We start from the raw sequence: 125,485 nt of genomic DNA, 5'->3' as shown, positions 1-125,485 counted from the left end.
CCTTTCTTAATTATAAGTACCTAAAACAATTTGTTCAATTCACATCAGTTTCTGGATGCAGTTGTGGCGATGCTAAAAGAACTCCATTATCTCTCGGGTACGTGGTGTGCCCTGGAGATGCTGAAAGCTTAGCCTGGATGCTTTCCCCGGGAGAATCTGCTCAGATCGAGACTGAAATGCTTACAATGACGCAACCGTACGGCAACCAGGCATTTTCTTTTGCTTCAGTTTTCCTTGATGAAACTATATGACGCCAATGCTTTGTTCTTTTTGCATGAATTTGATTGCTGCCAATGCTGATAAAGCTGGCTGGCTAGCAATAACTGGCAAGCACTCTCCTATGTCTATCAGAGTTTCAGAGTAGGATAAAGACCCAAAATGTTATTCAGTGACAGCTTAACATTTCTCGGATAAAATCTCATACTACAGCTGGTGATAAGAACATTCCTACGCGTAATTTACCTGGTCGTCTTTGGTTCTGAACGTAACATCAATGGTCTCCTTTTACGTAGTATAAAACTAGAAATTATGATTGGTGAAAAGATACGAATCCGTGTCAATAAATCAGAGCGTCCAAGTGGCTGTAGTACAAAATTATATTTCACATAGTCATCTAGAATGAAGCCATTTCTGACCGATCGAGTGTTACTACTATACGATAACATATCAAATAAATGGTGCTAAAATTAAACAAACCACCATCGTACTACTCGACTTGACATACTATATCTTCTCAAAATTTTCTGATGTGTATAGTAGTCCATAGACAAAATCTGGAAGAGTGATTATCCGGTATTATACACCAGTTTTATGAGTGGTAAAATAATAATTTATTAATATAATGATTAGTAAATTATCAAGTGCATCTCAAGGATGTAATATGTGAAAATAGAATTAATTAATACAGTTGTCACAAAATACTTTCATATGGTTATATTAATACACGAGAGAACTAGGACTGGGCATTTACAATTAGATTAAATCTGAACCGCAAATTACAAAAATTATCGTATAAAATTTTCTATCAAATTTTCAACATTGCCTTTATTAATTTATACTGCTAGTATATACCGGTACTAGTATATTATACCGTAAAAGTTATGATCGGCTAGATCTAGATTAGAGTTTTCTATATACACATTGTACTTCATATAATCTGGATATAGTTTAGGTATATGCATACAAACAAAATATATGGATATTATCTTGCGGGAGGCACGAACCTGTACGTAAAACCTCTATGCACACACATGGTTTTACGAATTCTTATCTTTACACAAACGATCTCAGATATACTTAACTATTGCCAATTATCTAATGAAACGAAGATATACCCAAATCTTTTTTGTGTATCTAATTGTTCATGCAATGTTCCAGAAATCGTGCGACACCTAGTTTGTTGTTTAGCATGTACAAAATGTCAATTCGGTCGTGCAGCTCCTACGTTATAGGTAGGCGCTAATTAATACTATATCCTTAACGTAATCCTCGGCAATCTTGTTCCATTCTGCCCATGCCCTATTATGCACCAAACCATACCGTTCTCTCGAAACAAAGGCAAAACAGCTGTGTTAGCTGAGCTCTCTTGACATATAGCATCATTTCTCCAGTTCAAAGGTGAGGAAGAAAACCATATACCTGCTGCAGTATGCGCCGCATTACCAGACGCAGCACGACGACATGCTCGAACAATATTGTTAATCAGTGCAAATCTTGGAGAGATCCGGTGTGGGGGATTAATTTGGACGGACAAGTAGGTAACCGAGGATTTGGTTTGGTGATGGTCTTTTTTGCAAGTGTGAATTGCGAAGTTTGGAAGCATTGCTAACCGCTGCCGTCTCGGGTCAGCGTCCTACGTACTCCCGGGGTCCTCTCTGCCCTTAAAATAAATGGATTTTGCAACGCTTCCTTTGGGAAGTCCCTAGCAAGTTTGTTAATTGCAACCTTTTTCGTTCAGAGACTTAAGTTTATTTGCAACTTGGTCACTTGGTCAGGTAAATGCTTTCGATGTACTTGCACATTTCAAAGATTCTTCCTATAGCTTTCGCCCGGAGGACCCCGGGCATAGTGTTGTGCCAAATTCCAAGATCGACACCGGATTCTTGAAAAGGTATGCCCAGTTACAAAGTACAAATATACATACAACAAACTGACCAAGATAGTGTCACAAAGTGGTTGGTAGAACAAGTGAACAATCCTCAACCATTCATGTAGTATGTTACACATCCTCTCACCTTATTTAAAAAATATAACTGGACATAAATTAATCTACTGGTGGGTCTGCATGCATTCTGTTGTTTACGGTGACAATGAAGAGGCTGTAAGATGTTAATACGACTCTTCTCGCTTGGATCAGGCAGTGCTATAGGCTGGGAATGCTGCCATCACAGGCCAGCTGCAGCTAAGCAACCAAATCTGAATCATCTAATTAGAAGTCATGCAACAGACAAGCTAACTAAGCTAGTTCACTAAATGATAATCCAGTAGATATAGCAGAAGTAGCAGATTATTAAGGCCATCTAACTACAGAAGATTGGTTTGTTAACTGCAACCGATGTCGGCACGGGAATCATACCATAATCTATAGCTCGGCCTGCAGGCATGCATAAAACCAAATGCTACTAGAGAATTTGTCTTGGCCATGGAGGATTGAGTTGGTACATCAGGGAATCTATCTTATTCTTACCCCTAGTCAAGCTCCTAACACTTCGAACCTTGTAAAGTATGGTACTAAAATAGAACCAATAGTGTTCGATCATGCATGTGTGTGCGCATGTTTGTCTCCTGCTACCTCCAATGTGTGGCTGGCAATGCATGGTACAGTCTCCGTTATGTCAGCATGGCGCCAATTGACCGGGCAGTGGTATTTTTCTACTGGCGAGCCCGTGTTTTTTTTTATGCCTTGTGCAAATCTCGACGGCTGTGATTTAAAGCTCGGTTCGTGTACGGAGTACGTACGTGGTCGTCAGATACTCGCGTCGTCACAACAGAGTCACAGATATACTACTCTTTCTGATGTGTAATTTCGTGCAGCGTTCGGACACACACCGGTCACAAAATGGCAGAGCAAAAGGACCCTGCCTCTCTGCCGGAATCTAGCCAACGTGACGAACAGTGACGCCCACAGAGTTCCGCTGACCCCGCCGTACAAGGAGCAGTGGAGCACTGGCGACCAGGGTTTACCTTATCGTTTGGGCCGAGATTACCACCACCCCGCGGTAGTGCGATAACCACGATAATCGCGTGATAATCGTCTAAAATCGCACAAAAATCACATCCAAAAATTCGAACTCAAAACTCGGTGGTTTCGCGGTTTCACCACGATAATCGCACGGTTTACCGCGATAACTGCGGTATTCGCACGGTTATCGCGGGCTATGTAACTGAAATCATATAAATGCAAAATAAATAGGGGAAAAAAATAAAAAATACGGTTGAATATATGTAGAAAACTAGAAATTGAGAATAATTGGAAGAATATGTAGGATACTTAAGGCCCAATATTCTCTTTCCTTTTCCAATTTGTAAACTATTCTCGGTTTGCCCTCAAATTTGAATATAGCTTACTCTGTTCAAAAAAATTCTTCACCATTGATAATTACAAATCAAGAACTACTTACATGATTTTTTTTTTAATTTTTTTCAATTTTTTTTATTTTTTCCGGGATTTTAAATTTAGTCAAAATTCATCCAAACCATATCGTCGATTTCTCCTACCGTACCCCACAATAAGCACGATAACCGCGATAATCGCGTGATTATCGTGCGATAAGTGAAACCTGCTCGCGACTCGCGACTCGCGCGAGAAACGAATCGCTCTCCGGCATCGACCGTAATTTGGTTACCGCACAACACGTCCTCGCGCTGCCACGCGCACGCGGGGGCCCCTACGTACGCGGCCTTGGGGCCTGGCCTCTCTGCGGCCGCGCGGGCGTGTGCGTGGGCGTGTGCGTGGTCGGTCGCTATGCCTAGGCGCGCGCCTCATCACACGACACGCGGGATCGCGCGGTTTTATACGGCGGCTTGGCTCATCGCATCGTCCTGCTGCTGCGGGCGGCTTCCGCACATGCCATGGGCTATATTACGCCGCGAATACCACTTTCCCGACCTCCTGTTTCGTGTCCGCGGTTTGCAGCTGCGCCTCAGCTCCTGCGCGCGCGGCCCAGCGTGCCGGGCGCAGAGCATCGATCGGAAACTTGGTTTTGGATCGGTCTACAGACTACTACAGGAGAGTGGATGCGTGGCCGGTGTCAATTAAGGACCCTCTGGTCTGGACGGAGAAGTGTCCGCTACAACTTCCACACCGATATGGAGCCAGATGCAGATCGAGTTGCAGGTTATGCAGCGTGGCACTGGCAGCGTCAGGTTATTCGAGCCAGCCGAATCATGAGGGTTACTGAATTGAATAATGAACGCGATCGAGCCGGTGTGTGTGTGTGTGAGGCGCCGACCGGTACGTCGCGTCATGCAAGCGATCGATCGATCGTATGTCGTGGTCGCCGTCGTCAATCATGCGATGGGTGCAATGGAGTAGTAAAAAAGACACAAGGAACGCACCAACGTTTCGGGTCAGTTTCCACCTTGGAATGATTCGTGTCATAATCTGTACGACGTAGGAGTACGCAGGTCGTCGTGCCCGTCGCTTCAAACATCAGGCATTGGCCTTATATCACACCACTTGTGCTACCTAGGACACGACAGAGCCGCGTCGTTCGATGATTGTTCGTCCCGGCATGGCTAGCTGAGCTCTGTGTGAACTGTGATCGATCCCATCATGGTCCATGGCTATGCACGCAATGCAACTAGTAGGTCGCACATACATACATGATTCGTGCAGGGATATTGCTCTCATACACAGCGCGACCGTGGTGATCCTTTCTTGTGTTCTGCGAAAGTGCTTATGTGCAGTGGACTCGTGAAACGCATTTACACTGCATATTCGTGGTTTCTCGCAGTAAGGTTATTCTGTTATGGCACGAAACCAATCGGCATTTCGTGGCGTGTTCCACTATGTTTCATATATACATGCATCAAGATCTCTATCACTATAAAGTCAGAAACGAACTTGATCATTGGACACAATTTGGAACGCAGCGGCTTGTTCTCCGGTTAGAAATGCTAGGCATTCAAGGAGGTACACGGCGTGATGGCGTTACAAGTTTAGGCCCATTTGCCCGGTGAACTCTGCATAGTAAGCATCAGCTTGATCAGATTTATTAGCAGCGATTGGTTTCCACCTAGCAGTTAAATATGGCTGTCACAACTCACACGCGGCAATATCCCTACTGTTATTTGGAATTTTTTTAGATAATGGAATAATTGTTATTTGGAATAAATCTATTTTGCTTCTATCTCTTGCACCCATTTTAATCATCTATCTTAACTACAAAATCGGGTATAACGCATTTGTCATCTTCAAAAACCGGTGTAAACTAACTCCTTCAGTAGTTTAGGAACTGGCTTTTCACTGAACCAGCAAGTAGGACCTACATGTTAGCGACTCTTCTATCTATCCTTCCTTTCTCTTTTTTCTTTTCCATCTATCCCCTAAGGCTGGTGGCACAAATCCTCTATCCCGCATCGTCCCTACGCCCGAGGGCCCAGGCCGAGGTCACCGACAATCTGGCTATGAGCTACTGTGATGGCAGCAGATCGGTGACGGAGCAACCCAAGCTGCTATGAAGGAGAAGCAAGGCAGCGGATGGGATAGAATACTTTCCCTACCGCCCTCAGGGAGAGATGAAAAAAAAGGAGAGATGAGACTTGAGAGTCCTAGACGTGCGGGTCTACATGCTTACTTAGCGGGTCAACGATGGTCAACGTGTCACATCGTTAAAAACCACTTCCTAAACATCAAAAAAGTCGATTTGCAACGGTTTGCTAAGATGAGGAAGACGATTCAATCAAGAGCAAAATATGAGGGAGGCCAAATAGTTTTTTTAGAAAAAAAAACTTGGCAAAAAATAGGTTATTCCCTGTTCTTTTGTTAACAGTTTTTATGCTCAGGCCGAAGGAGTTGTCATAATGTGCACAGAATGCGTGGGCCTTTACTTCATCTAAATATTTGCGCCAGTCAATACAGAGGCCCATTACTGCTAAACTTCTCCTACTTCTGTAACCTGATGGTATAAAGCAGGCCGGACACTCGATATTTCCAGGAATAAGTTCACTATAACTCCCTGAAATGAACACGGAAAACTAAATTGTATCCCTCATCCGCAGTACCAGACCCACAAACTGTCAAAACCGGTATAATTTGACTCCCTTAGTGGTTTTGTAGGACGGTTTCACTAACGTGACGCACACGTGGCAGTGTTGTCTTGGTCTTCGTCCCACGTGGCATTGATGTGGCGCTTTTGTGGCATTAAAATTAAAAAATACATGCGGGGCCCATTTGTCATTCACACAAAAAAAATTATGGGTCCCACATGTTATCTTCTCTCTCACTACCCTTTTTTCTTCCTCCTCTCTCCCATCTCTCTTTCTCTCTCTCGCCTTTCCCTCCTGAGCTCCTCATGCATGGCTGCACGATGCCGTCGACGGCACCACCACCATCGTGGTCCACCGCGACAAGCCACCGCCGCCAGCGCCGCCGCTCTCGCACCCGCTTGCCGCACATGGTCGAAGAGGTCATCGGTGACGATCGGCGGCGCAGTGGCGCCGGCCATGGCGCAGTCTATTGGGAGGAGGAAGCAAGCGAGGGGCGGATCTGGCCTCTGGGTCCGCAACTCCAGCGGCCGCCCGCTCGCCGATGCCGCTCCGTCCATCGCCTGCCACCGTTGCCGACGCCGATCCAGACGCCGCTCCACACGCACGAAGAGAAAGAGGGAGAGATAGAGAAGGGAGGAGAGGGAGGAAGAAGAAAGGATAAATAGAGGATGACATGTGGGACGCACATGTCAGTGGGTCCCATAATTTTTTTTTGTGTGAATGGCTCCCGCATATTTTTAAAAATTTAATGCTACATAAGCGCCACGTCAATGCCGCGTGGTACGAAGACCAGGTCAACATTGTCACGTGTGCGCCACGTCAGTGAAACCGCCCTCCAAAATCATCAAGGGAGTCAAATTGTATCGGTTTAGACAGTTCGGAGGTCAAGATTTCTAGTATTGCGGATAAGGTATACGATTTAGATTCCGTGTTCATTTCAGGGAGTCAAACTGTACTTATTCCATATTTCCAAGCCTAACTGAAACAGAATCAGCCCATTATGAAGCCCATAAAACAGGTAACAAATTCAGTGCGCTATTGTTCCAACTGATGTCTGCTTTTCTTTCTTTTCAGATTCATGCCAGCCATATTCACATTAACTCAAGGATTCAATGTCAATGACTAGCATTCTTTTTACAAGCATGCCTATTTGTTACTTTTGCTAATTGTGCAGCAGCAGTGACGAAACAACGCGAAGAGGTTATTCTAATTGATCTAGCGTACGTAACTTACGTGACATATAGACAAAGAATTGATCCAAGGCAACCACCACATGTCCACGTGATTGATGATTCATAATAGTAAACAACTGCGCATTATTGTTCGGTTAAAAGTTGACTGCTACAAATTTCATATGACCACGTCAAGCTTTATAAAATTATAAAAAGAAAACTTTCGGCGACGACCTCAGTGGTGGTTGCAAATATCGGAATTAGATTCAGTTTGTACAAGTTGTAAAAAAAAGAAGATTTGAGTTCGTACACATACAAAGTCGTTAGTCCACATGAGTCATCAAAACTCACAAAATACACAGTTTCAAAGCTTGTTCCTAGAACCGACAAGTAGAATGAACTGGTCATAATAATGCATCCCTAATCTATTTTTTTAACTAAATGCATCCCTAATCCAAGCATGGCGTCAGTAATCCCGAAGCTGACATGTAGGGATTGTAACGCGAGTGCATGCTACATGCTTGACATGGGCGGCAGGATAGGTCGGAAAGTGAAGAATACCCAGCCACACCAGGCGCCGTCCAATCGCTGCATATTGGCGACTTTTGGGCACTTTCCCGTCGTCTTTGTGATGGGTCGGGGGCACAAAACGTTGCGTGCAAAAGACAGCGGCATTGCTACTCGATGTACTGAACCCACAGTAAGTTCTTGTTGGCTAGGAATTTTCGGAGCCATCAGATCATTCATGATCACCGTACATGTAAGTTGTGCATATGGATTAGTACATTAACGACGTGTTGATTCTGTAACCAAGAGGTTTGTTGTTTGTTTGTTCAGATGGAACTCTGACCAAAATCCAGGCACGCGTGAAACGGTGACACGAAAAATGCTTCCAGCTGATTTCCACCGGCAACAGCCAGTGAGGGAGTCAGCGGCACCGCCCGCTCGTCCCCGCAGTCACTGACTGGTGGGGCCCACTCGCCACGCAGCCATCCCTGACGTCCGCGCGTTACACCATCCGCGTCGTAGTTAACACCTCCGTTACTCCATTCCTTCCAAAAGAAAACTCGAAACCTCCCCCTCTCCGGCCGCCGGCGAGCGGCTCATCCATCCACCCCACCTTGGCCGGAGACGGCGGCAATGGCTCACCGCCGGATCGCGCTCGCCGTCCTCGTGACGCTGCTCTTGTCGGCGTTCCGCCCTTGCCTGGCGCAACAGAGCAACGACGACACGAGCAAACACCACCGGAGCGCCACGGCCGGCGGGTTCACGCCGACCACCGTCGTCGTGCTCGTGGCTCTCATCACCGCCTTCGTCCTCCTCACCGTGTTCTCCGTCCTCATCAACCGCTGCGCCCAGGCGCGCGCTCCCCCGCGCCGGGCGTTCCGCAGCACGGCGTCCCATCAGCCCGTCGGCGGCGCCGCCGCCGCGTCCCGCGCCTCGCGTGGCCTCGACAAGGAGGTCGTGGAGGCGTTCCCCACGGCGGTCTACGGCGACGTGAAGGCGCGCATGGCGGCGAAGTCGGGGCCGCTCGAGTGCGCCGTGTGCCTCGCCGAGTTCGCGGACAGCGACGAGCTACGGGTGCTCCCGGCGTGCTGTCACGTGTTCCACCCGGACTGCATCGACCCCTGGCTCGCCGCCGCCGTCACGTGCCCGCTCTGCCGCGCCAACCTCACGGCGCCACCGGTGTCGCTCGCCGCCGCCGAGAGCTCCGACCTGACGGCGCCGGAGGAGGCGGTGCAGGAGGAAGAGTCGGAGGAGCTCGACGAGGCGTCCCTGATGGCCACCTTCACGCCGGAATCCGTCATCGACTTCGGCGCGACGCACGACCATGAATTCGACAGAGCAGGGTACCCTCACTACCGGAGGACGCAGTCGGCCATGGACGCCGCGCCGGACCGGCACACGCTGAGGCTACCGGAGCACGTCATGAAGGAGCTCGCCGCCGACCGCAGGCACCGGCGCGCCGCGAGCCTCGCCGGGTACCCGGACAGCGTGGAGAGGACGCCGAGGTGGCTGACGTCGCTCTGGCGATCGGTGTCGTGGCAGAGGCAGAGCCGGGCGGACTGGGACGCCGGAGAGGAGCACGGCGGCAGCAAAAGGGTTCACCCGGTCGCCGGAGCTCAGGACGAGACACCCAGCGGGTCCGGCTCCGATGGGAGCAAGGAGAACTCCGATTCTGACGCGTTAAACCGAGTTTGAATTTTGTTTTCTCCTCTTCTTTTTTTTTCTTGTGCTTCGTTCTAATTGTGCAGCGGTGTAGTAATACAAATTAACGATAAACTACCTTGCACAATTTTCTATTAGCAAACAAGTACTCTACTACTCTAGATCGTCGATTCTTGTTTGAGTTTATCGGGTACAAAGGTTTAATATTCCGGTAGATCATGAACATTTTAGGATATCCTTAACAGTACCTCTCAGATTAATGGGGATAATTAGTACTGATTAGTGATTAATTATGCTGGTCACTTGCCAGAAATGCTGCTCCACTGTGTGCTAGGCTTGCCAGTTGCAAAAATGGAATAAACGAAGAAGTGATATGATACACCGGCCGATGCACTCCGTGAATGTCAGTGACAGAGAATGTATCCAGTCAAAGAATACGTACGCACGCGATTGTTCGTATGCACCTTTCTATCCCGTTCTTCAATGTCAACTCTCATGCTGACATTATCCTTAGAGATACCAGTAGGATGATGGCGTCCTACATGGCAATTCGTCTTGAATACCAACGGTAGTTGAAAATTTTCTTTTTCAGGGCAGCTACGTCCACCAATACGGCGAGCATGCAGGGTAAAAATCCAAGATGAAGATTGTAGAAGGAATACGGTTGGTGAAATCACTTTAGATAAGATCGATTCAATCTTCACATGTCACCATTTGCCATACATACGTTACTTCACTCGGCCAGCCGAAATGGTAAATTCTCTTCGGTAGCCAGAAGACCAATACCATAAATTTGGACGCAACGAAGCCAATACTAGAGACCAACAAGAGCAGGTGATGAAGAATCGTCTTGTCCACTGTTCACCTATGCAGTTAATCAGCTCACTCGTCGCGACCATCTTGTCCTCTCGTATGGCAGAATCTGGTGACGAGCATATTAGCTCAGGAACGTGTGCGTCCTCTCCCATCACCGGACTTGCGACCACTTGTCCATGCGTGTGCTTGCGATCATGGCCTGCAAAATAACACAGCCAAAAAATGTCAAAATTTCAAGTCGCTACGGCATTTGATCGTTTTCTTGGGCTGTGTGGAGGGATTGATCGTTTTGTTCACCTCCTTGTCCCAGTCACAGCGGATGGTTATGATGGCCAGAATTAGCGTCTGCACTGCGGTTCCGCCGATCATACCCGCCCAAATTCCCTGCAAATTAAAGGTTTCACGAAAGAAATGGTCAGGCCGGAGATGGCTAACATTTTCACGGTTTAACTTGAACTGGTCAGAAATCAAGTAGCATAGTGGCATAGGTACCAGGACGCCAAGTTTGAAGAGCCATCCGAGGAGAATGCCCATGGGGATGCCGATGAGGTAGTAGGTGCCAATGTTGACGTAGGCCACCATGGATTGCCACCCAGACCCAACAGCCACACCTGCACGTATATGACCGGCCCATTTATGACCAGTTCAGCTGGGAACTGAAGGCCCATGTAGAAAAGGAAGGCCCAACGGCCCAGGTGTGTGTGTACTTTACCTGAGAGAACGGGCTGGATGCTGTTGAGGAGGATGGTGAAGGCGAGGAGGACGGAGAGGTTGTCGACGGCGTCGAGCACGACGTCGCTGGAGGTGAAGATGAGCGCGAACTTGTCGTGGAGGCCCACGATGAGCACCCAGAAGAAGAGCCCGATCACCAGCGACGTCACCGACGACACGATCGTCGCGAACCTCGCGCCCTTCCCGTTGCCGGCGCCCAGCTCGTTCGCCACCCGCACCCTGCAAACCACAACAAAAACACGTACGCCGCCACACGTGCTCTGCTTTAGTTCGGTATATTCGAGTTTCGTAAGCAAATCGAGTGAGAACTGAGAAGAAGGCAGTGCGTGCGTACGTACCCGGTTCCAGCGAAGAATGCCAGGGGAATCATCAGCTCCCATGCATTGATCGTCATGCTGTCCACGAGAAGACATAAAGGTTAGCTACAATCAGACGCATGTCAGATTGATTCAGGAACTTGGTACTGACTTACCAGATGGAGAGCGCGTCGACCGCAATAGCCGCGTTCTTGAGGTTACCGGTCAGCAAGATGAGGATTCTGTAGTACCAGTTCTCCAAGCTGCAAATTAAGCACACAAATTCTGTCAGCAACTGCAAAAAACGTACGAAACGTGAAATCAAACAGAAACCAAATCACACGAGAATTGAACGTTCTCGGTTTCACGTCGCGTACGTACCATAGCATGACACCCCGCGAACGCCTCGAGGGAGAGGCCGTTCCACGTCTCCGGGCATCCGCCGCAGGCGACGTAGGCGAAGAGCATGGCGGCGGTGGCCCACCACGAGAAGTTGAGGGTGAGCGCGATGCCGACGAGGCCGAACCGGAAGCGGGAGACGAGGAGCCAGCTGATGGCGACGTGGACGCACAGCGCGACGCCGGACGCCGCGGCGCTGGCGAAGTTCTTCATCTGGCACTGCAGGAATCGCTGCAGCGGGAAGAGGAAGGCGAAGGAGAGGTGCAGCGGGATGAACCAGACGGAGACGCGGCCGGCCATCGCCGACAGCTCCGGCGGCTGACCCGTCAGGAGCAGCACGTCCTCGGCGTAGATGTACATGGGCAGCAGCAGCACCGCGCACGCCAGCAGCACGATCCACGAACGCTGCATGTACACCCCCATCATGTGGTACTTCTTCGCGCCGAACGCCTGCCCGCACAGCGTCTCCAGCGCGCTCGCCATGCCAAGCTGCGTTCCACACGGCCAATTAATTCAGTGAATCAGTAATTGTGATTCAGTATTTCCGTACAGTTAGGGTGTGTTTAGTTCCACGCTAAATTGGAATTTTGATTGGAATTAGAACGATTTAACGGAAAAGCTAAAAATTTATATGTGTAGAAAAGTTCGATGTGACGTTTTTTGGTTCAGTGTTTGGAATTAAACTCGGCCTTAATTCAGAAGCAGCAATCGTACAAACTAGTATACAACAGTAGTATAAAGAAGTCATCACTGCTCAGGTAGCCAGGTACAATTATACAGTAAGAGAATCAGTAGTACCAATTGATTCAGTACAGCATAATTTTTTTTGAACAGGATTCAGTACAGCATAATAATTCAGTGGTTTTTCAAACTGATGCCATTTCAAATCTTGTCAATTTTTTAAAGTTGCCAACGATGCATACATTTAGTTTTATTACCAAACTTTCATAAATACATAAGAAATCCTATCAAAACTTGACAATATTACAAACTTACTAAAATTTTAGCAAATATCAAATTTTGATAAGGTTTATTTTACGGATTTGCTATCGATCGAACCTGAGACTTGCAGCTTGAATGCTCGTTCAACTAACCAATTGCTCCATCAATTTTTTCAGAGTTATTTCTTTAGTTACAGATGACTTATATTGTAGTTACACAGTAGTTACAATGTAATTACATTATAATTACATAGTAGTTACAATTGAAAGTTTTCTATTTAAAAAACTGTCGAATGTTGTATAGCTACTCCCTTATTTTATCTATAATCTTAACAGCCCCTATCGTACAAACCATACTACAGCAAGAAGTCACTGCTCAGGTAGTCGGGACTATCATACAGTGAGAAAAATCACTAAAGGCAAATCGGTTTTATGCTATGATCCCTCTGCGCCCATTTACTTGTTTAAAGTATAGTGAAAGATTTCATTAAACAACAAAAACTGTCCAATCTCTACACTAATAAAAAATGCACACGACCAAACTGCCACATCTTTTCGCTTATACTTATGTTTATCAGCCAAAATTTAAATTTTTAGCCTTAAATTTAGAATTGATTTTGGGGCATTTTTATCGTAGTTTATTTTTCAGTCTTTACTTTTAGATCGTTAAGAACATATATAAAAAATTTATTTATAAATTATTTTCATTTGCAAATATATTGTTTGACTTATTTCTCGAATAAGCCAACGATGGGGTTGCTAGATAACATGAACATGTGTATAATGTTGCCTTATAAGGATGTTCTCAACTAGAATAAGGAGGAGGGACTTTCAAGAATGCCCCATCATCTGTCTATTGTTGTCGTCGTACTCATTTACTTGTCACTATTAATTATCGGTATTTCAACTTTAATCATTAATAATTTTTAAATGATTGATTCATAATTAAAGAACGTTACATTGCTACGAGTAATCAAAATTAAAAAAACAAATATAATAAATAGTGATAAGTACTCGTATTTGGAAAGGGATCGGTGACATTTTTTTGACCGGCAAAGAGAAGCCGACCGGAATCTATTATATTATTAAAGGGATAGAAAAAGGAGCCACCACGTTCACTCTCATGATCTAGAAATTCTCATATTAATCAGAGAAAAAGAAAAATCAGATTCCATATAGAAATACAATTTAGAAATAGCTGAAATTCGGATTAAAAAATAAGGAATATTAGAATAGGAGACTAGAGTCCATATAGAAATACAATTTAGAAATAGTTGAAATTCGGAATTAAAAAATAAGGAATATTAGAAGAGGGGACTAGAGTCCATATAGAAATACAATTAGAAAATAACTAAAATTCGGAATTAAAAAATAAGGAATATTAGAAGAGGATACTAGAGTCCATATAGAAATACAATTAGGAAATAACTAAAATTCGGAATTAAAAATAAGGAATATTAGAAGTAGAGTATAGAGTCCATATAGAAATACAATTAGGAAATAACATAAATTTGGAATTAAAAATAAGAAATATTAGAGGTAGAGTATAGAGTCCAAATAGAAATACAATTAAGAAAAAAATAGTTGAAATTCGGAATTAAAAAATAAGGAATATTAGAATAGGAGACTAGAGTCCATATAGAAATACAATTAGGAAATAACTGAAATTTGGAATTAAAAAATAAGGAATATTAGAAGAGGAGACTAGAGTCCATATAGAAATACAATTAGAAAATAACTAAAATTCGGAATTAAAAAATAAGGAATATTAGAAGAGAAGATTAGAGTCCATATAGAATTACAATTAGGAAATAACATAAATTCGGAATTAAAAATAAGAAATATTAGAAGTAGAGTATAGAGTCTAAATAGAAATACAATTAAGAAAAAAAATAGTTGAAATTCTGAAAGTGCATCTAGACCCCTAATGATTTTGATGATTGATTACAATGCGATTAGAGAGGACTAACATTTTTATTCAAGCAAATGTGAAGGTTGTTAAGTCCTCAACGTGTTGTAATACAATGCATATCCCGTGAATGCGACATCGTGATGCAATGCGGCAATGATCAAATGGTATATTGTATCTTTTTCCTCGCATTGTGTCGTAGGAAAGCCATACTATTAAGGGGGATGATGCATAGACATATAAGGAGTGATGCGTGTGCTCAAAATCAATTTTACTTCGAAGCATTTCTCTTTTGGAGCGTTCTGGAAATTTTCGGAAGTTCCGAAAATACACCGAACCGTGTTTGGGCGTTCTGGAAATTTTCGGAAGTTCCGAAAATAATTTTCGGAAGTTCCGAAAATACACAGAAGCGTTCTGGAAATTTTCGAAAGTTCCGAAAATATTTTTCGGAAGTTCCGAAAATTGCGTTGACTTCGATTTTCCTCAGATCTGGAATTTTCGGAAGTTCCGAAAATCCCTTTTATTGCACTCCAACGGGCAGATTTGTGCTGTGGGTATAAATACCCACCTCCCCTCACTTGTGAGGGTTGCTGGTTCCATTCCAATTATTTGTGCCCTTGGCTTGCTCTCTCTCTCTAGTTCATTTGAGACTTGCTTCCTCGATTCATCTCTCCACCCGTGTTTGATTTTGATTTGGTGTGTGTGTGAGAGTGTGGATTCGAGCTTGTGTGGGTGCTTCTTGTGGTCTTTGTAAAGATTTGTGAGCACTTGCATCATCTCCGGGAGTTCTTTGCATCATCTTTTACTCTTGGAGGTTGAGGACTCCTAGACGGCTAGGTGTCACTCCCGAGCCACCGATCTCCTTGTGGTTGGCCGGGAAAAGTTTGTGAAGGCCGGATCTCGCCTCCGCAAGGGAAGAGATACCTCTTAGTGAAAGGAGGAGTGCTTAGTGCAACCTCTTGAGGAAAGTGTTAGCTAAGACCCGGCTCTTAGTGAGCTCCTCAACGGAGAGTAGAATCCCCTCAAGGATTTGAACTCTGGGGAACAACTTTGGGAGCTACATCTTGGTGATATTTCTTCCCTCTCCTCTAGCTTTGCTTGCTTGTACTGCTATTGGTCTAGTTGCTGATTGTGCCTTGTATTCCCTGTTATAGTCTTATAGATCTAGAGTTTTCATTTTGTGTGCGCTGCTCTGTGCATTTTCAGAAGTTCCGAAAATTCCTAGCCTAGCTCCGAAAATTACTGCTTTCGCATTTCTTAAGTTTTAAATTAGCCTATTCACCCCCCTCTAGGCCTAATTGACCCTTTCAAATTCGGAATTAAAAAATAAGGAATATTAGAAGAGGATACTAGAGTCCATACAGAAATACAATTAGGAAATAACTGAAATTCGGAATTAAAAAAAATAAGGAATATTACAAGAGAAGACTAGAGTCCATATAGAAATACAATTAGGAAATAACTAAAATTCGGAATTAAAAATAAGGAATATTAGAAGTATAGTATAGAGTCCATATAGAAGTACAATAAGGAAATAACTGAAATTCGGAATTAAAAAGAAGGAATATTAGAAGTAGAGTATAGAGACCATATAGAAATATAATTAGGAAATAATAGAAATTTGAAATTAAAAATAAGGAATATTAGAAGTAGAGTATAGAGTCCATATAGAAATATAATTAAGAAAAAAAATAGAAATTCGGAATTTAAAAATAAGGAATACTAGAAGTAGGGTATAGAGTCCATATAGGAATTTAAAACTAACTAAAATTTAGAATAAACACAATAAAATTAAAAGTAGAGTTTAAAATCTGTATAAAAATTCAATTTACAAATAACTAAAATTCGAAATTAAGAAAAACATAGGAAGAAGAGTTTAAGGTCAATATAGGAATACAATGTAGAAGTAACTTAAATTCAAAATGAAAAAATTAAAGAATATTGAAACATGAGTTTAGAGTCCACATAGAAATACAATTAGAAATAATAAAAATTCAGAAATAAAAATAAATAATATTGGAAGAAGAGCATAGAGTCTATATAGAAATACAATTTACAGAAAATTCGGAATTTAAAAAAATATTAAAAGACGAGTCTAGAATCTATATAGGAATATATATAATTTACAAATAACTAAAATTTGATATTAAAAATAATTAATAACTAACACATATATAAAATATAATATGAAAACTCAGAAATAAAAATATATATATCGGAAGAAGAGCATAGAGTCTATATAGAAATACAATTTACAGAAAATTCAGAATTAAAAAAAATATTAAAAGACGAGTCTAGAGTCCCTATAGAAATATATATAATTTACAAATAACTAAAATTTAATATTAAAAATAATTAATAAATAGCACGTATATAAAATATAATATGAATATTACACATTAGTAGTTTTGTAAAGTTATTGCAAAATTTTAAATTATGTTGTCATTTTAATATATTTGAATATAATGAGAAAACATATATGCTATTATATGAGAAAATATAATGATGCTAGCCGAAAATTGTGCGGGCCACCATGCTAGTTTATTTGATAACAGGAGAAGTTTTTTTTTTCGGGGGATAACAGGAGAAGGTTAACGTTGCAGGTGACAAGTGACATCAATTTTGCTGAAAAGAAATTGCAAGCACGGCAAATAAGTCGGAATATATGCTGGAGATGAATAGATGCCACATGTATGTGTGCTTTGGTTGATAAAATCGACAGGTGGAACAGCGGAAGCGAGGAATTTATTCGAAGCTTCAGGAACAAAAGAGATGAAGCTTCTCAGAAGTACTAGAAGAAATGAAGAATTCACTCAAGAGGCCCAGCTCCTTCCGGTGCCTTCTCTGTATACTTTTTTTTTTGACACCGCCTTCTCTGTATACTGATGATAAGAAAACGTGGACACCAGATAAAACCCAAGTGTTTGCGGGCACAGAAGCGCCAGCCGTTGCATTCTGGATTATTGCATTTATGATTTTCCATTTTTCACAAACGAAATTAAAAAAAATATTCCGGACACGTGCATCTTTTTATATAAAAACAAACAGAAATTATACTGGCCTCAAGAAGTACCGAAATGTTTTTTAAAATAAAATTTTGGTACCTCTGACATCGAAAGTATTGAAAGTCAATAAATTATACAATAAAAATATATGGTTGCTTCTCATGTACCGTAAAATGATCCCTCGAATAGTAAATAAAATAATTTACCAATAAAATGTTTATATATATGTGTTTTTATTAATTTAAAAATATATAAAATAAAATATAATGAAAAACATAAAATCAAACTTCAAAATTAGAGAAGTTTTATTGTCATTGAGAAAGAATTTTAAGTTACCTAAATTTTACACTGAAAATTTTAATGACTCGAGAAATCTAGTACTTAAGTTATCAAGTTTTACACTAGAAAGTACGACGATTCTAGTATTTTTTAAGAATAGTAAAATTAGCTTTGAAGTTAAATTTAAATAATTTTAGCTTATAAACATAGACGAAGTAATGCGGCCTTAAATTTCACGATCAGCCTTTCAACTTCGCATGAATTCACGAAAAGGCAAGAGAGATTCCGCTCTCATGTCGTAAGTCGTAACTCTGACGCGAGGAAAAACAGTCATATCGCAGTCAAAGAAATACACATCCACTTGACTACTCACGATTCGGTTTGTCTTCACAAATTCCTAGTTGAACTCTTCAGGTGGGCTGTCTGCGATATGTACAGGGTTGCACGAGGATTTTGGCCGCTGAATTGAACAAATCCATCCACATTTACGTTTCAATTTTTTTCAAAAAAGGAAAAAAAACATTGGGCACGCATGCATGGATAGGAGCAAGTGTAACAAAAGGATACCCCACAAATGCTGCGATATGCATGCCAATTAACACGTCACACCTGTCCACACTAGCACCATGCATAAATGGACTTTACGATCATGGGTCATGGCAGCTTTGCAGTGATCGAACTCCAGAAGCGTAGCGTTCTTGCATGCTTGGCGCTAGCTAGCTGCTCTTGCAGTCTACTCCATCCGTTAAAGGTTATAAAATCAAACTACTTTAAATTTTATCAAGTTTATAGAAAAAATAGTGATATTTTCAATCCAAGATAAGTTTATTATAAAAATATATTTAATTATGAATTTAATAAAACTAATTTGGTAATATAAATATTATTATATTTATCTATAAATCTAGTTAAATTTGAAGCGGTTTGATTTTGACTAAAGTCAGAACATCTTATAATCTGAAATGCAGTAATTCACAGCACATTTTGTTCGAAATATTTACTGCTTAATGTTTATGTTTTTTTTCCTTGCTGGGATAATTAAAACCAATCCTAAGTTGCCAACCATATTGAGGAGATAGCACCCAAAGATAGCACGTACGAGCTAGCACGACGAATTAATTAACCAGCAAAAAAGGACGTGTTCAATCGGCCTACCATGAGGCCGAAGTTGAAGCCGACGACGACGGTGTTGGCGATGGAGATGGCGGCGAGCTCGAGGTCGCCGAGGTGGCCGGCGAACGCCTGCGTGATGACGTTCATGCTGTAGGTGACGACGCGGCTGAAGATGGCCGGCGCCACGATGACCCACAGCTTCCTCGACTCCTCCCACACCCTCCTCCTCAGCTTGCCGTCGCCGCCGGACACCACCTGCCAGCCCTCCTTCGCCGCGCCGCCGCCATTCAGCAGCGCCACCCTGCACTCCTCCTCATCCCCTCGCCCGTCACCCATCGCCGCCGACCGTGTCGTCCGAACGAACGAACAATCCAACCTCCTCTGCTTCGATTAATTCTTCGATTCCTCCTCTTGTGTTTTCCCCCGATGTCAATGAGGTGTCAAACCCAAATGGAACGAGCGACCGAGCGAGCAGAGGCAGGTGGAACGCCTTTTAATAGGAGAGGAGTTCCGTGGTGGTGTTGGCGAGTCCAAGCTACAGCTAGGCACGCACGAGAGGGCGACGAAAGCGCGGACGTCTGCCTTGCGTTTCGTGGCGCACGTATAGGGCGGCGCACGGGACGACGTCGCTGTTGGGCAAATCTGCCGCGCGCGCGCGCGCGCTGTGGTGTTTGGTGCCAACTAACCTCGCGTTAGCTCCCGTGTCCGTGGAGACGGATCGGATCATGCTGCGGCGCACGGCTTTCCCGTGTTCTCTCCTGCCTTTCCGGAAACGATCGGCTCGATCAAATCTGGCGCGTACGTGACGCGTGCACAGATCGCGCGCGAACAACCCTCGAGTTCGCGATCGAGTCCTCCTAGTCCGAACACGCGCGAATCCACTGTGTGTTGGAACTGGTGTGCACGTACGACTGATGGGAATATTAAATGAGATTGTTAAGTGAGATGTTGGTGTATATATTTTAGGCGCCTGTACCGCGTGTGAGATCTGCGGCCGTGTCAACACAAGATTCTTATACGTTGATCGTGATTGTGAATATTGGGGAGGACTACGTACGGAGAAGCTAGCTGTGCTGTTGACCAAACCAATTACCAACTCACTCTTTGAGTCCATCATGGCTCATGCAATGCATGTCGCAGATCGATCGATCGTTACCTGCCCGGGCTCCCAAAACCGGTCGTCTCTGCACTTGTGCAGTGGTTTGATATACCGCAGGCAGCTGTTGCGGCACACGGAGAGATTACTAGTCCGTATCCGTACACGTCGGCAGATTTGTGGCTATACATGCATATGCATCAACGTATGCGTTGGCTCTCTAAACTTGCACTTTAAAATCGCGTTTGTTGCTTGCTATCTTCTCATGAATCTCGTCAAAAAACTGGGGTTGGGGGGATCACTTGCTTTGGAAGTTCGGGTGATGATGACGTCGGATGGGGCCCATGAATAAGACTACTAACTAAAAAAAAATGCGCACGAGCCCTTTGTTTTCTGCCAAGTCTGTATACAATAAAACCTGACCCGAACCGAAACAAAATGGACATACGGAGTATATAATACCAGGAGGCATCGATCAGTTATAGTGAATATTGACGCGCGCTAGCTACGCTGTGGGTCATGCGTACTGCCGTAGAGGACACAGATACTCCCAAGCCATCGACAATAATGTGTATCTAGAAATCGATTGGTGTACATTGCCAACTAACCACAAAATAAAAAATAAAAATGACCACCATTAATACAATGGTAACAAGGTAGAGTCTCTCTACCTTTTGCGTCAAAAAAAAATAAAAAAATAAGAAAATAAAAATCAGACGAGTTACTGGTATCATGATGGCACACAACCGCTGGTGACATATGGGTGCCTACTTTTGCTCACATCTTCAAGAGATTCACACGCATATATAAGCACCCAATTTGTTGGGGGCGGCCACCTCCGTATAAGCTCAAAACTGGGCTTGCCAATGAGGGAGGCAAACCGAAAAAAGAACACAAGTAAACGCCCTTGAATGGGTAGGTAATCAGGGTTAAGAAAGCGAGAGCAAACTGTCAAACTGATTGCAACTCCGGATTGTTTACTACGGAGTACTCCAGTAGATAGAATGTCCAAATTAATTTCCAACGGGTCACTATCGTTCTGAGGTATGGACGCGATGGACAGCCACAAACAAAGTTCAGTTTTCCATTTTGCACAGCAAACGGGTCGTTGGCATTGCTGCTTCTCCATCGCCCACCCATAACATTGTAGCATCACACCACTCGTTGCGTTCGTCATTGCCCACGTCTTCCGGACCCCGTCTTTGGAACAAGCAAAGCTATAGCTCTTCGCCTGTTCGACATGGATAGATGCATGCCATTTTATTTTTATTTTCATTTTCTTTCTGATGAGATGATGCATGCATATGATTGTATAGTACTCCCTCCGTCCATAATATAAGGGATTTTGAGATTTTACTTGCAATGTTTGACCACTCGTCTTATTCAAAAATTTTTGAAATTATTATTTATTTTATTTGTGACTTACTTTATTATCTACACTTTAAGCACAATTTTTCGTTTTTTATATTTGCAAAAAAAAAAATTAAATAAGACGTGTGGTCAAACGTTGTAAACAAAAACTTAAAATCCCTTATATTGTGGGATAGAGGGAGTACTATTAAGTTCGATCTTATCCATGGGCCCGTGGCTGCGTTCGTCTGCCGATCATGTTCATGGCCGACGAAGTAGCAAAGGATGCAGCTGATCGATCAAACTGTTGTTAATCAATACTGGCATAGTAAAGGATACAGCTCTTGGCTACGATTAATAGCGACGTAGCTCTTGGCACCATGATGCATGTGGTTGTGAGTTGCGACGCGATGGTCACGGCAAAACTTAACGAGTCGTGGTTCACGCCTCGATGTGTAGCGACATGTGTTCCCTCTCGTAGTGTCGCAGGATACATACATTATATGTGGATGTAAATCATATAATCATGTTAATAATGCATGGATCTGTTTATGTTACGCACATGAAGCCCAGGCAGGACGTGATGCCCTCGTCGTGGTGCGGCGATCGAGAGGGGAATTTTGGATCGGTGCCTGTTGTCTCCATGGATGGCAGACAAACCGGTAGCTGTATGCAATGGTTTTGGAATTTTCGTACAGGTTTGAGTGATTAACTGATTATTATCACTGTATGGCCTGTGAATATGTGATTCTCTCGCCGACACAAAACCGAACTGAAGTGATCTGCTCCTCGCACGAAAACGCCAGCCCAGAGTAGACGTGCAAACACAAGAGGCCGGCCCTGTTTTTTGTACTGGGCCAGATGGAAATAGGACTCGTCCAAGTTGAGCGAGATGGGCCTTGGTGGGTTCAATCTCTCAGTTACCAGGCCACACGGCCGAAGGAGGAGTGGGCTGCCGGCCTGAGCGAGGCCGATCACAAGGCCGAACAGGATGGCCAATTAGCGCAGCTGCGTCTCACACTTTTGGTCCACAAATTTCACGTCAAAGTTTCATATGAGAAGTTTTCGAATGAAAATTTTCAGGTAATTTTTTTCAGATGATTTTTTTTTTGCAGATGAAAGTTTTACAAATAAAAGCTTTCAGATAATTGTTTCAAGAAAAATATGCGTTGATGAAAACGTAGCTACGCTAAATAGCAGTCCCCTAACCCCAAGACTTTTAAGACAGAGAATTCAGCTGCATTCTCTGCACCGTCGTGTGTCAACTTGACCCTTTCCACGGTGTCAACTAGGAAGCTGGGAGTAGGTGCGCCCGTTCGATTCGCCTGATGGATTAATGTTGGGTTAGTTAGTTAATCGGAACACGCATGCAGATTGTTAGACATGCAGGTTCCAAGCGACCTGCAAAGCGCGGCTGCGATCAGAAGAATAATGGTCACGGTCTCACGGATTAGTTGGGTTTCAGTTTGACCTTTATTTGATTGATCGACCAAGGTGGCACGTACGTCTCCGTACTCACATCTGATTATTTATTTATTTATTTTATTTAAATTACACAGTACAACGCAGACACTCACAACATACGCATAATCACCCCTATGAACACACGCACGTAAACCCAACCCATTTGAGCATCTTCGAAGACTGGGCTAGCAAATCTATCTTGGAGTCAAACCCAGGATCTAAGATGCTACTGAGGCTATTGTAACCACTAGGTTATATAAACTTTCGCTGATTATTTATATGTTTTGAGGGAAATACATCTGATTATATTAGTATGACAATTTCCAGCTTGCTGTCCTAAATAAGTTATACCTACTACGGAGTAGATGCTAACTAGATTGAACATATATAGTAAGCATGTTGTCTACTCGACTGCGTGCAGTACGCACCCAAGGAACCTGTGGATTTTTTTTCTTGAAACAAAGAAAAAGAAAAAACAGTTATCCGAGCTCTCAACATGCACAATCCCTTGGTCTTTTCCCGTGGTAGGTGAATGCACTTCAACTCTGACAAACAAGATCCATGAAACTGACAGAGAGCTTATATGTCTCCGCGCGCAGATCTCATGCATGATTCATACGGTGACTATTGACTATCGACTTTCTTATGAGCTAATAACATTCATACGAGATAGTCGCTGTTAATTACTACACACTTACCACCTACTAATAATCCCCTTCAAGACTTAGCACGCGTGCCTGTGCCTTCCCCTGCAAATCTCAAATCCTAATTACCTGAACCATCGGCGACCTCGAGAGATAACGTTCACACAAAAGCGGAACACTTTGATGGAATAACTGAATGATGGATCAGCTAGCTGCTAGTCGATGTCTCGCAGTTGGTGGAAATGGAATACGTTTTCAGCACCTGCTGGGATATCATTGAGAAACCAACTAACGCATTATGCATGGTGCCGTAAAGTTAAAACGAATGGAAACATAGCTGAACCTCTTTTCTCAGACAAGAGAATGAGATAGTGTGATAGCTTCAAGTTTTAACACATCATCTCATTAATTAAAAGTCAATATATACAACACATTTATACATTACTTCTAGGCTTCTAGCACTTTTATATCCTAATACACCATCATATATAATTTTTATTTTATTTTATTTGTTTGCTCTTAATTTATTGATCTATTTTTTTAAAATAAAATTAGAATTTGTGCACTCACTCTGAAAAAAAATCTAATCATTTGTCTAGATTTAAATTTAGAATTGGGTTTTTTTGGTACGGAATGAGTAGAGATGATCTCTTACCGATAGGTGACTCATGCTCTCTTCTCTTCTCCATCTTATCTACCGAGGAGTTTTCATGTATTTTTAGTCTCTATTATACTTTTCCACACCATATCGGAGTCGTTCCTGTCTGTGACTGTCACTTTTCTGAACTTACTGCCACCAACTTTTTACTGTGTCATGCAGCCATATCATCACCATCCATGATCAGTAAGGACACTAGCTAGGTAAAGTACTGGGGAATTCCATGTACTGGATATTGCATATGCCAAATTGCCAATCCACAAGAGTATTAATTAATTGCATATGCTGTTGGCTGTATATGCGGCAGATAAAATTTAAATTAATACTGGAACAACGGACTGGCGGTATGTACACCACAAATTACCACAATGTATACAGTTTAAACACATGCAGAGTCCAACCAGTCTTTAATTAACTCCAGGCACCAACAAATTAAGCTACACCAAACAGCGGAGGGGAACTAATCAAACGACTAGTAGTTTCTTCGGTTTGAACAGGGAAAAAGATCGAAGCAAAATTCTATTAGGTAAAATAATCCAAATCATCGATATATTTAGGATCGCTATATATAGTTGGAGAGCAAGATAGCACATGTGTTAATTACCCGGTCTTAACAGCCGCTTGAACCAAACGGAACAAGCAGGCACTTTCCACGGAGGCGCTTCTGCTTGTTTTGTCTCACTAAACAATGATCAATTAGCTAGTCTCCGTGTAGACGCATCACGGATGTGTGTGGATTATTGGGAAGAAAAAAGGACGTTAATTTGTTTCAGCTCAGTACTATATTTCACTATAGTACTATCTACTTGGACTAGACCCATGACACGTCAGGTCATCAGCTTAGCTAATCCTACGGAGATGCATGGTGGTTGGTTATGGATGCGAATGATTAGTACATGCACACACGGTGGGTCGTCAAACGCAGCAAGTCCAAGCACATGGAACGTTGAACATGTTTGCTCACAACAGGTTGCTATTACGAGTACTTGTGGTCAACGTACGATAGGCTTTACTCGGTCATAAACTTATATATACATTAAGCGTATGATTTGCTGAAATGATAACGGATAAGTTTTAGATTTGTGACATTTTGATGCACCTTATGGTCACGCGCGTATTCATACGAAAGTGATTTTGAGATATATATATATCAAGTTCCAAAAGAAAAATAAATTCATTTCAAGTTGAATTAGTCTGAACTAATTTCATGAGTACATCATGTCATCATGTATGGAATTATCACACCATTTCCTTTTTCTTTAGAAAATATCACACTATCAGAACTAGCTAGCCTTTCTCTACGCTAGCTACTCCATCAGTTCAAAAATATAACAACATATGATTGAACATGACATATCCTAATACGATTAGCTTCAAATAAAAAAACCAACGTTGGTTTTGTATTAATTTCTACTACTATATACGAAGGGGTACCCTTTTATTTTGTAGAAAAATCAGTATTAATTCATTGTACGCATGCAACAAGTGGAGTCCCTAGCTACTCCCTAGCCGTAGCGTGTAACAAGTGGAATAATAGTCCATTTACACTGTAGAGGTAGCTAAGGGACGATTTCTCAAGTATCTTCAGAACAAACATGTCTGTTGATTATTTTACTGTAATCCCTGTGTACTTCTTGTCTCCTTCCTTTTTGTTGACTCACCTACTCTGTTAATCTCTACGTTACTCCAAATCTCCAACATCTTCTCCTAGACCTTCACATCCTTCACACATCTATATAAACCCTAGAACACACCATGTCATCCAACACCCAAGCAGATTAAGCTAATTAACTACCATCAACACACCCTAATCCAAAGGTGCCAAGCTTGCAGGAAACAGTAAGCTAGCTAGCAGTCTAGCACTGCTTCATTTGATCATGGCCACCATTACTGCTGCTAGTCCCAGACCCAGTGCTGCTCCTGCAGCCATGGAAGAGACCAGCAAGGCGATGCCTACTAGCGAGTGGCCTGCCGCCAGCGGCGGCAATGCGTCGCCGCCGGCGAGGTCCCGGCCGTCGCTGCTGGTCATATTCAGCGCGTGCCTCGTCCTCCTCGGCGCCGGCGGGCCGCTCCTCCTCCGCGTCTACTTCGTGCACGGCGGGACCCGGCTGTGGCTGTCCGCCACGCTCCAGATCTCCGGCTGGCCGCTGCTGCTGCCGCCGCTGTGCGTGTCGCTCTACCGCGGCCGCAGGCACGGGATCGGCAACCTCCTCCTCCCGCGGCGCCTCGTCGGCGCCGCCGCCGTGCTCGGCGGGCTGTACGCCGTGTCGTGCTTCGTGTACGCGCTGGGGTCGCAGGCGCTGCCGCTGTCCACGTCGTCGCTGCTGCTGGCGACGCAGCTGGCCTTCACCGCCGTGTTCGCGTTCCTCTTCGTGGGCCTCCGGTTCACGCCGTTCTCGGCCAACGCCGTCGTGCTGCTCACCATCGGCCCGGCGGTGCTGGGCGTCGGGCCGTCGTCGGGGAAGCCGGCGGGGGAGTCCTCCAGGGCGTACTGGACGGGGTTCTGCGAGGCCATCGGCGCGGCGGCGCTAGCCGGGCTGGTGATCCCGCTCGTCGAGGTCGCCACGGCGAGGTACGGGCGCCGCACGGGGCCCGCGGCGAGGGTGCCGCCTCCCTACGCGACGGTGATGCAGATGCAGGCGGTGATGGGCGCGGCGGGCACGGCGGTGTGCGTGCTCGGCATGGCGATCAAGGGCGACTTCCAGGCGGTGGCGCGGGAAGCGGCGGCGTTCGGGCTCGGCGCGGCCAACTACTACCTCGTCCTCGCCTGGGACGCCGTGTCGTGGCAGCTGCTCAACCTGGGCATCATGGGGCTCATCACCTGCGCGTCGTCGCTGCTCGCCGGCATCATGATCGCCGTGCTCCTGCCGCTCTCGCAGGTCCTCGCCGTCATCTTCCTCCACGAGAAGTTCGACGGGACGAAGGGCATCGCGCTCGTGCTCTCGCTCTGGGGATTCGCCTCCTACCTCTACGGCGAGAAGGCGCAGAAGAAGAAGGAGGCGCAGAAGATGCGCGAGCGCGAGCAGGAGGTGGCGCTGGCACAGAAGACCGCAGACGTGGAGTCAGCGGCGCCTTAGTTTACAATGGGATTGTACGTGTCTACTTGGGTGGGTCGTATACATATTTACGGGTGTAGTGAACATGTTTCTCAGTGTAGTTTTACAGTACAGTGGCATGCATAAATTTTGTACGAGATTGTTTCAAATTCTGTATGACATTGTTTCATTATATGGTACTAGCACGCAGAAAAAGCAAGTGCTATAGTTGTATCAACAAAGAGAATACTAGCATATACATTCACAAGTTCTTCACTTCATGACTTCTTCCCAGTGCTGGTAAAACCTTTATACTACTAGCTAGTCTACAAGATAACAAGACAGAAGGGAAGATTGTAAGCCGCCATGAAGGGGTTGCATATTAAAATGCCATTTCACTTCATATAGAGCACACAGTTGCTTGGCAACATGCATGCCTGTGCAGAAGGAGCATGTGCTGATATGCACACCTGGAGCAGAAAAGAGGGATGGGACTACGGAAGCACAAGCATGCATGCAAGAAACGACAGGGATAAAATAGTTTCATAGTATAAAACTAGTAAAAAACAAAACAAACTAATCCCTCCAACTCCATGTCTCCATGCATGCTGGGCAGTGCATCTTGGCATGTGGCGACGGTCGCCGGCGTCGTGGTGGCCGACAGGCCGCCATCCGGTCCAACGGCCCAGCAATGACTTACAAGACCAAAGAGGGCATGGGCCCACAAGACCGTCACGCACGCATGCTACGGCACTGGATGATGGACCAACAAGGTGATCGCTGTCGTCGCCTGCACCAACACCAAGTTGAATCCGAATCCACTGCAATTTTTGGAGGCTGTGCGCTCATCCAGTCACCCTGAGCATAGATGACAAAAACGAACACACCAAAAGAAAAACAAATATGGGCCCAAACATCATGGAATATATTCACATTGTCATGGAATATGGAATTCTTGTACAAGATACAGGGGAATGACACTTTTTTTCACCAACTATCAACTTATTCTGCCGTAGTACTGTAACATGAACCTCAAAACACAGTGTCTGCCAACTGCCATTGACGGAGGTACCAACTAACATTTTACTCGATCTCTCCCTTTTGTCAGGTCTTGGTGCTTCATCATCTCCTAGAGAACTTGGACACGAGGTACACTAGAAAGAAGCAGACGAGAGCGAAGAGGATTACATGAAAAAGATGGTTCGAACCATTCTGTATGATTTTCTTGTTTATTCTCCTCATGTTATTCTTGACGCCTGCCTGGGCCTTTGTCAGAGTCATTTGCTGCAAACAAGTGCAATATGCACATTAGAGACCGAGCACAAAGCGTATTTCAAGTTTTCAACACAAACTAGTGTACATCTTATTGCAGATTCTAGTCTACACATGTTCTCGACAAACAGAGAAAGGAATATGCCAGACAAGTAATTTTGGATGATCTAGGGCATTTTATAGAGTAAAGCCTCATTTCGATGGACCTTAATCTGGGTCCATCAAATTCCTGGCCTATAGGTGTGCTAACATGGAAACTTCTCATGTATATGTGGCCTAGTCCCCTTTTCTTTTTCCAAAAACTATCGACCAACAAGATGACAATGGAGAGAAGATCAGAATGTGATTCCATTTAGGCACGAACATCCTGCTAAGCCTGAATGATGGTTATAGTGTACTTTTAGAGTTCTCGTACAAAGGTTTCAGATTTTAAAACGAGCAGACATCAAATTCCAAATAATCAATTATGATTAAATGTACGATTCTACAAGCACTTCACTTCCAGAAACTACTATTTTATGAAATTTTAACATGATGCCGCTACAGATAGACTAGACAAAGCTCACAATGTAAGTAATACCCAGGATACCAACATACAAGGCCGAATTCATGGTAACTTTTAGACATGCGTTAGTGCATAATGAATCAACTACAGTGCATGGGATGGGATGACTGAACATGACTGGTTAAGTGACAAGAGATTGAGGATCAGCAGATTGTGTTTGAAGAAACATTACACTAGGAACCTTGCGATCAGTGATAATCTATCTGCTAAAAAATGTCCATGTGAGGTACAATAGGCGTGCCATATCAACATTCCGATAACTCAATCTAAATGCTATTCAGGATTTGGCCCAAACTGTCTCGCAGACAAGTTACTTACCAGCTGAGAGATGAAATCATTTTGGTACTTGGCCTCTGTTTGGATCTCTTGGGCAACCTGCAGCACCAAATTAATGGCTTGTTTAGAATCGATTGAAAGAATATGAAAAAAGCTTATGAACATAAGTAGATCATGGTTCAATTACTCCCACATAGCATCACGCAATTTCACAACAACTCTAGCTCGCCACACCGGTTTCATTTAGACACCAAATTTTGACTACCTTCCACAACAGAGTTTGCTCATACAGATTCATAACAATACTTACCCCTCTTAGCTTACGGACTTGCCCACGAAGTCCGACAATATGGTCATCCAAATCAGCGGTAATTGGGTCGATCTGGAGCGAAATCTCGCTGGAGCTTGATGATGCAGCCGGCCTGGCCGTCAGCCCTTCCCTGCAGAACCGAACATTAGGATCAGGATAACCGAGACAAAATTGGAAAGTCCAAGAGGGAAAACGATAATTTGCACACACGAATCGACGGTTAATCAGAAATTCAGAATCAAGCCACGAAATTAGGGACTTGTCGATGGCTCAATCAACAACGAAATTTCATAGGGTACCAACAGGGGAAGCAGCGCAAGAACACAAATCGGGGGAAACGACCCCAGGTGTTCGTCAACCACGAGAAATCGAAATCAAAAGAACGACGCGTCCTGGCGAATCTAATCCCGCAATAAAAAAAATCGAAGGAATCGACGATTAGGACGGAAAACTAGGGGGGGGGGGGGGGAAGAAGAGGCGAACCTTGAACCGTAGGCGCCGCTCGCCATTGCGAGATCAGAAGAGGGAGACCACGAAAGATTGAGCCCGAGGAGATGGAGACCGATGCTGCTTTCCTCCTCCGGATCCGCGTCTTCCCGGGCGGAGATCGAGGCTGCAAATTTCCCAGCGACGCGGCTTGGATTGGAACGGAGAGGAGAGGACGAAGGAGAGAGGAAGGGAAGCGGAGTAGAGGGGGGAAAGTCCGAGGACGTGGCAGATCGGACGGCCCACGGTTCACGGATGACGCGTTGTCGAAGCAGCGGTGCCAGCGTGCAGCGAACAGCGGTTGCTTCTCTGTCAGGAAATCAGGTTAATCCTGCTTTAGTGACTGTTTTGGGAGTTTAAAATTCTGAAAAACAGCGGGTGAGAAGTTAGCCGATAAGAATTCGAAGAAACTATGTTTTTTTAGCTTCAGACTTCTAATTTATTTTCTAGATTCTTAAAATCTAGGTGAAAATCTAAGTGTTTTGAAAGTTTCTGACAGCTACAGCTTATAGGATGTCATAAGCTCCCCAAACATGCCCACATGGTTTTACCTGCTGCTTCGTGCATATGATGATGCTTTTTTATAAACTTGTATAGCACAAAGAGGATAGGTTTTCCATTCCATCAGGATTTTCCTATTAACGCTTTTTTTTATAAATTGTTAAATAGTGTGTTTCGTATAAAAACTTTTATAAGTTACTTTAAAATATTAAATAAATTTATTTTTAAGTTTATAATAATTAGAACTTAATTAATTATGTGTCAATAGCTTTCTCACTCTACGTACCTTATTTAATCTTAAGAGTATGTTCAATGGTAGAGACGATTATAGTCTCTTAAATAATAAAAGATTATTTAGAGACCGCGTCTTTACAATAGTTGAGACGACAAAGGCTCTAATCATTAACTCAAAAAAATATTCATTTTGTTAACATTCGTTCCATTTTTCTACCCTCATACAACCATATTTCCATATTATAGTGATTAAGAGTCGTTGTTATCCATAACAAGGATGTTTTGTCTCTCCTCTTTCTCTTTCTTCCATATCAACAAATATTCCTAATTAACAACGCTAAGAGACCACTGTGGATAAATATTCCTAATTAACAACGCTAAGGGACCACTGTTGACAATCATTGTACATGCCCTAATATTTATCTACCTCAAACTGACCCTTACTTCCTTACTTAATTACTTAATCTTAATCTTCATCTATTCAGGTGCCGCTACTGGATGGTCAGACAATGCAGCAGTAAAGGGAGAATATAAATGAGCAAAACTCATGGTTCAACCAACTCAATCATGTAGAAGAAAGTTATTTCATCATAGGCGTCACTTTGTAAACACTTCAAAATTGGTTTTTAATGCGAATTTCTTTCTATCAGCCTGGCACTATTATCGAACGTCAGAACAGACACTCGTTTGATATTGCAGGAAGCCAAATGAAATCCAGTCGGACAACAACAGAGAGTAACTATCGAGAGATCATGATGTCACATATCAAAAACCGTTTCAAGTCGGTACACATTGCAAGAAATGCCAACACCTATCCAACAAAATACAGACGACTGCCAATTTGATGAAACACAGAGTATATCACAAACTGTAATATGTTGGGCTTGCTATCCCCAATCTATGGACATCACTAAGCTCGTAGATTCTGAGCCTCCTGAAGTGCTTCCTGCAGATTCTTTACGGCGCTGTCATAGTACACGAAGCCCATGAACCAGAACTCATGATTATCAACGGAAACCACCTGGATGTATTTCTCAGATGCATTTGTTCTGCTCGTTGAAGGATTCACTGATCTCAGTTGGGTGTGGGGAATGACAACCTGTTGTTTCAGACAGAACAATGATAAGTTATGCACTTCTATAAAATGATTCACGCAAATGGAGAAATAACAGCAGGCTAATGGAAGAGAAAGAAATCTGCGACTAGTTTCATGAAGAAAAGTAAAAGGAAAGCACATAAACCAATTCACTACTTTGCTTTCTACACAGTACATTATGGTAAGATATCTTGCTTCAGGAGAAATTTGTCACACTGATTATCACCAGCGGTTGTATTGTGAAGCAGACTCGGTATGATCTCAATATATGATGAAAAACACATACAGGTAATCAGAATACCTTATAGTAGCTCCACTCATCTTTGTCTCCAACCTTGTAAGCAAGTGGATTATCGCTACAGAATGCCAGCTTTTTATTGGACAGGTATAGCACACCCATGACAGGACCAGCAGAGGTTGACAGATAACATGCATATGGTTTCTTCAGTTTCTCGTCAGGGAGGACATCAAATGTTTGATGGAAGATTTTATCATATCCACCTTCTGCTATGACTTTGGTGATCTGGGAAACCCTGCCCATTGCTGCATCTGTAATGCTTGGTCCAGTTTTCACTGTTTCAAGGCAAATTAAGATTCGTGTTATGACTATATTATCTCACGCTGCTCGAATTCAATTTAAGAAACTTATACCATATCATTTCAAGGGATCAACAGTACAATGAGCATGTGAACAAAGAAGGCTCAATGCATGAATACAACACCAAATCAGTGCAACTAGAAAATAAGGGAGAGGTAGCACAATGAGACATCTATCTGGAATGATCAGCATTATAAAACACTGCAAGAATTTAAAACATCTTTTTACTCTCTACATTGTTAAGACATATGGTTTACCTAACAAATTAATATGCATGAGCTATTCACTGCAAATAAATTGTGTTATGACTGATAGAATATACCCAGCATTTCTCCGTTGTCATCAACAACGCCAACTCCACATAAATCCAATTACATAGCCTAATAGCAACAGCACCACCCATAATCCATATGCGCTGGACCAATTCAAAGTTTCAAACAGACCAAAGAAGCCAATAGATAGTGAACCTTCTTCATTCAGCATTACTATAACCCACAGATCTCACCAGACAGCACAAATACCCAATCAAGCACTACTGTAATTCACAATTCTCACCAGGCCGCCTTTTTTTTTTCGAACTCATCAACACGAATTATCGTCAAATTCCATTAGCGCTAACTACCGATATAATACCCAGTTCCCCCACTTAATTTAATTACATGCTACTCATAACTCCAAAACGAAGATAATATGCAGAAAAACCAAGCATTGGTAAACTGATACAGAACAAAAACCAATAACTTCAGAATTGAAGCTTACAGTGTTGCCAGAAGTTGCCGGTGAGGGTCTCCGTCTTGCGAGCCGCCTCTCCAAACCTCTTCCCCATCTTGCCGAGAACATCCTTCACCGTATCCATTGTATCTGCAAAAGGGGAAATCCGAAACAGTTAAAAAAAAAAAACCCCGCAAGTTATCCTGCCAACAACGGAGGGCAGATTCGGCTGCAGGAACGCACTCTTGGAGGCGGGCGCGACGCCGCCGGCGGGTGAGGAGACGTAGGGGTTGCCCGAGTAGGGCGGCGCGGAGGAGGCGGCAGCGTGGTAGGACGGAGGGGGGGGCGGGGCCACGTCCTCCGGCGAGAGCCTCGGGTAGTGCGCGTAGTCCGACGCTGTTGCTGCGGCTGCGCCGGTCGCGGGGGCCGGCGCCGCCGTGGCGTGGTCTCCTCCGGCGGCGGCCGGCGGGTGCATGTCGACGGCGGGGAGGTGGGGCCTACTGGTCAGACGGTACAGCTGGGCGCCGCGTCGTGCTCGACGTAATTCCTGGACCCAACGGACGCTTCAGGTGGTTGCCTTTTTTTTCTTTTCTCCCCTTTTTTTCTTTTCGAGGATATCGTGACTGCCTGTCTCCGAAGCTGATGCGGTATATATACATAATCGAAATATTGAATTTTCCATTGCTTCAAAAAAAAATGCCACACTTAAATAACACGATGAGGTCATCGCTAAGGATTTCGAGTCTTCGGCGAACTTGTACCAACAAATGCTTAGCCACGAAGGTGCTTTCATAGCCCGCTCTGATCTGTCGTGTAACGCCCGAGGTCTCTCGGTCAGCGACGCGTTAATATTTAGCGGCCCACATGTCAGTCCTGTATAGGTGAGAATGAGATCGGATCCAACCAAGTGTTGCTCCTCCTCCTTCCAACCCGTTAATTCCGCTGCTTCGCGTAGTACTACAGCAGCAACGGTTCATTTCTGCCTTTCGGACCCCAAACTCTCCCAAGGCCCACCTCACGTGAGCCCTGTCGCTCCACCGCCCAACGAACGGCCCAGCCTGCGTTTCGACTCGCGCGGGTGCAGCACTGCAGCCGCGTCTCTCCGCTCGGCGCGTTGCACTCCGCAGCGAGCGGCGAGCGAAAAAAACTGGGCGGATTACGGGGAGAATCCGGGGAATCGCACGCGCGCACGAGGAGCGCACCGTGCGTGCGCCCACGGCCACGGGGCCCGGGTGGAAAAAACGCCCCCGTGTGCTGGGCCGTCCATCCGAACGCGTACACCACCGCGCGCGCGCGGCACGATGGGCCGCCGATCCTCTCGCCCGCCTCGCGTAGACGCGTACGTATACGGCGGCCCAAGCACTTGGGGGGGATCTTGGGGAATACTGGAAATTGGAAAAGAAATGGAGATACGGGGCTACGGATACCTACCTACTACTAGTGCCTAGTGGAGTAGTACCGTTTTTTGCACCTGAAAGCTGAGAGCCCCAGGCTGAACTCGCAACCTGCCACTAGCGGGAAAGACCAGCAGGGGGGCCACCTTTGGAGATGCACGAGGGGCATTGCCCAAAAGTTGGCCACTAATTGGGTTCTTTTTTTTTCCTCTCATAAACGACTAGCTTAGCACTGCTTTATTAGACTAACCGTGGATCTTTTTATGACCATTACTATATATCTATTTGCTTCATGGTCTCTTGTTCGGTTTTCAAAAGGCACCGTGCTTTCTCTTTGTGTGAGAAATAGAGGGAAAGGAACCTCCTTTCTCTTCATTAATTTTTGCTCATACGAATTGAAATGATTTCCCTTTTGTCCTTAACAAATGGGAATTTTCCTTATCATTGATTTTCAGCTAATGTTGTTACTCTTGTTAGCTTAGACCTGATCAATGATCCCACGAATATAGTATTTACTGTATAAGATTGATTCTAGCTCAACACAAAACTGGGAAATTCACTTCTGAGTTTGGTCTGAACAAAACAACAACCAGTCATGGACCAGGATATGGAGTTATCTCTTTACAATCTTAAAAAGAAGCGGATACCTTAAAGAAGACTATTCTTAGGTTTTGTGCTTGGCCCCGGATATCAAATCAAACGTCATTGTAGCTCCTCTCCTCTGATCCTCTCCCCTGTTGTGTCGAATAATAATAGACAGAGGCCTGAATGGGAGGAAGCTGAACCTTATAGATAAGACTTTACCTTTTTTGCTTCTCCCTTATCTCCATCTCCTTAGTTTTTATATACTACCTCCGTCCTACAATATAAGAGATTTTAAGTTTTTGTTTGGAACGTTTGACCACTCGTCTTATTCAAATTATTTAAAAAAAAGAAAAATTGTACTTAAAATAATATAGATAATAAATTAAGTCACAAATAAAATAAATAATAATTTTAAAAAAATTTGAATAATACGAGTGGTCAAACGTTACAAGCAAAAACTTAAAATTCCTTATATTATGGGACGGAGACGGAGGAAGTACTTATTATGGGGATATAATGACTGTAAATATGTGGGAGAAATATAGCTTAAAACACACGTGGCTGACATGCATACAACGGTAAATCACATGATGAAGCATGTAAATTTGGGGATCACAAGAGCACAGGTAAAGATGGTATCATTATGCCTAGTTAGTTAGCATGAAGGATCTCTGGACAAACTGGTAGATGGTTTGATTCCAGCTCTTGTAAACAAATGATAGAAAAGTACAGTGTTTGGTCAGCACTACATAAATAACAATTAACATGGGACAGATCAAAATGTATTCCACCATGAAATAAAATAATTTATCATAAGGAAGTACTCAGAAAATAATATGCCTTGCTGAACAGAAGTTGATATGGAGTCACATGGCACAGTGCAAGCCAGTTCTTTTTCCCTGAAAACAATTATTTGCAGCAACTATCACACGAAGAAGAGAATTTATTGGACAAAATTAGGAATGGACAACTGTATTTTTTTTCTTTTGTAAAAGAAGATAAATCACTGGCAATATCGTGAGGCCAGGGTGCAGTAAGTGCTTGAGTGGACAATCTGAGTTGTCTTTATCATCATCATCTCTTTCTTTCTTTCTTTCTTTTTTTTGAAACAAACTTTAGTACCATCTTTCTTGAAAGAAATTGACTTTCCTGCTTGTACAGATGGATCAATATCAGAAACGAATATTGCATCATGTACCTGTCAAAAGATCGAGAGGAAGCAGAATACTTACGTTTTCATTGCATGCATACAGCCCTTGAAACAAGGTAAGAACTAGTGCTCAAGATTTAGCAAGAAGCCACTATTAGATAAAAATACAATGAATGAGGATTGATGAACAATGTAGTTGTGTAGATGCACAGTTGTATGTGAAGGTCCACAAGTCCTTTCCTCTGAGAGTTTTTGAGTCGTAAATGATCAGTTCAACCAAAGAAAAAGGAGAATCGAGATGTGCAGGAAGTCCACTGAGAAAGTTGGCCACTTTTGCCTCTAGTTTTTATTTCTCCGTGCAGGTAAATGGATTATGTTATTGCAGGTCAAATAATAGTGCATGGCTTTTGGTGTTAGGAGATGTACAGCTCATCTGCAAATCACCAAAAAACAAAACGCAGTTACTCTGAAGTCGTAACAGCACAATCAACGACCTGGCCTTTTTGAAATCTCGTGCTAATTAATTAAGCAAGGATGTGAGAGCTAGCAGCACGTAAAGTAAAACTGCACTAATCGTTAAAAAAATGTTATTACAAGTAAACTAACCCAACACCCCACCGGCCAAGCGTGATGTGACAAATTAAAAGCATGTTGTGAAAAACTGTTATCTGAATAAGTCGTAGTACCACGTCACACTAATTGGAAAAAGGGTCATCAAATACCAATCAGTTTTGTTAACATTGTAAAAGATTGTGTTTTGCATGCGTGGCTGTTGCCTGTTCTCTGAAAGAATGTCCAATTATTATGTGGTGTTGTGAACAGCTTGTGCCTGAATTTGCATGGCATCTGAAGTCCTCAAAGAGTAGCAGCAAATCGCTAGACTGACAGAAAGGAAGAAGAGGCCTTGATGAGAGAATCTGAGATGACTGCAAGCACCGAATGCTCATTCTGTACACTTCTCAAGTTTCTGGAGCATCAAAGTGTGTTCTCTGCATTCCGTTCAAAAAGGAAAAAAGAGGAGCTCGATTTGGATCTTAGAAAGGTATTAACTGATCAGACACAGTAACAGAACCAACCAGCTTCAATCACACTCACAATGGTATCATGCATGGTTAATCCATGTCATGTACTTGGGCTTAGGGTTCTCTCCTCCTCCAAGGTCTTATCATATAAACCAACTGGCCAAATTTTGAATACAAGGCGCCTGCATAGATCGATCAAATTCGGAGAATATAAAAATTGGGACAGTATGAGCTGTGTTTCTTGTTTTCTAAAACTAAAGAAATAATTCTTTCGAAAAAAAATACATTGGAATTAAAGAACTGGGAGGGGGGTAAACAAGGGTGTGCGTAAACTACTGTCTGCACTAAGAATCCCAATGCCTTGACTGACAGCAATCCCTGCCTGAAAGGCCGACCAAGCACAATAAAAGATGTGGAAGGAAACAAAAACAAAGAACCTTTCCTTGGCCTATCTCTCGCCTCTTTACTGTTGCGTTTCTAAACAAAGTCCCTTGTGCATGTGGACTGGGGCAAGGGTGAAGGATTTGTTTTTTCGGATCATTTTCAAATGCCTTTCCGGATGGGCAAGGGGGCTCATCATCTGTGAGCATATGACAAGTTCAAAGGTTAGTAATGACCACCATGCTCCTACACCACATCACCAACTAAAAGAACAAACACGATATTTGTTTAAATTAGATTGATTGAAATTAAGGACCTTTCAAGGACTTTCTCCCATTCAGATGAACGGTTTTGGTCGCTATTCTTTGTATCCAATATATAAGGAAGTAGTAGTTGAGAGTTGAGACTAGACAGAAGTTATTCTGTAGCTAGAAAGTCTTTTGTTTGTCATGTATGCGAGTGTGAAAACACTTTCATATCTGGAATAATTTAACCAATTCCTCAGAAGCTATTTCCAATCATTATTCAGCTCCAGACCATCCTTAGGGGGGTTTTAACTTGAAATACCATCATCGCTTCAATAGAGAAGACAACTAGATATCCGAGTTGTTAATACTATAAGAGTAAAATCTTGTGCTAACAAGAAACTGAACAATTTCTTTCTTTACATAAGTTAGATCACACATTTTGATCTTATGAATCGCTTTAATGTCTACACATATATATGTCCTCCACTTTTCGTCTTTTCATGGCTAATGTCACTTCCACACTACCACTCATCTCATATCCATTCTCTCTCGCCATAGTCGCAAGCCATACTATCCTGTTTGCGTGCCTCATCCTATATCTCAGGTATAGATCTCAAAGGCTAGTGTGATCGAACAATTGTTTCACCATCGCGGTTGGTCCATTCTTTCAAAATGCATAACTCCACGTTCTTCCGTCTCTACGTTGCTACTTGTATTTACACGTATCTTCCTCCTCAGCTAGTAGCTATCAGTGACACTTTTTAGTACATATTACTCAAATCTATATAGATGATAGGACATATGTGACAACCGAAGACACTAAAATTTGATTTTGATAATAAACTGTAATTGAAATAACCATCTTCACTACCAGAACAAAGCATTCAAATAGCTTTCAACGAATCAAAACATGCCTAGCTGGAAGAGAGAAATTCAGGTGTCCAAAACTCCCCCCGTGCATACAATCTCTTTCACGCTTTCATCACACCATCTGAAAAAAGCACAAAGGCCGAGTTTAGTTCCAAATTTTTTCTTCAAACTTCAAACTTTTACATCACATCAAAACTTTCCTACACACATAAACTTTCAACTTTTTCATCACATCGTTCCAATTTTATTTTGACATGAACTAACCACACCTAAGCAAATAATGAGAGATGTTTACATCTATCCCAGCTTCCCTCTCTTTGCCTTTGCCAGTCCCACGGGGGGGGCGGGCACTGTGGTGGTGCCGCCGTGGTGTGTGCCGTTCTGTAGAGCACTGCGGCTCCCGGCCCAACCGCAGCAGCAGCAGCAAACATACAACACAACAACAAGTACACGCCTCCCTCCCACACACCACCCCCCCTCCACCCTCGATCTCACTCACGCACACCCACCTCCCCCCTCCCCCCCCTCCTCCGCCGCGGCGCGTCTCCACTCCACTCCACTCCTCGCCGGCCACCAACCAACCACGCGAGTGGTGGGGGGGTGGGTGGGGCCCACATGTCCGAGGAGGACGACGACCAGCCGCCGCCGCTGCCGGCGCAGAAGCGGCCGCGCGCGTCGCCGCCGCCGGACCAGGTGCTCGACAACGTCCTCGAGACGGTGCTCCAGTTCCTCGACTCGGCGCGGGACCGGTGCGCGGCGTCGCTGGTGTGCCGCTCGTGGAGCCGGGCCGAGTCCGCCACCCGCGCCTCCGTCGCCGTCCGCAACCTCCTCGCCGCGTCCCCGGCGCGCGTCGCGCGACGCTTCCCGGCCGCGCGGCGCGTCCTCCTCAAGGGCCGCCCGCGCTTCGCCGACTTCAACCTCCTCCCGCCAGGCTGGGCCGGCGCCGACTTCCGCCCCTGGGCAGCCGCCGTCGCCGCCGCCGCGTTCCCCGCGCTCGCCTCCCTCTTCCTCAAGCGCATCACCGTCACCGACGACGACCTGGACCTCGTCTCCCGCTCCCTCCCCGCCTCCTTCCGCGACCTCTCGCTCCTCCTCTGCGACGGCTTCTCCTCCGCTGGCCTCGCATCCATCGCTTCCCATTGCAGGTAATGCATCTCTCCATGGAACTTTCCAACTTCCAACTTACTAGTAGTAGTTGTTGTTCTTGTTGTTGTCTAGTCGTCCGTGGTAATGGCGGATTCGATGCGGTTTGCTCTCGCTCTGTTTCTTGCAGGGGGCTGCGAGTGCTCGATGTGGTTGACTGCGAGATGAACGACGACGACGACGAGGTGGTGGACTGGGTGGCGGCGTTCCCGCCGGGGACGACCGACCTCGAATCGCTCTCCTTCGAGTGCTACGTCCGGCCGGTGTCCTTCGCCGCGCTCGAGGCGCTCGTGGCGCGCTCGCCGCGCCTCACCCGCCTGGGCGTCAACGAGCACGTGTCGCTGGGGCAGCTGCGCCGGCTCATGGCGAACACGCCTCGCCTGACGCACCTCGGCACCGGAGCGTTCCGGCCGGGGGACGGCCCCGAGGATGTGGGGCTCGACATCGAGCAGATGGCGTCCGCGTTCGCGTCCGCTGGCCGGACGAACACGCTGGTTTCGCTGTCTGGCTTCCGCGAGTTCGAGCCGGAGTACCTGCCCACCATTGCCGCCGTGTCCGGCAACCTAACGAACCTCGACTTCAGCTATTGCCCGGTCACTCCCGATCAATTCCTGCCCTTCATCGGGCAATGCCACAACCTTGAGAGACTATATGTAATGCCTGGATTGCTTCATCAGCTTGGTTTCGACTGAACTGCGCGATTCTGCTTTTCTGACGATGATTTGTTTGCCAGGTGCTTGATTCGGTGCGTGACGAGGGGCTCCAGGCCACGGCGAGGACTTGCAAGAAGCTCCAGGTTCTCCATGTGCTTCCATTGAACGCACTTGAGGATGCCGATGAGCTGGTGTCGGAGGTCGGGCTTACTGCCATTGCTGAGGGCTGCCGAGGGCTCCGTTCGACGCTTTACTTCTGCCAGAGTATGACCAACGCTGCGGTGATCGCCATTTCTCAAAATTGCGTGGACCTTAAGGTATTCCGGTTATGCATAATGGGACGTCACCAGCCTGACCATGTGACTGGGGAGCCCATGGATGAAGGGTTTGGTGCCATTGTTAGGAACTGCAGCAAGCTTACTAGGCTCTCCACATCTGGACACCTGACTGATCGAGCTTTCGAGTACATTGGCAAGTATGCCAAGTCGCTCCGGACGCTCTCTGTTGCGTTCGCTGGAGACAGCAATCTGGCGTTGCAACACATCCTCCAGGGGTGCTCGAAGCTGGAGAAGCTGGAGATAAGGGATTGCCCATTTGGGGATGCTGGCCTCCTCTCCGGAATGCACCATTTCTATAACATGCGGTTCCTCTGGATGTCAGGTTGCAACCTTACGCTGCAAGGTTGCAAGGAGGTCGCACGGAGGCTACCAAGATTGGTGGTGGAGCTGATAAATAGCCAGCCTGAGAACGAAAGGACCGACAGCGTGGACATCTTATACATGTATCGGTCGCTTGAAGGGCCAAGAGAGGATGTACCACCATTCGTGAAGATCCTATAAGCTGCTTCTGCAGAGTGGCACTTGATACGCTGAATGCGGCCTAAGCAACAAGGGAAGGTAAGATAGCTGGAGTCAGGCGTATGATCATTTTTTGTATGCTTGAAGTTGGAAGGAGTTCTAAAGCCATCTATCAGAGCTGCAAATGGTTAAATTGTTGTACTACTAGTAGGGGGGGCATCGGTATATGCAAAATTTTCTACCGCAAGATCATAAGTGCATCAGAGCAGGCTTCTTCGAGGGGGCTTCATCCCCTCAGTTTTGTTTGCTGCTCTGATGGCCTTCTGTTTGAGGGGGGCAATCTATCTATGCCGGCACAACCACCATGGTTCCTCTAATTTTTTTCCCAACTGAAGCTTGTCATCAGATTAAATTCATTAACACATTTCCTGTTTCTTGCCTTTATAATTCCTTCTGTTTTCGCATTCGTATGTTGGAACTCAGAAAAACAGAAACCCTGCTGAATTGAGCTTATGTTTAAATTCCTACTACTATGTGCTCAAATTTTGGGTGATCTCTGGTTCAGGCTTGAAAAAAAAGTCTTTGAACTTGTCTTTTCGTTATCTCCTCTGAATCCTGCACTTTGTCTGTTGATATCATTACCTGGAGGTCCTACTCCTCACAACCTGAAAGCTCTATCCATGGGTTCCTTATTGGGAGGTCAGCAAAAGTTAGGCCCTAGTCCATCAAGTGATTATTGCTTGACAGCCCCCAGTTTCCGGCCTACGTGTTCTCCTTCCACGCCAGTGAAAACGACGGCCGGCAGCTGCCTCCGTCTCCGGTGATCCACCACCATTTTTTTTGCCCATCAGAAACATATCTCATGCTGATACTGTTGGAGAAAATAGTCGCCACAGCCTTTTTCTTTTCTTTTTTCTTTTTTTCCTTTGTTCTCTTGTGGCTGCATCTGCTTCTGCTGCTGCAGCTGGTCACTCACAGCTTCTTCTGAGAAAGAAAGAAAAGCTTTGTAGGATGGTGACCAATCCTACAAGGAAGCCTGGGTGCATCCAAGCCTGAGCTCAAAAAGATTGATAGTGAAGGGGTGGCAAATGATGAGGGAGTGATGACCGGTCGATCCATCCCTGATGGGGATTGATCGATCGTTTTGACTGATCCCCACGAGTCCCTGACTGTCCTCACCCCCCCCCCCCCCCCCCCAGCTGCAGCTGCTGCTGCTGCGACGAGCAGTCCACAGGTAGTAGGAGTAGTAGATGCCAACCCAAGTGGGGATCCATCCACAGTAAAAAACTCTGCAGCTGGTGAAAAGCCTTCCTCACCAAACTCATTGGCTCCCTTGACCATTTCTCCCTGTGTGTATCTCAAGATGAAGATGTGATGCTGTGCAATGTTATTCTGATGATTTTTTTTTTGGTTCTTTCTCTTTCGGTTTCTTGGGGTGTCTGTCCATTCTTTGGCCAAAGAAAAAAAAAGGGTGATAGGTTTCTCTGAAAGTGAGAGATGCAGCCACTCATTGTCAAAGCAAGATGTCCGAAATTTTTGTGCTTAAAATCAGGAGATCTCGACTGATATTTTTTTTTCTTTCTGATCATCCGAGGCTGAACTGAGCTTTTTTTGGTGATGGTACATTTGAGGCTATAGATGGATCTCCTCTTGCCCTTTGCCATCTCTGAAACATCTTGTCAAATAATTGGCTACTATTGCCACTCCGGCTTAAGAAAACGAAAGAACATTTTAGTTTCTTCAGATCTGGGAGGAATGCGGATCTCAATATCTCATATGCTCGCAACAAGCTGCGATCCGGCCACGGGATTGAATGAGACTGATGTGGAAGAAAGCGCAAAGCTTGGGCTGTTTCAAACGCAGGAGTAGTAATGAGGGGGACTGTGATTGATTCACCCAAGCAGAAAGCTGCAAGGGCTATACGCCATTTGGTACAGCGTTTTCATATGTGTAAACTTTATTACTGCCTCTACTACTATTTACATGAACAGAGCTATTACCAGTTTACCACTGGGGTAATAATTCAGGTTCAGACAAGAGACTTGTAATCAGGAGACAGTTCATGTCAAGAACTCAAGATTACTTGTGGCTTTAATACTGAAAACCTGGGGGGTTCTTCTTCTGGTTACACCCTCCTCTGAATCCATTTCCATTGCGTTTGCTTTTGCATTGTGTTTACCTAAACCTGCATTTGTGGTTCTATGTTGAGAGCCATATTTGGGAACTGCATCCATGGTCCACACATCTTCTCTTGCAGTGTTCTTTCAGGGTTGTCAATGATGATCCTGTCTTAGCTCTTGTCAAACACGACGTAAATTATAGCTTTTTTCAGACGCATTATGCTTGGCAAAGGAGAGAAATGATGGCACAAAGTTGATTCTTTTTTTTAACTGCTGACTTTTCCCTATTTCTACCAGTTCAGTGGCTCCAATCTTAGCAATAGGTGAAGAAGATACTCCTTTTCTATAGCCATCAAGACTGCATGCATGGGAACAGATCATTTTTCTGTGTGCATCAGGCAAAATCTCTTCTGAAAGTTAGGCGTGCGTTTCCATATGTGCAGAAACATTAGAGCAGTTTTTAATCAGATCTTGTCAGTTATAAGGTACAATACAACTGCATATGGCTGCTGGACTTGGGAAGCTTTTTAATCACTACTAGTTTGGTCAGGAAACCTTTTTCCTCTGATGATTATAGAACGATCAAGCACAAGTTTAACTGCTAACTACTTCCTCCAATGTGGGCCTATGGCAGTAGTAGGGCTTTGCAATCATCCAAGCTTGTGAACAGTGATAAGATTGGATTTATAGGCTTACTTTATGGTGTGTCAACACCTTGGTTTTATTTATTTTTTCTGTCACATCAACTTTTCTGATTGAAGTAGTAGTAGTGTCATGTTCCTAAATATCCAAGATTACATGAACAGAGTGTCCACATGTTGTATGAAATATGAAGGCCTCATAGAAGTGAAGTGCTCCACTAAATCCCAGAAAAGCTATTCACCCTCATTGCCTTCTCTCTATCTGATGTTTTGTACTGGGAATCATCTACTGCAAATGTCAAAGCTCTTGATGGAACGCTGTAAGCGCATCTTTTGTCAAAACATCAGCAAAGTATATTGCTTTATAGGAAAAAGGAAAAGCAAAGTGGCTTTGTATTTGTGAAAGATGGTTTGCAAGAACATATTCTGTAATCTGAACCATGACTTATACTTTTGGAAAATACCGGATTTACTCTCGCAGTAAATTAGTCAGTGATTTCTCGTACATCACTAGATTTTCTTGATAATAGAATAAATATCTCGTTATCTCGTACACATCATGAAATAGTTCTGGAAGAAGTTATACTCTTGATTTGTCCTTAGGCTTTGCTGATTAGATCGAACCTAGTTGTCAGTTGTGACTGGTGACTGATTTTGCTCGTTCATTTCCAAAACTTGAGATGAATTAAATTAAAAAAATCACCGACAATTCTTGAAACAGTTTATGAGTGATCGTAATAAACATCAAATGTCTTGTTGGGACAAGAAAGGGATTTTCAGTTCTTGCAAAAGACCATTATTCATCTTCTAGCCAACTACATTTCCCTGGCATGACTAGCATTTAAGTTGGCAAGATCTAATCTCATTAGCTTGACATTTCTGTCTGTTTGATGGAAACTCATACCTGACTGAAGCTTTTCTACTCTAAGGGCCCCTTTGAATCAAAGGATTTATGTAGGAATTTCATAGGATTCAAATCCTATAGGAAATTTTCCTATTTGGCCCTTTGATTCAAAGGATTGAAGCTTTCCAAATCCTATGAAATTCCTATGGAATGACACATTGCATGTAGATTTTGGAGGAAATTTAGCAAGAGCTCCAACCTCTTGGAAAATTTCCTTTGAGTCTATCTCTCTCATCCGATTCCTGCGTTTTTCCTGCGCTCGAATCAAACGACCATTCCTGTGTTTTTCCTGTGTTTTGCAATCCTCTGTTTTACACTTTAATTCCTGTCAGAATCCTATGTTTTTCCTATTCCTCCGTTTTTTCTACCCTGCGATTCAAAGGGGCCCTAAATATTCTCATTAGCCAACAGATGCCAAACGCATGACCCAAAGAAAATGTGCAGTGAACTGCTGGATGCAGAGAGTTGCATACACCAAGCACTCCTCAGGCAATGATCATCAAATTATATATAGAACAAATAAAGGAGTATTCAGCATTGCACAAAAAAATTATGGGCCATAATCTCAACACCAATGGACTCCTGTTCATCTGTCCTCTTTTTTTCCTCACTCTCTTTCTCATGTGGTGTTTGCAGTGGGTTAAGTGTGTGATCTGTGCATTAGCACTGTTCTTGCGGGGACAAGACAATCCACAAGTTGATGCTGCCCAAGTGACCAAACAAAGGAGAAGGACAACTCAAATGGGCGGCATCTCTGGATCTGGAGCTGCTGCTCTGAACCAATCCAGTGCTCACGAGGCACTAGGATGATGGATGAACAACAATTTATCAGCAAAGTGGCAGGTTAGGTTTGAGTTAAACAATGGGCCAAACGCCGTTTATTAATGCGTTGCAAACCTGCAGAACTACAACTACACAATGTGATTGTGCAGAAGGCCGGCCAAGTTGCTGTCATGCTAGGACAAGCACATGATTGGGGCTCCTCCTAGCTCAGAAAGATATGTAGTAATAAAGGCATCAATGTTTTGCACAGATCTACAGCAGGAGGGGGCTGCACTGCACTGCATGCTCCCATCTTGTGCAAATGCAATATTGCAATGTAATGCTATTGCTATGCATGCATGCACACACAGGTGACAGCCACTACACAAACACACAAAAGGTGATGAGGAGAAGAAAACAAGGAGTCTAGTTAAGATAGTAGCACAACAGGACAAGATTGAATCAATTCTTGCCCCCCCCCCCCCCCCCCCGCCTCATCTTTATTTCACTTCAAAAAAAAAAAAACTCTGGCAATTTGATTGTTTGCATTATCTTTGCACAAGAGGCATTTGATCTTGTGGGGAGTATTCTATTTTACCTGATCCCAAGCTTGAGCTTTCTCTCTCTCTCTCTCTCTCTCTCTCTCTCTCTCTCACTCTCTTTTTCTCTCTTCTCTCTGAAAGATGTGTAGGGAATCTTCCTCATCATTTCAGTACCCAAGAACCATGGACTTCGTGGCTGGAGAGAACCACATGAAATTGTGACAGCCAATTTATCTCAGGATATTTGTGAAATGAGACAGTGACACACACATCCAGCCAAGGTAGAGAGGAAAAGAAGTGAAAAAAAAGCTGCCTCAAACTCACCAAACTAGCAACTTGCAGTGCATTCTACTAGGGTAAACCAATCCTCCTGACATTTTTTTTCATCTGGTGTACAGACTCAGAATCTTTTTGCCCACTTTTACTGAGCCCTCCTACATGCCACTACTGAACTAGTATCACTATCTTCTAAGTACACATATGATCTTTTGAGCTTATAAACTGATAAGCTACATCTGAATTAGGTAGAATAGGAGAGTGCCATTGGTGACAACAGCTGCATTCTGGGGTGGTTTGTGTCAAATGTTAGTGTTGTGGTTGTGTGGCACTGTAGGGTGGTCAAAATCCTCCCCTGATTCAAACCCCATTTGTGGGGTCTCCTCATTGCAAAGGCAAGGCAGTGTGTACCACTGTACTACTGCCCTAATCCAATTATTAGTTCATTGTGTTGCTGGGGCCAATGCATGGATCCCAACTTGCATTGCTCAAGGTGATGGATGGATGGATGGATCCATTTTGCTTCTGTGGTCTTGGAAAGGCTCAAGTGTTCACCAAAAAAAGGCAGCAGCAGCGGCAGCAGAGGAGGAGGAAGAGAGTTTAGCTAGTGATGCTGAGATGCTGCACAGTGATGAACAGAGCATGAAAAAGATGGGGCCCTGCTTGCCTCTTCCTTCGTAGATTGTGTCATTGTTGTGATGAAGAGGCACGCTTGATTTCGCCTCAAAAGAATGGGAGAGATGGCTCTCATCTCATCTCTTCTTGCTGCATATCACCTGTGAATCTGGCTGTGATGGGGTGCATGGATTGGTGGGTGTGCACATTTGCTATCTGGGCGTCCTCCCTTCCATCATTGCGATGCTCTCTCTGTATGTGTGTGTGCGCGCCATGGTAAAAAAGATGATAGCAATGGCAGAGCAGAGGTGTCCTTTTCTCCTATCTGCATTTCAGTTTTCATCCTTTTTTACCGCCCGGCTGGCTTTACTCTGAACAGATTTGGAACATTAGCATGGATTAATTAAGTTTTGGACATGTATCATGTTAATATGGTCAACATTTGCACGAATACATACACTGAGAGCAAGTGCCTGCATCTGCAATATGTTAACTGTTGCAGGTGCAGCAGGGATGTTCATGTCTCTGCCTTGCATTGCTCATAGGAGAGGACTGTGAATGAGAAACTGAAGCTCATGGTACCACAAGTCCACAACACAAGCACACGTTTTAAGGATGAGAAAAATGTGTGCTCATGCAACCAGGTCTCCAGTTGCATAGCAAATCGCTCACTCACACAAACAAGCAAGGGAGGGACAAAGAATCACCACGCTCTGTAGTTTGTTCATCATCTGATATGCAAATATGCAATGCACTCAATGAAATGAAGCTTGTCCTACATGGTAGGACATGCCCTGTTTGTTTCCAAGGTGACACAGGAATCAGACAAGCAGATACACATCTATCCAAAATTCCAGCAAAGTCTTGGGGTGACATCCTGACATGCTGTGTATCCATCAGGAGACCAGAAAATAAGGCGAGCTAGCTATTACATAGGCAAAGATAAGGTTCTGTGATTCTGTCGTGTTGGTTCAATGAATGCCATCCACTTGACAATCTCACGACGAAGTTATGCAGAACTCGACTGATTCCAAGCTTTAGTGAAGAATCCATGCAAAGGCAGGGATCAAACGATGCAATGAGGTTAAGTAGTAAGATTGACAGAATCTTAATTATTCAGTTGTCAAGCAGAAGAGTGATGAATGATCATGGAACTTTCAATCTGTCACTGCCTCAATTAAAATGGAATTGAAAATATTTCACGGCATGCTTAAGAGACATGTTAACTAATATTCTGAAAGATGCCATGCATCAAAGCTGGTTAGTGCAGAATGACAATACAGAAAGAACCTAGGAGAATGTAGCTTCTACTCTTCAGCCTCATTAAGAAATTTTATACAGTAGCTTAGGTACAGACTGCAGAGACTTCCACAACCTTATTACTTTCTGATTGCATATATGCTTTCATGTCCTCTCACAAGGACAGTGGCAATTGCATAGCAGTTGAACTACTGCCATCTGCCACTAATAAAGGCAGCATCTCTCGAAGTCAGCGTAGGATTTGCAAAGTAAACTATAGCTAATTTGACAGTAATTAATTAACAATCAGTAGAAGCTAGCTCCAATGGAAGAGAAGCATAGTGGTGAAAAAGTCATGTCGACCAACGAGCATCAGGATGGGAATTAGGAAGCTTGCACTACGGAACTAAACTATAATTAAGTCTACTTCATCATGCACTAAAAAGTGAACAAAACTGCTGGCTCGTAGTAGCTGGTTTCATTTGTGTGCACGCAGCACCTGCCACTGCAGGTATTGGAAGAAAGCTTAGCTGACTTCCTCCTTGACAGAAAATCTAGGTGAGAAGTTTCTCTCTTCTCTTTTCTTCAATTGTTCTTCTCGAAGCTTCTGAACATATTCTTCAATTACTAGTAACATGCATGTTTATTAATTACACTACAGATGATAATATATAGTTCAGGAGCTAAAACAGGAGAGAAATGGGGAGTGAGTTTGTGCCAAATGGATATATAGGAAGCAATATGATCATTCATATGCAGGTATATAGCTCACAACTGAGATCTGTTTGCTGAGTTGAAACAAGCATGGCATGCGGAATATGTTCAGAGGAATACAATTTCCTCCATATATAACTAAAATATCGGCTGATAGATCAGCATTCAGGCATGAATATATATATTGATCCTCTATACACACATTCCGCCTGCTGCAATACATAGCAGTACAGCAACAACGTTACAATAATAGCATGAAGACGTATACAGATTATTCACTTGTGCCGACGTCTAATATCTAATCGATCAAGCAGCATGCAACGTAATACGGCATTATTAAGGCCACGAATCACATTAAACGTAAGCTTAGGCTGTGTTTAGTTCCTTCCAAAGTTAAAAGTTTGGGTTGAAATTGGTACGATGTGACTGAAAAGTTGTGTGTGTATGACAGGTTGATGTGATGGAAAAAGTTGGAAGTTTGGATCCAAAGTTTGGATCTAAACACAGCCTTAGTATATAATGTATTGCAAACTTACTTATTATTACTAGTCTGCTTTCGTTGACAAGGCTAGGAAATTCCTGACATCATTGATCAGAGCCTTGTCAAAGAAAGTTAATTTGTGTTGTCTTAAAAAATAAAAAAGCCAGATATGTACATAGTTCATTATGTAGACTTATGTTACATAAGCTAGTAGGGCCCGGACGAGCCAAAGTGCAGACCTACGGAGCATGTCCTGGAAATAATATTGAACTTCTGCCTTTTTTAAAGACTAATGGTGAACTATGAGCAGGCAATGGCGTGTTCATTGCTATACATGATATGCACGCACGCAAAAATTTGGCTTAATTTGTTTATTAAATGTTTTCAATTCATTGGTTATGTATTGAGCACAGTATTAAATGACATGTCATTTCCTTATTAGCCTTGTGCATCCAATTTGTCATGGACTTATTATTTGCCCAAACTGTTCTGATTAATACATGTAACCATGTTGTTGACCATATATATAGCTCATACTTACTCCGTCCCAAATTATAAGACCTATATATTTTATATGGTTTTCAACGATATATTTGTACCGTTAATTCATTTCACATTATGTTCCCAACGAATATGAAACTAACACATGTGATTTAAAATATAAATCTAATAATATAATATACATAATATTTAGTATAGATATAATTAATATGATTAATACTTAAAAGTTGCCGAGTTTATTTTTTTAAAAAAAGTCATTTAATTTGGGATGGAGGGATTATTTAGTTCTATGACACAGAAATTCACGAGGGGAAAAGAGTAGGGAAACGTCTACACATGAAATAATGAAAATCCTCTTTAATTACTTTAATTTTGACTAAGCTCGAGACAGCGCAAGTGTTCATTATATTTAAGGGAAAAAAAAACTTTGTTCTCACGCATATATATATTCTTGCGCGCGCACACACTGAAATAATCAAAGAGATGCACATACACACACATATACTACGTACTCATCTCTCTGAAAGTCTGAACTCTCTTACTTTGATTAACCCATGATCAAGTGAAGAACTGAAGATGTTCTCCTGTACAGTAATTAAGGGGCATATTAACAGCTTAAACACAGTGCAGGTAGCTCTTGCTGCAATATGCTACTAGCTGTCTACACATAATACCGTGCATGCATCTATATATGCATGGCTGTTCCTCTCTCTCTATATATATACGGCTAGCTAGTAGTGATCACCTCTTCCAAGAGCTTGTACCTCCGAACCCTCGGCCTGCCCCTCGCGACGCCGGGCGACAGCGGCGGCGGCGCGTCGTGGTCGGCGCGGCGGACGCGGCCGCCCAGGTCCGACGCCGACCGCCGCAGCAGGATACGCCGCTGTGCCGGCGACGGCGGCGGCAGCGGCGCCGGCGCCGGCGGTGGCTTCTTGATGGGCTTGCTCAGGTCGGCAGCGAAGTGCCCGCGGGCGGCGACGACCTTCGCCGCCGCCGTCGATCTGCTGCTGGCAGCTGGATCGCCGCCGGCCGCTGCTCTGGCGCCGGTGGGCGGCCTCGCCATCGAGCTCGAGGCGGCGGCGGCGCCGCCGCCGCCGCCGTCGCTTCCTTGATCCGCCCTCAGGCACCAGTTGCACGTGCCGTACGACTCTGCCTTGGGGTATCGCTCCGAGCAGTATCTGGCAGTATCATACATGCGTATATACAGATCAGTTTAGCTGTAAATACGTGGAAAATGATTGCGTGATCTACGTTATTGCATGCATGTACGTTTCAGATAGACACTGACATGCAACACAAGTATATATATGTACATCCATGCACGGAGATAAACGAACCAACACAACAAAACTGGCGAATCCTGAATTATACTTATGTCTCGATCAATATTCATGCGTCTTTTTCAGAAAAAGAAAAGAACTCTTCATCAATTTGTCAAGATAAGATCGATGCATGCGTTCATTATATTTATAGTTATCCATATACTATACAGTTAGAGCTAGCGATCAAGCAAGTACAATAATGCTTTAAATCAACATTTATGCCCATAATTTTTCTTTAATCACGCAGATGTTTCAACAATATTCATATGGCCTAGCTGACATGCGCAGCCACTGTCAAGCGCTAGGGGAAAGAGAAAGAAAGCAGAATTAATTAACAAAGATCGAACTATTTGCAGACAGTGACCGTGTTATGTACTATATATTTCAGCCACGAACGCCCTACTTTGAATCAATTTGTTTGACAATTTCGCGCGGATCGCGCGAAAAGTCAGACAAAATTAGCTGGAAGGCGCGCTAAAAGTTACTACTCGGAGACACGCGCGCACGTCAAAAGCGCACGAACTGTGGCTTGTCATCGATCAGCTACATGCCAGTCAATAATCTTATAATCACAGCTAATTCGATCACTAGCTACGGTCTGGGGCCAATCCATGTAGATGGATTAGTCATTAGTTGAGAGGAATGTGTTACATGTGTAGCAGTGTTGAGCAGTTGTGGTTCAGAGATCGATGCATGATCAATTGAAACTATTGAAGTGGTTGCATGCTCGAACTGTGTGGTGCACATGCATATGTACGTCAGTGGATTATTCCGATGGCGAAAAAATTAAACAATCTGCATCGTGTGCCAGTTTGCTATTGATCTGAATAGTTAGTTTCTCAGATAAACAATCCACGATGGCTATTAACCTATGAACTCATCCAATTAAGAGTATCAGTTCATGTAAATCTTACAGTTAATTTATATAGAAGAATATATTGATTCCAAATTAAACTGATTCTATCCTGATCTGAGTATGTGCCCAGAAATCCAAATGAATCAATCTAGCATGTCTCTCATATTGGGTTGGGGGAGGTGTCAAAAATTATTTTCGTTAAGGAAAAAAAACACCCAAATCTGCAGTTGCGGACGAACACGAACAAATTAACAAATGAATTTTGACGAGAGAGCAAAACATACGTACGTGTGCTGGGAGCGGACGGCGCAGGCGGCGCAGCGGAACAGCTCCGGCAGGAGGCCACGGTCGCCGCACATGCAGCACACGGCCGCCGTGGCGGCGGCAACCGGCCGCGGCGGCGACGACGACGATCCGGCGGCTGACTTGTCAATCCCCATATATATCTCGGCAGATCGATCGATGAATCGGGCGGCTATCTCAAGCGCATCGATTGGTAAAGCTGCCGCATGAGATCGATCGATCGATGGGATGGGATGGGATTGGGAATGGATCGGATCGAAACTTCAAAAGGGAGCAGATTGGTTGCTGATGGCGAAGTCGAAGTCGAATGTGGTTTGGGAAGAGGAGGAATTGGAGGTGGTAATGCGGCGCCTGCCGACTTCACGCATCTCAAGATCTTGTAGAAGGAAGGAAGGAAGCTGCCCTCCTTTAATTTTGTCCTCCTCCTGCTGCTGCTGCTGCCATGGCTGTAAAGATTTGCTGCAGTTTTTTTTTATATTTTTAGTTTCTGAGATGGCTTTTGCGTTTTGGACCCTGAAGTTTGTGGCTTTATGTTACAAGTTCTTTTGTTGGCCTCCCAAGAAAAAGATCTTCTCTTGTACTATGAAGCAATTGAGGCATGTAGTTTATTTGTACGATGAATATCGAATGGCTAAGAATAGGTGATGAATCTAAGGGACTGGCTGTTCAGATTGATGTTATTTTCAACCATACCATTTTATAGTAAAATTGTCAAAAAAATGTCTACGTTTAGTTTATTGCCAAATTTGATAAATAAATAAGAAATTCTGCCAAAAATTTAGCAATATTGTTAACTTGCCAGATTTTAGCTACAATCTAAACAGACCCTAAGACTTAATAATCCTAGTACTAGTAGGCTCGCCGGTGAGCCACAACATTATGAATATTTGCGGTGCCTGGCATGCCACACACATGCTTATGTCTAGGCATTAGAAAAATTCCTTAGTTCATCAATGTCTTAAGTTTAAATCTAATTTAAGTATTTTTCTTTGGTCCTATGTGTACAAATTGTATTTAAATAATATAAGGTGGGTATATAGCTCTAACTTATAAACTTTTCAGTCTTAATCATTATGCACACGTGTTTATTTGAAAAGGTGTTATAGTTTTAGTCTTTTTTATTAGATGCACAAATTTTAATTGTCGAAACACAACAATGAAACAAAATAACCACCCACGCTCATGTGCAATTTCAATACGATTTTCATGATGCGCACGTATTTAATATGTAGCCTTTGAGACCGATGAGAAGTGATTGTTGTTGCTACAATTGCCGCTACCGCCCAATACCACAATTGCTAATTGAAAGTATGTATCGCTGCAATAGCTACAGCTGCAACCACAACAATCAGATCCGATTAAGCTCTTTATTTGTTGAGTATATACTCGAATATATATTAAAATATATATTCATGACATGTGTAAGTGGCAGCCGTGTACCCAATGCTTTATCTCTGTCTTAGTGAATCTTGATTCGACGTCTTCTAGGTAAAAAAAAAATAAACAAAGCGTGCAAGACAATAGACATGTCGGCTAGAGGCTACATACCAAAATACCACATATGACAGGGTTCAGAACGCAAAAATAACTGGAGTGAAAAAATAATTCGAGAGGCACCAACAGGTCCCTTTCATGGCAAAACTGTAGATAGTGAGACATCAAGGGGCAAACCCTTTCCCCCGAGGAATAATAGCGCAGCTGGGCGGATGGACTTCGTTGGACGGCCGTGCGGACGCAGGGGCCCACTTCGACGCTCCCTCCACCTACCACCCACCCACTGACACGTGGGGCCCACATAAAACCCCAGGCCCACCTATCAGTCACGGGCCTCGCGGGGAAGCGACCACCAAATCCGCCGGTGGCATCGGGCCGTAAATTCACGGGAAGCGCGGGGGTTGATTGGGCCGGAAGCGGGCCTTGGTCGGCGGTTTGACCCTGCATGCCGCGCTGGCCAATGGGAGACCGGCAGCGATGGCGTGGGGCCCACGTGCCGTGGCGGGTAGGTACTTTGGCGCATGTGGACGGGGGAGGCCGATGGATGGATCGGGCCCTGCGAGCGAGCCGACAAGGCAACGGAAATCTCGTGTGGTTTTCGCGGCTAAATTGAAGTACACTCTCGTGTGGTTGATTATGTTTTTTGATTAGAGCGATTTTTTGGATTAGGATGCCGTCATGCTGCGTGGCTGCGTGCGAGCGTGTGCGTGCATGGGGTTTAGCGTTTCGAGAGGTTAGGATTTGATCGGCTCTGTGGAACGTTGTAGAGATCGGGTGCGTGACGTGGTGATGGTGGTGGTGGTGGCCGGTCTTATCCTAGGTAGGTAGCTGGCCGAGAACGCGGCTTGTAGTCTCTGAATTAGCGCCTTAAGATATGCTCGTATGCTACCGATAGCTACATAATTTTATTAGTGTGAAGTACATATGTCCCAACATTAGAAAAATTGATAATAAAGTTATATCTACAGGTGGACGGGATTCTCCGGATAAAAGTTCTTACCTAAGACTTGATGGGCGACGGCGGCCTGTGATATCTATGAAGACGTCGTATAGGAGATCATGTTGATTTCCTTGCTCGCCTCCATTCAGGGTGGTGTGTGGCGACGTTCTTAGATGTTCTCGTCGGGTTACATGAGAAGCGAGTAGATCTTCTCTCTCGCCCTTCTCTCTACAACGTCCAAAAGTTTGAAAGCAATATTATGCTGTTTGAAAGCAATATTATGCTGGAGAAGAGCGAGGCGATAGGTATGTTCCTCTTCGAAGGGCTGACGACGATCGGGTACGCTTAGCGATGATCGGTTAGCATTAGTCCTATCCTCAATTCCGTTATTGGAGTCGCCAACGTGTAATGGTGTGTTTTTCTTTCTTTCTTTCCTGATCGTAGCCTCCCAGATAATAATCTTCGTATTTCTCCTTGCTATATCAGCATGAAACTTTGCACTATCTTAGGTGATGGTTGTTTCAATATATATATATATATATATATATATATATATATATATATATATATATATATATATATATATATATATATATGCATATGACTTCAAATCACTGGTGGAGAAAACCTTATTAGTCCCGGTTCGTAACCCCCTGTAGTTTCCGGTTTTTAAACCAAGACTACCAATCCGGGACTAAAGATAGCGAGATCGCTATCTTTCGTCCCGGGTGAAATAGCCGGGACTAAAGATCGATCTTTAGTCCCGGTTGGTAACATCAACCGAGACTAAAAATGGGTCAGCCACGTGGCCGGCTGAGCCATCTTTAGTCCCGGATGGTGTTACCAACCGGGACTAAAGATCGATCTACTTTTTTTATATTTGCATGGCCCTGTTGCTGCATGGTTTATATATATAATATGCATATATATGTTTCAATACACTAATTTTGGTTTTCACTTACATATACACGGGCATTTTTTAGTATGATTTTAGTAAGATTCATACATTTACTTGTCTATATAAAACATTAATTTTTCAGGATTGTGTGCGCTAGTCACGAAAAAGGTGCATGGATTTTTCAGGATCAGATTGAAGCTTCGGGCGTGGGGTCTGCTTTGTTGAATCATAATATAGTTCACGTAATCACGCCTCGACAAATTTATGATAGGTACAGTAAACACAGGCACTCGTGCGCGTTCCTGGGATGATGATGGACCGGGGTTGCAGCTTGGTCGCTGTTGTACAACACCAGAGAAAGCTTCTTCCCTGCGTGCCATTGCCATTGCAGCTGGAGAAACGTAGTAGTACAGTGTTGATAGACTCTCCGTGCAACCAGAAAGTATGGCTGGTGCTACCAATTCAGCAGGCTGGCACAGCCTTACCATGTACTAGGCCGACAGGACATGCCAGCTGCCGGCAGCGACGTCGTCGTGCGCAAGAGCTCATGTTCATCACCGAATTGCTTGCCGCTAACCTTCCGGGAAGAAGGCGGCGTGTGCAGATGACGTAAGGCAGCACATGGTCGATGGTTCCGTCGCTCTCCCACTCGTGTACAGCCCTTTGGAAACTGGAACGAGCACATGCTTTCCACACACACAACGACAGAGACACTTCTTTGGCCTGTCTGCTGAAGGAAGCGGACAACTTACCTGTTTCGTGTTCTCAATATATATATATATATATATATATATATATATATATATATATATATATATATATATATATATATATATATATATATATATATATATATATATATATATATATATATATATATATATATATATATATAGTAGTTTCGTTGAGCCTCTTGGCTTCTGGGATGAACCTGTTGCATTATTAAGGACCAAGTGGCGGCTCGATGAACAACGTTGCCATTCATCCGCGAGTACCACATCTCCAGCTGCATCTTTTTTATTACGGAATACATAGACGCAAGCATACACCCACATTATTACAATCAAAGAAAGGCAATATGAAGATTCACGTAGGGCCAAGTCCAGTTTTTACAAGTCAATTGCTGAACCATTTGGGAGCGGACGCATGCAAGGGCAACTGAACACAACCGGTCACGGCCACACAAAAAGTTGTGCTAGTGTAGGGAAATATATCCTATACGCAATACCGGATAATACGGGAACCGAAGCTTCCCGACCTGAAATGGCGTTGCCCTCCGGGCCAAAGAGAGGAACATTATGGCTTAAGCCTCTGCTATGGCTCTTCGATTGTTTGCCTCCCTACAATCTGTACAAGGGAATGGATATACATTGCGTACCAGAGATCAATCATTATACCCAACCAGCAGGCAACAGCATTTAGCTGTTTATTCTCATCTCAAGCAACAACACGCCTGCTTAGACACCGCATAAGGAGGTGTGCCAACATTAATCAATAATGCAAGCCTAAAACTGCAGCAAGGCCTTGCAGTTTCACTCCTATCAAAACATGAACAGCTTATCTCTTGGATGAAGTCACCTTCCATGCATTTCCTTCTTTTTCCCGTAAGCTGGGATGGAAAAGTAAACCAAATCCCAAAATCAGGTAACTACCAATAGAAGCATATGTACTATGCAGCAAGACAAAAGGCAAAGGTTTGACATAACTGCCTAACTGTATCCAAACATATATAGAACTTGTGTTTGAGCACCTATGCTGTAAAGTATTTAGGATGCCCTAAAATATCCAGTGAACACAGGTACCTCAGCAAAACTTAAGCAATAGGAAATCAGCTCTGTGCACACTCCAAAGGATGTAAACTTCCTTCACCAAACTCATGCATTCGAAATCGTTCCAAAAATTCGAAAGGTCTGCACAGAGAATATAACAGTTTATGAATGATAAGGGAAAGAAAATAATAAGGGCAAATATCATGCATGTTAAGGCAACCGGACTGGTTTCTCTCTAATTGGATTACCTCTTAGTATAATAAAAATAAAGTGGAACTGTTTCAAGATTCACTAAGCTTGAGTAAACTGGAAGCAACTAATAAAGCAATTTATTAACTGCATGTGACAGATTGACAACACACTATGGTAACACAAATAGACTCATTCGAAGAATAATCTGACAGCCATATTTTTTTTAATAGCATGACGCCAAACACCTTTAGTGATAACTTGATCCTAAACAGCAAAGTATGGTTTGATGCCAAGCAATTGGTCATGTTAGTTATGGCTTACAGCAAAATTTCACGGTTCCGGGAGAGCTTCCTCTGATTGTTTTCTATGACACTTGATACATCAATTTCGGGTCCAGCAATCATAGATGTAGCGTTCGCATCCGGTGTCCATAACTAATAAAGAAACAGATAAAATCAAATTGCATTCAAGTACTTCAAGTAAAATCATTAAAATATTTCTAAAAATATCAGATTACTTACCTTTATTGTGTTATCTATACCACTTGTTGCAACAGCACAGTCATATGGATGAGATTGTATACAGTTCACAACTGAAGAAAAATATGATGCATGAGAAACAGTATTCAAGGGACAGCAGCAGTGAAAAAAGGAAGTACCCTTACCGGCTCCATCCCCTGCAAGCATTTTAATCAACCTTCCAGTTCGTTTCTCCCATATGAACCATCTACCATCATCACTTCCGCTAGCAATAAACTCCCCTGTTGTAAGAGAAACGCAGCATAGATGTGTTTACGTTATTAAAATGAACCATTTTATTCCATGGATTTTAGAACTCAAATTAACCCAAGTGATTCTGTGTAACAGTTTTAGTCAGTTTTACGTAAAATCTAAAATTTAGTAAGCACTAAAAAGGTTCATAATTCCATGTAACAAACTCCACAAGGAAATATAGCCTTCAGGACAGGGGAGAGGAGATGAAGTGTCTGATAATCTAATGTTAAGTCAATATGCAAAGTAGTATGTTTTAATTAAAGGTCAGTGTATTTCTGTTACTAGAAAATTTGTCATTAAAAATGCAAGTGGCTCATGGAAGGACAAATACTTCAAGTACCACTAAGCAGGAACGCAAGAAGGAACAGCCTAACCTTGTTCACCGAGAAAGCTAGCTTGCTTTATATCTGTCCCCACATTGCAGTGTGCAACATATCTTTGCTTCATGTCAACGGCAACTTCTGGCTGCATTATATAATGGGAAGATGATGTTAAATCCATGTAATATCAGTGGAATACATATATGAACAGAAAAATATCCCATATTAGGAACTTCAGACAAAGCGGTGGCAGAAAAGAACAAACCTGATAGGCAGAATCACCATTCTGAGTGGACTCAGCTGATCCATTTTCACCAGAATGTTCGTCAGTTTGACTATCTCTTCTGTGAAATCTTAAACTTAAACTACCCCGGACAAAACCTGGATCACTATCACGGCTTTCATCACCTGATGCTGATGTTTCAAAGTCCAACTCCATTTCATCATCATAATCTGAATCTTCTCGACCCTCCTGTGATGACGAGCCACTGGCATCTGATCTAAACAGTAGATCACTTAATGAGCGTAACCGCCCATGTCGTGCATCAGTGTAGGTATTCCCTACTTGATCCTTTTTATTCTTCTCAAGTTCAGCTGTTCGAACAAAATAAACCCATCATATATTTTGGAAGTTACAATCAGTAAACCAACATAATAATGCATCTGGTGCATCAATGCAACCACCAAGCCTTAAATCTGCAATACAGGTCAATTTTAGTTTATGTGTTTTTTTGTGAGTTGCGACTTCATGACAACAACTATCTAACATGGGGGATTAATAGAGGGTAACTTAGCTCAGTGCAGGCATGGGAACCAATTTCTTCGTAACTATTTCACATTATGTTGTGTGTGGGAAAAAAATTGCCTGTGTCCGATATACTATGTGCTAACCTGCAAAAAGCTGCTCCTTTATATTTTCCACTTGCTTCACTGACTGAGAATAAGGTGGAACAATAGTATTTAATGCATCCACATATTCAGATGCCTCTTTCAGCCTTCCTAACTACAAATTCCCAACACATGTTCGTAAGAGAAAAATGAAAATCAACTGATTTCAGCACTTCATTTCAAAGGGCATTAGTCAATCCATGTTTCTATGAATTACTCAGCTTACCTGTAATAGTGCTTCTGCCATATACAGATGCGCCTGAAATGATCTGGAATCTATACACCTTGCACTGTTGCAATCCCTTATAGCCATGTATACATCATTTTTCCACCTCCTCTGTAGATCAATATTTAATGATCCGTACGTTTTACACAGATCAGATTTTCAACAACAGATAAACAAAAGCAGGCAAACCTTTAGATACAATCCTGCCCGAGTACACAAGCAATCATGCTTCATGTTATCATCAATATTATGGTCCACTGCCAGAAGTATTGTAGAGCATGCTTCAACCCCAAGCATCAAGTTAGTGCCCATCTCAAGAGATTTTGTTGCAACTTGCATAAGTTTCTTGAACGTATCTACCTGAAACGGGTGCCATTAAAGGCAAAGCGGTTCAACATGTCCAGCAGATCAAGCAAACAGTGTGGTCTGAATTGCAGAGAGAGAGAGAGAGAGCACAACTCACCCTACACACATTTCTTGAAGCTCTGTTTACAGGAAACTTCTGTTGTTTTGAAATTAACTTTGCTGGCTCTTTGTTAAAAGGGGGTAGACATAATTGCTCCTGTACATTGTCTGCTGTGTATCTCACAGAACTCGTATTTTCTGAACCAATAAACAAATTACCCCAATCATTATAATATAAAGATATGATAATACTGACAGGCTAAAACGTAACAAAGGTATCATGACCAAAAAGAGAGTTGAATGATCATACCTAGGTCAACATCAAATAGATATACATGTTCACCACTGTAGCTCAACAGAACCTCCTTACCATTTGGGCTGAACGCAACATGAGTTAGATGCAAATTTGACTTCCTCTGGTTACAACGTAGGCCAAATGTCAATTGATATTGAAGGAACGAGTTGCTTCAGAAATAACAAAATTCTTAAACTAGAACAAAATTGCCTACTCTAGCTTGAATGCTTTAAGCTTTATAGGCCAATTTTTCTGGGAAAAAATACAAATATTCCAGAAGTAGTAGTTTATGTTGAAAAGCACATTTAAAATTTATCCATGACCGTGCAATACAAGGTTATCCATAAAGCACATGTAACAAATCATAAAACTGCTCGCAATAACAGAATTATCAACACTGACTATTACATGAAAATTCTCATGCTAAAGAAAAACAGCCAAAAAAGCTTCATGTGTTCTATCAATCTCCTACCCTGAATTTTTAAACTTTAAATTCAAGATTTACATTTAATTTGGTCAACTTTGAGTCAGCATATAAAATGTATATAGCCAGCACAGCAAATCGCATATATATGGTATTGCATCCAGTAAAAAAATAAATGTTTTGGGGAACATGTGGTCGAACTTTATAAAATTTAGCTATCAAATTCACTTGTGTAGATTGGAAGTATGAAATTGATATCCTTGATTTGTCTTAAATTTTACTATGTTTCATAAAACCATATAACAGAAACTAGTTGTCAAATGTGTGTTTTGGAAACTGCGTTGATGGTACAAAATGCTACTCATTTTATGACACGAGGGAGTATACCCAGCAACAACTGCTACCATATTTACCATACACAGTTGGGACAATAACAATACACTCAAGAACAGGGAACTCACAGTATCAGCAAGGTGCATTGGACAGAACATTTTAATACATGGAGGTGGTTCCTTTTTTGTTTGGCATGTGCTCAATGGTGGAAGCATTCTCCTATCATACAGTCGTGCAAATGCATCACTGCATAAACATCAAGTTGTAAAGTAATGTTATTCAGGTTTAGAAAGCTTAGAATGGATCAATGTATAAGAGTAAGTTAGGTCACCTTCCACCAACAAGGAGCTGATGGGGACGAACAGTGCTGATATCACAAGACTTCAGTGCCAATGGCTGTCTGGGAATATCAGCTAAAGATTTCTTTGCTCCCCATCGTAGATCTAGCTGCCACACAGAAAACAAAAATAGAACCAAGCATGCAACTTAGCAACTATACCAGTCAATTTTATAGCCCGTGTTTACCTTAATACTCTATTTAGTTAATTATCCTTACAATTCCAGGATTCACAAAAACAAAAGGTACAGTGCAGTTACCAAGCCTAGAAGGTAAAAGTGGGAGCCACAACATGATCATCATAAGGCTGAAATGATTGTACAATCATAGTCCAACAAAAGGCAGCATTATGGGTTCATCCACATGGTAATAGGAAATGGTGTACAGATCAATCCTTAAAAAGTAAATCTCAATTGCATGCTGGCTCAAGAGTTCACGAAACAATAATGAGACACCATTTATATTTTTTGGTAAATATTTTCTTCTAGTCATTAAGGACCTCCACGTAATTATTTATAGTGCTAAAGATTACAGGTAGACTGCAATATGGAATCATACAAGGCTACTGAGTTGGGCTCTTATTAGATTATTCCTAGTGGTAACCAATAAATCTGTAACAGAATAACATTTAAACGAAATAACAAAAATACTCCCAAAGGTAAAATTTATCATGATATGAGGTTATTAAGGACCAAACAATTTATCAACCTAGACAAAGTTGCAATGTTAGACGTTATTAGTTGAACCAAATTTTGTCAAAGGGTGGATGACTCACAAGCACATTACGGCATTCCTGATTAGTAGATCTTGCACGAGGACAGGAACTGCACTCCCGAAAATCATGCTGTCTTAGAGTTCCATCCTCACTTGCACTCCAGACTATATTAGGGTTACCAATTTCAACCTGCATATAGCAAACAATACAAAAAATTAAATAATTGAAGACCAGGCAGAGGCTTATAATAATTGGGTAGAAATCTCAATCCACAAGAAACTAGAGCACATCTATATTTGTGTAAAGACTTAAGTGCAGAGCATCATTTTCTCCTTCTAAATCAAGATGATACAATGCAAATATAAACTTCTTTCATGCTCACTTAAGTGCAGAACATCATTCACAAATTACAAAAGACCTATGTCAAGATGATGCAATGCAAAGATAACACTTCTTTCATGCTCTAGAGATTCAAATTCCAAAGGTCATCTCAACATGGAATCTTACAGCTAATTTCTTGATCCTCCTTGAGTGGCATTGGTAAACTGCTGATGGTTCCATAGAAATTTCTACAGGCCTTTTTCCACTTAAACGGGACAAATTAAAAACACGAACCTGCAAAAGAATCAGCAACTCTCTCAGAAAAAGGATCCTAAAAATAACTGGTACCAGAATAGCAGACAGATGAGAACAACTTCTATAAAGATCATACCTCTGCATCTCCTGCTCCTGAGACTATTACTTCATCAGATGTTTCAGGGACAAATTTTGTGCAAAATATGTTTGCTGAATGACCCGTATCAATGTCATGCAACAACTCTCGATTAGCATAACTCCAGATGCCGATCTGCAGGTAGATGTTCATACAGCACTTAACTCAATCAAGCATAAAAGTGTCTGATTTTACTAATCCAAGCATATGCCAAAGAAAAGAGAAAGCCAGCCACAGAGGTTACTAACTACAAACTCGTGTCGCCTGCTGAGCAACACCCCTTTTGCAACAAAATTGTCTAATACAGTTCATATAATAATTCCCTATAGTTACAGCTTAACAAATAGTTTAACTTGATAGAAATAAAGGAAGACAAATCATTGCAAACCTCTTATGTTTGACAAACAACTAAAGAGTTCATGTGCTACCATATTCTTTGAGCCGAAAAGGTCTACTAGATGATGATTACCATAGCAATTTAGCCATATAAAGGTGGCACGACAGGGCATTCAGAAGCCAGAGAGAGAGAGAGAGAGAGAGAGAGAGAGAGAGAAGGGGTGCAAATATCTCAAAACAATGTTTAACATAGTGTTGGGGAGAATTAGAGTTCAAGTGCTAACTACTGAAGATAACATGACACAAGAATAAAGAATCTAGCAAAGTCAGACCCAACCATACTTAATTTTAGAAACTTACTCTAGTGTCATCTGAACCTGATAGCAGAAGTGAGCCCTTTGAATTCCATGCAATAGCATTGACACAACCTAGGTGACCCTGTTATATAGCATGGAGAAAACAGAGACGGTCAATGTAAAAAAAGCAAGAGAACTCTAGCACTTTTTCTTTTGAACAGCTATACAATTTCCAATACAGGAACAACAAGAGGGCCAAGTGCCAAATGTCCTTGTGTGAAAATCAGTAGAACAAGAAGAAAAAAGTAGTCGTGTACCTCCATTTCCTTCTCCAAAGCAAGCCTTTGTACTAGAGAAGAATGGAATTGCACTCTCTTATTAATGTCCTGGAAAAGAAGTCGTTACTAGCTTCTAAACATTTTAGCTACAGGCCTACAACACATATAGTGATACCATGATCAACATATGCATCACGCATCACAAAATGCAAGACCAAAGAAGAAACATTATTAATGCAAGAGGCCAAGTGCCAAAAGCTGGGTTGAAGGTCCTCAACTTCTCCACCGGGTCGCCTCCATGTTTTTCACCTCTGTTCACCCCTATTATACATCGACTCACTGGCAGGTCATTCACCTTAGAACTTCTCATCTATCCTAAATTCTCAACCAACGGAAGAAGCAATCAAGTGCACTCATAGCAGATGCAGATTACAACAACTCGAGCAATTGATAGCCCAAACCCCTTCCCCTGACGCTACGGATTTAATTCGCGCAACAAGCTACCAAAACAACAGAAGGCTCAAACAGCCACGGATATTACCCCCAATCCATAAACCCTTGAAACTCTCAAACGGGTCGAGGAACATAGCTCCAAAAAAACGCGAACCTAGAGCTCCAGCCTCCAGCCCTCGCGAACATACCACAAAACACCTCGCCACGCGTTCCTACTCGACCGATTCGTCCGCCCCCGCGAACCCCTCCACCGCACAGAGCACCCCCCAACGAATCGACCCCCAATTCGCCCCGTACCAAAAAGCTATCCACAAATGCAACGAACCCTAGCACGCGATAGGGGAGGGGGAGAGGCGTCCCGGGCCATCCCGAGGGTGAGGAGGGGGGGGGGGTGCTTACAGCGGTGCCGTGGAGACTTCGGGCTTGCAGGAGGTCGGTGACGCCGCCGTCCGAGAAGCGCCACCGCGCCTTCTCCGCCGCCGCGTGGTCCATCTCCATCTCCGTCGACCGGCGATCTAGCAGGGGAAGAAGGCCAGACCTCGCAGCCTCTTCGCCGCCGCCGGCTGCGCGCGCGCCCCCGATCGCCGTGGGCGGTTTTGGGGACGCTTCTGGAAGCTTTTTGCGCCTTTCAGCTTCCAAGGTACGGAATGGGGGTGGAGGTGTGCGGGGTCAGTGTTCCAGAGAGAGAGAGATGGAGAGAGGGGAAGGAGGGAGCCAGGGAGGTGTTGCTTTTGCCTCGCTGGCGTGGGGGTGTGGGGCCCACTGACGCGTGGAGCGAGAGGATGGATAGACGTGGCCTGTCAGGTGGGGCCAGACTATCGCACGGTCGCACCAGTGCTAATCCTTCTTTTTCATTGTGAAATTAGCCAGCCGAGGAATGGCTTTTCGCCAAATTCTTTTGAAATTCTTTAGGATTTTCTCAAGATATGGGAATTTAAAACAATTTTAACATGGGATTTAACCTGTTTTGACGAATTTCGTTGTGCCTCTCTTTTCTGATTTCTGAATTTTTATGTGATTAATCCAGACGATTGTTTCTAGAGTTTCCTGGTATTTTTCTAATCATAGAATTTATTATAGTAAAACGCACTTGAATCCTACTTTTTTTTTCTTTATGCGTTTCTAATGAATCCTTAGTATCTCAACTTTAAACCATCGGTTATTAGCTTATTATTATTAGTTTTTCATCTTTTAAAACTGCTTCATATTTCATATTTCATATTTATATTTTATTCTGATCCCAAGCCGGGATGGTGTTTTTGCATTTTAGTTAGCAATTTAAAATTAATCATAGGGTGCGTGAGAGAAGAGGAAAAATGAGACAAGGTAGGTATACTAGGCTGTAATAATTTCTTTGTGCTTTTGTTTATTATTTATTAATCATATATTGATGCCATCACCATTTTTGTCCATGTGTACTCCACGTAGGGACATCACATAGTCGAAAATCACCTTGGTTTGGGTTCAGAAACGAAATGTAAAAGGTGACCAATAGTGAACCATGTCATAGTTAAGGGGCGGAAATCGGATCAAGGTCATAATTATAAGAGACCAAATATAGTCTTTCCTTAATTGATTACAGTAGTAAGGTTCTGATATCAATTGTAATTATTAAAACCTGTCTGGCTCTGCTGCAAATTATAATCCAAAACTGATTTTGAATTTTAGAAGTAAACTTAAAGGTTTTCTACATCCCTTCTATTGCTTCTGTTTTCATGATAACTAATCCAGACTTCGTGGTACTTCCAGAGGTAGCGACAGCCGACAGAACTACAAAAAAGGCAGAAGGCAACCTGGTAAAAGAAACGGTGACGACCTCTAGAAGGGAGAAGAATGGCTTGGCTCAATCAAAAGCATTAGACCAACTCATTGCAAACAAATTAAGCAAACAGCTGCATGAGGAACACTATCCCTTGATTTATCTCACTTCAAAACTTCTCTATTTGATTCTGGTTCTGCAGATATGTACAGGGCAATGGGCTTTTTCAGTAGTTCAGTTGCGACACTGATAAGTTAATACAAAGGTAATGTACACAACGAAACATCGAGATGAGGGGAGAGACACCTCGCCCTTTTTACAACGGGAGAAGCAAAAGCATCTACAAAGGGAACCACCTGGTCACATTGCCAATCTACCTGCAAAATTGTGTTGTAACGCCGAATCGAATATTACCTCTGTTCCATGAGTTTAAGTTTTCGCCAGCTCAGGCTGTCAGGTGGTGAGGGTATGTTCTTAATATCTTGATCGTGTTCCACCATCATGATTGAAATTCAGCACAGGGGTCTACCGAACTATCAATTTCCTCAGCTTTCTTTCCACTAGTAAATGCCTTTGAATGAATATCTCAAGCTATGCACGTGCTTCTACAAAGGCAAGCTTAATGCCAAGGTCTCAGTTTCTTCAGAGTCGATGCTGTATGACAGCCTCTGGAAAGCAGTTGCAAATGCCCTGTATGACCATTAGAGTCAGTAATGAAGTCTGCGGTTGGTTCTTGGTAATGCACTCTAGGTAAAAAGATTACCACTTAGAAGTTAGAACTCAACTTACATGTTATGACGGTATAAGTACAACAGTTACTCATTTGAATAGCTGTCGGCGAAGTCTTTAATTCTTCTCTTGATAGTCTGGGGGAGGACAAGGAAATAGAAACAAAATCAGCATGGATACGTCAGAAACCCAAGTAAAAACAAATCAACACAAAGGCAAATGGCAGAGTTAACTACCGAAGGACACACACCTGCAACTCTTCGTGAAGCAGTGAAAAGACCTTCTTCATCAATTTATGCCTCTGTAGGATATATGGTCCACAATCAAACCAGGATAAACTTTATATTAATAGTAAAGTATCAAATAAAATTTCAGTAGATGATACATTCTTGATCAATTGCCTCCCCAATCTAACTAAAAGTTTAATATCAAACTGCGATGCAAGGAGAAATTTGAACATGGATATGCGAAGTGGAAGGGGTAACCCCTTTCAAATTGGTGGAGAAGAATAAATTGAAGTTAGGCATGTACTAACAATAATTGAGCTGTAATGATTATATAGGGAAAGGCAGGAAGAAGACATACTGTGCCCGATTCATGATACATGTCTCTGATTCTTTCCATAATGTTATAATACAGATCCTTATCTCTTTCTTTAGCGACATTAAGATCCTCCTGAACCTTTAGGAATTCAGATCTGTACAAAAAATATGTCAGTTACAGAAGGAGATTACATGAACAATTGAACAGACAACAATGGAGTACTGAGGGTACTTAAAATAAGAAAATTTACACCTAAGAAAATAATATTACGGGACTTTAAAATAAGAAAATTATTGCATACCGAGTTTTCTCAATCTGAATGTTTAAGTAGGAGTAAACTTTGTATTTCTCAGTGTACTCCTGAACATAATCTTTGTATCTGAAAAAGAAGATAATATGTTAGTTTTTTATTCACAAACAACAAAAGAAACAAAATTTCAAAAATCACACATTACTTATTGGCATGGAGTATCTACAACGGTTTACGGTATGCGATTTAGACAAAATTATCCATTACTTATTGGCATGGAGTATCTCTAGAATGCATATTCGACAAAATAACACTGCTCAAATGCGAAATTAATCGTACCACCTATAAACCTGTACAATTCCAGACAACAGATATGATGGGTCACTGGTCGTAAGCAGTCTGAAACAGTCAGTAAAATATTCATATGGACCTCAAATATCACCAGTAAAGTTCAAAGAAGGAAACTTAATGGACAATGGATGTGGGCTATAGACCAGGTAATCCATCATTTGAATACGAAATTTCATGGTTTGGCATTCTAACATCCTAGGCATAGAGGAACTGCTTCAATCCATTTTTGGTTGTTAAACAAAATTCAAGTAATAATACTGGCAAAATAATTATAATAAAAACAACAGCGGGAAGGATATTGTAACTTACTGTGAGAAATCTTTTATTGGACCTTTCAGTTCTGGTTCCTCTTTATCATACTTTGAGAAGAATAAATTATCTTCATCTGAAGAACTGTCCCTTCTCTTTCTACTTGCATCATTCTCAATCAAAGAGTTGTTCCTACTTCTTTCCTCATTTTCTGCTGGGGAAATTGATTTCTGTGTTCTAGAGCCTATGGCATTCCTACTACCATTCTGAGGAAGCTTGGGGGTAGTTTTCCCTATCTTCTTTGGACCTACTTGATCTAGCATTCCAACCTGAACCCTTGTTTCCCTTTTCCCGGGTTTTTCTCCTGGCTGATCTGGATGTAATATGACCACAGGAACTGGATTATCAGGTTTTGACAATTGCTGACTTTGTGGAACATTTCCTCTTTGTTGAGGCCTATTATTATCAAAATCATATCCAGATGCCTTCTTGGGGAATCCTTCCTGATTTATATTACCTCCAATACCAAATTCTCGAGGTGATGGTTTCCTCTGATCTTGAGAAGAGGATAGAGAACCCTTTCTGTTTGCCATACTGGGAATGGAGTTATCCACATTAGCTAATTTACCATCAAGTGATTTTGAAGAACTATTTCTTTCAAATTGCTTCTTTGCCCTCCCAGTCTCATTTTCCAGAGAAGCCTCACGAAATTCACCCAACTCGAGATCTGAAAGCTCTCTCTGGAGCACTTTTTTTCCATGAGGTGAACTCTCGGCATTATTTCTTTGCAAATTTGATGGCTGACCATTACTTTCATTGGAATCAGGAAACGGCATAACACCATCATATCCAACATTTCCTTTAGCACTTTTAGCTGAAACCATGGAATTCACGTCAATGTTAGCATCTTTGGAACGACTGAGCATTTTATCCTCAACTTGGGTTCCCCCATATCTAGCTTTTTTTCTTGTGGCAGAATCATCAGAGTCATCAAAATTGGCATATGGGTCTTCAGCGTGCGAAACTCTTCCAAGGTTACCATCCAAACTATTCCAAGGCTTCTGAACCTTATCTGCCTTTTTCTTAGAAATTGACTTCTCAACCTTATCTTGTGTTCTCTCAGAGTGCATTGCTTGGTTAAGTACATTTGGGCTTTGATTTATCTTTTGCAAATTTCCAGAAGCCAAATGTCTTACTTTCACAGCAGGGCTGCTATCATGTGCATGAAGATCACTATGTGCATCCCAGCTAACATTCCCTGTCTCCTTACTCAGCTTCTCATTCACATGTTTGTCAAGAGGTAAAGTTTGTCTCTGTTCTGATAATGAACTAGTAGTTCCTAAATAATCAGCCTTGGCCCTTTTGGCACTTCCAGACATTACACTCGAGTTCTCATTGGCAGAGCATCTTTTCAACTTGGGTTTGGCACCTTTCTCGTTGATCCTATCCTGACCATGATTTGATCCATCCTTTGATACTGACTTTCTCCTACTGCCATGATGTTTTGTAGATTGGCTGGTTTCTTCCTTGGGTAGGTTTTCACTACTTGGTGCTAAAGGGTCACCAAAAAGGTCCTCATAAGACATTTCATTTGCAGCGTACTTGCTATCAATTCTACTAGGATCTATGCTGGTATTTACCATGTTCTTGCTTCCAGGAATTTCTGGTGGCTTCTCTAAGTGGCTCGCATCGAAGCTATCAGTTGGTACAGCTGTGTATGCTGACTCATTATTGTTGTCATTAAAATTGTTCAAATCAATGTGTGGGGATGCGCTCTTATAATCCAGATTTGTTCCAATATCTATTAGCTCATCATCGCCATCTAGTGCAGTCAAATCTCTTGGCAATGAAGATAATTTAAGTTCATCTGCTGCTTTTCTGTGTGCTCCTCCTTTATCATCATCACTTGTAATATCCACAAATGCATCTGATCCTTCCTTGCTGCTTGAAGAAGCATCACTGTCACTGTCACTACTGCTCCCACTGCCACTTGCAGCGCTTCTGCTTTGGCTCCCACTGTCACTTCCACTGTCACTGCTTTCACTGTCACTATCACTACCGCTTCCACTCTCACTAGATGAGCCAGCTTTACCATCACTGTCATTATTGACTTTTTCATCTCGGGCAGCAGAAACTGGGGAGCCTCCAATGTCAATCCTCTCAAATATATCAGGATCATCCATTTTTAAGCTTGGACCAGCTTCCTCAGTGTTGTCATCAATAGATCTGTTACATACATCAACAGATGACTGTTAAGGTGCTTGGGAGAGATAATTACAAAAACACAGGAAAAATAATTGAACAAAACTAAGGAGAAATCTTCATTAAAACAATACCCATTTGTCACAGTAAAACAAGGAATTGAATTTGTAGGAGAAAAAAAATTTACATTCCACTGCAAGGTGCATACCTTTTAGAGCTTTCTGCCTCTAATCCAGGTTTGAGCAAATACCTCCCTGGCGCTTGGAAAATTGCAATCTGCAAGGATAATAGTGTATTAGGTATGCAACATAACATAGAGCTGATGTTTCGTTAATGGAGAAGATGTAGTGGTGAGTAATGTACTAATGTTTGCCACTCACATTCTTGATGATACTATCTATTTTCTTTGAAGCATTCGGAAATACATCTGCAACAGCTTTCTCCAGGCCCTGCATATATTTCAACAAATGTTGTAAATGATAATTGCTCATGGAGCAAACCTTTCTTAATTAAGTAAACATGTATACAAAACCAAGACATCTATCTGGCTATGAATATTCAAGAATATGATGTACAGAAATGAGACCAAGAACTATGAAATTTAAAAAGATCGACCAATAAATTAAAATGCCACTTAAAGCTTCAAAGAACTGAAGCTATCACTAATAGGGGGAAGGGGGGCGCTTTATTTTACTAGTGATACCCATATAAGTTTGGAAAAATCCGCTTGACTCAATTTTTCAACCACGTATAAAACCATTTAATCTTCACGCTTCCAATTCTCAACACCATTTGAAAAATACCCTCATAGACCAAAGGGAGTCACCATGGCACTGAGTGATGGGGTCACCAGCAATGGTGTCATCTTACCCAAGGATCACCACCAAAATTACCTCTTTGAACATCCCATCGCCATCTGTGTGTGATTGGAGACTTGGAATAACGATTAAAAATGGCATGAGTATGTAACAAATGAACCATATGGAAGCATGAGCTATTCACAGCATCCCTGCTACCCACTACAAAACTGCATCTGTGTGCTACAACAGTAGCAGCGGTGGCATGTAGCAAGTCACCACAGAGCCACAATTGTGCATAACACTATGCACGCACCACACACACACACAGGGGGAGAGAGAGAGAGTACCTTTAAATTCATTCCTTTTGGATTTTCTGAAAGTACAGATATCAAGAGACTTCGCAGCTCATTTGTATTATCATCAGTACTTGCAGAAACAACACTTGCTCGACGACTTGTTCCTTGAGACACCCTATTTGGGGTTGATTTCTCGACTTTACTATTTTCATCTTTATTCAAATCGAATGGTGTTATGACTTCATTATTTACATCTGATCCGGTAGGAACTGAAGGAATGCTCGGTCCAGGTTGCTCAGGAGAAAGCGCTGGTGAAGTGGAGAAATTTGCTTTTGGTACACTATTAGACAGCTTCACTTTGGAAACTGATTTGGTTGGAGCAATAACAGCAGCTGGAGTAGGCCAATGGAAAACATATGCCGTTAAATATTTGCTAATGCAAGGTTTTCTTAGCGGAAGAACATGCGTAGATGTAAAAAGAAATAAAACAATACAAATGAGAGGGTCAAACAAGACTCAAACCTGGATTCTTCTTGTAAAATTCTTTCTTCTGCTTCCAGTTCATCCTCCGCATATTACCTGAAAGAGATAATAACATTAGATTATATAGCCCAAGATCTAACAAAAAGTTTAGGCATTACAGACTCTAATTAACTTTAGGCAAAGAACAGAAAACAAGTTCAGAGCCATTGTAGGCTCATAGCTGTTGCACCTAAAGATATAAAGGATATTTACACCGTACAGAATACTGATCCAGTGCAAGTAATTGAGCTCAGTTATATACTGATGTGTACAAAATAGTTATATATACATATTTCAAATACAAATGCAAAATTGAGGTAGAAAATGAAATCATAATCCATGGTGAAAAGGAAACAAATAATAGTTCAAAGCAAGATCTAACAAAAAGTTTAGGCATTACAGACTCTAATTAACTTTAGGCAAAGAACAGAAAACAAGTTCAGAACCATTGTTGGCTCATAGCTGTTGCACCTAAAGATATAAAGGATATTTACACCATACAGAATACTGATCCAGTGCAAGTAATTGAGCTCAGTTATATACTGATGTGTACAAAATAGTTATATATACATATTTCAAATACATATGCAAAATAAAGGTAGAAAATGAAATCATAATCCATGGTGAAAAGGAAACAAATAATAGTTCAAAGCACAAACCTTCAACAGCAGCAGCAGCCATTGACTTGGCCTGACTCTTAACAGATGGATTTGCAGGGTCCAGCACAATCGATCTATAACAGGCAAAATCACAACATGTTAAAACCATACATAAAATCATAAAACAGAAACTTTGAGGGAAAAATCTATTTATCGGGTGATCATTAATCAGTAGACCAAGAGAGTTATTGAACAGGGAAAGCAGACAAACTTTCGAGATTTTGAGAGACGCTCAGCCTCCTCTGAGCGCATTTTCACAAGGTTCTTTGCTGATTCATCCAAAATACGCTGCACATTCACCTTGCGCCACGCAGAGCCACATTCAAGAAGCAATCCATTTCCATCCTCTCCACTCTGACGTTCTTCATAAATATCACATAATTCACCACGTTCAGAAGCCCATGTAAATTTAAATTCTTTGCCACCAACATCTATAATCTGGTAGGAAAAGAACCTGTCAATACTCAACTCAACAAATGAAATGGGCAACACTATTTGCCATATTGAAGCTATTTTACTCGATACATTAATTTAGTTGGGCTAATCTAGTACTCCCTCCAGGCTGATAATACTTGTCGTTTTAGACAACGGTGAGGAAAAACTTTAGAATCTTTGATTATGAATCATTTTTAAAATATTTGTCTTTCAAATATGGTGACTACATGTATATATTAGTCTTAAAAAGTACTTTAATAAGATCATATATTTGTTAACACTTCTATACATATTATAATGAAAAATAATGGTCAAAGTTGTTTTTTTTAGAAACCGTGTCCTTGTCCAAAACGACAAGTATTATCAACCCGGAGGGAGTATTGTTAAAAACCATACAACGGTTGCAAAACTCACTAGCGATTACCTTAGTATTCCCTTTGTATGCAGGAAATAAACATGCATCCATTTCATGAAACATGAATCACATTGTGCTAGTGCCAAATTAGTGAACCAGTATCTTCTCAACCAACTTTCAAAGCCTAAAAGGGTATAACTATTTTGAAATAGAAATAGCTAACAAATGTAAAACCATAAGCTTATCTTGTCAAAACAAGACAAAGATAGCAAAAGAAATTATTGATGTATCCAAGCAGCATGCTGGATTTTTTTTTTAGAAAACAAAGCAAAACAGTTGAACTAGGATCCATAAATGTCAGTGATGAGACGTAAAGCTACAGTTTCACTGGAGTAACATGTCATGTGAACAAGAAAGTTAGGAACACAAAGGGTCTTGACAGGAAAGGAGATTTGGAGTTTTGGAGTTCCTATTTGAGATTAGTGAACCCTACTGGAGCCAAATACATAGTTGGGTGATTCTACGCTTCTTTAGTACAAAACCAAGTAAATGGTTTTGAAGAAAAGAAATATATATAACTGCTCATTAGAAATTAAACAAAAAATAATAATTTGATATACCCAAAAAACAATCAAAGACCATAGATAAAAGATGTACATGAGCTTTATATGCCATTCCTAGCAGCTAACGGTTACAAAAGTAGGGCCCAACAATGCAATTCCACAAAATTAATACTTCCGCATGGATCATCATTCCCAAAGAACTTTGAGCAACCATAAACAGCATAAAATATCCAAATTCATCCTAGCCAAATAGTGGAAGCCTCAAATAATGATTTGCTCACAGTGATCTGACCAAAGAAATGCAAAATACACAAACAAAACTCCTTGCCATTGGTGCATATACCAAAAGAAATCATACGGTTTATTCCCATCAAGCCAAGGAGACATGTGCCCAAGTAAAACCAAACTAAAACATGAACTGCCAATTTATAAAATCACTCAATAATGAACAGGCAGGGGCTGGATTTGAACAATCCTATACAAAACTTGAAGGTAAAATGAATGGCATATCGACAGGACCAGAATAAGCAATGGACGAGCTCACACTCAAGAGAGTACCATAGAACATCACAAGTGAAATTTAAGTATTTAACGATCCTAACAACATTTGGGATAACACAGCATCATGCCAAAACGATTCAGAGCATCTCAAGCACCAGGCAGTAAAATTGAGCAAATATAAATGCAAATTACACAGTGAACTAACCTAAACTCAGGAACGATGTTACAGGAAAACCAAAAACTGGTATTCCAGATGAAAATAATCTCGAGTTATGAACTTAAGACACATATGCCATAACAAGCAAAATTTAGAAATCAGTTAGGTTTTAACTTCAGAAGAAACTCGCGGGGACAGAACTTGACGACGGAGTGAGATGGAGGGAGGGAGGGGAGGGAAGCTCACGTTCTCCGAGGAGTTGTACATGTTAGGGTTGAACTTGATGCGAGCGCCGCTGCCCGATTCCTCGGCACGCCGGATCTCGTCGACGAGGTCAGGGGTCAGCCTTATGATTGCCGCGAAGGCCGGCGGGCCACTGGACTCCAGGCTGAACGACTCCTCCCGCCCGGCCGCCTGCGCCGCCGCCGCCGCCGCCGCCGCGGCGGCGGCGGCCGCAGCGGCGCCGCGACCGCGGGGGGGCGCGGGCATGCCGCCGATAGAGGGGCCAGCCCCACGGCCGCGGCCGTGGGGGGCTGGCGGGCGCTTCGCGGCTCCGCCCCCGCCGCCGCGGCCGCCGCCACGGCCGCCGAGCTTGTACATCGTCCCCCGCGGCAAGCGGCGCCGCCGGCGGGGAGGGGGGGGGTCCTTTGGGGCTCGAAGGCGGAGAGTAGCGAAGACGCCGAAGAGGAGGGCGCAGAAATCGTATAAGTTTTCCTTTTCTATTTTTCCCGTTTTTAGTTTGGATTTTGGAGTATTTTTTATTTTCTATTTGTGTTTTGTTGTTTGGGTTGGATCCCCTTTTCCGTTTATAAGTTCAAGCACAATAGTACCAACTAGTATTACCAATTGTAAACTTTGACAGGACCAAAAGGGAAATCACTCGCAGTAAGTTAAATTACCATAGAGAAATCACGGTTGCACGACACTCTTCACCCCTTGAACACAAACCATACGACACATATACTCCCTCCTTCCCTAGATGTTTGACGACGTTGACTTTTTTAAATATGTTTGACCGTTCGTCTTATTCAAAAACTTTTGTAATATGTGTAAAACTATATGTATACATAAAAATATATTTAACAATAAATCAAATGATAGAAAAAGAATTAACAATTACTTAATTTTTTTGAATAAGACGAACGGTCAAACATTTTTAAAAAAGTCAACAGCGTCAAATATTTTAGGATGGAGGTAGTATATGTTTTATCCATTCTTAATGGATGATCAGTTGGATGACTAAAACGTAACTTTGTTTGGAAAAGTTTTTAGGGCTGTATTGGACATCAAGGGCTATGAACCTTTTCCCCGTTACATTACACGTAAAACAGAGTGATGAATAAGAACATAGTTCATCCGTTACATGTTAAGTGTTGTTGTGAATTTTTATTTTTAGCGTTTGACCGTCTATTTTATTTGAATTTTTTTATTATTAGTTTTTCTTATGCTATTAAGTATTAGTTACTTAAATTTTGATTAATATGATTATTTAAAGTAATATTTTAATATATTTTTTTAAAAAAACACACCATTTAACAATTTTAAAATCGTGTATGCGAAAAACAAGTAAGTAAGTAAAGATTGAGAAAGAGGAGAAAAAACTGTCCTAATATAAGCAAGACAAGCTACATTTATAAAGCCTTACATTTTTATATAGTCCAAAATCATACTCCAAATTTGACCAATAGTAAAACTCTACTCAATTTATTTCTCTTGGTTCTAAAATGAACAAATCACGTATAAGACGTGATATATCTTAAATCTGATACTACCTCACATGCCAATTTATTTATTTTTGGACCTTTCTCCATGTCTCATTAGTTGATGTCTCTCTAAATAAGGCCGCTGGGCCCAAAAAAGACCCAAGAGACACACACGGTAGAGCCACAAAAACACACGATCGACAGAACAGCACCCGCCGTGCGCCCCCAGAGCAGAGCAGCGGCACCGCTTCCCAGCGAATCGGCGATAGCGAGCCGGCATCGTCCGATGGTGCTCTCGGCCGGCGGAACACGCGACCAACACAGCGTGCAGGTAGGCAGGCAGATGGTGAATTTCCTTATCCACGCACCACGCACCCGCACACATGTCCGGGAGACATCATCCCGCACACGCATATTCTCGCCTCCGCGCGCCCCGTGCAACGTGCTGCATCCCAGAAAAGCAGCTCCAGCCTCCCGGATGAAAAGCTCCTCCTCCCCTTACTACTCACTTAGGCTCGTTTGAATAGCATGATTAAGAAAAACAAGAGACATGAAAAACAGAAGTACAAGTATACAGAAAATTACAAAACGTAGGAAAAATATATAAATGACCGTTTGATCGGACCGCAAGAAAAATACAGGAATTAGATGAGAAAGGTAAACTCAAAAGGAAATTTTTCAAGAGATTGTAGCTCTTGGTAAGTTTCCTCTAAAATCTATATACGATGAACCAGTAAGTTTTCTCTAAAATCTATGTACAATGAACCATTCCATAGGAGTTTCATAGGATTTGGAAAACCTCAATCTTTTGAATCAAATGATTATTAGGAAAATTCATATAGGATTTAAATCCTACGAAATTCCTTCGTAGGATTTTTGATTCAAATGGGCCATTGCTGATACCGTAAAGTAGTAGTAAAGCTACCGTCAAGAATCCAGCACTGCAACTAGCTAAGCTAGTAGTAGTAGCTGACGAGCAAGCAAGCAACAACCGGACAGCGGTAGTGCTGCTGCTGCTAGACTGCTAGTGCATTGGACCGGATATGTATTACTCCCAGAGGAGAAAGTGATGTTTCCTTTGTTTCAGCTCTATCCCACAGGAGAAAGTGGTCACTGGACCCTCACTACTTCGCCATTGATGCTCGCCCAACCGGGAGATGGCTTTATTATAGAGTAATCATCGACAAAAAAGGCCGTCAACCACCGGAGATGATGGCGGGAATATGCTTCCTGCCGTGGAGTTCAGTTCAGTCACAACTCACATAGGACTACAGCCTACAGGAGCGAGCTGAGCTGCACTTACATTGCTACTACTAGTATCAATGTATCATGTATACTTCCTGGCCGTATTGGAGCGTGCCAGATCGCATGAACTCACACAACCAATTCGCCGTGGTCCTCGTCTGTGCCCAGCAGCAGTGCCCAAAAACAACATTGGTGTGCACTTATCTCGCGATTTGCAAGTTGACCAAATGACCATCACAACTCACTAGTTTGTTCGAGCACACTGACATCGTTTTTACACCGGTGGTCTGGGCATGCGGTTCCCGTGGTTTCAGACCACAACTGAATTCCCGATCTTCCCAGAAAATACTGTAACTGACCGGTGACCGGTCAGCGGTCACAGACTATGTTCTGGTTTTATCACAAAAGCCGGATCAATATGATCATCACACAGAAAATGAGATGTCAAAACCAAACAAAACAAAATATGCCATGTGAAGACAAGTAGACAAATCGCTCAAACAGAATGCGGTGAAGATATGGGAAGACAGATCGGCGAGATCTTATCATAGTTGCACTTTCACAGTACACAAGTGAGTGGAGCATCAGTCCCTCTAGGAGAAGGCAGACAAACAAGCACATGTTGCCATGAATGCCTCAATCTTAAGGATTGGTATTAGGCATGCAAAAAATTTCGGGGTTTTATTGAGTCCTTTAGTTGCCTCTCCTACCCCGACCGCGGAAACCACGCCCGCCACCTCGGCCACCACCTCGTCCTCCTCCCCTACCTCCACCGCCCTTGAAGTGGCCACCACCCTTCTTGCCATTGGACTTATTGCCAATCTTCATGTCCTCCGGGAGAGGAAGTATGCTGTCAACGCACTTACGGAAGCTGAAATCATCAGAGGATCCATCAACTCGTCGAACGAAGAAACAGCGGCTCTGAAACACCGGGTGGTTGCGGATCTCAAATGCTTCAATTCCTGCTCCAATTTTCCTATCGGACTCAGCATGGCCTTTCTTCAGCAGGTCTTCCAACACCATATGCTCATACTGCAAAAGTTAAGCGATTCAGCAAACTCAAGTGTGACAGTAGCAATGACAATGCAAAAAGTAAAGTGACATCTGGATAGTTTGAACCAGACAAAGTACAGTACACAAGCACATAGGCATCTGGAAGTCACCACAATTGATTACTGTGAAACTATAGTCACTTCCAGCAATGAGCTTATTTTTCTCAAGGGCAACTAGAGATGAGCTTATTGTGGTAACATAAACATCCCACTGACAAATAGTTTTATCTTCCAATTCCAAACAACGATGAAGTAAAAGATGCAAGGCTCAAGTATGCGATTATTTTGATCACATGTAGATGAAGAATCATAGTGTATTTCTTTGTAACTCATATATGTGTCAGACAGTTCAATTTATGTGCAACATATCATAATTGCAGCCTTAATCCAATACAATTTTCTTATAAGAGTGATTAGCAAACCACCTAGAGACCTTGTTCATGTATGACAGAAAACAAAGTGATCTCTTTTACCTCTACTGTTGCATACTTGCTAAAAACAGGTAGGAATAAACCAACAATTTTCTTTGATAGAGAAAAAAATTGCTACTTATGGTCTAACTCAATTTTAACAGAAAATGTTGCGAAACACCAAAGGACCATTTGGAGGTCGCAAGCTAACCAGATTTAAATTGCAAGTCATAACATAACACTTCAAGTTAAACAAACATGCCTGAAGCCCCAAATAGAGTCTGTTCTCCTTGTGGTACAACCATCCTTAAGTAAAGAACCCAGTCCCAGTTCGTCAAACACTACATGGAAGAACTCATATGGAGTCCCAACATATGAAGGCAGTGCAGCTGAAAGAGTATTAAACGTCATATGCTATTCCGTAAATGAAACTTACCATGAGAACCTAAAAGAAAAGCTAAGTGAAAGAATTATACTGTTTAAGCACTAAATCACTGGTACTACTGAACTCAACCCAACATGTCCATTCACAAAGATCATTGGTTTAGAAGTAAAATCATTGGTCTAGAAGTACCTAATATACATACGAAATGCCTAAAGCAACCTCTCCAAGCTTAATAACATCCTTGACCATGACAGATCAACCCAATGAAACTGGGGGCTCTACGGAGTATTCAACGCCATATGCTATTCTGTAAATGAAACTTGCCCATGAGAACCTAAAGAAATGCTAGGTGAAAGAAGGATAATGTTTAAGTGCCAATCACTGGTGCTAACGAACTCAACCCAACAAAGATCATTGGTTTAGAAGTACCTACCATACATACGAAATGCATAAAGCAGCCTCTCCAAGCTTAAAAACATCCTTGACAGTGACAGATCAACTCAACGAATCTGGGGGCTCTATGGAGTTTCATGCAAACTTGGCTAAATACAAGGCGAACACTCAGATTATCATGTCGAATTATTTAGCCGATTGGATCACCGGTTTCAAAGGCAAAGTACTACCTAATACGGGCACCATTATACACCACTAAAGCTAATTAAATAACCTACCAGCTTATCACTACAGCTACAAGGATAAAACTTTTATCATACCAAAGTTTAGCTACAACAACACACATCGTGACTTCGCGAGTCATCAATAAAGCAAGAAACTTTTTTTCGCGGCCAAAAACAGCGAGAGGCCGGCCACGATTGACAACCGAATCGCAACCCTCACCTTGTTGATCTCGAGCTGCGGCGCCCACGAGTGGAGCAGGGCGAAGAAGTAGTCGAACATCTCGACGCCCGTGGCGAACTCCTTGGGTCCCAGCTTCACCGGCTTCGCCTCCTCTTCCTTCGCGCCCTCCTCTTCCTCCCCCTTCGCCTCATCCTCCGCTCCCTTCGCCTCCCCCTCCCCCTCCACCTTCTGCTTCTTGGCCGCAGCTCCCTCCGCCGCCTCCTCGCCAGCAGCGCCGGCGGCGGAGTCATCCCCCTCCTCCCTCTCCCTCTTCTGACTCGGATTCGCCGCAGCCGGCTCCGCCGCCTCGGCTTCCATCGCCTCCCCACCTGCGGCAACCACCACCTCGGGTTCAGCCATGGCCGGGAGCTCGAAGAATCCGCGGAGACGGAGGCGGAGGCGGAAGTAGGGTTTTGGAGGTGTTCCAAGCGAAGCGAGAGGGTTAAGTATCACGCGAGAGAACAAAAGCGAACTCGATGCGAGCCTAGCCCATGTGGGCCCACCAGAGGAAGGCCCGGCCCAAGAGCAAAGCATCGGGTTCGCGTCTTCGCGAGGGAGGAAGGAAGGAAGCAAAATGCTGACGTGTACATAAACCGCTCGTCGGGAAAAATGCCACTCCTCCCCGCGCCGTTCCGACCTCTCGCTCCCGCCGCCGCCGCGGCCTCCGCCGCACCGCGCCGCGCCACCGCCGGAGAGGGGGGCCGCTCGTCGCTCACCGGGGCGTTCTGTTCCTAAGCATCGGCGCCGCCAGCGCCGCCGCCGTCGCCTGCAGGACGGGGTGCGCCTTCTCCCGCCGCCGCTTCCCCTTCCTCGGGTAACCTTCTCTTTCCTCTTTGCTCTTAGATTTTGTGTGGAACCCGCGAAATTGCTAGGCACGTCCGAACATGCGGCTGCTAAAAAATTGAATCGCTGAAGTATGGTACAAGAGTGTAGTTTATCCATGTTATGACATTGATGGATGTGTGAACTTTGGAGGTTAACATTGCTACGCTTTTATCTAGTTTGAATTCTATCTTCTTGTAGTGATATCTGAATGCAAAATTTCTCAGGGTAAGAGGTCTCAGCTCTGCTCGGATGGAGTCCGCTTCCACCACCGTGCCATCCATTGTTGTGTATGTGACTGTTCCAAACAGGGAAGCAGGTAGTACTTTACTGTGTTTTTGTTCTTGTTATATTGTGTGCGCATTTCATTTGTGGAACTTGCTAGGCAATATATTTCATTTCCTCCAAGATAAAGCAGTTAGAGTTGAGATTGATCTTGCACTATTTGTCTTGTGAGCATCATGTTTCTCCTTTCAATATTGTTGTTTAGCGTTTATTTTTTTGTTAATTAATTTTAGCATCTATTTCTGCCTTTTGTTTAAGCAGTCTTTAAAAGCATCATGTTTCACATCTACTGCAGGGAAGAAGCTGTCACAGAGCATCATCAGTGAGAAACTAGCTGCTTGTGTCAATATAGTGCCTGGTTTGTCACTTTGCTCATCACTTCCGTTTCTCTGACACTATATGCCTATGAACCCAGATCATATGTCAGTGTTATTGGCCCTCTGTATTCCATAGAAAACATCTTTATTACCTTCAAAAAATTTAATGGAAACACTGAAAAGGTTTAGTAGAGGTGGCAGTGTAAACGAATTAGATCAAGAAAATCCATCATATGTGGGAACAAACCCTTTTAAAGCTTTGCTTACCTTACTTTGGACTGAAACAAGAACTCTGTTGAATCACGAAATATAATGGTGCTTTGGTTGTCCAATGATTGTTGCGCTGCCCTTCCTTATGCTGTTAGGCAACAGGTGCTGTGCCAAGATTCGCAATTAGCTTGTTTCATATTATCGTTTATACTGAATTATACTGAAGTTCTGTACATTTTTCAGGCATTGAATCTGTTTATTGGTGGGAGGGAAAGGTGCGTTGTGGAAATTTACCTATAGACTGAATAGATTATTAATAGTTCTCATCTTTGTAATTCAGTGGTTTATCATTCCTTCGGATGATGTATTTCCTGCTCCTTAGCAGACCTAGGATTTAGTGATCAATAATCTGCCTTCTTGCAGGTGCAAACTGATGCTGAAGAGTTACTCATAATCAAGACTAGAGAATCTCTTCTAGATGCCTTGACTGAACATGTCAAAGCTAACCATGAATACGAGTAAGCTTCATTCAGTTTATTGATCTTGCTGTACAATCTGTCTGTTTACTATAGTTTACTTGTAACTTTTCTCCCTGAAATCTTAATGTAATTTGGTTGGCCTATTCTTTCGGCCGGCCCGGGAGAAAAATGTTCCTGTCAGATTTACTGGTAACTTGTTCATGCAGTGTTCCTGAAGTTATCGCTCTTCCCATAACTGGTGGTAACACCAAGTACCTGGAGTGGATCAAGAACAGCACCAAGGCAAACTGATCTGGCATTCACCCTGTTGTATACGCGCGCTGCAGACCCGCAGCTCAAAAATATCCAACAACATGAAGTAACTGATCGGATGTTCTCTGTTTGGCCTATGTATCACAGTGACATTTGCTGCAAGGAATATATGTGTGGTTGCCATCTTGTGAGTTCTGATGAGTAACTTGGGTCTATAATTCTGCTCACATAAAAAATCGATTCAGTACTCATACTTGTGAATTGCTGCCCTTGATTTGGTATTCTCATATGAAGTTTTTCTAGCGATGCAAATGATGAAGATCTTTAAGATCGATGTAAACATACCAATTCACACTGGTAAAACCCTGAGTACGTACGTAATCACCTAGATATAGCCCTATTGGCACATACAGATGAGACAGGCGCCCGTGACCAAGTTTTGATGTCACGTATACCTTATTGCACAGATCGGAAAGCTACAAGCCCACAAGAGGACACCGTGATTTCAGAAAGGGAAAAGAAGAGAATACATAGACTGCACAAGCCGTTCTCGTGCATTTGCTAGCAGCAGCTTGGCTCTAGATGAGATAGCGGTAGATCATCTTAATTAATCTTAATTCTTAATTAGTTGCAGGACTCCTTGGCGAAGCCGACGCGGGAGTTGGCGACGTCGAAGACGACCCGGATGTTCTGCTGCTGCAGGTTGGCGATGACGTTGACGACGGAGTTGACGTTCTGCGGCGCCTCGGCCATGGCGAGGCAGGCCAGCGGCGTGGCGCTGCTGTGGATGAGCGTGTTCTCCATCGGCAGCGCCAGGTCCACGCCGCCGTCCATGTGCACCGTCACCGCGGGGGCTCCGCCGGCGGCCACCTCGTCGGTGTTGAAGCACGTGTCGAACGCGCCCAGCGACGTGTACCCGCTCGGCGCCGCTACCTGCCGCCGGAACTCCTCCCGCAGCGCCGCGTACACCGGCGCCGTCCACCGCGTGATCACCGTGCCGGAGTCCACCACCGTGCCGGCGCCGGTGGCGGCGTCGAACGCGAACGATCCCGCGGGGACCTTCACCCACGCGTGCCCCACGCTGAGCCCCGTCACGTTCACGTAGTAGAGAGACGACCTGTGCGGGTTCCTCAGCATCGGCGTGTACCGGACGCTCCTCGGCTGCCCGCCGCCGGCGCCCAGCCGGAGCGAGCCGGAGAAGTAGTATGACCTGTAGCTCGGGAGGCAGTAGGAGAAGACGCCATTGTACAAGCTCCCGGCCTGGGAGAGCAGCGCCATGGGGCCACGCCCGAGGCCGAGCAGCCCTTGCCTTGGCATGTTCGTCGTCGGCCCCGTCACCGAGCTCACGCACCCGAACGTGTAGTTCGGGATGGCGTCCTTGCCCAGCCTCAGCGTGTCGCTGGCGAGCGCCGCCTGGAACGACGCGTCGGCGAACGGCTTGGAGAAGGCGCACGTCGGCAGCGTCGCCGGCGGCGGCGCCGCGTCGCCGCCGCCCTGCGGCGCCGGGCACGCCTGGCCCTGGAACAGCGGGCACCACGACGAGGAGCACGGGAGGGAGGCGTAGGAGGAGGAGTTGGCCGGGGCGAAGAGGCTGCTGCTCGGGCACGTGCCGCACGGCGAGCAGTGCGCCCACGTCGCGTCGGCGCTGGTGTCGAGCGCCAGCAGCAGCTGCTGCGACGGCGAGCCGAGGCCGGCCCGGACGACGTAGGACGGGGGGGCCTGGCCGGAGGCGACGGGGGCGGAGGAGACGCCGGCGGTGGCTGCCTTGGAGGAGAGGAAGAGGAGGCGGGCGTCGTCGTCGCGGGCGAGCGCGATGATGGACTCGAGCGGGGACGGCGACGAGGGGTGCACGTTGTGGTACACGGAGAGCTCGGCGGCGGCGGCGGCGACGGTGGCGGCCAGGAGGAGGAGGAGGAGAGGGATGGTGGTGGTGGCCGCCATGGCAATGGAGCTCTCCTGGCTAAGCTAGCTTGCTTGCTAAGAGAGTGTCACTGAGGGGAGTGAGGATTGTGACTGAGCGAGCTGGGTTTATATAGGGTTTCTGGCTGTTGATCCTGTAGTCTTTGGCGCCGATCGATTGAATGGTTTGAGCTTAATTACGGCGGCACGGACAACATGACGGGCTAATAGCGCACATTCAAATCATTAAGTACTACTCTAGTACTCTGTCCAAAAGAAAAATAAAATCTCTAACATAAGTAGTATCTAGGTTCGTAGTTAGAATTGGACTTGTTTTTGTTTTTAGAGACGAATGGGTATTTTAAAAATTTTGAAATATATTTATTTTTTGACAATGAACTTTCGTAAATAGTTTCTGTAAAAACAGATTATTTATTGGCTTGAAAAAACGTGCTCACGAAAAAGAGAGATACCATAAGCTAATAAGTTCATCATTATTAAGGTCTCCTTTGATTCAAAAAAAATTCATAAAAATTTTAGAGGATTTCATCCCTGTAGAAATTTTTCCTATATAGCCATTTGAATCAAATGAGTGAAATCTTTTGGAATCCTATAAAATTCCTATAGAATGTCTAATGCCACGTAAATTTTGGAGGAAATCTAACACGAGGTTCTACCTCATGGAAATCGTCCTTTGAGTTTTTATCTCTCCTCTAATTCCTGCGTTTTTTCTGCGGTCCAATCAAACGGTCATTACTGTGTTTTTCTTATGTTTTGCAATCATCTATTTTACTCTTACATTCATATCAAATTTTTGTGTTTTTTCTATTATTACATTTTCTCAATCATGCGATTTAAAGGGGCCTTAAGCTTTTAGGACCATTTATATATTAATTTGAGTTAATAGTATCGCCGATGATTTTTACAGAACACGTTAATTTGAAAAAGAAATAAGTCTTTAGGATTAACTTGCTTATACTCTTATAGACATATAGTTGTTTCTTAAGTTTAATTGTTTTTCGAAGGTTATAGTTTAATTAACCGTTTGACCAAGCACATACGGACACCATCTTGGCATCTTTTGACTAACCTAACACATGCTCAAAGAATGTGAACTTTGGTCGTTGGTATTATGCCCTCACAACTCCACCGCCGTACAGTTCGATGCTTTACTATTTACCTCAATCATCATCTCATGGTGGTAGTAAATAAATTATGATAAGGTCTTGATTTTTGAACAATGTTCTGCTTCTCCCTTGGAGTAGAAAGATTATTTGGGATAAGAATCTCTCACTAGACAAAAATTGTCACAAGAACAATGATTAATTATGGAGAAGCAAAATACTGGCTTATCACATGCAAAATTGTAGTGGAGTGAGATGCACAGAACCAAATTGACCCTTTTAATTACTTAGTTAAGCTGAGACAGCGAGGAAGACAGATTAAGGAAGTTAAACACGCCTAGGAGTGCGACCAAAAGTCACAAAGATGGGCAAGAATATTGTACCACATCCTGTCAAAGTTTTTGTCCGGCCACTGCAGGTAAAACCTGACGAAATCCTTGATTCCTGACACGTCCTGAGACAGCTTCTTCACGGGTCAACAAGGACAAGGATCATCACACCCTGTCGACGAATCACCAGGTGTGTCTTAGCTTAGTTATCAACCAATCAACAACCGTTGAGTGTCTGTTAATAATTACTGTTAATTTGCATTATTCTCTGGGTCATTGGCTGTGACCGGCGATCAGGTTAACTTGTTTAATTATTAACTTGGATGTGTACAAATAACATCAACGTAGATGCTCGCATCCTGGTATTTTCTGCAGTCTGCAGAAACATGTGATCCGAATGATTTGTTCAAGGACCACGATCCATTGGTGAGTAACGCATGCTTGTACGTGTTGATAACCACACTTCCTATAGAGGGGTATCTTAGAAAGATATTTAAGGCTTTTTTTAGGAGGAGCTTTTAGCTTTTTTATCCATATTTTTTATAGCTGTATTAGTTACATAATTAAAAGGATAACTTTGTATAATTCAGAAAATTTATAAGAAATTAGAAGTTGGTTTTCCAATTTCTTCATATTCTCGTCCGCTGCTTCTCAAGATATAAAACGTAACCTACATGCCTATTCCTCCTACAAAGTAACATATGCATGTCTGCCATGTCCGACTCTCTGACTCTCATCCTGTAGTATATGTAATTGAGATGCACTTGATAGTGTAATAGTAGTCGGCGTGTGGTTTCAACTCTGAGGTTTTATGTTCAATCCCTAGCCCTCTCACAATTTCACATCCCTCCAAATCTCTTTTTTTTTTCTCTCTTTCAGTACATGTATTTGCTTCCTCACAATTAATCTCCTTTTATTTTCTTTCAGTACATGTATTTGCTTCCTCACTATTAACTAGCTAGGGAAATATTGATGTGGACTATGGATATTTTCTCGGTGAATCTATTGTGCTGTGACGCCTACAGATCCAAATGTGTACAAATCCCCGTTCCTCCACGCGTGATTCCGCGGCCTCCTTTCTTTGGGGGTTGGATTCTACTGCTCGTCTGTTCCTTCTTCACGAGCAGCCAGCGGCATCACGTCCCATCCCTTCCATCCAGCTCGGCATGCATTGCGTGCGCACGTAAAAAGTGTACTACGCAGCCGCGAGCGGATGGCCCGTGCATTGCTGTACTCAGCGCGCAGATGGCTAAGTAACCTTCTTCTCAATATAAATGCATCTGCGATAGAACTTGAGATATCCTACGATTACGAATCTGCATATAGTTATTTGTCCAGATTTGTATTTGTAGAACTATAAATCTAAATCTAAATAGTTGCTTGATCAGATTTATAGTCGTAAGATATAACACATCTCGCACTAGGTATATTTATATTGTAACAAAGGAAGTATTGACTTGCTAATTGATGAGAATCTAAAAATACACTTAGCTTTTTTTTCTTTACTTTTTTTTTTAGATTTTACAACTCAAGTATCTTAGAGGCTTCCATCGTTTGTCCTATAACTTATTAGCCGCTGCCACCTAAAAATTAATCTTAGAGTTCATTTTGATTTTCTTTTTCATTGTAGTTGTAGTTTATTTTTCAAAGTTGACTTTAAATTTATTAAGAATATATATATATATATATATATATATATATATATATATATATATATATATATATATATATATATATATATATATATATATATATATATATATATATATATATATATATATATATATATATATATATATATATATATATATATATATATATATTAAATTTGTTTGGTGCTCCATGGTGCCCGGGCACCATTGTTGAAATTGAGTATATACCCAATTCAAATGAGTATGAAACTTTTTCAATTACTTAGGTATTAACATTAACTACTTTACTAACTAGTTCAAAGCATGTTTGTACTGAATTTGAACTTGTTTTTGTTAGATTTTGATTCTAGGTATATAGCATCCATACATATAATTAGTTAGGTATGTAATCATGGATTGTGAAATAAAGTTAAATTTGAGTTGTTTTGTTGATAGGTATAGATATGAATCGAATTATTATAACTAGGTATATACTCACAATTTGAAAATTTTGAAAAATTTGAGTGATTTTGTACATTAGATACCATGGTGCCCTATATATATATATATATATATATATATATATATATATATATATATATATATAAAACTACCCATAATTTTTTTTGGCGAATCAGTGGTAACTAGCATTTATGTGAGAACTGCTTAGGAGAAATTAAAATTCTAGAACAAGCAGTTGTCCGAAAACTCTCCTATCGTCCTGGCAGAAGAGAGCACAGCTGACAAACGCAAATTGTACCTTCAAAAGTGCCTTGCAAGCAGGCAACATCAACAAGCCAGCCAGCCAAACGAACAAACCAGCAGTCAACGGTGCAGGACGCTACTGAAATTCAGCACGAAGATCGTCGTCCATCCGTGGCAAGCATCGTTCCCGGCCATGGCTATGTACAAGGTTTAGCCACTTATCAGCAAATTAATTAGCAGGAGAAGCAAGGATAAGGAACATAGACAGATCTTCCTACATCTATTAATGCATCTATCTCGTGATCGAATTGTCGGTGAGAGTAAGCCCAAAACCCTCCCCTGTTTCCTCCTAACACAAACAGAACAAATCTATACTCCATATATTAATCTAACACATATCTGCTAATCTTCGGGAGGCCAACTGTACGTCAGTTTGCTACTCCATTTTATATTACAAGTTATTTCAGGTTTGTCCTATGTTAAATATCAACTATATTTGTAGAAAAAAAAGTAGAATATCTATAGTACCAAATTATCTCATCAATTATAAACCTATAATTGAATAACATTTTTTAAGTAAGTTTGTTTCTTGCTGAAAATGCTTATACAATTTTTAAAATTTTAGTTAATTTGAAAGACGTTTGATTTAGAACAAATTTAAATGACTTGTAATACGAAACAGAGGGAGTACAGTTGGTTCCCTATGCTTCCAAAGGGAGCAGGTTCACGGGCACCTTGTTCCTTGCGGGTTGCGGCGAATTAGCGATGCACGCAGAGTTGCAGACAAAGCTCGCCTTGGATCGTTCTAATCCACGGCTAATAATGCAGTTTTGTTCTACGTGCGAGCCTCGCTTGCATGCGTCCATGCGGTCGCAGGGATCAGATCCAATCCCGTGCAAAAGCTCATGGGAGGATGCAGTTTTATCCAGATGTAGTACAGCTCATCTGAATTTCCTGCCACTTCATCTGCAGTGCAAATGGGTTCTGAACCCATAGGTTATGATGCTTTGAGCTTGCGGCAAATGGGTTGGAAAAGCCAATCGTTTTCTTCTTTTTTTTTTCATTCAGGAACTCTCAAATTCAATCAATCCTAGCTTTTTTTTTTTTTGAAATAAGCAAAAAGGAATGCCTGATATGACTATATGGAGCATGGAGCAGTTTTGTACGTACAAGATTTGCACAAGGCACAATCCTGGTTCGTGCTCAGATTTGAACACAAGATTTATATTTGTTTCCGTGTCTCTGACAGGTCAAAATGCTTCACTGGCGTTGGCACCAGCCAAATGATCATACATAAAATTCCATGATGCGAATACAATCGTATATCTACAAATGCAATCAAACCCTGACGTTTTCACAAGCCCTACAATATTAAGCGGCACTGATAAACAGCCAAGTGGACAGACACCACGACAGAATAGAATGATGGAGAAATGGGAAACTCATACAACAGGGTGTTCGTCCTACAGACGGCCGATGGATTTCAGCGAAGTGAGGTCTTGCCGGCGAGATGGAGCAACGCCTGCTTGTGGTAGGCGGCGCGGAGCTTTTTGTACTTCTGAACAAAGGTTGGGAGGTCAATGTCCTTCTCCAGGAACTTCTGGTGCAGCTCCTCCGACTCCTCGTCCAACTTTGCCATCGATTCTGAGCAAGCACCGAAGCAATTCATGAAAATGTCAGCGGTTGCGGTTGGGTGTTTGAAAAATTAAATTACATGGTTGGACTTCAAACAATGACAGAAGCATAAATCAAGGTTTCACGAAATGGAACTAACATAGACGCCACTATGACGCTAGTACCAGTCCTAGCCTGATCATTGGCCGGTTACAGAAGGGTAGTGCATTCATAGCAAACAATAGATACATACAAAACATGCCCATGATTCGGTGCACTAATTCACATAATGTATTCAACTACAAATAATAAAGCACAGACTCTTATTAAAATACACAGCAAAAATGATGCAGATGCAGCTGTTCAGAACCCTTACTTTGGAGCTTGTCGAGCAGTGCAGCAGGAGAATATGACCTCATAATCTCATCCTTTTGCCTTTCCAACTCAGCCAACCTATCTTGAGCAGCAGCTAGTTCTGTAGTTCTTATAATGGTGCACTGCACAATAATAAATGCGATTTGAATCTCAGGAAAAAAAATTGAAACGCAGACAAAATCCATTATTATAGCATTAACTGTATTTAAAGTTCGTTTAACAATGAACATCATGGCTACAGTAGCTTATAGTTTCTGAGATGGAGGTCACAGTACTAAACCTGATTCCTGAGCTCCAAGATCCGTTGCTCTTTTTCCAAATTTTCTCCTGTAAGTTCAGAAGATCCAACCATATTTGATTTAGAAACAGTAGTAACTAACAAGTTGTTTATATCTTTTTCATAGTTAAGACAATCCAATAAAAAAGCATTGCATGCCGATAACAGAAACACGAATAACTCACTTGCAAGTTGCACTGTCTCCTTTCTAAGCTCATCGCGTAACTGAACATTAAGAAAGAACAAGAAGTGAGCAAATTGACAAGAGGTCTAGCATTCAGACAAGTCAACTATCTAAGGTTAAAAGCAGCACCGAATATAAATTAAAGAATAATCACCCACATTAATGCCCAAATCACAGGAGATGTGCCACAGCCCAAAGCCTCAAATATGAGGCCAGAAAAAGAAAAAGAAAAATAATTGGAGCATATAGTTTGGAGTTTCCTGTGTATCTTTAACTACTGGAGGAAATACAGAAACATCTAAGTACAGCCACCAATACAAATTTCAAACACCTGTGTACTCAGCAACAAAACTTACGTTGTTCTGGGTTTTAACTTGATCGAGTGAATTGAAGAAAGCATTATATGCCTCTTTGTCTTTCAACAGCCTCTGCAACTCATCAACACTGCAGAAAAAAGGACAGTATTATATACAGCAGTTTTGCATTCCAAACAAGCATGCTCACAAGGAATAGTGTGAAAAACACATGTAGTAAAGGTGGCGATTATAAAAAGCAACCCAACCATACATAATCACTTCTTTTAGCATTTATATACATCCCTTCTGAATTGCACAAATTGTCGTGCCCTCTGAAAAGCTAGGGATTCTTCATTCATTACCAATTGATAGAATATAGAATATCAGCCATGATATCATTATTGCAATTAAAAATTCATTACTCTAATATTATTAGTTAGATTCTAGTGACTCTCTTTTAGTACTAATATAAACACTAGAATATGTAAAATACCATGGTAAAAAGTAACAAGGCTGTTGCAATTTTAACCCACAGTATAGATAAGATAAGGCATAATACAATGAAACTTCGTATACAGGAAGCTACAAGCAACTTATCAAAAAAAGGTTAGCTGCTGACCTTTTGTCCTTTAACCGAGCAATTATCCCTGCAGCCTCAGCTGGAGATGGTTGAGCACGCGATGAAGACTGGGAATTATCAGAAGCTCTTTGATGTGGACCAACATTGGAAGAGCTTGGTGTGGATGGATGTGAAGATGAACCAACTACAGACTGAGGGTACCAAGGTTGCGTAGGGTTGTCCTGGAAATTTGGATCAGGTTGCTGCTGCTGCGAGTTGCTGCTGGCAAGCATTCAGCAGAAACAAAGACAGTAAGCCAGAGGAGCTCGTTTTTCAGGAAAGCTTAAGGCAATAAGTGAATCATATTAAATAGCCACGTTAATTTACTTATGCTAAAAATTAAATTCAGCGTAACTGAAGACCCAACCATAAGAAATAACAGAGTAGCTGAGTGGTGGACACTGTTCGGATGATAAAATAAACTTTTGGAACAAAAGCAAAGCAATTTTTTGAGCATCAATATCTGAAGGCTTTTTAGTATAGAAAGAAACTAAGGATTACGAATCACATCAAGCCTGCTGGCTGGCACTGATCAACAAATACAATACTTTCTACCAAATAAAAGAGGAAGCTCAGTTTATAGAATACAAATGCTATGCGAGGAAAGGTTAGGAACAGACATAAGAAGAACAAACGAAAAAAGTATTGCTTTCAGTAAAAATAACATACCCAAAAAGAGGAAATCTCCAGCTCATTGTACTAGAGCAATCTGCATAAAAAGAAATAGCAGGTTACATATGTTCCAACAGTTGGTGGTAATCAATAAGCTGTACATGCATATAGATTCTAACGGAAAATAACTAGTAGATGGTAATCGCTAACGCCAATGCCAGACTAATTGTTGGTTGCATCAGAAAAATAAAAGGAAGAAGAATGGATCAAATCTAGAACAAATTGAAATCAAACCCCTCAACGCAGAGTTCCTATTGACTATTGTCAAAAAACGATATACTTGTGATAAGTCTCATGTTCGGTAGGACGCGTTTTCTACTCCAAAATTACTGCCTGCGTAATCAAATCAAAATGCCAAGCATTTGGATGGCAAAATGTTCTGTAGGCTACGGCTTGCTTCTACTCTCAAATTGCCTAGATACCGTAGAGCGGTTAATCCATCACTGAAGATTACCATGAGCTGCTGATAACTAACTAACTTGGGTGTGACTTTCAAGAAGTCATCAGAACAACAGCATAAAAACGTGTCCCCCACTCCCCCCCAAAAAATTCCTTGTAAAACCTGTCTTGCAAAACTAATTCCTCTACCTGAATCACAATCGCCGAACGGATTCGACAACTTTAACGGGATCGTGAAACAAACCACAGCACCGGTTTTGGATCGAGGGCAGACACAAACCTGCCGAGATCAGCCTCGAAACCGAGTTGCCGGTGCGGGCGGCGCTCAGGGACGGCCGGCGAGGGTCGCGGAGGCCTGGTCTCACCGCCGCGAGGTGGCGGGGAGGGGAGCGCGTCGCGTTCGCGTTGCTTCGGGTGGGAGCAAGCGAAGCAGCGATGGACGGTGGCCGGCTTGTCGAAGGAGAATAAGCAATTGGGATTTGGGGGAGAAGAAGAAGAGAGAGAGGAGGCGAGAGGCGACGCGGAGTCGGACGCGGACTGGGCCGTGGGGAGAGGATAGGTGGGCTTTCTGTTGGGCCGTGTAACCTCTGCGACTTGGGTTTTGTTTGTGTTTGCATCACTGGGCCCCGGATAGGAGAATGTGTAGGGAGAAGTGGTCCAAAACGTCGAGAACGGTAGCATTTGTTCGAAACGATTTTCGGTCAGTCGAACAATTGATCATATTAGCAATTTATTACTTCCTCTGTTACAAAATATTTGACGCCATTGACTTTTTATCATATGTTTGACCGTTCGTCTTATTCAAAAAATTTAAGTAATTATTAATTCTTTTCCTATCATTTGATTCATTGTTAAATATATTTTTATGTAGGCATATAATTTTACATATCTCACAGAAGTTTTTGAATAAGACGAACGGTTAAACATGTGCTAAAAAGTCAACGGTGTCAAACATTTCGAAACGGAGGGAGTATTACGATAGAAATATGGTGTTTAAAAGTGAATAGAAAAAACAAAATTTCTATTTGACTAAAAAAATCAAGAACATATATATTATTTATACGAAAAATGATGCTTGATCGGTAGAGAATTTCAGCGAATGTTTTCATTATTAAGAAAGTGTCGTCCAATCATCACTAGATGTGTGTTTATGACATGTTTATCAGGGATTTAGCTCAATCTGATCTCACGAGCATAGTCTAGATCGAGTGGAGTTGTGAAGCAGCTCGGAGATCGTTCAATCATGGTGATCTCGAAGAAGTTGAGTTGTGGGAAATCGTTCGATCAAGGTGATGTTGGAGTTGACGGCACAATCAAATATCGAGATCAAGGCTGAGGGGGAAGTGGGAAGTGAGTCGTAGTGCCCGGTGAGGGAGACAGCGTAGGTACGTAATTAGAGCTAGCTAGTAAGCTAAGTACGGCGCCGTCGATTAAACACCATAAAACCACGGCGGCACACGTACGACCGATCAATATTCGATCGATTTACCTTCATCTTGTAAGGACACGATAGGAGCATCAATTCCTCCGGAGACAATCTCAGATCGAAGGGGCGATCGTTAACGAAAGCGCGAGATTAATTTTATCAGCTCTCTAGTGTGATTCTCTCTGGTATATGCTGAGTATCATTCGTAAGTCGCAACCCACCGTAAGCTATGCAATCTTATAACTATACTAATTTTAGTGTTGATCCATGTTAATCATACAGGAACCACCTATATATTTATCGACAAATTTTCTTTTAAAAATTTGATAGATATAATTATAGTACAATCGCAATGTAATTACACTGTAACTTGCATGTAACTACAGTATAACTTGTATATAACTTTCACGTAATTTTGAATCATTAGATCTATTACAAGATTTGTTCTAGTGACGAACAAAAAGATCACAGTACACACGTATATGAAAGGATTTGTTCCCACGACCTCGATTTTACCGAAATAACATGTTACGGAGAGATTTTTGAAAGTTACATACAAGTTATATTATAGTTACAGTGTAATTACATACAAGTTACAGTATAATTACACTGCGATTGTACTGTAATTACATCTGTTAAATTTTTGGAAGAAAATTTGTCGACAAATATATAGCAAAATTGAATCATATATATCCTTCCTTCCTTATATAGTGTGGTTGCATCTCCACATTTTTCTTTTATTTTTCACCGGTCCATTGACTGTAACAGTAACCGCGTCGCCCTAGCACGATACGGCACCACCTTAGACTGTGGTCTTGACATGTGGGCCGACATGGCACGGTCCGATATAGGTGATGTGGCGTGTTAGGTTAAGCCACCCATTTGGCCTGCTATATAACAGGTGGGTGCTTGGTTACCAGGTCACAATTTACCACCCCTAAAATTAGGTGAGTTTAATTTTATTAGCAGTTGTTTGGTTGTGGTCGCAGTTAGTAGCGAGAGTATCTTTCAATAAATTGGATCTCACGCGTTATTAGTAACATAAAACGTGTATCAAGATCATGTTAGCCTTGCTAACATGTGATTAAGAATTTAATCATTTCAACTTAAATAAACGTGACGATAATATTTATTGATAAACGGTGACCTGAACGAACCACCTACTCCTAAATTTGTTTGCAACACTCCACCAACCCGTCTTCCAGGCTCCAACACGGCAACACCTCATCACACCGCCTAGCTACTGCATCGTCCACGCATCAATCCATCGGTCAGTACGTTGTCCCTCCTGACCTCCCTGTTCCTCGATTCCTTCCTCCATCCTCCCGAGAAAAACCACCCAAAACAGTTTCTTCGGCGAGAGCTCAAAATAGGATACTCCTACCCCTAGCTACTCTACAAAAGCTCATCAATTTCTGAACGATAGCAGGAGGCTTTGCCGTCATAGAAAGAAATGGACGGACGATGGACCGACTGATGCCAACGTACCCCTCTTCCACCCCCCCTTCCCCTCCTCTCTCCTCTCTCATGGCTATGTTTAGGGCATTTGACCGGATGTCAGAAGTCCTCTCTCCTCTCTCATGGCTATGTTTAGGGCATTTGACCGGATGTCAGAAGTCCTCTCTCCTCTCTCATGGCTATGTTTAGGGCATTTGACCGGATGTCAGAAGGAGTTTTCGGACACGAATAAAAAAACTAATTTTATAACTCGCCTGGAAACCGCGAGACGAATCTTTTAAGCCTAATTAATCTGTCATTACCACTTGTGGGTTACTGTAGCACTTATGGCTAATTATGGACTAATTAAACTCAAAAGATTCATCTCACGAATTCCTCCCTAACTGTGCAATTAGTTTTTTCATTTATCTATATTTAATACTTTATGCATGTGTCCAAAGATTCGATGTGATGTTTTTAGAAAAAAAATTTGGGAAACTAAACGGGCCTAATAGTTCCAAAGTTTTCTTTTTCCAAACTTCTAACTTTCCATCACATCAAACCTTTCATACACACACAACTACTGTTCTATCACATCGTACCAATTTCAACCAAACTTCCAAACTTCAGTGTGAACTAAACACAGCCTAAGAGTTGATTCTTTTAATCCCTCCATCCTAAAATAAATTTAATTTTCTACATATATCAATACTCCCTCCGTCCTAGAATATAAGGGGCTATTGAGTTCCTAAAAACATCACATCAAATCTTTAGACACATGTATGTAGCATTAAATATAGATAAAAAGAAAAACTAATTGCACAGTTTGCATGTAAATCTCGAGACGAATCTTTTAAGACTAATTAGTCCATGATTAGGCATAAAAGTGCTACAGTAACCCACGTGTACTAATGACGGCTTAATTAGGCTCAAAAGATTCGTCTCGCGGTCTCCAGACGAGTTACGAAATTAGTATTTTTATTCGTGTCCGAAAACCACTTCCAACATCCGGTCAAACATCCAATGTGACACCTAAAAATTTTTATTTCACCAACCAAACAGGTCCTAAGAAATTTTAGGGCTGGACACGGTTATTAAGAAAGTAGGTAGAAGTAAGTGGTTGAGGGTTGTGATTGGTTGGAAAGAGAATGTTGGTGCAGAAGTTGTTATATTTTGAGACAAATCCTGATGGCTAAAAATTGTTATATTTTGGGACGGAGGGAGTATAAAGCTTAAAACAGAATACCATATTTATTAAATCCTAATACAGTCATTTTCCAGTACTTTATCTGCTTCCGATATATTTTTTAATTTTCATGAATTTTGATGTAATGATTATTAAAAATAAACTTATTTTAAGATAAATGAATGAAACTTACTCCTAAATTTTATTATAGGACGAAGGGAGTTACTTTTATTCTTCAGTAGCTCATTTTGTAGATTACGGAGTTTTCGGTAGCTTATATTTTTTAGGACCGAACATTTCAGAAGAAACTCACTACTACAGGATTGATTATCCTGGACACCACCCCATTTTATTTCCATGCGGTCCGTAAGTCAGACTGCACGGAAAAATGGTGGGAGCGTCGCCCGCACACGAAAATCAATTTTTGTGTGCAGGTGACTTAACAGGCCCACACGTGAAAATAACCCTATTTTCGCGTGCGGGCCTCCTAATCCACCCGCACAGAAAAATAGTCGTCCCTCCCATCCTATTCAAAATTTTCCTCTCTCTCCCCGCGGCCCCTTCTCTCCTCTCTCTCCCTTATCTTCTCACCTTCCTTCTCCTCCACTCATTTTCCTCCCTCTTTCTCTCACCTTCTTCTTCAGTTGCCTCCTTCTCCACAACCCACAGGCGGGACGGCGGTGAGCTCGGCGGCGGCGGGCGGACGTGGGGAGGCGGCGGCTGGCGTAGACGGGATGGGCGGCCCGCAGCTCCTCCCCTCCCCTCCCCAGCAGCAACTCCGGCGCGCGGGCGGGCGATGACGGGCGAGGAGCCGCGGCTCCTCCCCTCCCCGGCGGCGACGGGAGCGCGCGGGCGGTGGATCCGGCGGACGGGAGGGCGATGACCGGCGGCCGCGGCTCCTCCCCTCCCCAGTGGCGACGGGAGCGCGCGGGCGGTGGATCCGGTGGGCGGGAGGGCGGGCAACGACGGGCGGCCCGCGGCTGTCCCTGCCCGGATCCGACGGCAGCGTTCCTCTCCTGCCCTTCCCCGCTCGAGGGCGACGACGACGAGGCGGGAGCGGCGGCGGCGACCACAATGACGACGATGACGACGACGAGGAGGGAGGGCTCTCCTCTCCCTACTTTCGCGAGGCGACGACCGGGCGGGTGCGGCGAGGCGGCGGCGGCGAGGGCCGACGGCAACCGGCCCCCACACGCCCGGATCCGGCGGCGGCGGCCGTCCCTCACGGCGGTGAGGGTCGGCGGCGGGCGCGACGATGTCGACGACGAGTTGCGGCGGCCGGTTCGCTTGCAGGCCGGCGGGCGGGCGACGATTTTTCTTTTTTTTTGGTTTTTTTTATTCCGTGTGGGTGGTATAGTATGACCGCACGGGATAATCGATTATCCCAAGCGGTCCTTCCGTCCGCACGCGAAAATACTGATTTTCACAGACAGCGGTGTGCAGGCGGGTCAAATGACCGCACGGAAAAATGGATATCCCCGTATGGCAAAATGAGTTACGTAGTAGTGACTGTAGCTGTCAAAGGATCTGTTTAATTTGAGGAGCCTCTGACAGCTACGATTTCTTCTAGGTTCTCACTCGTTACTTTTTAGAATTTGGAGAATTCTGTAATATATCTCTAGGCCCTTTAACAACTGTCAACTAAAATGTTGTAGTCGAGGAATATACAAAAGTACAACTAAAATCCAGAAGCCAGAAGCTATTTATTTTCAGCTCATCTCATCTTTTGTTTTTCAGAATCTACAAACATGCCATAGGCTGTGTTTAGTTCATCCCCAACTACCCCAAACTTTCAAGTTTCCATCACATCACATCACATTCAAAACTTTTCTACACACATAAATTTTCAACTTTTCCCAAACTTCCAACTTTTTTTAGAAACTAAACACATCCTATGGAGTGGGACAACTGCAGTTTCTTCTAAAATACTCCCCTTTTCTAAAATATAAGTATTTTTAGTACAGTGATAACCCAAACATTTTAAACTTTAACCATTAATAGAAAAAAGATCAATCATGAAAAAAAATGATGTTACTGGATTTATCATCAAACAGACTATCATAGTATGTAACTCTTTTTATTTAAATCATCTTACTTTTATAGATATTGTTGGCAAAGTAGCATCTCGAAAACCGTGTCAGGGTCCAAAAATGCTTATATTTTGAGGTGGATGGAGTAACAAGTTTCCCAAACAATTAAGCTTTTCGTCCAGATTCTAAGAAGTTGAAGTCAGAGTCTAAAAAACAAACTAGAAGTATAAGGTGTGAAACCTAGTTTTTTAGATTATCAGAAGATGACTATCAAATGCTCCCTCCGTCAAAAAAAAAAAGCAACCTAGAGCCACATCTCCTTCTAGTAGTACAACGAATCTGAACAACCCTCCTAGATCCACATCTCCTCCTAAATTGTCTTTTTTTTTGGACGAATCAGGGAGTACTCCATATGTCAAAAAAGAATTCAACTCTACGGATGAATCTGAACATATAGATTTTCTTTTAATAGAAAGAGTATAATTACTCCATCTGTAAAAAAAAAAACCACTAACTTAGTTAAACCTATTTGATGTGATTGATTTTTTTTAACGAAGTGAGGAGGGTGTTTGGGAAACAGAGACTTATTCCAAGTCTCTGTCACATCGAATGTTTGGATACTAATTTAGAGTATTAAACATACTGTAATTATAAAACCCATTCCATAACCTTGGACTAATTCGCGAGACGAATCTTTTGAGTCTAATTACGCCATGATTTGACAATGTGATGCTACAGTAAACTTTTCATAATTATGGATTAATTAGGCTTAAAAAATTCGTCTCGCATATTAGCTCTTATTTATGAAATTAGTTTTTTTTATTAGTCTATATTTAATACTCTAAATTAGCGTCAAACATCCGATATGACATGGACTAAAAAGTTTTAGCCTCACCTAAACACCCCTTAATTCTTAAAATTTTAAGCTCTTCGAAATAGTTCCGAAGGCTCTTGAACCCAGAACTATGTGACTTTTCAAAATGTCAAAAGTTGCAGGGGCAATGGCGTGGAGGGAGGGTACACTAGTCCCTGCGTCCCCAGGGGATGTTTAGATATACAGTTGTAAAGTTTTAGCGTGTCACATCGGATATTGTATTATGGTGTTGTATGGGTTGTTCGGGCTCTAATAAAGAAACTAATTACATAATCCGTCAATAAACCGCGAGATGAATTTATTAAACCTAATTAATCCATCATTAGCAAATGTTTACTGTAGTATCACATTATCAAATCATAGAGCAATTAGGCTTAAAATTTTCGTTTCACAAATTAGTCGTAATATGTACAATTAAATTTTTTTCTAAACCTATATTTAAAACTTTATAGAGATGTTCAAACGTTCGATATGATATGGTGAAAATTTTTAAGTTGAGATCTAGACGGGGCCTGAGTCCTAACCACCTCGTGGCGGACACCTGCCTCCGTCCCTGTGGCTCCACCACTTGAAAGCCTTTGCCATAAAAAGTAGGAGTCGTCCTACTCCTACCCCTACCCCTACCCCTGCTGCAGTGCTATAGGCTAGCCCTACCTCCCTGCTCCTGTTTCCTCTCTTTCTCTCTCGCCTCCTTCGCTTCGCTTCCATTGGTGGTGGTCTCCATTGCTCCCTTCCTCCCTGCCTTTTTCTTCCATAAGTAGTAGTAGTAGCGGGAGTGGCCGCCGCCGCAGCCATAGATCTGCGGCGCCGCGTATCTCGCGGCTGGTTTGGCTGGTGCGGTTAGCGGCTAGGGTTTTGGTTGTTTCGTCTGATCGATCCTCCCCGATTTTGCGGCGGCGGTGGTGAATTGGTGTGTGATCTGATATGGCTGGCGGCGGCGGTGGCGGGGGAAGGGGGGAGGGGGAGGGGAGGGCGGCGACGGGGAAGAGGGAGAGGATAGCAATACGGAGGATCGACAACCTGGCGGCGAGGCAGGTGACCTTCTCGAAGCGGAGGAGGGGGCTGTTCAAGAAGGCCGAGGAGCTCTCCATCCTCTGCGACGCCGAGGTCGGGCTCGTCGTCTTCTCCGCCACCGGCAAGCTCTTCCAATTCGCCAGCACCAGGTATGCATGTATATACAGTTATACACACACCAACACATATATGCTTCTCTCTTCCTCGCCGGCGTCTCCTTCGCTCGCTCGCAGTTATTTCTGTTTAATTTGCTTGCAATTAAATCTCGATCTGGGTGATGATCTCTCTGTCGGTTCTTGGAATATCGTACTATTGTTAGGGCTCTTTGTCGATCGATCAGGGTTTCTTTTTTCTTCTGAAATTTCCCTAATTGATTTGCCGGTAAGTTACGTTCTTCATTTTGGCGTGTTTAATTAGTATAAAATTTATCATAATAAACATAAAATTCTAGTTTATCGTGCTTCTAATTGAGTTGTTCAGTTGAGGAGTTGAGATTGAGGTCATGGCTTTCCAATTTCGGATTTTCGGTCAGCTCTTTTTTCTTGGATATACTCCATATACACAACAGTGATAGATGTGTATATTTTTTCTCATCATCGGCTCTTTCAATCTTAAAACAGTTTTGTCTTTGGTTTATATAGAATTCGCTAGTGTGTGTACTGTGTAAAATTCTTTCAATCCTACAACAGTTTTGTCTTTGTCTTTTGCTTTCTCTGATTCTACAAAATGCTTTTGATTGTTCGGCGCTTTGATTCATTTTCTTCTAGATGAGTAATGTAATATGTTCTTCTAGGGAATGTTCTTTAATTCCCAGGAAAAAAATGTCCCAGCTTCTTAAATAGAGCTCTCTGTATATGATGTTATTAATTATAGCTCCATAGTGCGCTTAATTTGAAATATTGTTTAGCACTTATGTCGTGTTCTCTTCTATCTTTCACTCGACCCATTTTTTATAATGAAAATGGTTAATTTACACCGATAGGCACACGGCTATATATATATAAGCATATATAGTTTTTTTTTTCACTCTTGAAGTCAGCAATCTTATTCAGTTAATTTAAGACCGTATGGAAGAGACTCGGCAGAGAGGGGTGTTTTCTCTCTTTTGGACTGGATGACCAGAGATAAATAGCAGATTTTCTTGGGAAAAAAAAACTAAAGTAGGACAGGTTTTGCATGCATGTGTGAAAGCACTCGTGGAAAACTTACCCTGTTCTCGCATGATTTGATGTGTAGTTGTTATACATATAGATAACCATATCTACATTATTGCTTCTGGTTGGATCTTCTCATAAAACTGCATCTTTCTCCATCTTTTTCTACAAGCTCAGTGGACTTCCAAGTATCTTCTCTGCTAATTTCTTGACACTGCCGTTCTTTCCACGTTTGTTACATTATTGCTTTTGACATCACTATTTTAATTAATTAGATCTTGTAGACAACACCCTGGACGCTTATCAGGAAACAGACTATATATCGTTCAAAGTTTTTTGTTGAAATTTTAACTCGTAAAAACCATCTGGTTTTAGTTAATCTCATCGATATTATTTTCTTCATTAAAGCAGGAATAAGAAGGCATGTAGTTTGTACATGCATATATATACTGAAATTAATTATTACAGCTTTCAGAGATCAGCAGCAGATTTGTCATGACAATTACATATTCTTCATGCATGAGTAATATATATATATATATATATATATATATATATATATATATATATATATATATATATATATATATATATATATATATATATATATATATATATATATATATATATATATATTCAATTCTGTTGCTTTTGTCACGAATAGTTGTTAGTTTTAACCGAGCGTGCTTAAACTGACCATTATTTTTAAGCAACTTCAAAATAAAAAGGTTTAAGTCCAACTCATTCATAAATTATTTTTTTATTACAAATCTAATGGTATAACTTTGATGCTAAATACTAACTAGATTTCTTAAAAATATTGTTGGTCAAACATAGCTAGGCAACTCAATGAAAACTAACAACTATTTAATTCAAATTATTTTTAATGGATATGGTATATATCGGTATACAGTCTAATTAATTTGTCAACTGAACTTGGGTTACTGATGGTTCTAACCATTGTGTATACATATATGCAAACAAATTTAGTCCTAATTATATGTCGTAACATGAGGGTACGTACTGTGTTGATCGTTTTGTGTTATGAACTAATCACATGGAAAGAAGTGCATATATATATCTAATGTCAAGAGTGTTGTTAACTGATACCCCACATATATATACCAGAATGTTTACAGTGTTAATTAACACATGGCAAAATCAAGCAAAAATACAACCAATCTAAACTTGTTAATTGTTCAATCTTTGTATTCGGGGTAACTAATTAAGCTAGAGCTGTCAAACGAAACGACCTCTGATAGTAGCACACATATATGGGATTCTCCAAAGTGATAGGTTTGCGACTGTTAATTGTTTGTTTTTTTTTTCTCCACAAGCGACGACAGAAAACTAGCTAGTCGATCTATTCTTTTCATGTACATCACTTACACTATTTGCCAGTGCATGACATGATCTATCAGCATGCATGGATATAGAGTGTGCATACCAATTGGCCTGGTAGCTAGAAAAAGATTGACCAATCCAATCAAATGGATCCCTGAGCTTACGTACCGCTATCAGAGTTTGTCCAAATATATTTTCAATTATAATATATAAAAATATAAGTAGATATTTAATTTTATTAAAGTACTTTTTAAAACTAATCTATGTTCCAGTGTTTTTTTAAGCTAAATATTTAAAATTGTTAAAGTTCTAGTCAAACATGATAATTATGGAATTAGAAGGAGTACGTACATAAGAGCAAGTATAATAAAACTCAAGATCGTGCTTATAAGACTCAAGTGTTGTCTTTTAACAGTGTTATGTTGCATTTGGTGATGAGTGTGGGGTAAGTGAGGAGAGAGAGAACGAACAATCTCTCAGTATAAAAAGCAGCCTCTACATAATTTAAAAAGTGCAAATACTAGTGTGATAGTAAACAAATAAATAACATTAGAGTTTGTGTATTATGGATGAGATATATTGTACTACCTTTGTCTCTAAATACAAAAGATTTTGCTTATGTAGATATATATATGGGCAAAATCTCTTAAGATGAAGGTAGTACACATGTTTTATATATATATATACACCTCCTGATCGAATCGATGAGGAGATATGAGGGATAAAATTAAAGGCGGTAGACATCTCTATTATTAAACTTGGCTAGCACTACTACTAGTCTACATGTATAAACATGAAACCATTAATCACACACACAGAGAGATAAAAGAAAAAAAACAAGAAAACAACAGAAATGACTGCTTAAATGGAGCATATATAGAAAAAACATAATATAATTATTGGAAGATAGATAGATGCAAAGAATATTTTCTAAAAGATTGGACCTCAAGTTAAAAGTTCTCTAATATCCCTATGATTCGAGCCAACCATAAGGAATTTCATAGGAATTTGGAATGACTATTCCTTCGTTCCGATTAGACATATATATAGGGTTTTCTCAACTTTATAAAATTTATTTAAATTTCCTTTGTTTGAAAAGAGCCATAAGATATAGTACTAGTTCATCATGTCATAATACATAACAAGAACCATAAGATATAGTCATGTGTCTTCGTCTTCTAGACTTCTACTATTCCTGCTGCCTGTGCCATGTCATGCATGCATGGTCCATGCATGAAATATTGATGGCCACAGAACAAGCTACGCGTGGCTTACCTCTTCACAGAAGCAATTGTATTTTCTTCTTCTCGTTCTCTGAAACAATCAATATGGTAGTTCAGAACATTCATATCCTTCCAATATGGTAGTTCAGAAGCAATTGTATTTTGAAGGGCCTAGAAGAACTACCTAACAATATTTGGTACTACTAGCATCTTGATGAAAACGTTTGGATTCAACATTACAAACCTTAGCTAGCTCTACAAACATCCAACTCTGTCTAACTTTGTTTTCTATATATACATTGATGAAGCATGGAACAGATTATTGACCGGTACAACTCGCATTCCAAGACACTTCAGAGAGCAGAACCTTCTCAACTCGACTTACAAGTAAGCTGAAAATACTTTCACTTGTATTACAAAAGAGAAATGCAACAGCTATATGTGATGTTGATGATCGATATACCCTCTCATATCACTCAACTTTCTAGAAAGAATTAGTGTGGACCTTAATTAATTAGTCAGTTCTTAAGAAACTGTTGCTAGTGGTACTTCTCTGAACATTTCATATCGTTTATCATCATACAAGCAAGAAATAGTACATGTATCCCTAACTGCATTTATTCATGTCATCTGGTAGGGGGAGGACAGCAGTACTTGTGCCAGACTAAAGGAGGAGCTTGCAGAAACTAGCCTTAGGCTGAGGTACATACTTATAACTATATATAGACTTTGTTCGGGAGCTGGAGATTCTGAGAAGCGGCTAGTAGCGAGCTGCTGAGAAAACTGGACTTCCTATAACTACATATTCTTAGAGAATCTGAGAATCTGAAATGAACTGCTTGGGGAGGTGGAGATTACGTGAAAACTATATATATACAGCTGTAAAAACTCCCCATACAGGACCTATATACAGTTACTGAGTACTATTACTTTTCAGAGAGAAATTAAATGCTACATAAGATTACACTATTTCAAGAGTTGTAGGTACTGTCTAATTCTGTGGATTCACAGGATGGTTCAGCTAGTATATGTGGCCATTAATTCCCTTGTGTGTTCCTGCAGGCAGATGAGAGGAGAGGAGCTGCACAGGCTGAATGTGGAACAGCTGCAGGAGCTAGAGAAGAGCCTCGAGTCCGGTCTAGGCTCTGTTCTCAAGACCAAGGTACGCGCAGCAACATGAGACTGTCCATTGGACGTACGTAGTTGCAATGTTGCACACCGTGATCTTTGATCATGTTCTTCTTCAGAGCAAGAAAATTCTGGATGAGATCGATGGACTGGAACGAAAGGTAAGAGCATGATATTTTGGCCAATCTCCAGCTTCAGTACACAGCTACAGAGCGAAACTGAAATGCAGCTGAAATTAATTATCTTCTGTTAGATCTTGATTTCTCTTTCTCATCACAAAACTGCTCCATTTGTGTGATCAAACAGAGGATGCAATTGATAGAGGAGAATTTAAGGCTGAAGGAGCAAGTAAGTACCCTTAATTTTATCTGCCCTGTCGAAACTCGACAGAGGCTCGGAGATGTGAACCATTTTCCATTATCTAAAAAGAAAACTTTCTCTCTATGCTTGCTCTGCTCGTTCATTTGATTAAACGACGATCTGAAGCTGCAGGTGTCCAGGATGTCAAGAATGGAGGAGATGCAGCCTGGGCCTGATTCAGAAATCGTGTACGAGGAAGGGCAGTCGTCTGAATCTGTCACCAATGCTTCTTACCCGCGACCTCCACCCGACAACGACTACAGCTCTGATACATCTCTCAGGCTCGGGTGAGTTCTCCCATACTTTCAGTTCCAACTCCTACCTGAATTTATGTGTCAAGAAACAACAGAGGTTAGTTCGATGATGAACATTCAGGTTCAGATGATGAGTTGTTTACTGATTGATTTTGCATGTGGCAGGTTGTCACTCTTCAGCTCCAAGTGATGGCTGGAAACTAAAACTGAGAGGAAACAGCTGGATGGCATGCCTGCATCGCCAAATGATCAGTGCATGCACTGCAAGACTGCAACAAATAACACAGTTTTAGATTGCCAGATGATGATGTGTGTGTGCTGAGAGTCACTGGCTATTATCGTACACATAATAACAATAGAACGAACAAGTTCTTCTGTTCTTGGATGTTACCTGAATTCTACTCCCATACATGTTGTCAATGGCTCTGTAATCGAGTGTCTGCAATTCCAGCTGAAAGCAACCGATTACAGGGAAATAAGCTATTTTTTCTTAAAGTTCTAGCTAGCTTGGTACAGTTCATAAGCCGTAGAAAAACAAAGGCAAATAGGACAATATATCAAAAGTCATTTTTAGGTAAAGCTTTTATATCTCCATTCTTACCGGTTTGAAAGCAAAGTCTGCAAAATAAGACTACGATGAATGTCACCAAGGGAGGAAAATCCACAAGCGAAGCATATCGCATCTAACTTTCAGGCTAATCTGCATGCATTATACAAAGAGCGATTTTTTTGGGAACTAATGAATTGACATGCATCGTCCATTAAAATAGAGGCCTGCATGCTTTGGGCGGGCAAGATATGTTCCATTGCGTCATATGGATTGGACTAAAAGTGAGATGTCAGCTTTAGAATCTTGAGCTGGAAACGCATTATCTGACAGTTGAATGTGCAAAGGTTGGAGCAAACTCATCTCGTCCACCGGGAAGACGATAAAATGCGTCCAGATCTCGCTCATGTACATAAAAATTTCAGATTGCGAAATTATCCCCAGGGTTAAAAGTTAGCACTAGTAAAGTACTTTTAGTTTAGGGCAATGATGCACAAGCCTTTAGCGTGCACTGGATCGGAAAATCAGTAAAGCTTTCAGTTTTGTTGATTCTGGCTGTCAGATTAAACAATGCAAGTAGTACTGAGATGAAAAAAAAAGTTAACTTTAGCCCTGCTTCGATTTTCTTTGGCCTTTTCAAATTTTAATCTTTCTGAAGAAGTTAGTGTAGGTTAGCAGAATGGCAGAGCAGAGGAATGTTCTAGTAGAGCGGAAATTCAGTAAAAAATTCAGTTTTGTTGAATGTGACTATCAGATTAAACATGTAGCCATCAGTACTGAGGTAAAAAAGTTAGCTTTAGCCTGCTTCGATTTTCTTTAGCCTTTGCAAGTTTTAAGCTACTGAAGAAGTTAGGGCATGCATGGTTAGCAGAACGGCAGAGCAGAGCAGATGAATGCAGGATGATGCAGAGGAGAGCCAGGGCCGAAATGTTTCAAACTTCTTAATTTATTCCATAACCAGATGCTACATCGGACGGCAGCGACCCGCGACCGCGGGTCACCGGAGGCGAAGAAGATGAAGATGAAGATGGAGATGGAGATGGCGGCTTCGTCACCAGGGCCTGGGGCTCCCTCGCGAAGAAGCTATTGGAGGCGCCTTCAGAAGCAGCAAACATCTTGTAGCATGGCGGCGCCACCTCCCTTGCCTTCCCCAGCAGATGGCCGGAGAAATGGTCCCCCCAGATGTCATATGTGAAGTCTTTCTTCCTCGTTGTTGTCGTCGTCGCGGCGCCCTCGGTTCTCTTCACAGCCTTATCTTTCATCAGGTTGGATCCAGGAGCGCGAGAACGAGGCGCGATCGGGGAAGGCGAGGACAACAATGGCGAGCGCCATGCATTGGTTGGTGCAGTAGGTGAAGGCGATGGCGACGGCGATGGATTTCCTGATGTTACTGAAGGTGGTGGAGCAGGTTGCTCTTTAGCAGTTTGCAACCAAGAACTCTTCTCATGGTTATTCCTAGCAGATGGTGGCCTTGCCTCAATGTCAGATCCATTCTCAAGTTTACTGCTGTGCTTCAGTTCTGATGGTGTGCCAGAGAAAGACCAGCTTTGTTTTGGGGTTGAACTAGGTGACAATGGCGAAGACGGTGTCGAATTCCCACTGTGGCTGCTAGAAACCTCAAACTTTGCTGCGAGTCCTGCGCCACCGACTTTCCTCTTTCTTCTCTTCCCTTTGTCTCTAGCAACTCTGATGGTTAGATTTCCACTAGTTTCTGGAGCTTCAATTGATACCTTGTCTTCCACAGTATTACTAGGGGGCAGAGACATAGTTGAAGTTGTATTCAGTTGTTCATCTGCATTGTTCTTGTCTTCTGTCCTCTTGGGGCTATTATGAATATCCGCAGGGTATTTATGAGTTTCTTTGTCTCTTTTGTGCTCCCTTGTTGACCTGTTTACATAGGCATAACCATACCGAATTATAAACCATGTAAAATTCAAAGAAAGCGAGAGCGGCCAGCATTAGTCTAAATTTTACCTGGAAGTTTTGCTGCTACACTGAAGGAAAGAGGGCTTAACAGGCTTGTCGATGGTACCTTTCCCATCATGAATCTTGATATAGCAATCTTGAGAGCCCCCTGACAAAGAAGTTGGGACACCTCTCGCGAACACCAGAACAAACACGGATACAGTTCCAAAAAGGAATATCAATGTTTTCCAATGGATGGATCTGAGGTACGACTTTCTGCACTGGTCAAGCATACAAACAGGAATGTTTGCAGTCATAGGGATTATGAAAATCCCGGTAGTCATAGCCAATTCAAGATCTCTCTGAACCATAGCTGAAGAGAAGTCAGCTTTAAAAGAAACAAGCATTCTTATTGATTCACTTGGCGCTAAGCTAAATCCCTTGCAGTTATCTACTGAAAATCCATCCACAGCACAATCAGCTCCAGAGATTTTAACCTTTGTCACTTGAAGAGGAAGGTCACCGCTATTTTTGACATGTATTTCTTTCGACAAATGTTGACCGCACAAAGGGCTGGTGAACTCTGATTTAGACAATGCTGACTTATTCTGAATATCGGAAATGAGGTTAAACTCTAGCTTCCAAACAGGTTCAGATTCCTCCAGAAGGACAATAGATTGCCGTCCGCCATGTGCTTGAAGAGGCAGCCACTCCATGCCTGAAATATTGCTTCTGATCAACACCATGCTTGACCACATGCACTGATTTGATGGACGGAAGATGATAGGACCAAGTAAAGCACTCTCCAAAGGACCAACAATGGCCTCAGTGATTGCTGCATCACTTAATGAGAAGCCAAATCTAGTCTCTGTTGAGTCAACTTCAGGGGACCTGCTCGAGAATGTATGTTCACATGCATCATTTATAGTTTTGCACTGACCAATAATTTCCTCAGAATTCAGAACCAGTTGCATGGATGCATGCTCTAGGCTTGGGTTATGGACGGTTATCCATTTAGAAAACTGTGATCCAACTTGGACAATAGGAAACAGCATTTTTTGATCTGTGAGAACAGAAATCCCAGTTCTTGTACCATGAGATCTCCATCTTCTAAGTACTGTATCATCAGCTTTATATGCCCTTGTAATTGTTGGCTGCAATTAAAAAAAAAAGAACATGAGAAGACTAACAGGGAAAATTTTGTAAGTGAAAAGGTGCTTGAGATAAGAAATCAATTCTTTTTAATTATATAAGCACAACAAGAAATTCAAGTGGAGAAATGTTTAAGAATACCGTCTTAGTGTTCCATTTTGATATGCACAACATAGTTATATGATCAATTCATTGTATAAGTGCATCGAAGTGATCACGAAGATATTATCCAGATACAGGTATCTATCTCAAGATCATACCAATTTAGGCCATAATGCAAATATAGGACCATTGGTAACTTGAATCAATGCATCAGAAATATTTTCCTTAATGATGTAACCAGCACACAATAGAAAACAATAAGCTTATTCCCATTAATGAAAAAAAGATTCTTTTCTAAAAAATAATGCCCAGGAGATTCTAAATGATGCCGCTTCCTGCTGATTAAGATATCATAGGAACAACAAATCGACAAAGGATGAGCTTTGTGGGACTGAAAATATAACGAAACAGCGCCGAAGCATGAAAGGTGCTACCATTATCAGCTTCCTATATCATATTCATATGCACTGAGTACATAATTTGGAGAAGTTATGTTAAACAAGGGAAAACAAAACTCGAAGTCCAATGCTGATAGAACAACAATATAAGATCAACTTAGACAACATAGGCTACTTATTGGCAAACTCAACAATGCAAAAGGGAATACCTTCATGTGTTGCAGGCCTTTTACTTCTACAATGCTGCCCAAAGATCCTGTCCTTGAGTTAGCAGATAACTCATCTTCAGAAAATGGCCCATCAGATTCAGTAACAGCGCTAGCCGTATAAGAAAGAGTTGCAGATATCACATCTCGGCAGGGTATCAGGATTGAACTACCAACAGAACTGTTCGTTTCTACCACTATATTGCAGTTGTCAAATGAGTTATCCGTTGGAACTGAAGTATATTTTATCAGCGCTATATCTGTTACAGTATCAGGAAAGAGTATCAGTCCATTCAGGTACTTAACCTCAAAATTATTTGATCCATCCCTGTTATCCTCAGTTACCCTTACAATCCTCAGTAACTTTGTTCCCTCATTCCTTAAAGAAAGGGAAATAATTGACCCAACTCCAGCACAAGATGATACACGCTCAAATGTGACCGAAACTAAGTTAGTGGGTTCATGGTAGGTACGTGCACGCACCTCTAACTCCATAGGTATAACAACAGTGTCTACTCTATCAGATGTGCAATTGCGTAATTTCATGCAGATAGCACCGAACACCATTCCTTCTGAAAGAGGTTGCAGTTTTAACTCTACAACAGTGCTGCTTTGTGTAGGAAGCACCTCCCATTGCTCACTAGGCCTGATATGGATCATCGGCAATCCAAATTCAGTACTACTTGCTGTATACCAGTTGCTACTCAAAGAAGTAAACTCCAACGACTCGTCAAAAGGGCCTAACTGACAAACTATATGAGAAGATTGTTTTGTGCCCTGGAATGAAGACATCCAAACAGCCACTTCCTCGACATAGAGAGAATCATCAAAAGGGTTGAATATCGACAAGTTCCTCTCCAGCCGTCCACCTGTTATGACATCCATCCCAGCTAGTGGCTCCAACTGATAAGGTGATCTGACAGCCATGCCCTTAGCCTGTATAATGAACCCACCGAAATTCGTCTGCAAAACCAAATGCGCCGATGAAGAGCCTAGCAACTTCGGCAAGAATATGAAGGTGACTGATGCATTCTCTCTAGGCTGCAGCACCAGATCATCATAACCATACACATAAAACTGCGGGTCGGTACTGAACGGCTCGTACACGCGCAAGGCACTGTCATTGTTCAAATTCACCACGGTCAGGGTGGCCATGGAAGCCACATACAAGCTACTCTTCCCCCAATCCAACACCGGCGGGCTAATCTCAACATCCAACGACGACGAACCGAAAATGCCATCGGTGCTGGCATCCGCGGCATCCAGCTCCGGCGTCGCGCCGGCCATCGCCCGCATCCAATTGTCAGGCACAAGGGGCGCCTGGCACGACGCCACATTATACCACCTCTCACCACCATCCTCCCGTCCCACCCCATTCCGGGAGGTGATCAGCGCGTCCGCCGCCGACGAGCACGTCACCACGCCGCGGTGGCCGGGCAACCGGAAGCCCAACGACGGTGGTGGTGGTGGTCCCCAGTCTCTCGACACCACCAAATCCATCTCCTTGACTCCATCATCCTCGCTTGCAAGCATGGACTCAACTGCCGAGGGCGAGAAGCACAGGGCGCTCCGGTCCGCGCAGCCATCCCGGAAACCGAGGCAGCCGCCGAGGTCGCCATCACTCCCCTCCGCACCATCCTCCGCCGCCGCCGCCGCCGACGACGAGACGAACAGCACAGCAACCACCAAGAGGCTGCAAAGAACAAGCAGCAACTCCCTGCAAGAAATCCAAAGAAAGAAGAAAAAAAAACACAGAAAAGAATCAGGAACAACTCCAGGTTGATCGCCAAATAGCCAAAAGTGGTTACTACTCACCACTAAAGCACCCAATAAACCTCCACAAAAACAACCACAAGAACCAAAAAACAAAAAAAAAAAAAACAAAACCCCAAAAAAATAATTCAAAGCTTTCCTATCTCTCCGCGCTCTCACCATGGATCAAGCTCGAGGTGAAGAGCAACATCAAACAAGATGGGGGTAAAACGGTTTCATTATTTGCTCCGGGGATAACCAGAAGCAAGAAACAAGGATAGAGTGGGTAGACTAACCGAGGAGCGGACAAGAACACCGAAGCCTTCGCCGCCGCCGGCGAAGAGGAGGAGGAGCCGCGGCGGCGGGTGGTCACGGCGGGGAGGGCATGCGGCGGCGGCGGCGGTGGCGGTGGCGGCGGCCGAGACTTCACTGTGGTGGCCATGGGAATCCACGGAAGAAAAAATGGGAAAAAAAACATAAAAAGGAGAGGAGGGGAGAGGCAAGAAAAAGAAGGGAGGGAGGGGAGAAAAGAAAAGGTAAGGAAAATGATGCGTTGGGTGTTGGTTGGTTTTGGTGTTGAAAAGAAATTCCCAAGGACATATTGAGGTTTGGGAAAAAAATTACCCTTATGCCCATGTGCTGCTGCTGCTGCTGTTGGGAATCACATGTTCTTTTTCCCAACTTGAAATCAACATTTTTGAGTGAGCCCACAAATAAGAATAGTATAAACTTTGCTAAAAGAAGAATGGAATAATAGGTGTCTGATAATTTTTTTATATTTAAAAGCTGATTTTGTGATTTGATCTTTAGCTAAAGTTTTATGTTTTTCTCCCTTTCTATACACGGCTAAACTCAATTTCCTACGTTAGCATCGCGCACCCCCTACACCTTCCTGTCCTACCATTCGTTTCCTCTCACCGCACCGCTCATGCTACCACCTACTAAAAGTAAGAACAAAACAAAGTTAGGGCAGATTCGTACGTGTTACTCACCCGTGCACCATTGAAAACACCACTTCCTGGACAACATTCAATGTCAAATTAGATGTATAATTATATACATATAGCATGACAAAACGTTGCAACCATCATCATTTGGCCATGAAAATTGAAATCAACAACCTCAATGGCTCACTTCCCTTCAAAGTTCTCAAGGAAACCAAATTGGAAAAATGAATGGTTTTGAAAGGGGAAAAACAAAATGTGATGAGTGTTGGTTGGTTTTAGTGCGGAAAAGAAATTCTAGGGCTTTGTATATATGTTCAAAAATATGTTGGTCTACCCTCCGGTGCTAACATTGGTAATCACATTTTTCTTTTCTACAAGAAATTCTTTTAATAGGAAGTCACATTTTTGTATGAGTCTAGAAGTATGAATATGGGTTGGGGATCACATTTTCTTCATAGCATAATACATTTTGAATGGAGTAATTAAAATACAAATTAACACAACCTTTTCTTATAGGGATATAATATATATCTTGAGCACCTTTTTTCATTAAGAAGCCAACTTTTGGACCGCTAGATACCCATTCATCGATCCTAATTCTCCCCCCTTATATACACCACCTTCCCATCCTTGACGCCGCCTCATGCACACTTTCGTGTGCCTCCCTCTACTAGACTACTACGGCATGCTTCCTCTGGCTACATTCACCAACAGCACCTCTATGGCATTGTCGGTCACTAAAGAAGGAGGGCAAATTTTATCTTGGTATAAATCTGATGAAGAGAATACGCTTGCAACCAATTAAGAAAACAAGAACCCCTCAACTTACGTATTATTGGACAAGCAACATGTGAAGTTGCATTTTAATTGATATACGCATCACGATGGTAGATTATAGTTTGGCGAGAATAAGAACATCACGAAAGTAAAAACATAGCTTAGCAAAAAAAAATGGCATAAAGCGCTGTCTAGCAAAAATAAGAAGTAAGGAGTAGTAGCAAACAAAAACTTCAGCTCTAATGTCAAATTAGATGCCTAATGCTATGGATAGCATGACAAAACGTTACAACCATAGTTACAAAAAAAATTGGATGATTCCTTAGTTGCTATTGGCAAATTCTTGGGATTCCTTACTTGCCCCTGGTATCTCTTACACATGGCTGAACCCGCACACCATTAATACAATCAGGGGCAAATAAGAGAACATGTAAACTTTTATGGGCAAATAAAGGCTTTAATCCATAAAAACTTGGAATCATTCGTCTCAATGGTTTGGTTTACTTCAAATATACCCAACAAACCATATTAGAAAACATCGACAAGATATTCATTTTTTTCCTAAAAGAAGGTATAAACCAGTTTCTTTTTCTAAAAAAGAAAAATATGTTACATTTCGGTTGTTTTTATGTGGGAAAGAAATCTGAGGGGTTTTTATATAATTAAAAAATTATTATTCTACCATTCGGGTGATGCGGGTTAGGAATCACATTTTTCTTTTCCATAGGAAATCACATTTTTATGTGATTTTTAGAAATATGGATGTTGTTGGAATCACATTTTTTTTCATATGAGACACATTTTGGAGTTTAGAAATATTAGTAGTATAATTTGAAACATAACTGAGCACAATTTTTCTTATAGAGATACATACATATATCTCAGGCACTTTTTTCCCGTAAGCCCTAGGACTTTAATTTGTATATAGTTGGAAAAAATGATTATATACTAAATATGTTACATACACAAGTTTGACCATCTATTGTTAGCTTAGTGTTTTGTTGATTTGCTGTACACTTTTTGTTAGCCATTACGCCTAAATGTGTCATGGACACGTTTTCTAGAAAAGGAACTTACCGTAAAAAAAAAAAGTTTCTGCTTGAATACAGGTAGTTTTTTTTTTCTTAATGGAATCTGAATGTGGTGCCCAAAATAGATTGAGCATTAATCTTGTCCCTAGTTGACAATAAATTATCCCACGCTAGTAGCTAGAACTACATATAATCACACTATATTGTCCTAATTAACCATCTACTCTAGCTAAAGACCTATATTCCATCGACAGTAGCTATCATTCGTATAGCAATGCTGTTAAAAAAAAACCAAAGAAACAAAAAAAAAAACAGTAGCATGAGTTGCATTTCATGCACTCTCCTCAAAGCAGAAGCATATATAGCTAGCTTATCAGGTTTGCATGCTAGCTTAATTAGCTCCATGCAGCATATCATCCAAATTGATAGATTTGGATGCCTTTGAAAGAGAGATATATAGCCCAGGGACCAATGCGTCCATTCTGGCAGGACCCAGAACCATGTAGTTGGATGTAAACGTACTCTCTACTACTACTTTCTCCATCGTCTTCTCCATGTATACATATAAGGCCAATTATTGCTGCAAAGCCATAGGTGTTTTGGTTTGTCCAATCGTATAAAAAATGTAGTAGTCAATGTCTGAAACAATAGACAAATTGTTTGTGAAACAATAGAGGCAGTACTTTGTAACAACTAGAGATGTTTTCTGATTGGAAATATTTATCCAACATAATTATACAGAAATAATTGGCCGTGTACATGTATATTCAATACATGTTCCTGATTATATTGAAATCGTCAATATATGCTTAATTAGGGCCTTTTCAACGGCGAAGAATTAATCGTCATGCATGTTCATGGTCATCAGGTAGAAGACCAATAATGCTTAAGGCCTTCAGGTTAGAAATTTAAATCATTTTGTCAAACCACGATTGATTAATTTCCCCCTTTTTTGGGCCCAAGAAGCATTTGCATCACGATCCGACACACAGTATTATTGAGCTTTTTGTGATATGCCACTGTATACCGATGGCCATATGCATCGTGCTCGCCACTAATCGCTGCTGCTTGCTTTAAAGTTTAATCTTCTTCCTAATTTGTTTAAGCATCATTGATCTGGCCTTGGTTAGAATACTACCATATTAAGAGTTCCAAGGATTACAATTGGTCAGGACAGATTCCCTGATCAGCATTAGCCAAGCAAAACCATGCTTCTTCTGGCTGTTCTATTAATTTAATTTTCACGTCAACTTTCATTGGAAGCCGGTTTATGTCATACGACATTGGCTCAAAACAAAAGAATATTATGTGTCTTTTTTTTTGTGTGTGTGGCATGAACCCTACTTCAAGCTGTTTTCTGTCATGCAAAATCGCTTTAAGAAACTACCCACATGAGACATGACCAATCATGCACATGTGCTTTCCCCATAGAGGTTTGTACTGTTTGTAATATACCTCCGCAGGACCCCCTTTTTTCTCCTCAGAACAATATATGTTTGCTATAAAAACATTTTGCAATTATTGTTTGTCCACTTTCTGGGACTAGGCATACCACAATATGTCAAATCGTAACCACATTGATAAATTGAGTTGTCCATCTTTCCTTCACATCTTAAATAAGTATATATATGTGAAAAGATATGCACAAAACTCTCCTCGCAAAAAAAAAAGTGAAACTCAATATAAGTTAGGGGAGGTCTCCCACCATGAGTTTAGAGCATTAACATTTATATAAAAAAATGTTAAACTGATGTCGTAGTTTTGGTGGACCCTACAAAATTGGCATTGAGTTGTAGCTGTTTCGAACCAACACTGTAGGTTTGGTGGATCCCACATGACATGGAACACGTGACAGGTAGGGGCGCTGAGTTGTAGTTGTTTTATACCAACACCGTGGAAGGTTTGGTGATCCCACTAAAACTGTAGTTGTGTTCGAATCGACGCCGTAGACTTCGTAGATCTTACATGTAAGGAGAGTGGTAAGCTGTATATTATTTTGAATGTGTTATTGGTGGACCTTACACATATAAGAGGTATATATAAGAGGTATTAAGTACGTTAGAGTTGTTTCCAACTGAAGATGGAGGTTTGGTGAACTCCACAGGTAAGGGGTTTGATTTGTAGCTATTTCAAACATACTCCATTGGTTCGGTGATCCTACGGTACATAAGGGTAGTTGAGTTTGTAACTGTTTTGAATTGATGCTATAGGTTTCATAAATCATGAACATACGGAGTTGCTAAGTTTGACGGATCCTAAGCATAAAGTTGCTAAGTTGTAACCATTTTGAATGATAACAATGGTTTGATGGACCATATAGATTTCAAATAAATATTGTAGGTTTGGAGGACCTTATACATTAAAAACTTTGGGCCTGTTCGGTAGCCCTATACAGCAGCTGCACATCCGTTGCAGCTGCAGCTGCTACTATTGATCTTCTATGTATTTCACTGTAGCAGCTGGCTGCCAAATAGAACTACTGAACAGGCTCTTTGAGTTATAAGCCATTTCAATCCAAAGGTCGTAGTTTTGGTGGACCTACATGTAAGAGGTAGGGCAAGTCCTCCTAAAATGGTGGAATCATACTTTAGCGGCGTGTTAAAAATTATTAACTTTTCCCCATTAACCGTGATTAATTAATATCGAAGGAAAACCTCTCAAAACAAAATTTAAAATAAGGCATTGAACAATGAGCTGAATTCCCATTCCGAAGTTTTGCATGATACTATCTCCCGTTCCAAGAGGCAGCATGACGACTCAAACGGCAGAATAGGAAAATAATTTAGGTGCAGATATGCATAGTCAAAAGCTACTTTGCTTAACACGAACCATCGCCACGGCTTTTTTACCCCCCTATACACATAGTTTAAGCGTTAGCATCAGTTTAATAAACAATTTACAAATCTTTTAAGCATGCCATAATTTGCTAACCTAAGTGTATTTATAATATTCAAGTCATTTGTTTATACTATCGTAATTACCACAAATTAATCATTCCACTGTTTAACCCTTCAGCACAAAAAAACACTAATTTCCTGCTAATCATGTGTCATTACACTCAATTCCTAATCAAAGCTTACCACACGTTCACACTATACGTGTACTACGTGACACATTTTTTTTTATCAAATTAGTGATCGTGTCAAGCTTGAGCAGCCTCAGCTCGTCTCGGTGGTCGACACGTGTCCACCAAACGTCGATCGAACGGTGGAATCTCCTCGCGCCTGGCGGCGCTGTCGCTGTTCCCGCGGATTCCTCACCGGCTCCCCTTCCTTACCCGCCTGGCGTCCACTTCCACCGGGCCCCACCGGTGGGTCCCACCCCGGGTGGCTAGAGATTCCGGTGAACATATAATAACACCCGCGCCGGGGGCGGCTGCTTGCGCTACGTGGACATCGAGATGCGGGGCCCCGCGGAATCTGACGGTGGGGCCCCTCGCTCGCACGGCCGGTGTCCTCCTCTCAAGTGGTGCCGTGTCGCTTTCCGCTTGGGTGAGCGCCCTCCCGCTTTTGCCCCTGGAAACACCCTCTAATTACGAGCCTTTGCCATTACATTACATTTGTGTTTGAAAAAAACAAAAATAATTTTTGCACAGTTGCACGGTCTCACATGGTGATTGGTACTACATGGGTTGATAGTACCCCTTCGTCCCATAATATAAAGGATTTTAAGTTTTTGCTTGCACTGTTTAATCACTCATCTTATTTAAAAAATTTGTGCAAATATAAAAAATGAAAAGTTATACTTAAAGTACTTTGGATAATAAAGTAAGTCAAAAAAAATAATAATTCTAAAATTTTTTGAATAAGACGAGTGGTCAAACAGTGCAAATAGAAACTCAAAATCCCTTATATTATGGGACGGAGGGAGTATTTTTTTATATACAAATTTTTTTTCGGGATATATATATAAAAAATTGATTAGGTGATTTTGGATGTCATCAATGACAACAAAGCGCTAAGTGTTTAGCTACAGTGAACGGATTGTCCGTGCAAACTTTTTGACTAATCGAGGCGTTAGTTACCGACCGTGGACGATTAACACCACCTGCACTCCAAAGCTGATGCCGGTTTGCACCTTCACGCACGTACAAACTATACTGTAGAGTACACCTATTTTAAAGCATCCATATTCATTACACGAAAGATACACACGCACGCTCATGTACCTGTGAATATGGTCCTAACAAACGTTTAAAGAACATAGACCAACGATAACTCTTTGATCTTATTAACTTATTATTGATATAACAACTATATGTACATAATATTTATAGGAATAGAAGGAATATCATACTTTGTAAAAAAAAAAGAAATGTTCTTTTGTTTATTTCTCACAATCATACTACCTAATACATGGACGCGGCTGGTAAGTACTACCTCCCTCTAAATAAATCTTTATTGTTCTAAAAAACCTGGATGTGACCATCCATATTTGTGTAGAAAAGTAAAACTGTTTTTGAAGGAGGTAGTAGCAATTACCAACATAGGCCTTGCTTAGCTAGGGAAAATTTTTAGATTTAGTTGTCACATCGGATATACGGACACATATTTGAAGTATTAAACATAGTCTAATAACAAAATAAATTACAGATTCCGCCAGGAAACTACGAGACAAATTTATTAAGCCTAATTAATCCGTCATTAGTAAATGTTTACTGTAACACCACATTGTTAAATCATTGCGCAATTAAGCTTAAAAGATTCGTCTCGTAATTTACACGCAATCTGTGTAATTGGTTTTTTTTCCTATATTTAATACTCTATACATGTGTCCAACCATTTGATGTGATAGCGTGATTTTTTTTAACTAATCATGGCCATAATGTTTTCTAATATCAGTATACAGTCATGTCATGCCATTTTTTCAGAATTGATAAGCTGCTGTCATGTCATGCCACAAGATAATGGCGAATTTATGCCATGCTTTGCCGACAGAGGAGGACGACTACAACCGAGAGCATTCATAAGCTTAGAAAAATTGCAGTCACAAGCCTAATTAATTATCTACAACTTTTAATTGTTTCTTTAAGACTACAGACAATGTGGCAAGTGATCTATCATTTCCTGTTTGGAACGGCAGCAGTTGGGAAAGCAACAGTTTCTGATATGTGACGACCGTCGTCTCTAAACTTCAGAGTTCAGAGCCAGGAAAAATCAAAACCAGTCAGTACACGGCGAAAGTGCAGAGATGTAGCATACTTTTTCTCAACCAGTTTTTGTCCAGACAGGATGAGAAAGAACTATTAGGGAATCTGTCACCAAAAAGTACTTATAAATCTAGATATGGGTGATAGGAACTTCCAAAAGCAGATAAAGGTTATAGGATAGTTATAAGCACATGCTACTAAGAATTTGTAGCGACGTATTTGTGCAAGAGATATGCATGTTCATCCTATAGCAATTGCAATTTAGTTTTATCAATCATATCATTGGATTGTACCGCATGTCGGCATGTGCCACATTTCCCACATACTCCCTCTATTTTTGAATACTAGCTAAATACCCATGCTTTGCTAGGGATTAAAAATAAATTATCTCTGCGTTAATATTGTTTAGAACAAATTAATTGTGATGTTTTTTAATAATTTTGTCCTTGCTGATGTCTTTGTATCATAACCTTGTATTACAGGAATGAAATAGATAGAATTATATATAAAAGAAATTTTGTAATATTAGAGCACATGAAGTAGTAGATGGTAAAAACCATGAAGGGGTAGTTGGTTAAAAAAAACTCCATACAACAGTTGGTGGGGACAGATTCACCGTCACCATCATTGTCTTCTTTAAAAGGAGTATAGATATATAATGTTTTGATTTTAACTTAAGTTAAACTTCTTTTAAAGGTTTGATTAAATTTATAGAAAAAATAGACAAAAATTTAACACTAAACAAATAGTATGCTCTAAAAATTCAGTTATGGTTTTAATGAAATTAATTTGTTGCTCCGCAAAAAAAAACTTGCACGAAAGTTAAAGCTAATCAGTGGCTGTGATTAAAAGGGAGATTAGCACTTAATTATCATTAGCGAGGAGTAATTTCGTCCAAAGATTTTCGAGCCCATATCCAGCCCAGTCCGATCCCCACCCCTACCAGTCTATCACGGCGCCGCTCCTCAACCGCACCGCCGCGCCGATTTTCGCCTTGCCGCCGCTGCTCTGCCTTCTTCTTCCCCTCGCAACGCCGCCTTGCCGCCCGGTTCCCTCCCCACGCCGCTTCCTGCCTCCCTCCGCCACCGTCGGCGCTGCCATCACTCCTCCACAACCCGCGCGTCGGCTGCGCTGCCCAACCATCGTCACCTATTACGAATGCCATTCTCTCGATTCTATTGAAAAGTGGCAGCGCTTAGACTGCATATGAGGTTTTTATGGTACTTGTAAATATGAAGCTTGTGCCAGATGTGTATATGTACAACCAAATTTGCAAGTCGGGTTGCAGCAATAAGGCATTGACTCTGTTCTGTAACTTGAAGGCAAATCTTTGAGGAGACAAGTTAAGGCTGAAACTGAATTTACTGTCACTCAGGCCATACCTGCTCGGGTATCCTTTTAACTGAAGAAGAGGGCAGAGCAACGACGGCAAGGCGAAAATCGGCGCGGCGGTGCGGTTGAGGAGCGGTGCCGTGGTGGACTGGTAGAATGTGGGGATCGCTTCAGATGGACTGGGCTGGATATGGGCTCAAAAATCTTTGGACGAAATTACCCCTCGCTAATGATAATTAAGTGCTAATCTCCCTTTTAATCATAGCCGCTGATTAGCTTTAACTTTCGTGCAATTTTTTTTTTTGCAGAGCATAGAAGCACATCCCTACTATATTTTGTAATAAGCTTAATTAGACTTAAACAAATGATGAAAACAAAAACAAAACATCTTTAATTATGAAATTCAGGGAGTATATCCGATCAGTCATAAATCACTCACTCGCACAACTGCTACTAATTTAGAACACATAATTTTTATAAAAATGTCTCAATCATAGCCACTTTCAAGTGACGACGTTTTCAGGATAATCCCTATGAAATTCATGCGTTCCAAACGATACCAAACTTATTGCGCAGTGAAGCGATAAACCAAGAACATGCTCGCTACCAAATATTTCCCCTCCATCTCTCATTCATCTGCTAGTGATATCCGTAGCAATCTTTCCTGTCCTTCGAAACATTTCCAATGTTTCCCCTGTGGTCCTCGGATGGATGGATACTTTGCCTGCCTGCATAAATGTGTGCCATTTTGATTGGCAGAAGAGCAGTAGCTTACTACTCCCTCCGTCCCAAAATAACTCAATTCTTGAGTTTCCGTGTCTAACGTTTAATCGTCCGTCTTATTTAAAAAAAATAAAAAAATTTAAAAAGATAAATCACACATAAAGTATTATTCATGTTTTATCATCTAACAACAATAAAAATACTAATCATGAAAAAAATTCATATAAGACGGACAGTCAAACGTAGGACACGAAAACCCAGGAATTGAGTCTTTTTTTTGGACGGAGGGAGTAGCTTTAAGCTACAGTAGTCAGTGGGTCTCAACTCTCATGGCTTAGCTCCTGGCTGCCGTTCAAGATTGATTGCGAAATCATGGCCGAATCAATTATTTCAGTAGCACGGCCAACCTACTGTTCATGACAAATTTGAACAAATGAGAGTAAATATGATCTTTCCGGTTCTCAGATGTCCATGTCCATCGTACTCCCTCCCCTTTTTAGTGTCCGGTGTTTGTCGGCCGAGAAAATTTGCTGTCCTTTAGTTTTAAAATCTGTCCATTTAAAAATTTGGCAATGAAATTACACACTCTTTAATATTAGTATTCAATTTTTATTTTTAGATAACATTATATTTTCACAACACTTGTATATATATTTCAAAATTTATATATAATGTATCCGTCTAATTTTGAGATGACTCTTATTGTACAATATACTACTCCCTCCTTCCCTAAATGTTTGACACCGTTGACTTTTTTAAATATGTTTGACCGTTCGTTTTATTCAAAAACTTTTGTGAAATGTGTAAAACTATATGTATACATAAAAGTATATTTAACAATAAATCAAATGATAGAAAAAGAATTAATAATTACTTAAGTTTTTTTAATAAGACGAACGATCAAACATTTTTAAAAAAGTCAACGGCGTCAAACATTTTGGGATGGAGGGAGTACTACTCTATTAAAAAAAGGTAAACTCTAGCTATAAATCTGGACACGTATTTTGGGATTGATTTTTTTTTTTGGGACGGAGGGATACGTACTTTTAGCTGTCACACTGTCAAATCAAATTAATCCCACTCAATAAAACCTAATATATACAGTATGCTAGTACTACTACTTAAGTAATCACTTGATGAAACTGAACTTTCAAAAAGAAAAAAAAAAGAACTCCGTTTCTGTCCTACACTGCAGTATTGCGAAGAAATGGAGGGCACAACTGCTGTACTTTGGCTTTTGATTCCAATGCAGTCTTTCTCCAACAACTCATCCTATGCTAATAATCCTTTCATTCGCAACGACCACATTTAGGTTTAGGAGGGGATATATATATCTCCGGTTTACTCCAACAAATTCAGAGAAACAGACAGTTGACGTTGATCTGAACGCTCCAACCACCGTGAGCTACGAGGCGATAAGGAGAATCTACTCACTCACTGATCACTCTTGCCAAGTTACCACTAGGATATTACAGACAAAAACGATGCACTGGAGATTGTTTTTTTTTCAGCGATTGCTCTGTTTTTTTTGTCAGGCTCCCAGCATCTCAGTGACAGTATGTGCCACGTAGCTAGTAATACTGTAATCAGTAACAACTAGTACAGGTGATTACTGATTAGTACTTAATTGTACAGGGAGTTGACACAGTGTTGCTGGTTAAACAACTCCATCTTTAATAATTAATTCCTGTCTAGTTGATTAATTCCTTCTCTTGTGAGGTGAAGTCGGCCTCGAATCTATCCAACAGGATAGCTAGAGAAGCCAAATTCTCCATAGATTTTGATATAAATATTCGCGAACCTAAAGCTGCTACTATCGTTGTCTTATATAGTACTTCCTCCGTTTTATATTATAAAACTTTCTAGCATTTATATATGTCAATGAATCCAGATATTTATTAACATTTATATGAATGTGAGCAATGTTAAAAAGTCTTATAATTTAAAACGGAGGTAGTAACTTTTAATCTCCTTTTATGAGAGACGCTGGCTCTCTCCGGCTCGTCGCCGCCGGTGCAGAGGCCGGCGGCGGTGGAGGAAGAAGCTCGCCGGTTTTCGTTACGGCGCTTGGTTAGTTAAGCAGGAGGGTTAGACCTACAAATCTGCAATAGAGACGTCGACGTTAGCTGGACATGGACGTGTTTCCGTCCAGGAGGGGGTGGACGACTAACCGTACGTAAGTGCTAACCGAGTAACAAAAGAAACTAAAAGAAATTGTCCATGTCGACCTTTGTTACGTTCTGTTTTTGCAGTGTTTAGGATGCTGACAGCCACGGAGATTAGCGAGATATTAACGCAATCGAAGGAGAGTATCATTCATTCATTTCATAATTTGATTGATCATTAGTGCACTTGTCCGTGGGCAGTCAGTCATGTCTCCGAGAGGAAGAAGATTCTTGCGTGGTGGACACAAACGCTGGAATCTCTTAAGAGGTTTGGTGGAGGTGAAGAGGACGGAGATTCCGTGGCATTGCCAAGTCGTCGTGGCAATCAATTTCAGTTCATTCGGATCACCGCGGCAACTTAACTGGAGATTCTGCAGTAGACGGCACTGACCGTGTCAAAAAAAAAAAAAAGAAGGCCACAATTATGATGCGGCTGC

At 42.1% G+C, this 125,485-nt stretch overlaps 14 protein-coding genes, 2 long non-coding RNA genes and 1 pseudogene across 22 annotated transcripts; 6 read left to right on the top strand and 11 right to left on the bottom strand.

Moving 5' to 3' along the window:
- The first annotated feature begins 7,999 nt into the window (after positions 1–7,999).
- LOC4331886 (E3 ubiquitin-protein ligase Os03g0188200-like) lies at positions 8,000–9,674 on the top strand. 2 transcript variants are annotated; one of them, NM_001417293.1, is made up of 2 exons: positions 8,000–8,142; positions 8,220–9,674. In NM_001417293.1, the coding sequence occupies exon 2, from the start codon at positions 8,523–8,525 to the stop codon at positions 9,582–9,584; it is 1,062 nt and encodes a 353-aa protein (NP_001404222.1). In that variant the 5' UTR covers positions 8,000–8,142; positions 8,220–8,522; the 3' UTR covers positions 9,585–9,674. The 2 variants fall into 2 exon arrangements, with proteins under 2 accessions (NP_001404222.1, NP_001404223.1); NM_001417294.1 differs by having other exon boundaries at positions 8,068–9,674.
- A 541-nt stretch (positions 9,675–10,215) lies between these two features.
- On the bottom strand, positions 10,216–19,506 carry LOC4331884 (protein DETOXIFICATION 27). Its single transcript, XM_015772319.3, has 8 exons — positions 19,084–19,506; positions 11,764–12,283; positions 11,572–11,680; positions 11,438–11,494; positions 11,080–11,318; positions 10,860–10,978; positions 10,665–10,751; positions 10,216–10,566 (listed from the first exon to the last, which is right to left on the bottom strand). Exons 1-8 carry the CDS (start codon positions 19,375–19,377, stop codon positions 10,519–10,521), a joined length of 1,473 nt encoding a protein of 490 aa, XP_015627805.1. The 5' UTR covers positions 19,378–19,506; the 3' UTR covers positions 10,216–10,518.
- A 6,515-nt stretch (positions 19,507–26,021) lies between these two features.
- Positions 26,022–27,491, top strand: LOC4331883 (purine permease 3). Its single transcript, XM_015773551.3, has one exon. It carries the CDS (start codon positions 26,131–26,133, stop codon positions 27,328–27,330), a length of 1,200 nt encoding a protein of 399 aa, XP_015629037.1. The 5' UTR covers positions 26,022–26,130; the 3' UTR covers positions 27,331–27,491.
- Positions 27,492–28,192: 701 nt separating this feature from the next.
- On the bottom strand, positions 28,193–30,374 carry LOC4331882 (bet1-like protein At4g14600). Its single transcript, XM_015773281.3, has 4 exons — positions 30,195–30,374; positions 29,712–29,841; positions 29,444–29,500; positions 28,193–28,572 (listed from the first exon to the last, which is right to left on the bottom strand). The coding sequence occupies exons 1-4, from the start codon at positions 30,218–30,220 to the stop codon at positions 28,411–28,413; spliced, it is 375 nt and encodes a 124-aa protein (XP_015628767.1). The 5' UTR covers positions 30,221–30,374; the 3' UTR covers positions 28,193–28,410.
- Positions 30,375–31,668: 1,294 nt separating this feature from the next.
- Positions 31,669–33,962, bottom strand: LOC4331881 (GEM-like protein 1). The gene is made up of 4 exons (XM_015772803.3): positions 33,581–33,962; positions 33,386–33,487; positions 32,330–32,601; positions 31,669–32,031 (listed from the first exon to the last, which is right to left on the bottom strand). The coding sequence occupies exons 1-4, from the start codon at positions 33,810–33,812 to the stop codon at positions 31,843–31,845; spliced, it is 795 nt and encodes a 264-aa protein (XP_015628289.1). The 5' UTR covers positions 33,813–33,962; the 3' UTR covers positions 31,669–31,842.
- A 5,506-nt stretch (positions 33,963–39,468) lies between these two features.
- Positions 39,469–42,107, top strand: LOC4331880 (transport inhibitor response 1-like protein). The gene is made up of 3 exons (XM_015772384.3): positions 39,469–40,132; positions 40,261–40,783; positions 40,864–42,107. The coding sequence occupies exons 1-3, from the start codon at positions 39,603–39,605 to the stop codon at positions 41,620–41,622; spliced, it is 1,812 nt and encodes a 603-aa protein (XP_015627870.1). The 5' UTR covers positions 39,469–39,602; the 3' UTR covers positions 41,623–42,107.
- Positions 42,108–50,896: 8,789 nt separating this feature from the next.
- LOC4331879 (uncharacterized) lies at positions 50,897–53,209 on the bottom strand. The gene is made up of 2 exons (XM_015773426.3): positions 52,842–53,209; positions 50,897–51,553 (listed from the first exon to the last, which is right to left on the bottom strand). The coding sequence occupies exons 1-2, from the start codon at positions 52,991–52,993 to the stop codon at positions 51,103–51,105; spliced, it is 603 nt and encodes a 200-aa protein (XP_015628912.1). The 5' UTR covers positions 52,994–53,209; the 3' UTR covers positions 50,897–51,102.
- A 1,997-nt stretch (positions 53,210–55,206) lies between these two features.
- On the top strand, positions 55,207–56,885 carry LOC112938317 (uncharacterized). The gene is made up of 2 exons (XR_003241464.2): positions 55,207–55,701; positions 56,331–56,885. It is a non-coding gene; the product is annotated as an uncharacterized lncRNA (long non-coding RNA).
- A 295-nt stretch (positions 56,886–57,180) lies between these two features.
- Positions 57,181–65,633, bottom strand: LOC4331878 (protein ALTERED SEED GERMINATION 2). 2 transcript variants are annotated; one of them, XM_026024344.2, is made up of 21 exons: positions 65,340–65,633; positions 64,527–64,595; positions 64,274–64,351; positions 63,578–63,712; positions 63,373–63,480; positions 62,926–63,054; positions 62,145–62,260; positions 61,942–62,059; positions 61,072–61,177; positions 60,820–60,959; positions 60,546–60,716; positions 60,357–60,467; positions 60,134–60,245; positions 59,651–59,836; positions 59,508–59,542; positions 59,297–59,387; positions 58,814–58,909; positions 58,671–58,741; positions 58,471–58,583; positions 57,991–58,098; positions 57,181–57,797 (listed from the first exon to the last, which is right to left on the bottom strand). In XM_026024344.2, the coding sequence occupies exons 1-20, from the start codon at positions 65,436–65,438 to the stop codon at positions 58,017–58,019; spliced, it is 2,166 nt and encodes a 721-aa protein (XP_025880129.1). In that variant the 5' UTR covers positions 65,439–65,633; the 3' UTR covers positions 57,181–57,797; positions 57,991–58,016. The 2 variants fall into 2 exon arrangements, with proteins under 2 accessions (XP_025880129.1, XP_025880128.1); XM_026024343.2 differs by having other exon boundaries at positions 59,508–59,836.
- A 1,204-nt stretch (positions 65,634–66,837) lies between these two features.
- On the bottom strand, positions 66,838–75,992 carry LOC112938316 (uncharacterized). Of its 2 annotated transcripts, none has more exons than XM_026024341.2 (13): positions 75,558–75,992; positions 73,512–73,738; positions 73,301–73,374; positions 72,642–72,698; positions 72,171–72,511; positions 71,404–71,472; positions 71,232–71,299; positions 68,882–71,047; positions 68,273–68,350; positions 68,014–68,125; positions 67,679–67,729; positions 67,489–67,565; positions 66,838–67,389 (listed from the first exon to the last, which is right to left on the bottom strand). In XM_026024341.2, the coding sequence occupies exons 1-12, from the start codon at positions 75,909–75,911 to the stop codon at positions 67,515–67,517; spliced, it is 3,648 nt and encodes a 1,215-aa protein (XP_025880126.1). In that variant the 5' UTR covers positions 75,912–75,992; the 3' UTR covers positions 66,838–67,389; positions 67,489–67,514. The 2 variants fall into 2 exon arrangements, with proteins under 2 accessions (XP_025880126.1, XP_025880127.2); XM_026024342.2 differs by having other exon boundaries at positions 73,601–73,738.
- Positions 75,993–78,697: 2,705 nt separating this feature from the next.
- On the bottom strand, positions 78,698–81,358 carry LOC4331875 (protein EMBRYO DEFECTIVE 514). The gene is made up of 2 exons (NM_001417292.1): positions 80,944–81,358; positions 78,698–79,291 (listed from the first exon to the last, which is right to left on the bottom strand). Exons 1-2 carry the CDS (start codon positions 81,301–81,303, stop codon positions 78,953–78,955), a joined length of 699 nt encoding a protein of 232 aa, NP_001404221.1. The 5' UTR covers positions 81,304–81,358; the 3' UTR covers positions 78,698–78,952.
- A 217-nt stretch (positions 81,359–81,575) lies between these two features.
- LOC9267187 (protein CutA 1, chloroplastic-like) lies at positions 81,576–83,620 on the top strand (annotated as a pseudogene). Its single transcript, NR_184443.1, has 6 exons — positions 81,576–81,757; positions 81,993–82,084; positions 82,346–82,408; positions 82,821–82,852; positions 83,001–83,095; positions 83,263–83,620. The product of NR_184443.1 is annotated as a protein CutA 1, chloroplastic-like (transcript).
- On the bottom strand, positions 83,557–85,313 carry LOC4331874 (aspartyl protease 25-like). Its single transcript, NM_001417286.1, has one exon. The coding sequence runs from the start codon at positions 85,247–85,249 to the stop codon at positions 83,933–83,935; it is 1,317 nt and encodes a 438-aa protein (NP_001404215.1). The 5' UTR covers positions 85,250–85,313; the 3' UTR covers positions 83,557–83,932.
- A 4,841-nt stretch (positions 85,314–90,154) lies between these two features.
- Positions 90,155–93,898, bottom strand: LOC4331873 (vacuolar protein-sorting-associated protein 37 homolog 1). Of its 2 annotated transcripts, none has more exons than XM_015773164.3 (8): positions 93,713–93,898; positions 93,031–93,070; positions 92,362–92,583; positions 91,803–91,890; positions 91,448–91,487; positions 91,266–91,312; positions 90,987–91,107; positions 90,155–90,640 (listed from the first exon to the last, which is right to left on the bottom strand). In XM_015773164.3, exons 2-8 carry the CDS (start codon positions 93,054–93,056, stop codon positions 90,480–90,482), a joined length of 705 nt encoding a protein of 234 aa, XP_015628650.1. In that variant the 5' UTR covers positions 93,057–93,070; positions 93,713–93,898; the 3' UTR covers positions 90,155–90,479. The 2 variants fall into 2 exon arrangements, with proteins under 2 accessions (XP_015628650.1, XP_015628652.1); XM_015773166.3 differs by having other exon boundaries at positions 92,362–92,580.
- A 7,126-nt stretch (positions 93,899–101,024) lies between these two features.
- Positions 101,025–107,455, top strand: LOC4331872 (MADS-box transcription factor 47-like). 2 transcript variants are annotated; one of them, NM_001402065.1, is made up of 8 exons: positions 101,025–101,548; positions 105,429–105,507; positions 105,758–105,822; positions 106,183–106,282; positions 106,368–106,409; positions 106,555–106,596; positions 106,741–106,895; positions 107,028–107,455. In NM_001402065.1, exons 1-8 carry the CDS (start codon positions 101,310–101,312, stop codon positions 107,050–107,052), a joined length of 747 nt encoding a protein of 248 aa, NP_001388994.1. In that variant the 5' UTR covers positions 101,025–101,309; the 3' UTR covers positions 107,053–107,455. The 2 variants fall into 2 exon arrangements, with proteins under 2 accessions (NP_001388994.1, NP_001388995.1); NM_001402066.1 differs by having other exon boundaries at positions 106,735–106,895.
- Positions 105,975–106,741, bottom strand: LOC112938168 (uncharacterized). The gene is made up of 2 exons (XR_003241166.2): positions 106,605–106,741; positions 105,975–106,477 (listed from the first exon to the last, which is right to left on the bottom strand). It is a non-coding gene; the product is annotated as an uncharacterized lncRNA (long non-coding RNA).
- Positions 107,456–108,337: 882 nt separating the features above from the next.
- Positions 108,338–113,425, bottom strand: LOC4331871 (uncharacterized). Its single transcript, XM_015775123.3, has 4 exons — positions 113,221–113,425; positions 111,176–112,889; positions 109,384–110,468; positions 108,338–109,296 (listed from the first exon to the last, which is right to left on the bottom strand). Exons 1-4 carry the CDS (start codon positions 113,400–113,402, stop codon positions 108,351–108,353), a joined length of 3,927 nt encoding a protein of 1,308 aa, XP_015630609.1. The 5' UTR covers positions 113,403–113,425; the 3' UTR covers positions 108,338–108,350.
- Between the last annotated feature and the right edge of the window lie 12,060 nt (positions 113,426–125,485).

The sequence above is a fragment of the Oryza sativa genome, chromosome 3, assembly GCF_034140825.1.
Source record: "Oryza sativa Japonica Group chromosome 3, ASM3414082v1".
Classification (NCBI taxonomy): domain Eukaryota; kingdom Viridiplantae; phylum Streptophyta; class Magnoliopsida; order Poales; family Poaceae; genus Oryza; species Oryza sativa.
This window is presented reverse-complemented; position numbering and strand designations above follow the sequence as displayed.

Coding starts and splice junctions, on each gene's coding strand:
- LOC4331872 (NM_001402066.1), top strand. CDS start 101,310: ATGGCTGGCGGCGGCGGTGGCGGGGGAAGGGGGGAGGGGGAGGGGAGG. Junction 106,283..106,367: donor GCTCTGTTCTCAAGACCAAG/GTACGCGCAGCA, acceptor GTTCTTCTTCAG/AGCAAGAAAATTCTGGATGA. Junction 106,410..106,554: donor TCGATGGACTGGAACGAAAG/GTAAGAGCATGA, acceptor GTGATCAAACAG/AGGATGCAATTGATAGAGGA.
- LOC4331878 (XM_026024343.2), bottom strand. CDS start 65,438: ATGGAGATGGACCACGCGGCGGCGGAGAAGGCGCGGTGGCGCTTCTCG. Junction 64,596..65,339: donor GAAGTCTCCACGGCACCGCT/GTAAGCACCCCC, acceptor CTTCTTTTCCAG/GACATTAATAAGAGAGTGCA. Junction 59,837..60,133: donor AAAGGAGCAGCTTTTTGCAG/GTTAGCACATAG, acceptor TTGTTCGAACAG/CTGAACTTGAGAAGAATAAA.
- LOC4331883 (XM_015773551.3), top strand. CDS start 26,131: ATGGCCACCATTACTGCTGCTAGTCCCAGACCCAGTGCTGCTCCTGCA.
- LOC4331873 (XM_015773164.3), bottom strand. CDS start 93,056: ATGAGCTGGAGATTTCCTCTTTTTGG. Junction 91,313..91,447: donor GGAGACAGTGCAACTTGCAA/GTGAGTTATTCG, acceptor CTGAACTTACAG/GAGAAAATTTGGAAAAAGAG. Junction 90,641..90,986: donor ACTGCTCGACAAGCTCCAAA/GTAAGGGTTCTG, acceptor GTGCTTGCTCAG/AATCGATGGCAAAGTTGGAC.
- LOC4331874 (NM_001417286.1), bottom strand. CDS start 85,249: ATGGCGGCCACCACCACCATCCCTCTCCTCCTCCTCCTCCTGGCCGCC.
- LOC112938316 (XM_026024341.2), bottom strand. CDS start 75,911: ATGTACAAGCTCGGCGGCCGTGGCGGCGGCCGCGGCGGCGGGGGCGGA. Junction 68,126..68,272: donor ATTCAGATTGAGAAAACTCG/GTATGCAATAAT, acceptor TTTTTTGTACAG/ATCTGAATTCCTAAAGGTTC. Junction 67,730..68,013: donor TGTATCATGAATCGGGCACA/GTATGTCTTCTT, acceptor TATATCCTACAG/AGGCATAAATTGATGAAGAA.
- LOC4331886 (NM_001417293.1), top strand. CDS start 8,523: ATGGCTCACCGCCGGATCGCGCTCGCCGTCCTCGTGACGCTGCTCTTG.
- LOC4331880 (XM_015772384.3), top strand. CDS start 39,603: ATGTCCGAGGAGGACGACGACCAGCCGCCGCCGCTGCCGGCGCAGAAG. Junction 40,133..40,260: donor TCCATCGCTTCCCATTGCAG/GTAATGCATCTC, acceptor TGTTTCTTGCAG/GGGGCTGCGAGTGCTCGATG. Junction 40,784..40,863: donor ACAACCTTGAGAGACTATAT/GTAATGCCTGGA, acceptor TTTGTTTGCCAG/GTGCTTGATTCGGTGCGTGA.
- LOC4331882 (XM_015773281.3), bottom strand. CDS start 30,220: ATGGCGAGCGGCGCCTACGGTTCAAG. Junction 29,501..29,711: donor AAGTCCGTAAGCTAAGAGGG/GTAAGTATTGTT, acceptor TTGGTGCTGCAG/GTTGCCCAAGAGATCCAAAC. Junction 28,573..29,443: donor ATGATTTCATCTCTCAGCTG/GTAAGTAACTTG, acceptor ACTTGTTTGCAG/CAAATGACTCTGACAAAGGC.
- LOC4331875 (NM_001417292.1), bottom strand. CDS start 81,303: ATGGCTGAACCCGAGGTGGTGGTTGCCGCAGGTGGGGAGGCGATGGAA. Junction 79,292..80,943: donor CGCAGCTCGAGATCAACAAG/GTGAGGGTTGCG, acceptor TAACTTTTGCAG/TATGAGCATATGGTGTTGGA.
- LOC4331881 (XM_015772803.3), bottom strand. CDS start 33,812: ATGCACCCGCCGGCCGCCGCCGGAGGAGACCACGCCACGGCGGCGCCG. Junction 33,488..33,580: donor CGTCGCGCCCGCCTCCAAGA/GTGCGTTCCTGC, acceptor CCCCTTTTGCAG/ATACAATGGATACGGTGAAG. Junction 32,032..32,329: donor ATGAGTGGAGCTACTATAAG/GTATTCTGATTA, acceptor CTGAAACAACAG/GTTGTCATTCCCCACACCCA.
- LOC4331884 (XM_015772319.3), bottom strand. CDS start 19,377: ATGGGTGACGGGCGAGGGGATGAGGAGGAGTGCAGGGTGGCGCTGCTG. Junction 12,284..19,083: donor GCTTCAACTTCGGCCTCATG/GTAGGCCGATTG, acceptor TGTGGAACGCAG/CTTGGCATGGCGAGCGCGCT. Junction 10,752..10,859: donor TCTTCAAACTTGGCGTCCTG/GTACCTATGCCA, acceptor TTTAATTTGCAG/GGAATTTGGGCGGGTATGAT.
- LOC4331871 (XM_015775123.3), bottom strand. CDS start 113,402: ATGTTTTTTTTCCCATTTTTTCTTCCGTGGATTCCCATGGCCACCACA. Junction 112,890..113,220: donor GTGTTCTTGTCCGCTCCTCG/GTTAGTCTACCC, acceptor GATTTCTTGCAG/GGAGTTGCTGCTTGTTCTTT. Junction 109,297..109,383: donor TGTAGCAGCAAAACTTCCAG/GTAAAATTTAGA, acceptor CTATGTAAACAG/GTCAACAAGGGAGCACAAAA.
- LOC4331879 (XM_015773426.3), bottom strand. CDS start 52,993: ATGGGGATTGACAAGTCAGCCGCCGGATCGTCGTCGTCGCCGCCGCGG. Junction 51,554..52,841: donor GCCGTCCGCTCCCAGCACAC/GTACGTATGTTT, acceptor TGATACTGCCAG/ATACTGCTCGGAGCGATACC.